Source organism: Lethenteron reissneri, chromosome 64 (assembly GCF_015708825.2).
Source record: "Lethenteron reissneri isolate LAM-NWPU_2019-01 chromosome 64, ASM1570882v1, whole genome shotgun sequence".
In the NCBI taxonomy this organism is placed as follows: Eukaryota; Metazoa; Chordata; class Hyperoartia; order Petromyzontiformes; family Petromyzontidae; genus Lethenteron; species Lethenteron reissneri.
This window is the reverse complement of record NC_083842.1, coordinates 9,222,985-9,359,545: the sequence shown is the minus strand read 5'-3', so window position 1 is coordinate 9,359,545 and position 136,561 is coordinate 9,222,985. Positions and strand designations below refer to the sequence as shown.

The 136,561-nt window shown below is 44.3% G+C and overlaps 6 protein-coding genes across 11 annotated transcripts; 5 read left to right on the top strand and 1 right to left on the bottom strand.

The window, feature by feature from the left end:
* Nucleotides 1-1,627: 1,627 nt before the first annotated feature.
* On the bottom strand, nt 1,628-11,538 carry LOC133359175 (transcription factor Sp9-like). The gene is made up of 5 exons (XM_061577589.1): nt 10,942-11,538; nt 8,842-8,928; nt 7,933-8,019; nt 6,904-7,023; nt 1,628-6,200 (listed from the first exon to the last, which is right to left on the bottom strand). Exons 1-5 carry the CDS (start codon nt 11,534-11,536, stop codon nt 5,539-5,541), a joined length of 1,551 nt encoding a protein of 516 aa, XP_061433573.1. The 5' UTR covers nt 11,537-11,538; the 3' UTR covers nt 1,628-5,538.
* Nucleotides 11,539-15,074: 3,536 nt separating this feature from the next.
* Nucleotides 15,075-35,052, top strand: LOC133359170 (uncharacterized). 2 transcript variants are annotated; one of them, XM_061577581.1, is made up of 8 exons: nt 15,075-15,291; nt 16,573-17,172; nt 19,471-19,557; nt 20,341-20,427; nt 24,409-24,495; nt 25,490-25,576; nt 26,484-26,603; nt 28,455-35,052. In XM_061577581.1, exons 2-8 carry the CDS (start codon nt 16,581-16,583, stop codon nt 29,033-29,035), a joined length of 1,641 nt encoding a protein of 546 aa, XP_061433565.1. In that variant the 5' UTR covers nt 15,075-15,291; nt 16,573-16,580; the 3' UTR covers nt 29,036-35,052. The 2 variants fall into 2 exon arrangements, with proteins under 2 accessions (XP_061433565.1, XP_061433566.1); XM_061577582.1 differs by lacking the exon at nt 26,484-26,603.
* A 6,563-nt stretch (nt 35,053-41,615) lies between these two features.
* Nucleotides 41,616-50,584, top strand: LOC133359198 (zinc finger protein 529-like). Of its 3 annotated transcripts, XM_061577625.1 has the most exons (6): nt 41,616-41,987; nt 43,464-43,624; nt 45,234-45,517; nt 45,926-46,015; nt 46,705-46,818; nt 48,009-50,584. In XM_061577625.1, exons 2-4 carry the CDS (start codon nt 43,466-43,468, stop codon nt 45,927-45,929), a joined length of 447 nt encoding a protein of 148 aa, XP_061433609.1. In that variant the 5' UTR covers nt 41,616-41,987; nt 43,464-43,465; the 3' UTR covers nt 45,930-46,015; nt 46,705-46,818; nt 48,009-50,584. The 3 variants fall into 3 exon arrangements, with proteins under 3 accessions (XP_061433609.1, XP_061433607.1, XP_061433608.1); XM_061577623.1 differs by lacking the exons at nt 41,616-41,987; nt 43,464-43,624; nt 45,234-45,517 and having other exon boundaries at nt 45,924-46,015; XM_061577624.1 differs by lacking the exons at nt 41,616-41,987; nt 43,464-43,624; nt 45,234-45,517; nt 45,926-46,015; nt 46,705-46,818 and adding an exon at nt 46,858-47,268.
* A 16,774-nt stretch (nt 50,585-67,358) lies between these two features.
* On the top strand, nt 67,359-82,348 carry LOC133359193 (zinc finger and BTB domain-containing protein 17-like). The gene is made up of 4 exons (XM_061577617.1): nt 67,359-67,523; nt 72,670-73,252; nt 73,984-74,491; nt 79,459-82,348. Exons 2-4 carry the CDS (start codon nt 72,676-72,678, stop codon nt 79,637-79,639), a joined length of 1,266 nt encoding a protein of 421 aa, XP_061433601.1. The 5' UTR covers nt 67,359-67,523; nt 72,670-72,675; the 3' UTR covers nt 79,640-82,348.
* Nucleotides 82,349-98,192: 15,844 nt separating this feature from the next.
* Nucleotides 98,193-122,114, top strand: LOC133359163 (uncharacterized). Of its 3 annotated transcripts, none has more exons than XM_061577568.1 (8): nt 98,193-98,260; nt 100,483-100,703; nt 101,974-102,299; nt 103,756-103,905; nt 110,274-111,283; nt 112,176-112,438; nt 113,801-114,068; nt 119,362-122,114. In XM_061577568.1, exons 2-8 carry the CDS (start codon nt 100,501-100,503, stop codon nt 119,629-119,631), a joined length of 2,490 nt encoding a protein of 829 aa, XP_061433552.1. In that variant the 5' UTR covers nt 98,193-98,260; nt 100,483-100,500; the 3' UTR covers nt 119,632-122,114. The 3 variants fall into 3 exon arrangements, with proteins under 3 accessions (XP_061433552.1, XP_061433551.1, XP_061433550.1); XM_061577567.1 differs by lacking the exon at nt 98,193-98,260 and adding an exon at nt 99,368-99,484; XM_061577566.1 differs by lacking the exon at nt 98,193-98,260 and having other exon boundaries at nt 99,491-100,703.
* Nucleotides 122,115-128,418: 6,304 nt separating this feature from the next.
* LOC133359195 (zinc finger protein 852-like) lies at nt 128,419-135,192 on the top strand. Its single transcript, XM_061577619.1, has 3 exons — nt 128,419-128,611; nt 131,988-132,542; nt 133,490-135,192. Exons 2-3 carry the CDS (start codon nt 131,990-131,992, stop codon nt 133,966-133,968), a joined length of 1,032 nt encoding a protein of 343 aa, XP_061433603.1. The 5' UTR covers nt 128,419-128,611; nt 131,988-131,989; the 3' UTR covers nt 133,969-135,192.
* The last annotated feature ends 1,369 nt before the right edge of the window (nt 135,193-136,561 follow it).

Genomic DNA, 136,561 nt, shown 5'->3' with positions numbered 1-136,561 from the left:
AGAGATCATTACATACAAGTCTATTTTCACATAAACAAAGCATCAACTTGCGTCAGGTAGCCCAGGACAGACAGACTAGGTACGTAAGAGATATTTGTTTCAAATGCTTTCATTAACTCCATGTCTCTAAAACAGGAGGGCAACATAATATAAAGATTATCCAATAGTAACACACTTTTAGTGTAAATTCGTGTTATTGGGGAATTATCCGAGAGAAACCCGGCCAAAATGATCAAAGGGTTGCCCAAAACTTCTAATCAAAACAAACCCTGAAAGGGTTCCCTTGGTGTTTGTTCCATGACAGCCTCTACTCCCCCTCCCTTCACGACATGTCAACATTATGAACCTTACGGCGGGACCCCGGGGTCCCATAAGCCTCCGGCTCTCGCATAAACTGCGTTGCGACGTCATTTTATGTATGTTGAAAGCGAACGATACGGCAATCTATTCCTCTCGACGAACTCTACACGATGCGCTCATCAAAGTTTAAAAGTTTTGTTTATTCTACGCATTCGTCCTCGCTGCGCTTGGACATAACAGAATGATCCGCGCCAGGTGGGTCGCGGGGTTTATGTGCACGGTGGGACGGAGTCACCAAAAATGAATTAAGATGTTTACTTCCGTTTATTTGGGACCCCGGGGTCTCGCCATAATGTTCAATTATATATGGCGTATCACGTCATATCGTTATGCAGCTTGAAATATTACATTCAATATTTACTATAACAAAGTGTTACAGAACCGATGCATATGCATTATAGTTTAGTTCAATTTGATTAGTTCACTTTCCTAAGAGCCAACCTGGTTATGACATCATGAGTACGTCTCTTAAGGCAATCAGAACATATAATCCTGAGTATCAAATAAGTAACCCCACTCAAAGATTAGATAAACTATCCCATTTTAGGGTCCTTTGGTTCAGAAATGGAATATATGTTGTCCTATTTGTACTGTCTCATTTGTGTTTATAGCCCTTTGTCAATCCACTGCTGGATGAAGCCCCCCCCCCCCCCCCATGTTCAGCATTCAAGAGAAATGACAATGGTTTGGTAAAGGGGATTTCCAGTGTCGGTTCTGATAACACGAGCTTACTGATGTTAGGTTTTAGCTGGGAAATTAACTCGGGTCTCTGGGTTCATAGCTCAGTGCAAGAAACTATGTGCCTCTGCTGCCAACCCCCTCGATTTCAATATACATGGACTCCTCTGCTTACGAATAAGTTAGGTTCCAAAGGTCTCTTCGTAAGTCGATTTATTCGTAAATCCAAATTTACTGTCGATTCTAAACACGTTGTAAGGCATGTACACAAAACACGGGCAATCGCTTTAAAAGTTGAATAATCTCCTTAGGTTTTTTCGGTAAAGTTACGTAGGTAAAAAAATAAAATTAATAAAAGTAAAATTTGATTAAAAAATCACGACGTTTCGGAGGCAACACAAGCTTCCGTCTTCAGGTGGAACCGTCACAGCACGATTCCACCTGAAGACGGAAGCTTGTGTTGCCTCCGAAACGTCGTGATTTTTTTTACTTTTATTAATTTTAATTTTTTTACCTACGTGACTTTACCGAAAAAACCTAAGAATGCGAATCCTTGCAGTCACGAAAGCTTTAAATCTAGAATTGAATAATCTTCTGCAGATGCCACTGGTTCTACATGTTCTGCGGATGTACACTTGTGAGATATGGGTAATGACACCAAACAACCACCACCATGTATTGCTCGTTGGTTGAACTTACGACTCTCAGTGCGAACAGGCAACTGGACATTCGGAAAGGTTTGTTCGTATCTCTGAAAGTTAGTAAGTCGAAAGTTCGTAAGTAGAGCAGTCCTTGTAATTATCATGACATAATATATTCTTGCACACGGAATTTGATGCATTATACCATGAGATTTTAATCAATCAATCGTTACATACCTACTGGTACAGCTGCATACAACAAAGCCTGAGTAAAACTAGTCACGCAAAAACAACTCCCTGCCATTAAGCATTCCGTCTCTTTATTGGCACTGAGATATTGGAGGCAGATAGATGCCAATTACCAAGCACCAAAAATACCTTGCAATATTGCAAATAGTTTCAGTTTTTACGCAGAACTTTTTTATACAGTTTTTGATCGCTTTGGAATATTTCCATTCACAGTGAAAATGTCATTCTATATTTAACGAAGATGACCATTTTATATGTAGGTAAAATGTACATTTTCAGAGATAACAGGGGTCAACCTTTCAAAGAAGCCATTTTAAAATCCTTTATATTAAGTTCACTTGCTTGCTTGCTTGCGCGCTTACGACCGTGCAAATCTTTCGGTCGTTTTTAACCCACTTCCCGTGATCCAATCGAGCTGACATTTTGCACACAGACTCGTTGTGCGTGACAATTTATTTTCGTGAAATTTTTTTTCCAAAATGTTACACTTTTTAGGAAAAAATAAATTATATTTAATTACCAATTGCTTAATGCTGGCAGGCAATCATCTGACCCATAGGTGGCAGCCATCTTAAGCCAGATGACGAGAGGACTCTAGCCGCCATGCATATAAAGGATTTATAGTGAAAAACTTTGTTTTTACGGATTAATTTTTTTGTCTTCGACGAAGGGATTTCGAGAGCCGCATCACACGCAGAGCTACTTGAACACATACATAGCAGGTATGCGGCAGATGGCAAACACATCCGACTTAAACAAAATAGGTGATAGAATAAACAATGTCCGTTTAGTTTTTTCCCCCTCCAGAGTTATTCTTTAACAATCTAGTTTGACTATATTTTGTTGTTATCAAGACAGTAACATTGTGTCTATGGGAAAGTAGAATCCGATTTACGTGGTTTATAGGGACGCATTGTAATGTAATAGCGGGGACCGCGTGTCCTACACTGTATAGTGTAAAGAACCAAATACAGGGAATTCTAAGTAGAAAATAAACTGCTGTCTGCAAAGGGACAGCCAATGAGCCCGCATGCTGCCCTAAAGTCGCAGGTTGCTGACACCTGAGTTATACTATCCGCAACCCGACCCAATCTAATCAATGTATCACGTGGGAAAATATGCAAAAAATTGCAATTTTATAACGTTTCACTGGACATTACATTCAGCATTATCAGGTGGTAACAGCAGCTCTGCTCAACGCAAGAGCAGAACTTCTGTTAACACCTGATAATTCTGGATGTAATAACCAGTGAAAGGTCGTTTCCAATTGTCAAACTTTTGCTTGCTTTTCAACATTCCGGGTTGCTGAAAAAAATATTTGGCTTAATTTGCCTATGTGACAACTTTATTTGGTTGGCTGTTGGGTGGCGGATGGTATAGCTACAAATTTGATTATACTTACATGATCTACAGTAACTGAAAAGTAACTAATTATGAGATTACCACGTTTACATTTTCATATGGAAGCTAAATTTTCATTTTTGTGTAGCTTAATTTTCGGTGTTATCTTGGTTAGTTTTCGTCTATTTCTTTACCGAGAAAATGTAACTTAATTAATAACGCACTTGCTAGAAAGTTCTGGGTTCACAATCGCAAGGTTGTGAGCAAAAATTCCAGTCAAGATCAACTCTTGTCTCATCACCATAATCATCAGCACCATCATCACCTCTACGAGACCGTAAAATCATCATCTTCATTGTCACCATCCTAATTCTCACCTCTCAAATATCAGTAGAATCAGCAGCACTTAATCAGTCTGCACCACTGGGCACAGGCGAAGGCAACATCAGCTTCGGTGTTAAGGAGAGATGGGACTGACTGCAACTTGGAACTTTTCAGTATGGATGTTATATCGTGGATGCTTTAAAAATGGACGGAGCCTGGCCAACATAATGTGTAATGTTTGACTGGACCTCACCTGAACAATGCGCGACTATTACCACTCCGTGGGAAGTCACCTGTGGATCTTATTTTGCTACGCAAAGCCAGAGTCTTACAAAAGGAACATGCAATTTCCAGCACTGCCTCTGAACCATGAGTGAAGACAAGCAATGCCCATTGGTCAAACGAGCCACGAAATCCGACTACTGTCATGTTGTGAAAAAAACATGCCAAAGAAATCCAGTTGTCAGCTGTTATCTGGAAGTTACATATTAAGACTATATACTCGAGTCTGCCTGTCTTACATGACTTTCAACCTTCGTGAATGAAAAAATAGAATTGAAAATCAGTGACGCGACTTCCAGGCTTTGACATGCCTCTAGTGATATCACTGTGGCATAACTGTCACACCTTTGAATACATCCATGTCGCAATGCACGGTGCATTGTGAGAGCTGGCTCTACTGAATCAATGTAAGTTGGTATACTCTTTGGTTCTTTAGGTAAAGTCACGTAGGTAGAAAAAATAATAGATCACGACGTTTCGTTAGCAACACAAGCAATCGTCATCAGGTGGGACAACCACAGAAAGAAAAACCTGCTAAGTAGGCAAGAGCTCTGCTGTGACACGAGGTTATATAGGTCTCGGCAGTAGGGGGGAGAGAGAAGGGGGGGAGGAGGCGGAGCAGAAAGTGGATCCCGCGGCAGCACCCGGGTCACTGGAGTAAAGTGGACCACCGCGGCAGCACTAGATCACGATCGAAACGTCGTCATCTATTATTTTTTCTACCTACGTGACTTTACCGAAAGAACCAAAGAGTAGGGATTCCTGCAATCATGAAAGCTTCAAATCAAGATTTAAGTTGGTATATGCACGCGCCAGTAAACGTCAAACCCGCAACAGCGGCGACCGACAATGTCAGGCGTTGAATTCACAGCTTTTTGCACATGGGGGCGTGTCATTTAGATCACTGCATTACCGTGGGTCGATGTTAATTTGTCAACAGCATAAACTAGCAACCAAGCACATGTTTAATTTGTTTTACTGCATCATTAATCACATGATCTGTGTTCAATAGGTCAATCGTGCTTGTGCTTCTTCTTCTGTCATGCATTCCTGCAGACGAGCAGACTTATTGTAGGGGAGCAGCAAGTTGTCAAAGGTTCATGTCATAATTCTTTAGCCAATCCAGGGCCTCTGGGGTGAGGTTGTAGATGGCTTCTATACCTCCTCCATTTTGAGGGTCCTTTGTGTTCTCTGGAAATTGTGAGCACCAATGGTGTCCGCTGTGACTCCTGGGGTTTGGGAAGCTGTTGATTTTGCAGCACCAAGAGTGCGGAGCAGGTTCCAGGCCTTGCGGCTGGAATCTGTGAAGTCGAGGCCCTCTGCTGTACCATACCGCTGTTGGCGTCTCGCCTCATTTAATAAGTCAAGCAGAGCTTGATCAATGGCGGTCATTGTTCTGCTCGTACTGCTTTAATATTGGTACTTTCTTTGGTGCAACACGGAATGTAACACTTCCGGTAAACCCGTGGGATGTCTTGTTTTGCTGCGGTCTTGTACAGTTTACGGGTAGTGCTGGAATACGGCATACTGTCCATTTGGGCTTCCAGACAGCGGAATAACGGAAACCTGTATGCCAATTGCTGGCTCATTGGAAAGTGCTTAAGCACTCTACGTGTGGCACACACTGGGAGTCCGTTATTGTCGAAACTCACAAAGCGGAGGTCTAGAGTGTACGATCGCCGTACTGGCGCTGCGCCATCGTCTGCAGCGGCGGTGGCACCGTCGTTGGTAGCTGTTGCATCATGTATATGCGGTCGTGCGTACGCTGGTGCCTCTTCCAGCTGGAGCGGTGCGTGAATCCACGGCCGCACACGTCGCATCGGTGTGGGCGCTCGCCGGTGTGGGTCCGACGGTGCACCTTGAGGTTCGAGTGCAGCGAAAAGGCACGGCCGCACACGTCACAGCCGTAGGGTCGTTCGCCCGTGTGCGTGCGCATGTGGAACACCAGCGCCTCGGAACGCGAGAAGCGCCGGCCACACTGCGCGCATTCGAAGCGTCGTCCCCCGCCCCTGCCGGCTCCGACACCGCCGATGCCAACGCCACCACCAACGCCGATAATTGCGCCGCCGGGCTCCCGGCTGCGTCGTCTAGTGGCAGCGGTGATGACGGCTGCGCGCCAGCTGGCGGGGAGCCGTGGGCTTGCGGTGGTGCTAGTTGCGGCACAATCGGTGTTAACCCGGTCTTCGCCCATCACCTGATGCTGCGGTTCCTGCTGCTGTTGCCGCCATTGGCGGTCGAATTGGTTGGGATGAGGCACAAGCGATTCTGCTGGTGTGTGTCTGTCATCCTTGACATAGCCTGGGGGGGTTTTGTCCAACAGTTTACCTAGAGGAGAAGGTGACAGGGACAGTGTTAATTATCCTGACTTTTGAGCCCTAAACCGAGAAGCACGAGCATAGACATGTTTATATTTTTACGCTACTCACAAGACACAGAACCATTGCTGAAAATAAATTACACCGATCATGATACAGTGATACCTGAAATATATACAAGTTACCTGTTTAGATTATCGGTTTTTATATTCTGCGTAGGAGGTTGTCATGCACATTCTGCCTTTTTATGGGCCACAGGAGAGTGAAGACAGGTTGAGTGCACGTAGAAACGATTAATTGATTTTCCTACACCCATGTTGAGGACTCGGTCAGCATTAATGTGTTGAACCACTGCACTGCAGGTCAAATTTCTTTTCTCTTTGCTTCTTTCCTCACACTGCTCGATTTTGAAATTCCATCCCATCATCTCTATTACCAAGTTGTTATAGCCTTGCTCAATTGAAGAACCATATTAAGTCTGATCTTTTACACCTTCAATAGTGCTGTTTGTTGCTGGTCGTATGTCATTTTGGACCTTTGATTATCAACCATGGTTTTAAAATAATATCACAGAGACACACAGGCTCTGTTACGATGTGGCCATAGGCCCAGTTGTACAAAGGTTATGAAAACATGTTGGCCCTGATATGGCTGTGGCTTTGCTGGATCGAGCCCAATCTTGAATTATATTTATACATCAATCTGGCCCTTGCCTGCAAGCTGGGATCCGCTGTTTGCTGCTGTCCCTGCTGCCACTGAGTGGTAGGCCTCCGTCTCCTCCCAGCGTAGGCGGCCGCTCCCCTCTCCTCCCAGTGCTGCCCTCGACTCCTCCCCTGAGACACGGGCAGAGGCAACAACTGAGACAATGGCACCCGCTGTCCCCGAACTCCCACTCCTGACCTTTGACATCAACATCCCCCTTCACCACCAAGAATGTAAAGTTAAATAAAGTAAAGGGGCAGCCCTCCAAACTACTTGCCCACTGCCAGCAGACAGCTCCTCCAGAGGGGATATTGACCTACTCTTCCACAATGGCCAAATGTCTTATGCTTTAGCCCACCATACACAACCTGCTGATCGACTGTTGTGTAACCATCTACACGACTGCATAGCTTTGGGTTGAAACTGATGAGCTCTGATTGCAAGTCAAGTGCAGAACACTACACAAGGGCAGAATGCACCAAGAATGCATGTTTGCTCGAACATACAGGGTGGTTCCACTTTGGTGCTTGTTTGACCCAAATTTCTCTTCAAATGGTGAGAAGATATCTCGATGGACTCACATGTATATATGTATAAAAGCAGTTGTCAATACGCTGCAGCATGAGGGCCTTTATCACAGGTAACCTGGTGCCTTAGAGATCAGAGTATTGAGTTGGCACTGTCAAGATCCTGCATTCCAATTTGGGTTTCGGCCGCCCATGATTAATCAGCCACACATTATCACACACACTTTAGTCACTTCTGTCAATGCATGAGGACATACAAGCGTGGTGACATTAGGAACAAAAGTTTTTCCAGGTTGAAAATAGTTTGTTCCAGAACCAAATTAGTGTGGCTAAGATGCTTACAGTGACAATAAATATTGTTTTTGGTTTATTTAAAAGTGTTAGGCCTTGGGCCGCATAAACTTAAGTTATGGGCTGGGTCGTAGGTTCCTCATCCATTACCAAAATGAAGACTTAAGAGAAACTGAAACTCTGCACGCATGCTTGTTAACAAACACCTTTATAAAACAGTACCTTCAAACGTCTCCAGTTTGATGTTGTGAGCCACGCCATTGGGGCTGTTCCCGTCAACAGCTGTGGTTGGGGTCTGCCGAGGTTCCTCTGCCAAAAATCACGACAGTGAAAACACACTTAGCCCATGGGGAATCCAGAGGCCGATCAAAAAAAGAAAAGTTGATTCCTGGATTCTCATGAGTGGATGACCTCAGCCTGGTCACCAATGAGAAAAACACATCCCAGAACATTGGTTTAAGAGGTGGCTGGGTGGCTCAGAGGTCAGAGTGCAAAGCTGGCATTGCTGAGATCCTGGGATCGAATTCAATTCTCAGACTGCTGTGAATAAACTGAGTTCTCGTGTTTAGTTAGTTGATGGTTTCAGCTTGGTTACCAATAACTGCACAATACACTCACAACATTCAAATTGTTTCTTCATATTATTTGACTAAATTCCAGCTTTGAGAATTGAAATATCCTTTTGTGTGTCATGCGATGAACGTTACTCTCTGCAACAGGTCACGTGAGTGCTGCCCACTAATACGTTGGCCAGAGGTCACTTGAAGGGATGATGGAGGTAGTTCTGTGATTTCTGCTTCTGTGGGCCATTCTCTAAAAAAGGTTGTACTTCTCTGTGAGAATAAGGGAGAAATGTTCATAAAATGCCACGCAGTCAGACATACTCAGACGACCTAACGTTTTAATCCATGCTGGGATGGTGAATTCAGTTTTGTATATGTGTCAAACTATTGGATTATTCCACGAGCATTTTTTTTCTTAACCTACAATTACCTTCAAAATGACGCTACGTACAAATAGGAATGTACGATTAGGATGATTACTAAATTATCACTGCGAAGTCTGCTACATGTGGTATTGCCTGTCTGGTCAAAATGTAAGAAAATGTACAAATATTCTGTTGCGCCATACCGGACAGGTGATTGTAGTAGTGTTCACCGTAGTCTTCCATTTGTGTTGGCGAGCGGTGTTCAGCGTTGGCAAACACTGTAGTGGCATCTAAAGCAATAACATAAAATCCATTTGAACATTAGACGCGCAATGGATTCTGAAAACGAATTTGTATGCTCATGGGGTAAAGCATGGGTAGTACTCCCACTTCTTGCAAGACGTCCATTTGCCCAGCGGGTAACATAGACCAAACACCCCCAAGCAGGAATCTCTAGGAGTTCACTCTGGTGAAGGCCTGTCCACCAGCAGTGGTCTGAGCAATTGCAGGCCAGGACCTTGAGTCCTTCACCTTATGCTCATGATATATTTATCCATCCGTGTGTAATAATTGACCATTTTAGATCCAGATATATTTATACAGTACTATACCACTATACTGTACATTCTACTAATTTATACCAGTATGATACACACACTGAAAGTTGTGACTCTGAACTGTGACAACTGAGGGGTTTGCAGGAAACAAAACCCACAAAATCTTGTTTTTCAGAAAATAGTTTTTGGTTGAGTTGGTAAATAAACTGGATGAACAAAAAATTTAAATTCATTCTCCAGCCATCTGTGGAAGTATTACACAATAAAAAGTGGATTGTAAGGTGCTCCAACGAAGATAGGATGAGTGATATTTAATACATTTTCAAAAGGGTCACATGACACTAGATGGTACTTACCTGATACTCGTCAGATATTCTAGATTTGAAGCTTTCGTGACTGCAAGGATTCATACTCTTTGTTTTTTTTCGGAAAAGTCACGTAGGTAAAACAATAAATAAAATAAATGAAAACTAAATTAAATCACGACGTTTCGGAGGAAACACAAGCTTCATTCATCAGGTGTAAAAAAGGCACAGCAAAATAACTGTAGCCTACAGTGATTTAATTTAGTTGTTTTCATTTATTTTATTTATTGTTTTACCTACGTGACTTTACCGAAAAAACCAAAGAGTACTCGTCAGATATTTACCACTCACCTAACACTCACTACTTATTTCTCGCTAATTCATACAATAGTGGGAAACCTATTATGTATTTTTCCAGTGTCATTGACAAATGTGTTGAGTTTTTGGATTTAAAAGAGGTTAAATAATACACCAAGTAACGTTAACTAATGTACTAATTAAACTAAATAACCATTTGTGATGCAACTGCTCGCCCACCTGCTCCAATGGCACACACCTATGAATTTTATGATTTTAAAATCAGGTGTATGGGGCAATCATTGCAAATGGTAGAGTAGAAGAGAAGTGCTGGGGCCAATAAGCCAAATTTATCAGCCCAAAGGTCAAATCTTTTAATTATTTTTCATAAACTCCATATCATGACCTTTCATATGACACCTCATTCTGTGAAATTGGTGGAGTGGCCTTGGAGTTCTTAGAAAAAGATACATACATACAGATTATCCACTTAATTTCCAGGATATTGCTCACTGAATCATGGACAGAGTGATTTTGTATATCATGAATATAAATAAAATGTGGCTCTGTGTTCTCCAATTGTATTCTAATTGTGCTATCGGCATCACACTGAAACAAAAATATCCTTTCCGAACTGTCTCAGAGCAGTGCACCAACCCGTATTCGATAATGGCCAATTGATTCAAATATTACAGGTCTGCCTCTGAGATCCCTTCAGGTGACCTCTTATCCATATTTTCTCACATTCACTGTTACAGTGAGAAAAATGTATGGAATGGCAGTAGAACTAATAAATTGAATTGTCAAAGCTGGCGTGTTTCCAAAGCAAAAGCCAATATTTTAAATTATTATTTAGTATAAACATTGGTGATGAGGCACAGACCATCAGCACGTGAAACTTGAGAACCCAGTTTTTAATTGCGTGTGGCTAAAATAAAAATTCGAAACCAGGATCTCAGCAATGCCGGCTTGATTTTCAATGCTCAAAAGAGTATTGGGTGATGCTCATCTGAAACCCACCTTTATCTAAAGTTTAGTCCGAATTAAGTAATCTTCATGAGAGTTAACATGCCATTGCATTCCAGACAGAAACAAGACAAATGCTATAGCCTGGTCTGTGTGGACACTGTTGGTGCTCACTCACCATAGCCCGAGTACTCATCCTTCACACTTGCCGTGCCCTCCTCCTCATCAGCCACCCTGTAATCAGATGCGAGTCCCTCCGGGTCTGGCGGGGAGTCCCCAGAAAAGACCCGTCCATCTCCTCCATTCCCACTGCCATCACCGCAGCCACCGCCACCATCACCACCACTACCACCTCCCAGCCTCCGCATGGACAGCAGCAGCTCCCGGCTCAAACCGCTGAGCAACGCGAGCAGCACTTCCACCAGCCCTCCCAGCGTCATGTCACCAGGGGAGGAGGCGGCCGCGTCGTCGTCCCAGCGTGGTGTCCCGGCGTCGTCGTGGGGCTCGGCGCCCTGCAGGGCCTTCACCACCTGCCGCAGCACGGCGTAGAAGCCGAAGGGCAGGCGGTCGCGCGCCGCGGCCAGCAGCTCGGCCCGCACGAGGCCGTCCCTGACACAGGCGCGCAGGACCCCGTAGTCCCGGATACCAAGCTCGGAGTCCATGGCCCGGGCCACCTCTGCGTTCACGCCCTGCGTCTCCAGCCACGCCGGGAAGTCCCCGCTCGGCTCCAGGATGGAGGCGATGGCTGGGACGGATGCCACCGCGCACGCCATTCCTCACATCTGTGAGAACAGTATCAAATGGTTAATTTTAGGTGATGGGTGGTGGATGTTTGAATTTTTCTCTCAAATGTGTTTGGGTTGTACCACGTGTACTTTGGCATATCTGATATTTCGCTCCACATTTTGGGAGCCTCTGCAGGAACTACATTTATCTGCTCAGCTCCAAGTGCTTGGAGCAAAACGTCGGACATTACGCTAAACAACATGCAATACAATTCGAAAATAACTGAGCTCTAGAGCTCAAATTTAACGAAACATTGTCAGACTTTGCTCTCTATTAACTTGACAGCTGATAGTTTGTTTGCCGACCTTTATCTATCCACTGCTGGTTGAAGGCCTCCCTATGCCTTCGGTCAAGAGGATTAACCATACTGTCACACTGGTCATTGCGGCTGAGTTACGGGGGTGATACTCAGGACTGGGTCAGGTATGAATCACTGATGTTAGCCATGGCCTGGAATCAAACTCAGGTTGTCAGGTTCATAATGCAGTGTGCTAAACCGCTGTGCCACAGTTCAAACTCAAGTACACAAAGTAAGTATACTAATTCATATTTGGGATATTTCGCCCATTCCATATTTTAATGTGTTGTGTGTATTCGATGTTTCGTGTGGTAAGCAAGGGTTACAGCAATACAACAGAACACACCTCGAATATTGCTAATATTACACTATAACCTGTATGAACACCTACATGCACAGCCCTTTTGTCAATTCATTGCTGGATGAACCTCCCCACTTAATGCAGGTCGTGCGGGTGATTTGACCATACTTCACCACCCTGGTTATTGCGGATTGAAGACTGGCAGCATAGTACAAGTGTAATTGGCATGTTGGTGCACTGACCTCTGCAGTGTCGTCTATAGTGCAATCTAGAGCACAGCACAGTCTGTAGTATAATATATAACACAGTGTACGCCAGTGTAATCTCAAGCACACGCGTAGTCAACAGTGTAATATACAGCACAGAGGAGTCTACAGTGTAATCAATATCACGGTATAGTCCATTGCAATCTGCAACGGAGTGTGCTCTGTCGTATAATCTATAACCCAGTGTAAAATGCACATTAACAACGTGGTGAGGGATGCCCAAATATATATTTAAAAAAAAAACACGGCGTAGGCAACAGACTAACCGAGTGTATGTCGCGACCAGGCCTCTCCCCTCGGCTGTCAAAAGTCTTCCAGCCGCTCAACGAGGCGACGAGAAGACGGTGGTGGCGGTGAAGACGGACGAGTGAGGTAGGTGTAGGAGAGTGGAGGGGGGGGGAGGACGACGAGAAGGTGGACGAGACGAAGAGGGGAGAGCAGCAGCGAGGTGGAGACGGAGGGTCCGTCCGCGCTGTGTTGGTCCCCGTGCGAATGACCCCCAAACCACCCCCCCCCTCACCCTCTAAGGGACCGCGGCGATGTGACGCATCGTGGGCACGTAGAGTTATTGTTGATTTGTTTTAAGTGGAGAGAGGAAATCCGATGAGCTAAAAAGCGCTTTTCCACCCCGCCGCGCACACGTGGTCAGAACGTGACGACGACAAACAATACAAAGCACGTAATGGGAGTGCTAAGTATGGGAAAGTTGAACGTAAAATGCATAGAGAGTAGTTATACAACAGTTTCAGTTTCATTTACAGTATTTGGTATAGCCCTGTGAGCCATTCGGCTCTAGAATCGGGTGCAACCGCAACAAACAAACAAAAACATGAACAAGAAAACATCATAAAGTGACTATGCGCAAACAAAATTCCAGGAAAAAACAGCTAAAATCTTCCAGAAAAAGCGCCGTACACCAACGCTGTGTGCAAAAATCCCAGTGGGATGCAAGTCAAACAACAACAACCACAAGACAACTTAGATTAAAGCCATCAGTCTAACTCCGTACTACAACAAACAGACATGGCCAAACCAAAAAGTTTTCGAAATCAAAATAAAGCCATAAAAGCAATGTAACAGTGATCATAGGAACTGTGACCGAAATTTCACAATAAACGACAAACAACATGTACTACCAAAACCCTGCAGCCATAGCTGGCTGCATGAGTCACTCCACAACAGCAGGAGCATCAGTAGGAGTATCAAACATTTTCAATGCACCTTTAAAGATCAGCACACTAAATCAAAACACAAGATCATACTTTGTACCGGTCATCCAGAGCGAAACATTTTATTTTAGGCCACTGAATTGCAGTGGCAGCTAGGGGTGTACGACTCCTCTAGAGCAGTTTTGAGTGAAGATCTCATAGGTAGTGATTCAAGTTGCAGTTTATTGGCAATATCATTCCAGACCCTGGGGGCATCAATAGCAAAGGCTTTTCCTCCAGTATTTGTACGGCAATAAGGAATGTGAAGCTGGTAAATGAGCGAAGACCTTAGGTCACATTTGTTCTTCACAACAGAGAAGAGGTCCAGCAGGTAGTCTGCGGATTTTTTTGTAAGTACATCGTGTATAAATAAGATCTGCTACACAAGCCGTCGAACATTCAGAGATGTTAAGTTTGACCCAATGTAGAGATCACAGTGGTGAGTCCTATATGGGCAGTTCAATGCAAATCTTGAAGCCGAGTGATACATTGAGTCAAGCTTCTTCAGTACAGTGCTTGGGGCTGATTTGGATACGATGTCACAGTAATCAAGTAGAGGCAGTATGGTGGCTTTCATCAATTCCAAACGGAAGTGCTTGTGTCGATACAGAAAACCAATTTTTATTTTTGTCTTTTTACCAATATAATCAATGTGTTCTTGGTTCTTTCGGTAAAGTCACGTAGAAGGGAGATAATAAAATAATAAAAATAATAAAATATTTTATCATTTTATTATGTTTTATTTTTATTATTTTACAACATAATAAAATATTGTATTATTTTATTATGTTTTATTTTATTATTTTATTATCTCCCTTCTACGTGACTTTACCAAAAGAACCAAGAAGATGAATCCCTGCAGTCACGAAAGCTTTAAATCGAAATATAATCAATGTGATCTTCAAATTTCAGTTTTGAATCCAAGATTACCCCAAGATACTTATAGATCTTTACTTGCTCTATTTGATAATTATTTAAGGAATTTCTAAATACGTGACTTTACCGAAATAACCAATGAGTACTTATTATGGCTGATATAAATCTCCACATCACGATAATCCACTTCGTTGAGCTGTCATTTGTGATAAGGGACCGTCCATAAATGACGTCACGCGATTTTGACGATTTTTGACCCCCCCCCCCTCGTCACACGGCATCACAAATATGACGTCACAAAGCTCTGCCCACCCCCCCCAAAACCATATTTCCATTTTGAAAATAAAACATGCCTTCAAATCGCTTTAAAATATTGTCATTGTAGTGCGTATTTAATGTGGCGCTGCACTCTGATGTTGTAGTGGAGTGTTGTTATAACAATTATATATTTATTAAAGTTGCTCATTTTGATGTGACGTCACATTTATCACCCCCCCACCCCCCGCGTGACCACGACTGCACGCGCGTCACATCGCCGCGGTCCCTTGGGGGGTGAGGGGTCACTTCGCACGGGGGCCAACACAGCGCGGACGGACCCTCCGTCTCCACCTCGCTGCTGCTCTCCCCTCTTCGTCTCGTCCACCTTCTCGTCGTCCTCCCCCCCCACCTCCACTCTCCTACACCTACCTCACTCGTCCGTCTTCACCACCACCACCGTCTCCTCGTCGCCTCGTTGAGCGGCTAGAAGACTTTTGACAGCCGAGAGGAGAGGCCTGGTCGCGACATACACTCGGTTAGTCTGTTGCCTACGCCGCGGGGTTTTTAAAATATATATAATCTCTGGGCATCCCTCACCACGTTATTAATGTGCATGTTACACTGGGTTATAGATGATACGACAGACCACACTCCGTTGCAGATTGCAATGGACTATACCCTGCTATTGATTACACTGTAGACTACACTGCTCTGTACATTATACTGTAACCTAGTGTTCAAGATTACACTGTAGACTCCACTGTGCTGTATATTACACTGTTGACGACACGTGCACAACTCATAGACAACGCACTATCAGAGGACAATGCATACATTATCATACATTATCAGAGTGTGTGTTTTGTTTGCATTCTGACCGCAGGTATTGTGGTTAATGTAAACATGATTCCATGTAATAAGGTTTCAGTTTTGTTGCCAAAAAAAAGGGAAAAAACCTATTATTATATTTTGGTACTGGCAAAGGAGGCCTCGTGATGTAGATGCTTACCCCGAGCTCTCATTACTCTGATAGTGCGGTGTCTATGAGTTGTGCGCCTTTTGGCGTCATCTGGTCGAACACCAAGTGAGACTAGGCTCTAAGGAAAGCTGTCTCTGGTGTGGACCAATCAATTTCAAGGACAATGCATACATTATCAGTGTGTTTTTGTTTGCATTCTGACCGCAGGTATTGTGGTTAATGTAAACATGATTCAGTTGTAAAAAGGTTTCAGTTTTGTTGCCAAAAAAGGGGGGGGGGGGGAAAAAACGTATTTTACTTCGTGCACAAGTACTTGAGTTTGTGGCACAGCGGTTTAGCACACTGCATTATGAACCTGACAACTTGAGTTTGATTTTAGGCCACGGCTAACATCAATGATTTATATCTGACCCAGTCCTGGGTACCACCCCCGTAACCGAGCCGCAATGACCAGCGTGACAGTATGGTTAACCATCCTCTTGACCGAAGGCATTGGGAGGCCTTCAACCAGCAGTGGATAGATAAAGGACGGCAAACAAACTATCAGCTGTTATGTTAATAGAGAACAAAGTCTGACAATGTTTCGTTCAATTTGAGCTCTAGAGCACAGTTATTTTCGAATTGTATCGCATGTTGTTTAGCGTAATGCCCGACGTTTTGCTCCAAGCACTGGGAGCTGAGCAGATAAATGTAGTTCCTGCAGAAGCTCCCAAAATGTGGAGCGAAATATCAGATATGCCAAAGTACACGTGGTACAATCCAAACACATTTGAGAGAACATTTCAAAACATCCACAACCCATCACCTAAAATTAACCATTTGATACTGTTCTCACAGAGTGAGGAATGGCGTGCGCGGTGGCATCCGTCCCAGCCATCGCCTCCAACCTGGAGCCAAGCGGGGACTTCCCGGCGTGGCTGGAGACGCAGGGCGTGAACGCGGAGGTGGCCCGGGCCATGGACTCTGAGCTGGGTATCCGGGACTACGGGGTCCTGCGCGCCTGCGTCAGGGACGGTCTCGTGCGTGCCGAGCTGCTGGCCGCGGCGCGCGACCGCCTGCCCTTCGGCTTCTACGCCGTGCTGCGGCAGGTGGTGAAGGCCCTGCAGGACACCGAGCCCCACGACGGCGCCGGGACACCACGCTGGGACGACGATGCGGCCGCCTCCTCCCCTGGTGACATGACGCTGGGAGGGCTGGTGGAAGTGCTGCTCGCGTTGCTCAGCGGTTTGAGCCGGGAGCTGCTGCTGTCCATGCGGAGGCTGGGAGGTGGTAGTGGTGGTGATGGCGGCGGTGGCTGCGGTGATGGCAGTGGGAATGGAGGAGATGGACGGGTCTTTTCTGGGGACTTCCTGCCAGACCCGGAGGGACTCGCATCTGATTCAAGGGTGGCTGATGAGGAGGGCACAGCAAGCGTGAAGAATGAGTACTCGGGCTATGGTGAGTGAGCACCAACAGTGTCCACACAGACCAGGCTATAGAATTTGTCTTGTTTCTGTCTGGAACGCAGTGGCATGTTAACTCTCATGAAGATTACCTAATGTGGACTAAACTTTAGATAAAGGTGCGTTTCAGATGAGCATCACCCAACACTCTTTTGAGCATTGAAAATCAAGCCGGCAATCTACCTAGCACCTGCACACGAACCGATTTCATGGCTCCATGTCCACGGTAGACATCCTCTCTGTATTAATTCTACGAAGCCGGCATTGCTAACATCCTGGTTTTGAATTTGAATTTTAGCCACACGCAATTAAAAACTGGGTTCTCAAGTTTCACATGCTGATGGTCTGAGCCTCGTCACCAATGTTTATACCAAATAATTTAAAATTTTGGCTTTTGCTTTGGAAATATGCCAACTTTGACAATTCAATGTATTAGTTCCACTGCCATTCCATCAATTTTCTCACTGTAACAGTGAATGTGGGAAAATGTGGAAAGAGGTCACCTGAAGGGATCTCAGAGGCAGACCTGTAATATTTGAATCAATTGGCCATTATCAAATACGGGTTGAGGCACTGCTCTGAAAGAGTTCTGAAAGGATTTTTTGTTTCAGTGTGATGCCGATAGCACAATTAGAATAGAATTGGAGAACACAGAGCCACATTTTATTTATATTCATGATACACAAAATCACTCTGTCCATGATTCAGTGAGCAATATCCTGGAAATTAAGTGGATAATCTGTATGTATGTATATTTTTCTAATAACTTCTAGGCCACTCCACCAATTTCACAGAATGAGATGTCATATTAAAGGTCATGATATGGAGTTTATGAAAAATGATTAAAAGATTTGACCTTTGGGCTGATAAATTTGGATTTTTGGCCCCAAAACTTCTCTTCCACTCTACCATTTACAATGATTGCCGCATACACCTGATTTTAAAATCATAAAATTCATAGCTGTTCTAGATTTGAAGTTTTCGTGACTACAAGGATTCATACTCTTTGTTTTTTTTGGTAAAGTAATTTAGGTAAAAAATAAATAAATGAAAACAACTAAATTAAATCACGACGTTTCGGGCGCAACACAAGCGTCCTTCAAGTTGGGGACAACGTAACCGCTTAAGTGTGTCTAAGAGATGGCTGTGACGAGGAATTATATCGTCGCGGGCGATGGAGGGAGGGGGAGGGGCCATGGGGAGTGTGGGCGGGCTGTGGACTGGGAGTTAACGTTGTGAAGCACGGGGGGGCACTGGGAGGCAACACATGGAGTTCAAACTGAAGCTTTGTGATGCAAATGGCGGAAGTAGATAAGAAAGCTAAGATTAAGCAGCCTTTTGTTATGCTGCCAGGGGGTAAATTAGAAATGCGCAACCTAAAAAACAACTAGGACACATCCAAATGGACGTTGCGAAAGCTGAAATAGCCACTATCCTCAAGAATGCTAAAAAAAAAACGTTAGCAACATCAGCAAAAACGAACGCTCTGAACTCGTACAAAGGCTATGAAAACATGACACACTTAAGCGGTTGTGCTTTCGCTACGTTGTCCCCACCTGAAGGACGCTTGTGTTGCGCCCGAAACGTCGTGATTTCCCACTGTATTGTATGAATTGGCAAGGAATAAGTAGTGAGTGTTAGGTTCGTGGTAAATATCTGACAAGTGTCAGGTAAGTACCATCAAGTGTCAAGTCACCCTCTTGAAAATGTATTAAATATCACTCATCCTATCGTCGTTGGAGCACCTTACAATCCACTTTTCATCGTGTAATACTTCCACAGATGGCTGGAGAATGAATTTAAAAACTTTTGTTCATCCAGTTTATTTACCAACTTAACAAAAACCTATTTTCTGAAAAACAACATTTTGTGGATTTTGGTTCCTGGGAAATCCCTCAGTTGTCACAGTTCAGAGTCACAACTTTCAGTGTGTGTATCATACTGGTATAAATTAGTAGAATGTACAGTATAGTGGTACAGTACTGCATACATATATCGGTGTCTAAAATGGTCAGTTATTACACACAGATGGATAGATATATCATGAGCATAAGGTGAAGGACTCAGGATGCTGGCCTGCAATTGACCAGACCACTGCTAGTGGACAGGCCTTCACCAGAGTGAACTAGAGATTCCTGCTTGGGGGTGTTTGGTCTATGTTACCCGCTGGGCAAATGGATGTCTTGCAAGAAGTGGGAGTAATACCCACACTTTACCCCATGAGCATAAGAATGCGTTATAAGAATCCATTGCGTGTCCAATGTTCAAAATTGATTTTGTGTTATTGCTTTAGATGCCACCACAGTGTTTGCCAACGCTGAACACCGCTCGCCAACACAAATGGAAGACTACGATGAACACTACTACAATCACCTGTCCGGTATGGCGCAACAGAATATTTTTACATTTTCTAACATTTTCACCAGACGGGCAATACCACAAGTAGCAGACTTCGCATTGATAATTTAGTAATCATCATAATTTGTACGTAGTGTCATTTTGAAGATAATTGTAGGTTAAGAAAAAAAATGCTCGTGGAATAAGCCAATGGTTTCACAAATATACAAAACTGAATTCACCATCACCATCCCAGCATGGATTAAAAAGTTAGGTCGTCTGAGTATGTCCGACTCCGTGGTATTTTATGAACATTTCTCCCTTATTCACACAGAGAAGTACAACCCTTGTTAGAGAATGGCCCACAGAAGCAGAAATCATAGAGCTACCTCCATCATCCCTTCAAGTGACCTCTGACCTGCTGCAGAGAGTAATGTTCATCGCATGACACACAAAAGGATATTTCAATTCTCAAAGCCAGGAATTTATCCAAATAATATGAAGAAACAAATTAAATGTTGTGGGTGTATTGTGCAGTTATTGGTAATCAGGCTGAAACCATCAACTAACTAAACACGAGAACCCAGTTTAATCACAGCAGTCTGAGAATTTAATTCCAACCCAGGATCTCAGCAATGCCAGCTTGGCACTCTGACCTCTGAGCTACCCAGCCACCTCTTAAACCAATGTTCTGGGATGTTTTTTTCTCATTGGTGACCAGGCTGTGATCATCCACTCATGAGAATCCAGGAATCAACTTTTTTTTTTATCGGTCTCTGGATTCCCCATGGGCTAAGTGTGTTTTCACTGTCATGATTTTTGGCAGAGGAACCTCGGCAGACCTCAACCACAGCTGTTGACGGGAACAGCCCTAATGGCGTGGCTCACAACATCAAACTGGAGATGTTTGAAGGTACTGTTTTATAAAGGTGTTTGTTAACAAGCATGCGTGCAGAGTTTCGGTGTTTATCTTAAGTCTTCATTTGGGTAAGGGATGAGGAACCTACGACCCAGCCCGCAACTTAAGTTTATATAAGGCCTAAAACTTTTAAATAACCCAAAAACAATATTGTCACCATAAGCATCTTAGCGACACTAATTTGGTTCTGGTACAAACTATTTTCAACCTGGAAAAACTGTTGTTCCTAATGTCACCACGATTGTATGTCCTCATGCATTGACAGAAGTGACTAAAGTGTGTGTGATAATGTGTGGCTGATTAATCATGGGCGGCCGAAATCCAAATTGGAATGCAGGTATTTGACAGTGCCAACCCAATACTCTGATCTCTAAGGCACTAGGTTACCTGTGATAAAGGCCCTCATGCTACAGTGTATTGACACATCATCTCGGTTGAAGTTATGTCTATGTTTGTATATCTGGAAAATTAGAAAAGCTTAAGCTAAACTTGCACACTCGAAAACAACGTGTGGTAATGGTGATGGTAGTGTGTAAAGCTGGGAAAATAAATAGAATAAATATAAACTGGCTGTCTACCAGTAAACTGCACGGCAGCTAAAGTTTAGCTTGGTTAATTACATCCTTCCAATGATTGCTCAATCTGAATCCATCATCTCGGTTGAAGTTATGTCTATGTTTGTATATCTGGATGGCTTCATGGACAAATCAAGCTAATCTTTAGCTGCCGTGCAGTTTACTGCTAGACAGCCAGTTTATATTTATTCTTATTTCCATTTTCCTAGCTTTAAACACTAACATCACCATTACCACATGTTGTTTTCGAGAGTACAAGTTTAGCTTAAGATTTTCTTATTTTCCAGATATACAAACATAGACATAACTTCAACCGAGATGATGATTCAAATTGAGCAATCAGTGGAAGAATGTAATTAACCAAGTGTATTGACAACTGCTTTTATACATATACATGTTAGTCCATCGAGATATCTTCTCACCATTTGAAGAGAAATCTGGGTCAAACTAGCACCACAGTGGAACCACCCTGTATGTTCTAGCAAACATGCATTCTTGGTGCATTCTGTCCTTGTGTAGTGTTTTGCACTTGACTTTCAATCAGAGCTCATCAGTTTCAACCCAAAGCTACACAGTGGTGTAAATGGTTATACAACAGTCTATCAGCAGGTTGTGTATGGTGGGCTAAAGCATAACACATTTGGCTATTGTGGAAGAGGAGGTCAATATCCCCTCTGGAGGAGCTGTCTGCTGGCAGTGGGCACGTAGTTGGGAGGGCTGCCCCTTTACCTTATTTAACCTTACTTTATTGGTGGTGAAGGGGGATGTTGATGTCAAAGGTCAGGAGTGGGAGTTCGGGGACAGCGGTTTCTGTTGTCTCAGTTGTTGCCTCTGCCCGCGTCTCAGGGGAGGAGTCGAGGGCAGTACTGGGAGGAGAGGGGAGCGGCCGCCTACGCTGGGAGGGGACGGAGGCCCACCACTCAGTGGCAGCAGGGACAGCAGCAAACAGCGGATCCCAGCTTGCAGGCAAGGGCCAGATTGATGTATAAATATAATTCAAGATTGGGCTCGATCCAGAAAAGCCACAACCATATAAGGTCCAACATGTTTTCATAACCTTTGTACAAATGGGCCTGTGACCTCATCGTAACATAGTCTGTGTGTAGTTACACTATGAGACCTCCTTTACCAGTGGCAAAATATAGTAATAGGTTTTTACCCTTTCAACTGTTACAAAAACTGACACCTTTATACAAGGCATCATGTTTGCAATAACCACAACACAAGCAGTCAAAATGCAAACAAAAAGAAACAACTCTGATAATGATAATGATATGCACTGTCCTTGAAGTTGATTGGTCCACACCCGAGACAGCTTTTCTTAGAACCTAGTCTCCATTGGTGTTGGACCAGATGACGCCAAAAGGCGTACAACTCAAAAACAGCGCACTATCATAGTATTGAGAGCTCGGGTTAAGCATTTACACTATGAGACCTCCCAAAGCCATTTTTCTCACTGTAACAGTGAATGTGGGAAAATGTGGTAACGAGGTCACCTGAAGGAATCTCAGAGGCAGACCTGTAATATTTGAATCAATTGGCCATTATCGAATACGGGTTGGTGCACTGCTCTGAGACAGTTCAGAAAGGATATTTTTGTTTCAGTGTGATGCCGATAGCACAATTAGAATAGAATTGGAGAACACACAGCCACATTTTATTTCTATTCATGCTATACATAATAACTTTGTCCATGATTCAGTGAGCAGTATTCTGGAAATTAAGTGGATAATCTGTATGTATGTATTTTTTTCTAAGAACTCCTAGGCCACTCCACCGATTTCACAGAATGAGATGTCATATGAAATGTCATGATTGGAGTTAATGAAAAATGATTGAAATAGTTGACCTTTGAGCTGATAAATTTGGCTTATTGGCCACAGCAGTTCTTTTCGACTCTACCATTTGCAATGATTCCCCCATACACCTGATTTTAAAATCATAAAATTAATAGCTGTGTGCCATTGGGGCAGGTGGGTGACAAGTTGAATCACAAATGCTTCGTTGAATTAGTACATTAGTTCACGTTACTTGGTGTATTATTTCACCTCTTTCATATCCAAAAATTCAACATATTTGTCAATGACACTGTAAAAATACATGATAGGTTTTCCACTATATTGTATGAATTGGCAAGAAGTAAGTAGTGAGTGTTAGGTGAGTGGTAAATATCTGATGAGTGTCAGGTAAGTACCATCAAGTGTCATGTCACCCTCTTGAAAATATATTAAATAAAACCCATCCTAAATTTCGATTTAAAGCTTTCGTGACTGCAGGGATTCAACTTCTTGGTTCTTTCGGTAAAGTCACGTAGAAGGGAAGATAACCCATCCTATCTTCGTTGGAACACCTTACAATCCACTTTTCATCGTGTTATCCTTCCACATGTAATGCGAGCGTAAATGGGCAGGCCGGATGTGATGATCCGCGAGGGAGGAGTCAGGGTCACATGGGAGAGGGAAGAGTCAGGGTCACGTGGGAGAGAGGTTATAGGAAGGAGACCGGAAGACATCTGGAGCAGTCGAGGGAGTGAAGAGGGGAGACCACGTTGGGTGGCCGCCGTGCCTCAGCCTGGTGGCTGAGGGGCCCATCGGACGGCGCCAGCCAGCGGGGTGAGGAGAGAGCAGAGTGCGCGGAGCGCACAGGGCGTGCGAGGTTGCACGGAGCAGCAGAGTAGCTGCAGAGCTAGCGGAGGACTAGCAGGGGGTGCGAGGTTGGACCAGCAGCAGAGTAGCTGCAGAGCGGAGCAGCAGGGTAGCTGCAGAGTGCGCGGGGCGCAAGGAGAGATGACGCCGGACCGAGGAGGAGGCCAGCAGGGTGAGCGGAAGACGAACACAAATAAAGGACTGACGGAGATCAGCATCGTGTGACGGAGTCCTTTTATTACACACAGATGGCCGGAGAATGAATTACGAATTTTTGTTCATCCAGTTTATTTACCAACTCAACTAAAAAATGTTTTCTGAAAAACAAGATTTTGTGGGTTTTGTTTCCTGGAAACCCCTCAGTTGTCAGTTCAGAGTCACAACTTTCAGTGTGTGTATCATACTGGTATAAATTAGTAGAATGTACAGTATAGTGGTACAGTACTGTAAATATATCTGGATCTAAAATGGTCAATTATTACACACAGATGGATAGATATATCATGAGCATAAGGTGAAGGACTCAAGGTGCTGGCCTGCAATTGCTCAGACCACTGCTGGTGGACAGGCCTTCACCAGAGTGAACTCCTAGAGATTCCTGCTTGGGGGTGTTTGGTCTATGTTACCCGCTGGGCAAATGGACGTCTTTGAAGAAGTGGGAGTACAACCCACGCTTTACCCCATGAGCATAAGAATCTGTTTTCAGAATCCATTGCGCGTCTAATGTTCAAATGGATTTTGTGTTATTGCTTTAGAGGCCACCACAGTGTTTGCCAACGCTGAACACCGCTCGCCAACACATATGGAAGACTACGATGAACACTACTACAATCACCTGTCCGGTATGGCGCGACAGAATATTTTTACATTTTCTAACATTTTCACCAGACGGGCAATACCACAAGTAGCAGACTTCGCAGTGATAATTTAGTAATCCTAATCGTACATTCCTATTTGTACGTAGTGTCATTTTGAAGATAATTGTAGGTTAAGAAAAAAAATGCTCATGGAATAAGCCAATGGTTTCACACATATACAAAACTGAATTCACCATCACCATCCCAGCATGGATTAAAAAGTTAGGTCGTCTTGAGTATGTCTGACTCCGTGGTATTTTATGAACATTTCTCCCTTATTCTCACAGAGAAATACAACCCTTGTTAGAGAATGGCCCACAGAAGCGGAAATCACAGAGCTTACCTCTATCATCCCTTCAAGTGACCTCTGGCCAACGTATTAGTGGGCAACACTCACGTGCCCTGCTGCAGAGAGTAACGTTCATCGCATGACACACAAAAGGATATTTTTATTCTCAAAGCTGGAATTTAGTCAAATAATACGAAGAAACAAATTGAATGTTGTGGGTGTATTGTGCAGTTGTTGGTAGCCAGGCTGAAACCATCAACTAACTATACACAAGAACCCCGTTTAATCACAGCAGTCTGAGACTTGAATTCGAACCCAGGATCTCAGCAATGCCAGCTTGGCACTCTGACCTCTGAGCGACCCAGCCACCTCTTAAACCAATGTTCTGGGATTTGTTTTTCTCATTGGTGACCAGGCTGGGCTAAAGCAGTGAACTATTTGTCTTTTGTCAACGTGACACTTTTTTACTGATTGGCCGTGTCGGGTGGTGGAGGGTTACGACACATTTATAAATAACGCGATCTAAACCCAAAAACGTTGATTATGAATAATATTGGTCACGAAAGCCTACGTGTTAAACAGGCTGAGGTCATCAACTCATTAAAATTCAGGAATCAACTTTTTATTTTTTGATCAGTCTCTGGATTCCCCATGGGCTAAGTGTGTTTTGACTGTCGTGATTTTTGGCAGAGGAACCTCGGCAGAACCCAACCACAGCTCTTGACGGGAACAGCCCCAATGGCGTGGCTCACAACATCAAACTGGAGACGTTTGAAGGTACTGTTTTATAAAGGCGTTTGTTGACAAGCATGCGTGCAGAGTTTCGGTGTTTATCTTACATCTTCATTTGGGTAAGGGATGAGGAACCTACGACCCAGCCCGCAACTTAAGTTTATGCGGCCCAAGGCCATATAAGGCCTAAAACATTTAAATTACCCAAAAACAATATTGTCACCATCAGCATCTTAGCCACACTAATTTGGTTCTGGAACAAACTATTTTCAACCTGGAAAAAGTTTTGTTCCTTATGTCACCACGCTTTTATGTCCTCATGCATTGACAGAAGTGACTAAAGTGTGTGTGTGATAATGTGTGGCTGATTAATCATGGGCGGCCGAAATCCAAATTGGAATGCAGGATCTTGACAGTGCCAACTCAATACTCTGATCTCTAAGGCACCAGGTTACCTGTGATAAAGGCCCTCATGCTACAGCGTATTGACAACTGCTTTTATACATATACATGTGAGTCCATCGAGATATCTTCTCACCATTTGAAGAGAAATCTGGATCAAATTAGCACCAAAGTGGAATCACCCTGTATGTTCGAGCAAACATGCATTCTTGGTGCATTCTGCCTTGTGTAGTGTTTTGCACTTGACTTGCAATCAGAGCTCATCAGTTTCAACCCAAAGCTATGCAGTCATGTAGATGGTTACACAACAGTCGATCAGCAAGTTGTGTATGGTGGGCTAAAGCATAACACATTTGTCCATTGTGGAAGAGTAGGTCAATATACCCTCTGGAGGAGCTGTCTGCTGGCAGTGGTCAAGTAGTTGGGAGGGCTGCCCCTTTAACTTTACATTCTTGGTGGTGAAGGGGGATGTTGATGTCAAAGGTCAGGAGTGGGAGTTCGGGGACAGCGGGTGCCGTTGTCTCAGTTGTTGCCTCTGCCCGTGTCTCAGGGGAGGAGTCGAGGCCAGTGCTGGGAGGAGAGGGGAGCGGCCGCCTACGCTGGGAGGACACGGAGGCCCACCACTCAGTGGCAGCAGGGACAGCAGCAAACAGCGGATCCCAGCTTGCAGGCAAGGGCCAGATTGATGTATAAATATAATTCAAGATTGGGCGTGATCCAGCAAAGCCACAACCATATCAGGGCCAACATGTTTTCATAACTTTTGTAAAAATGGGCCTGTGACCTCATCGTAACAGAGCCTGCGTGTCTCTGTGAGTTTATTTTAAAATCATGGTTGATAATCACAGGTCCAAAATGCCAAACGACCAGCAACAAACAGCACTATTGATAAAAGGGTAAAAACCCAATTATCATAGTTTGCTACTGGCAAATGAGGTTCCATTGGTGTAAATGCTTCCCCGAGCTCTCATACTCTGATGGTGCATTGTCATTGAGTTGTGTGCCTTTTGGCACCATGTGAGACTAGGCTCTAAGAAAAGCTGTCTCGGGTGTGGACCAATCAATTTCAAGGACAGTGCATACCTTATCAGAGTTATGTTTTTTGTGTGTATTCCGACTGCAGGTATTGTGGTCTATGCAAACATTACTCCTTGTAAAAAAAGGTGTCAGTTTTGTTGCCAGAAAAAAGGGTAAAAAAACAATTATCATAGTTTGCTACTGGCAAATGAGGTTCCAATGGTGAGCACTATTGACAAAAGCCGCTGCAAGCATGACCGAAGTTCGAATGATGGTTTATGCTCCTTGACAATATCCGCAAGGTATTGTAGTTCATTTGTGGCAAGCACTTTGTGTGTAATGAGTGCAACCTCAGAATGTATTCGTTCAGCAACCGGAAGCCAATGCAGCTCGGCGAGCACTGAACGGACATGGTCGGATCTTGAAGTTTGAATTAAACGGTTGTCATCAACTATGAATGTAAATATGTTACAATGCAGTATGGCCAACTAAAACCAATGTTTTAGTTGTGACAATATATTTTTATTTTTGGACGTTGATTAGAAATTTTAATAAATAAGCAGAATCACTTTTTATTTGAACTCTAGTAGCGACCAGCAGCATCCCGCCTTGTGATGCTCCGCCATACAACGGCTTATTCCTCCTCGCGCGACGTAGTTCTGTTCGCCCAATCGCATGAAATCCAATTCGCATCCGCGTTATAAAAAATGTGTTCCCTAATACATTTATCGCATTAAATCCAATTCACGTCATGAAAACACACGTTATAGGAGAACAGACTGTAGTTTAATAACTGATGACCCTGAGGAGACCCTCATCCACCAGTAGATTGGTAAAAGGGCTGTTTATACATAAGGCTTAAACCTCTGCCCCTTAAACCCAAATTGCCTGTCTCATTAGCAGTTAAGCCAACGATTCCATATTAGTAATATGTCTTAGTAAGAAAAGTGCAATACTTTATCTCATAATTCTAGTATCCAAAAATTATAATGATTGCAATGAATGTTGATGGGACAGCCAATGGAAGTTAAGGGGTGATGTTTATGCACATAAATAAAGCGTTTTTCACTGAGAATCCGAGATTGATGAAAGTGTGGTTGACACATTGATAGGAATTAACTTCTCCCAAGAATACATTTTCAGAGGGATGGTCATTCTTATAGTAACACCAAGTCCTATCTTAAAAAGCGGCAAAGCCATGTAGCTACACAATTCCCTGGATCGTTTATACGTGCACTCAACCTGTCTTCACTCTCCTGTGGCCCATAAAAAGGCAGAATGTGCATGACAACCTCCTACACAGAATATAAAAACATATTATCCAAACAGGTAACTTGTATATATTTCAAGTATCACCATATCATGATCGGTGTAATTTATTTTCAGAGATGGTTCTGTGTCTTGTGAATAGCGTAAAAATATAAACATGTCTATGCTCGTGCTTCTCGGTTTAGGGCTCAAAAGTCAGGAAAATTAACACTGTCCCTGTCACCTTCTCCTCTAGGTAAACTGTTGGACAAAACCCCCCCAGGCTATGTCAAGGATGACAGACACACACCAGCAGAATCGCTTGTGCCTCATCCCAACCAATTCGACCGCCAATGGCGGCAACAGCAGCAGGAACCGCAGCATCAGGTGATGGGCGAAAACCGGGTTAACACCGATTGTGCCGCAAATAGCACCACCGCAAGCCCACGGCTCCCCGCCAGCTGGCGCGCAGCCGTCATCACCGCAGCCGCTAGACGACGCAGCCGGGAGCCCGGTGACGGAATTATCGGCGTTGGTGGTGGCGTTGGCATCGGCGGTGTCGGAGCCGGCAGGGGCGGGGAACGGCGCTTCGAATGCGCGCAGTGTGGCCGGCGCTTATCCCGTTACGAGGCGCTGGTGTTCCACATGCGCACGCACACGGGCGAACAACCCTTCAGCTGTGATGTGTGCGGCCGTGCCTTTTCGCTGCACTCGAACCTCAAGGTGCACCGGCGGACCCACACGGGCGAGCGCCCGCACCGATGCGACGTGTGCGGCCGTGGATTTGCCTACCGCTCCAGCTGGAAGAGGCACCAGCGTACGCACGACCACATATAAATGATGCAACAGCTACCAACGACGGTGCCACCGCCGTTGCAGACGATGGCGCAGCGCCAGCATGGCGATCGTACACTCTAGACCTCCGCTTCGTGAGTTTCGACAATAACGGACTCCCAGTGCGTGCCACACGGACAGTATGCCGTATTTCCAATGAGCCAGCAATCGGCATACAGGTTTCTGTTATACATTCCGTGTTGCACCAAAGAAAGTAAAAATTTCAAAGCAATACGAGCAGAACAATGACCCTGTCATTGATCAAGCTCTGCTTGACTTATTAAATGAGGCTAGACGCCAAGAGCGGTGTGGTACAGCAGAGGGCCTCAACTTCACAGATTCCAGCCGCAAGGCCTGGAACCTGCTCCGCACTCTTGGTACTGCAAAATCAACAGCCTCCCAAACCCCAGGAGTCACAGCAGACACCATTGGTGCTCACATTCTCCAGAGAACACAATGGACCCTCAAAATGGAGGAGGTATAGAAGCCATCCACAACCTCACCCCAGAGGCCCTGGATTGGATAAAGAATTATGACATGAACCTTTGACAACTTGCTGCTCCCCTACAATGTCTGCTCGTCTGCAGGAATTCATGACAGAAGAAGAAGCACAAGCACGATTGACCTATTGAACACAGATCATGTGATTAATGATGCAGTAAAACAAATTAAACATGTGCTTGGTTGCTAGTTTATGCTGTTGACAAAATAACATCGACCCACGGTGATACAGTGATCTAAATGACATGCCCCCGTGTGCGAAAAGCTGTGAATTCAATGCCTGACATTTTGTCTGGCGCCGCTATTGCTGGTTTGAAGTTTACTGGCGCGTGCATATACCAACTTACATTGGTTCAGTAGAGCCAGCTTCCACAATGCACTTATATTCAAAGGTGTGGCAGTTATGCCACAGTGATATCACTAGAGGCATGTCAAAGCTTGGAAGTCGCGTCACTGATTTTCAATTAAATGTTTTCATTCACAAAGGTTGAAAGTCACGTAAGAAAGAGAGACTGGAGTATATAGTCTAGATATGTAACTTCCAGATAACAGCTGACAACTGGATTTCTTTGGCATGTTTTTTTCACAACATGACAGTAGTCGGATTTTGTGGCTCGTTTGACCGATGGGCATTGCTTGTCTTCACTCGTGGTTCAGAGGCAGTGCTGGAAATTGCATGTTCCTTTTGTAAGACTCTGGCTTTGCGTAGCAAAATAAGATCCACAGGTGACTTCCCACAGAGTGATAAAAGTCACGCATTGTTCAGGTGAGGTCCAGTCAAAAATGTACACATTACGTTGGCCAGGCTCCGTCCATTTTTAAAGCATCCACGATATAACATCCATACTGAAATTTCCAAGTTACAGTCAGTCCCATCTCTCCTTAACACCGAAGCTGATGTTGCCTTCGCCTTTGCCCAGTTTTGCAGGCTGATTAAGTGCTGCTGATTCTACTGATATTTGAGAGGTGAGAATAATGATAGTGACAATGAAGATGGTGATTTTACGGTCTTGGATAGAGGTGATGATGCTGATGATTATGGTGATGAGACAAGAGTTGATCTTGACTGGAATTTTTGCCCACAATCTTGCGATTGTGAATCCAGAACTTTCTAGCAAGTGTGTTATTAAGTTACATTTTCTTGGTAAATAAAAAAATACAGACGAAAACTAACCAAGGTAACACCGAAAATTAAGCTACACAAAAAGGAAAATGTATCTTCCATATAAAACGTAAACATGGTAATCTCATAATTAGTTACTTTTGAGTTACTGTAGATTATGTAAGTATAATAAAATGTGTAGCTATACCATCTGCCATCCAACAGCCAAACAAATCAAGTTGTCGCAAATTAAGCCAAATATTTTCAGCAACCCGGAATGTTGAAAAGCAAGCAAAAGTTTGACAATTGTGTAATGCCGGTTCATCCCGTCATTCGGGTAATCAGGGGAGTAAGCCTAGTGAAACTCCGGTATATCCCGTCATTCGGGTAGTTAAGGGAGCGAGCCTACTACGGAGTGCCAGAAGGAGGGCATAGCCAAAGGGCGGAGAAAGGCCCCGCTAGGGGTATAATAGGGCAGCGTGGATACGGTAAAGGGTTGTCATTGTGGGTAACACTCGGTGGGTCGGGTTGGGCTCTTCAATAGCCTTGTGTGTAAGGGGGTTACATAGTGTTATACAGTGTTACATAGGGGTAGTTACGTTTACACCAATTACAGAACCCGTCCCGTAAGGGAAGTGTTAATAAAAGACTCGCCTCAACTCATGTAGTGTGTATGTCTTTATTGAAGCACTACAAGTGGTGTCAGGAGTTACAATAGTTGGTGAGGGCGTAGGCTACCAATGTTAACAAGAAAGAAGCAATTTACAAGGTCGGACGAGGACAACCATGACGACGGTACTCCACCACCAGCGACCCGGGCTGCTCAAGACCAGGAAATGGAGCAGCACGCTGATACGCCGGTGACGCGGGGAGACGACCGACCTCCCATGGGAGACCTGGCCGCCGTCACTGCTTTGGCCGCCCTAATGCAGAGGGAGGACGACGAGGGGACACCCGTGCAGCGTCCCGGAACCTCAACCGCAGCCACTTCCCGCGCGTGGGAAACCGGAAGGACGCAAGCCGCGCAAGCGGCCGCCATTTTGAACAGCGGGTGGGAAACGGCTTCCGCCAATTTGCAAGACCCGCCGACGGCACTGAACACAGATATTGCACTCAAGAAGAGGCTGCCCTTCGTCAAAGAATTCACAGCTACTGGCGGCGATTGGGAAGCTTTTCGACGCCGTTTTACTGCCGCTTATAAGTTAGCTAATTGGACTGAGGAGGAGGCGCTACGTGTGCTACCGGCGGCGCTGGACGACGACGGTCTGGCGGCCTTCAACGCTATTCCTGGCACAAGCCCTTGCCCAGATGGCGCTCATCTACGCTCCTCAGTCCCACAAGTGCCACAAGTTCGCCACGCGGAGGCGAGGAGAGACTGAGATGCCACTTGCCTTCCGCAGCACGCTTCTGGCACTGGCGAAGTCAGCCTACCCCGGAATGGACCAGGTCGGCAGGGACTCGCTGGTCCTGGAGAAGATGCTCCAGCTCGCCCAAGAACTACAGGTCCTGCTACCTGCGACCAACGATGACGTCCTCCTCGCTCAGGATCGCATGGTGCCTGGAGGCACACTTCAGCTCTGACTTGGCTGCTGGAATCCTAGCCGTCGGGGAAGACAGAACATCTCAAGGAGCCTAGACTTCCTTCTCCGGGGGTAGGGGAAGGAGGGCCGACGATCATGGACGTCCTAGGGATCCTTCTCTTCGCCAGAGCGATGGGCCGGTGGTGTGCTTTAAATGCGGCCTGCCGGGACACGTCTCCATCGGCTGCCACGCTCCACGACCAAGACCTCCTACGACGCTGCAGTTCTACAACCGACCCTCCTCTCATCGAGACCCACAGGCAAGTCGTGGTGCACCCCACACACAGCCAAATCACCCACCTCATGCATGGGGGTCGCGGATCGTCGGACCGTGTCGGGGTGGGCCGAGCTGTTACGGGTGCAGGGTGGCCACGGCGTCCCGCACAATTACACGCCTTGAGTCGCCGCGTTATTGCCGCGGCAGCAGGGTCGTCCGCTGTCATAGGGACAATTGAGGGGATTGAGGTACGCCTACTTGTGGACACAGGTGCATCGGCGACAATCATTTCGGAAATTATTTACGATTTGCCGCCAAAATATCGCGCCATTTCGCCTGTTAATATTCCGTGTTTCACCGCGAACGGTAAGTCATTAGGGATCATTGGTCAGTTAATGGCTACAGTGTGCGTCGGCGACATCAGCTGGACGGGTCCTGTGCTTGTTTCCACCTCCATCGCAGTAACTTGCCTGTTGGGAACGGATTTTTTAGCCAAATGCCGCTGAAGATCCTTATTGATCAAGGCAGCATAGAATTACCTTCGGCTCGCCGGATGGCATTTTTAACATTGCCAACTGTATTCCGCACGGCAAATACATCTGTTCCGACAATAGCCAGCCGTACCGTTAAAACCCCCCCCGGCGCACAAATGTTAATTCCCCTGCGATTAAAGAAACAACTTGACAGCAAAAATTCAAAGAAAGGGATGTTGTTGGTTCCTTCCAACAATGCGGCTCGGGGCAAACCCTTATTGTTTGCGCAGACCTTGGTGGCAAATAATCAAGACCCATTTATCCAGGTTTTAAATACCAGTTCGGTCGCATCAATCATACAAGAGGGTTCTGTTTTAGCTCATGCGTCGACCGCGTCTTGTGATTTTGAAATTGGCGGGAACGGAGCCATCGCAAGCAGCTGCTGGGCAGACTGAGCAACATGATGTGGCACCTGAACAGAGGCTTGAATTGCGTGCGCTTCTGGAAGAGTTCGACGATGTTTTCAGTAAATTTAAATTTGACATTGGCTGCACACCTCTGTTACACCATCTTATTGAGACAGGAGAATTCCGCACCCATTCGGCAAAATCTGTACAGATTAAGCCCTAGAAAGAAGGACTATGTGCGCTGTGCGGTTGACAAATTATCTCCCCGTCAAACACCTCGTGGGGGCCCCCCATCGTGCTTGTTAAAAAGCAAAATGGGAGTCTATGCTTTTGTGTCGATTTCGGGTACGTTCTGGATAAAGGAGCCCCAGAACGCCTCACAGACCAGGGAAAAATTTAATCTTCTAAATTACTCAAGAAATTGTGCTGCCTGTTGGGCACAAAAAAAGTCCGTACCTCACCTTATCACCCTTAGACCGATGGCATGGTGGAATGCTTACACAGGATGCTAACATCCATGCTGTGCCACCAGGTCACTGAAGATCAGTCTGAGACCTGCACATTCCTAGTGTCCTCGCTGTGTACAGATTGGCCTCGCACGCATGCACCAGCTTCTCGACATTTTTTCTCATGTATGGGAGGGAGTATGATCCACCCATCGAGGTTCAATTGAACCTGACCTGGGAAAGAGTAAACTCGCCGACCCCATGCACCATACCCTCAAGCGCTTGTCAGAGGCTCAGGAGGCCTCTTGGGGAAATTCGGGCCGGAGGCAAGCCGCAAATGAACGCCTGGTTGCTCTCCGTGAATCTGGGACTAAATGGGAGCCGGGTGATAAGGCATGGCTACACTGCCCCCGAGTTCCGGTGGGTACATCCCCAAAATTGTACAAGCCTTGGCAGGGTCCCGTAACAATCATTGAGGTAGCAAACCTGCAGAGTGTACACATTCAGATCGGTCGCAGGCGCTGGTTCGGGCATGCGTCGCGACTCAAACCTTTTTATCCGCCCCACGGTGTCGCGTCATCTCCACTAACAGACGGCTGTGTGTCAGGTGCACCCGGCGAGCGGGGCCATGAACTAGGGGGCGTTGTCCCTCAGGCGTCTGCGGACTCTCTGCCCACAGGATCCCAGTGCTTAAGGACCCCGGAGCGACCGGCTCCTCCTGCAAGAGGCGGATTGCCTCCGATGTCTCCTCATCCTTGCCGTCCTCCAGAGAAGACCAACCCATCAGGACCACTTCTACCTGTCCCTGGAGGACCAGCGACAAGGACACGCTCGAAAACCAGCCGTTTAAAGTGACTCATGTTCACTGGAGTGACAAGTCCTACTACCGCCGGATTACGTTCTGTACTTCTTGTTGTCATTGTAGGCTGGTTACAGCCAGGGTCGGCTGTCTTTTGTAAAGGGGGGGGGGGGGGGGGTAGTGTGATGCCAGTTCATCCCGTCATTCGGGTAATTAAGGGAGCGAGCCTGCTGCAGAGTGCCAGAAGGAGGGCGTAGCCAGAGGGCAGGGGGAAGGCCCCGCTAGGGGGATAAAAGGGCAGCGTGGATACGGTAAAGGGTCATCATTGTGGGTAACACTCGGTGGGTCGGGTCACGTCGTCGGGTTGGGATCTTCAATAGCCTCGTGTGTAAGGGGATTACATAGTGTTACAAAGTGTTACATAGGGGTAGTTACGTTTATACCAATTATAGAACCCGTCCCATAAGGGAAGTGTTAATAAAAGACTCGCCTCAACTCACGTAGTGTGTATGTCTTTATTGAAGCACTACAATTGTTTACGACCTTTCACTGGTTATTACATCCAGCATTATCAGGTGTTAACAGAAGTTATGCTCTTGCGTTGAGCAGAGCTGCTGTTAACACCTGATAATGCTGAATGTACGATCCAGTGAAACATGTTATAAAATTGCAAAAAAAATATTAGCATATTTTCCCCGGTGATACATTGATTTGATTGGTTCTATCGGTTGGCGGATAGGAGAGCTCAGGTGTTGGCAACCTGCGGCTTTAGAGCTGCATGCGGCTCATTGGCTGCCCCTTTGCAGACAGCAGTTTATTTTCTACTTAGAAATGACTGTATTTGGTCCTTTACACTATATAGTGTAGGACACGCGGTCCCCACTATTACATTACAATGCGTCCCTATAAACCACGTAAATTGGATTCTACTTTCCCATAGAAGCAATATTACTGTCCTGGTAACAACAAAATATAGTCAAACTGTATTGTTAAAGAATAACTCTGGAGGGGAAAAAACTAAACGGACACTGTTTATTCCATCACCTATTTTAAGTCAGATGTGTTTGCCATCTGCCGCATACCTGCTATGTATGTGCACAAGTAGCTCTGCGTGTGATGCAGCTCTCGAAATCAGTTGGTCAAAGACAAAAAAAATGGCTTCTTTGAAAGGTTGACCCCTGTTATCTCTGAAAATTGACATTTTACCTACATTTCAAATGGTCATCGTCGTTAAATGGAGAATAGGTGCGACATCTGCCCCTTCCACTCCCTCCTCCACTCCCTCCTCCACCGCATTGCTCAACTCCCGCCGGGCCCCCACCAATCGGGTAATCGCTCCTCCCACGCTAGCGCCCTCTCGGAGACATGACTAAAGCGCTGGCTCACCGCCGCACGGGGTTACTCCACGCACGCCCACGTACACCACCACCAATGTGAAGGCGGCTGCGTGAACGCGCGTGCCCCTACTGATGATTATACTTTAATACGCGCACATCCCACGACTAGCAAGATAGTGGCGGCGCGAACGCGCACTTCTGCGGGCGGTTTATCTCCAAACCCGCGCACGCACTATGACTAATGCTACAGTGGCGTGCGCAAACACGCGCGCACCTGCAGGCAATTTTAACGAGCGCTCGTGCTGTGGCTCTGCCCTCGCTGCTCGTCCGCCCACGCAACTGCTCCACACACAAATCGCACTGCACTGATACTCTGTGGAAATATTCTGCGAGCAGAGGCTATCTTTTCACTACCCAATTCCCCCAAACACTTACGCGCCCTGTTACGTACCTTGCAGCCATTCTCATGACGTTGCATGGATGCGGGGAGAGGCGTAGGGATGGAGATGGGAGAGAACATTGCCTCACGCTTGTCTCGTGGCGGCACTCGCTGGCGTCTCACGGATGCTGCGAGCGGCTCGAAGAGGCAAGGAGTCGGTATGGGTCACCGAGCGGCTGGAGATCAGAAGAGTCCTGAACCGTTTCGGGTTCCCCCTTTTTATGCCCTGGGATTTAGAACATCCAGCGCAGCCAATTGTGCGCCTATCTTTTGATTTTTCAAACGTTTATCTGCATTTACCCAGAACATTTCGATTTAAAGCTTTCGTGGCTGCAGGGATTCATCTTCTTGGTTCTTTCGGTAAAGTCACGTAGAAGGGAAGTAATAAAATAATAAAAATAAAACATAATAAAACAATTCTCACGACGTTTCGGCCACAACGCAAGCAGCCGTCCTCAGGTGAAAACCAGGTCTGTCGAGGCGACAGCGTCTGAATGAAACAGCACACGTGCTTGGAGCATATATATAAGCTGGGTTGGAAGGGGGGAAAAGGGCGCCTTGACAAAAGAATATGCATATCAAGAGGAATTTAGCATATTTATGGGAAATGCAGGTATGTGATTAGTACTACTTATGCCCGTGCATTATGCAGGATTAGCAGCATCAAAGGGAGGGGATATGGGAAATGCAGGTATGTGAATAGTACTACTTATGCCAGTGCATTATGCAGGATTAGCAGCATCAAAGGGAGGGGGATAGGGGTAGCATTAATGAAGGGAAGGAGTGTTAATAGTATGTAGCTGCAGTAACTAAAACCACCACGTAAACAACTAAAGTATAAACTACATAGTATCATCAGTATACTAAATATACTCTACAATAAGCTGAGTTACTAACAGTAAGTAATACATTACAATTCTACGTCGTAAAAAATATATAATATGCTTCCATCTAAACTTTATTCTCTTACATCACACGAGTCTACACCGTACTATATACTACCATAGACAAACCCAACATTAAATTATATACTGTATTGCTATAAACCACCCTATACCTTATACATTGTAATATTATACTGTGTATTATTCTACCCACCCTAATGTATATCACACTGCTGTATATTGACTATACAATTACGATACTATATATTACTTTGTACATTGTATTAAGCATATAAATGTTATACTATTTGTTATTATACATTGTACCATTGACCATCGTGTGAAAGATACTAAGAGGAAGCAACGAAATATGTCAATGGGTGAGTAGTGGAAGGAAACTTGCAGCGGAGCAAAGAATCCATTCCCTGCGGAGAATACAATGCCAGTGCAAAGTAATATATAGTATCGTAATCCCATATCCCCTCCCTTTGATGCTGATAATCCTGCATAACGCACGGGCATAAGTAGTAATAATCACATACCTGCATTTCCCATATCCCTTCCCTTTGATGCTGCTAATCCTGCATAATGCACGGGCATAAGTAGTACTAATCACATACCTGCATTTCCCATAAATATGCTAAATTCCTCTTGATATGCATATTCTTTTGTCAAGGCGCCCTTTTTCCCTCCTTCCAACCCAGCTTATATATATGCTCCAAGCACGTGTGCTGTTTCATTCAGACGCTGTCGCCTCGACAGACCTGGTTTTCACCTGAGGACGGCTGCTTGCGTTGTGGCCGAAACGTCGTGAGAATTGTTTTATTATGTTTTATTTTTATTATTTTATTACTTCCCTTCTCCGTGACTTTACCGAAAGAACCAAGAAGATAATAACATCTTATATGTATATAGCACCATTATCCAAGGCGCTTTACAAGGGTTATGAGTGGTACAATGAGGGTATAGCAAAAGGTGATATGGTTAATAATAAATACATTTCAGGAAATGTGGTGACGCTGCTTTGGCAGTAGCGCACAAGCACATTTAACACATAACAAAAAAACCTCCAACACATTACTCTTAAAAGGAACAATACCTTGACTTAAAGCTTTCGTGACTGCAGGAATTCATATTCTTTGGGTCTTTTGGTAAAGTCGTTCAAAAAAAGTAACACAAAAATACGACGTTTCGATGACAATCGCTTGTGATGTGATCGAAACGTATTTTTTTGTTATTTTCTTTGAACCATCTACAGTGGTACCTCGGTATACGTCGTTAATTCGTTCCAGAAGGTAGGACTTATACCGAAAATGACGTATACCAAACGAATTTTTCCCATAAGAAATAAAGGGAAAGGAAATAATCCGTTCCAGAGTATAAGAAATGATATTTTATATGGCATATTATACATTAATGGGGTTATATAAAATAATTTAGACACTATTTATTACTAAAATGCATACGTTAATTATAAAAAAATTGAAACAAATTGAAATAAAAATACAATTTTACGTAATTTTACCTTACTGAGAGGAGTTGAATGAATTCGCAAAAAAATTCACGTTAAAATTATTTTAAAAAACACGTGAAAATTCACGGAGAGTTATAGCAAGGGTTGTGCACTGAATGAGATCTACTGTCCAGGCAGACTGAGGAGCGGCGCTTTGTTTCAGTCGTGAACGGGGTACACGTGGGTACACGGTGACTCATCCCGACCCAGACAAGTTCGAGCAAGCACGTCGTATCCCAAGACATTTTTTCCTCGTCAAAACACGACGTATACCAAATTCGACGTATTCCAAAGCGGTTGTACAGTGAGGGAAAAAAGTATTTGATGCCCTGCTGATTTTGTACGTTTGCCCACTGACAAAGAAATGATCAGTCTATAATTGTAATGGTAGGTTTATTTTAACAGTGAGAGACAGAATAACAACAAAAACATCCAGAAAAACGCATGTCAAAAATGTTATAAATTGATTTGCATTTTAATGAGGGAAATAAGTATTTGTCCCCCTCTCAATCATGAAAGATTTCTGGCTCCCAGGTGTATTTTATACAGGTAACGAGCTGAGATTAGGAGCACACTCTTAAAGGGACTGTACGTCACTTTACCGAAAGACCCAAGGAATATTAATTCTTGCAGTCACGAAAGCTTTAAGTCAAGTTATTGTTAATTTTAAGGCCGATGACGATCGCTTGTGTTGTGATCGAAACGTCGTAGTTTTTTGTTATTTTCTTGAACCATCTATGTGACTTTACCGAAAGACCCAAAAATAGGAACAATAACTGTTGAGGAGGCGTTTCGGGCCAATGGCACCTCTTTATAGCACTACCTCTTGTACGGTCCTCATAAGCACAACCCTTTCGCTGATTGGCTACGGTTTAATCCAACAGCAGTACTCAGGACGAGCCTATGGGCGGGATATCTTGGTAAGGGAATTTTAACAGAATTTCACAACCAACAATATTCATATTAAAGGGTTTTCTGGGTTAGATCGCGTACATATGAATGTGTCGTTCACCCACCACCACCCAGTGTGTTGGAGAGTAAACCAAATTGGGTTTACAACACTACCGGTGTGCTGAAGTAGTAACAATAGGCACTTTTTTTTAAGTGACAAACTTTACGAATTGGTTGTGTCGGATGGTGGTGGGTTAACACATTTATATTTGCGCGATCTAACCCAAAAAATAAACATAAATTGGTAATGGGACTCCTTACAGGGTGGGGGAGGTTATTGACATTATTTTCTTGCTATACATTTTCTCACGGTAAGCCACTTTGTTGAGCTATCATGTGGCCATGTCGCTTTAAAAAAATAAAATTTAAATAATGTATTTACCTTCCATATACTTTGCACTCCTATCGTATTATTGTATCGTTTGTTGTCGTAACGTGCCCCCCAACTTGGCATCTGTGAGGGGGAAAAGAGCTTTATAGCTAATCGGATTCCTTCAATAAAAAATAATTGATTCCGCTGGTACGGGTACCGTGGAAGGATGCCATCTGTGAAGGATGTCATTCCTGACATGCAATATCCTGGAGTCTACAAACTAAAATGCACCTGCGGTGATTGTTACATTGGGGAAACGAAACGACATGTCTCGGACCGTGTTCGCGAGCACAAGTCAGATCTGAAACACGGCAGAACTAATACCTCCGCTTTGGCTGACCATTGCTATAACGCTTTGGGCTCTCATATTGTTTTTTCCCGAGACCAAGCTGCTCTGCAAACCTTCGGGCTACTATCAAAGGTTTGTTCATGAAGCCATCCAGATATGTAAACATAGACATAACTTCAACCGAGAAGATGGATACAAATTGAGCAATCATTGGAAGGATGTTATTAACCAGGTAAAACCTGAAATGCTTTATGGTGTTGCCTTCATATCCGCATCTCCTGTTTCTCTTCAACCTCCCACTACCAGCCCTGCCCATTCCCCCAACGACTTGTCGTTGCTCGCCCTTTAATCCCTTCTAGCTGCTCTTCATTCGGCAGCGCTCCACTCCCCCTACCCCCCCTCTCTATCTCTCCTCCCTGGCTCCTCCCCCCCTTCTCTCTTACCTATATGTCCTCTTGTTACAGCAGCCCTTTTGCCCACTTTAGCAATTGTTTCTTGCTGTGGTTGTCCCACCTGATGACGGACGCTTGCGTTGCGCCCGGAACGTCGTGGTTTATTTTATTTTGTTTTATTTTATACCCACGTGACTTTACCGAAAGAACCAAACAGTATGGGTACCTATTCTTGGGTTTTTTCGGTAAAGTCACGTAGGTAAAAATTTTTAATTAATAAAAGTAAAATAAATAAAAAAAATCACGACGTTTCGGAAGCAACACAAGCCTCCGTCTTCAGGTGGAACCGTCACAGCACGCTCGCTGTATCAAGTAAATTTTTTACCTACGTGAATTTACCGAAAAAACCCAAGAATATGAATCCTTGCAGTCACGAAAGCTTCAAATCTACAAGTATGGGTACCGTGGATTCACGTGTCATGCAGCCCCCCCCCCTGTCCCCACCCCGCCCTCCCCTGTCCCCACCCCCCGTTGAACTCACCCTGACCAACATGGCCCCCTGTGCACAACCCGCCCCCCGTTGAACTCACCCTGACCAAGATGGCCCCCTGTGCACACCCCGCCCCCCTGTCCTCACCCCGCCCCCCGTTGAACTCACCCTGACCAAGATGGCCCCCTGTGCACACCCCGCCCCCCTGTCCCCACCCCGCCCCTCCTGTGCTCACCCCCCCCCCCCCCCCGTTGAACTCACCCTGACCAAGATGGCCCCCCTGTGCACACCCCGCCCCCCGTTGAACTCACCCTGACCAAGATGGCCGCCCCTTTACTCCGTTCTCTCCCCTCCCCACCGCCCCACGGCATCATCAGCCACGGCCAAAGCGCGGATCTCGCCTCCTTCTGCCGTGGTTGTGTGTGTGGGGAGAGAGAGAGAGACATTACATTATTATCATTATTATTGTTGTTGTACGGTGAGGGGAAGAGACAGAGAGAGAGAGAGAGTGGGAGGGAGTGGGTTCGTGGTCGCGCTGTTTTGAACGCCGCTCGTTAAACGTTCCCAACTCAATTCCCTAATTACCTCGCCCGGGCGGTGAGGACGACGAGGCCGACGTTTCGGGCCAGGCGAGCGGGGCCGGGACAAGGGAGGACGACGAGGACGACGTCGTCTCGGGGGCCGGTCGCTTCACTTCCAAGACCCCGCGACGACGACGCCGACTCAGCCTCAGCCGCCAAACTCGGGGGACGAATCTCGCCCGTGCGTTGCCAGTAATCACAATTATTACTATACAATACAGAGAACGTAGCTCTCTACACACACACAAGCACACAACCGACAGCACTACCACGCAACCACAACAACAGCAGCACCCACCCGGCCGCCACACAACATCGCAGTCACGAGTCAATGTCACGCCACTCGCACGGATTTCAGACAAATACGACAGTGAACAAAGCTATTTCACCCCTCACCGACATCAAAACTACCACAACACCCATCCAACTTCCAGTCAACCGTAGCTCTGTGTGGGTGCACATTCTCTTATGCTGGCATCGTACTCTGTAACAACCCCCCCCTCCCCCAAGTCATTCGTGCTGTTAACTCCCTGACCCTGTTCAAGTCCAATATCAAGAGCAGTGTTCACTAATATTAAGGGGTGTTGGGTGGCACTTTCTCTCCTGCAAGACATCATCAGTGTGTGAGGGCCGCCACACCGCCTACAAGGGTTCTAGATTTGAAGCTTTCGTGACTGCAAGGATTCATACTCTTAGGTTTTTTCGGTGAAGTCACGTAGGTAAAAATAACTAATAAAATAATATAAATAATATTAATAATTATAGAAATAAATAATGATTTTACCGAAAAAAACCTAAGAGTACGCCTACAAGGGATTGTCTTTTTTATATAAGTGTAAACATGCCCACTCTTTCTCTATAGCGTCTTGAAATGTGTAGAGCAAATGTAAATTCACATTGTATTGTACTTTATGTAGGTGTGCTGTCCATGCACATTTTTTTTTATGATCCCGAATTGGCAGAGATGCACATTTATGGGTTTTATATAGTTGTATGGATCCCTATGACTGACTGCCTTGTTCTCACTACAATATAAATATTCCAACTGTTTTTGGGCAATGCCTTTAAATACGTTAAAATTGTCATTTCATCTGAGTGGAACTCTATATACATCACTGAGGCCCTATATAATATTGTGTATCCATGACTGTCGACAAAATAATAATTCCAAACATTTCTAACAGTGTATTCAAATGGGGTCGCATGTAGATGCTACATAAATTAGATATACCAAAACATATTGCGATAACATGGCCCAGCAAGTTGCGTGTTCACCTCTTTTGTAAGGGGTTAGCAGTTAAAATCCATTGGGCCGATATGTTAATACTGTGGGTGAATGAACCGTAAAATACCTGCTGCCTGCTGCGCGCCAGACATTAAAGATCCCATGACATCACCCAAAAAGAATAGGCCCATAGTGCACCACGTCATGGTCCAAATTTAAACATTTACCTACAAAAAAGCTCGATTTGAATTCCACGTATATATAAACGTCTTTTGCACCATACGTAGCCAACCATGCTAATCGCCTTCTCTTGTAAAACAAAGCGCCTTTAGGATATCCTCGCAAAATACTAATGCTGGAAATACCAAATGTACTAATGCTTGGATTTGATCAATCCACATTGTAATTGTAAATTTTATCGTTCTTGCGCAGTGATGGCGTGCGTTGCGGTGGAGCTGCCGGATCCCCGGTCTGACTTCGCAGCGTGGCTGGGCGCACACGGAGTCAAGGCGCCCTGCTTTGCCGAAGCCGTGGAGCGAGAGTTCGGCATTGGGGACTATGATGACCTCATGGCATGTGCCGAGGACGAGCAGGTAACCCAGGGAGGCAGGCAATGCTGTGGTTATATCACAGGTGGCTTAAACCTGGATTGAAGAAGCCATGGCCTCGGCAATTAGTTGATCCTTTGTGCATTCAGTGGAGTGAACTAGTGATGCAGTGGTGAGAACATTGCTATGAACCTCTTCACTTAAGTTCAATTCCTGGCCATGACGAACTCTATAGCAGGGCATGTGAAAAGTGAATCAACAACTAATCTGGATTAGAGGCAATTGAAGAGACCTCAGAAGCAGATTTGTGATCTCTTTGTTAGAGTTGTCTGTGATTGGATATGATTAGTCAGGCCTAGCTTATTATCTTAATTTAATATACATCAACAGTCCCTTGCCAATCTTGATGGCCTCCCTACGCCGTTTGGGTGATAGGAGCTGTTTCACCGTATTACACCACCCAGGATATGAGAATATATGTGCACGTTAGATACATCATATTGGCTGTTTAGAAAAGTAAGTGGGCTTGCAAGGGACACGATGATGGCCGGTTTTCTTCACTAACTATGGAGTGGTGACCAAAGAAGAGAACAGGCCTGACAGTATGTTCATCGTGGATATGGAGCGATTGAATCAGCTCGTGTGATGTTGCTGGGTGGGATTTTGCATCGCTGGATAATGGAAGATGGCGGCGGCATTGTTTACATCATAATATAGTTAGTACGTTAATTTCAGCTGAATTAGTCCAGGTCAACAAATATTTACATACCCAGCACACCACCTAATCTATTCTTAAATATATGCCTTCTCCAGTTTACCTAGTCTTGCCTAGTGGGCACGGGCCCTCGCCACAACGCTCACCCTGCTCACCGGCCCTGTTTTGTTTTTTTTAAACAGTTGCTGAGCAACGCATCCAGCGGCTGGCAAAACAAACCATTGCAGTTGTAATCAATGAGTTAACGTGTTTCTTGAATTGAGGAAGGTTATAAAAAAAAGTTCATTCCTAGGTTTAGTAGTGCGAGGGTAGAAGCAGGAAGAGAAGTGTTTAGACATGTAGTATAGGGGTTTAATGCTGGATGAGATAATACGGTCTGGTAGATGGCATCATCAACATGGAAGAATCAATTGCACGAAAACATTGACCATGGTAGCAGCGTCAGAAGTGTGATAAGAACGCGAGTGACCGCCAGTGAGTGAGTGACTGGGGTGAATGGGTGAGTGCTGGATCTTAAATAAACCTGACGGCTTTACGCTGAATTCTCTCAAATACAGTGAGCTAGGAACTAGGTGTTCAACCCCAGATGTGGTGCCGCATTAACTCCCTAACCTGGTATGCAGGAGGTCGTGGGTTCCATCCTGACCATGACGCCTGTATATTTGGCGTTTGCGGTGTCCCTCTCCCCATGGTCGCCTGGATTTTTCTCTGGTCGTCTGGTTTTTCCCTCTACATTTATAATCAACATGCATTTAAATATTTGGTTGCTATAAATTTCCACGTGATAAGCCACTTCGTTGAGCTATAATTTGTGGCCAGGTCGCTTCTAAAAAGAGCTATATGGCTCAATGGGCCTCACCTGGTAAGATAAAAAATAAAAATAGGTATGACAGCAGTCACACCGACCTGAACCCTAACCCCAACCTCCCCATCCCGCAGGTCACGCTGGAGCTGTTTGCGATGGCTCGGTGCCGGCTGCCCTTTGCACTCTATGCTGCACTGCGCCGCGTCATCAAGGCATGCGTGCCCGCTCTCCCGCAGGCCCGCGCCGAGCAAGAGGCCGGCGTGGGCCTGAGGGGGCTGCTTGCCATCATCGTGGCCACGCTCAGCAGCCTGAGCCAGGAGCTGCTGCAGTCGGCACACAAGTTCAGTGCCCTGGACCCCACGCTAGGCCAACAGTGGAGCACTGGCGACTGGATACAATGGAGACGCGGCCAGCCCAGGTGAGGGGAGGCACTCAATGTGGGGGGATTGGGTGCTGGAATAATGGGTGTGTGAGACTGGGATAAGAGCTAAGGTCCTCCAGGTGTGCTGGCGTTGTGCCCTGCCATTGTCTGCACTTGAAAGAGAGACCCATCCCCAGGGCTTTAAACATTTATCACAGAGTGGCTGGCTAATGGATTTGATGCAGGAATTATCCACCTCTTGAACCTAGACTTCATAGATGGTTCTGCTCTGTTGCCCCTCCAATTTTGATTATATATTGCTTGCTGCTGTCAAAGCTTCTGGTACAGTTCATGTTGTTGCTGCTGATTTTCCTGTTGCCACTGCTGCTTTCTATTTGTGCTTCTGTTGACGACACTTCTGCTGCTGTTGATGTTCATACTGTTGCCATTTCCATCTCCGTGTAGATAGTGATGGGGGTGTGAGGCTCGACGGGTTTGTGTCGCCCATACCTTACGAGGACAACGCCGTGAGGATCAAGACTGAGGACTGCAAAGGTGTGAGCCCACGGCCCACGATCGATTGTGGAGTTTAGCTCTGCGGCATCTAATGCCTCAATTACATCACAACTCGGAGAAACAAGTGCCTGAACCAGGCTGGGATAGAACCAGAGTTCTATCTGTTCCCGCTGTGGCAGTCCACTTTATCAGTGGCCAAAGATGTGCTCGGCATTTCTCATGTTGAAGCATGCTGGCATCTGCTGATCCTAAAACCAACTGGCTCATCCAAACTAAAACACGGACGAAATATCATGCATATGCGTGGACTCTTTAATGGCTTTCCAACATATGTTGGTCCTTGGAAGTACTTGGCAATAATAACTGTAATGATGAATCTGTGTGGACCTTTGAGTGTTATCCATCATATGCATCGTGGGTTTTCTCTGGCTACTCCAGTGTCCTCCCTCATAAAAACTCTGCTTAAATGCAAATGGGAGAGAAATGGATTATTCAGACCCATTTAAGCTTTCCTGGATAAATAAAATACATAAAATACGTCATTAAACCTTTGCAACGAAGGTTGAAATAGTTGATGCGATAGTTATGTCTGTCTGTTCATAACTAGCGGCACTATAATTCTCATAATAGGGGTTGAATTTAAACAAAACTATAGTATAAAGTTCTGTTGATGTCAGTGACTTGCTGTATTGAAAATGACCAAGTTAAATGCTGTCTTTATCGCTCAGATGAAGCTGTGGAGGAGGAGGTGGTGGAAGAGGAGGAACTGCATGGGGAAGGGACATTTCCACCCGTGTGGGACCCAGCAGAATTTGGCACCGTCATCAATGATGACTACACAGGTGATCCTGGAAGCAAGTGCTGCTTGTTAAGATGTTACGTCAATTGTACGTCGGTGCGAGAAGCTCACGAACCTAGAAATGTGTTGCCTGCCAATGTGTGCCGCTTGCTTAACAGTGGTGTTTTTGCAAATGTGTATACAGGAGATACTTAAATATCACGGGTTTATCGTTCGCAAGTTTCGACCTATCGTGAGCAACCTCTTTGTATACCAATTTAGCTGTTGTGGGGGTTAGTTGTGGCTTTTCACTTATATATTGTATCCGGAGGTACTGTGTCATTGGCTAATACGATGTGGCGAGGCGGACGAGGGACGCGACAAGTCGGTGGCACTTCAACCGTTGCCGTACAAGCATCTTGCAGACAAGACTCGACTGAGGGGAGGCCCAGGACCAATTCAGATAATTGTCAATGGTGTTAGACAAGAGCGGGAATCGAACTCGGGTTGCTGGGTTCGTAGTGCAGTGCGCCTAACCATAGCAGCACCACTCCCCACTCGCGCACAAACGCACCCGTTAAGTACAGTATCCAGTATTTATACCCCTATTTATTGTCTATTAATGTTTTTTGTACAGGGATTTTACGTATTTCAATTTTGTTTTTAGTTTATTTGACATACATTACAGTACTTATTTCATTTGAAATGTTGTCTATTTTTGGTTGCTGTGTACCTAACCCCCATTATTTAGGTGAGGCTTCGGTATTGAATATCGCAGTTCGGCTTTCACAGGACTTTCCAAGAATGCAACCCCCTTCGATATTCAAGGGTCTCTTGTATAAATGTCTATCCTGAAACATGCATGTATAACCTATGGCTCGCAGGCTGTATCCGCAACACAACTTAATTTGCAATGGCCACCCGACCACATGAGGCTTACCACTTTGAAACAATCCGTAAAGATCTTGGTCATTCCAATCAGACACGAGAGGAGAACATTTTTGACCTGGCAACCTTAAATTTATAATTTTAGTACACTCGGTCACATCTCTCACTGCACGAGCCTCTTGCAGTCACAGAAGTAACTGAAGGTGTCTTAATACGTGTCTAGCGAAAGGTATTTGAAAGTTCTACTCAACCCTCGATAAGGAAAAGGTATCTCCAACCATGGTTTAAATAAATAACTACGCCATACTAGAATCGGTTTACGGGTTTCTATCCCACACTCTGTGCGTCTCTCCCTAAACCCTGCAGTACGCGGCGATGAGGGCGTGGACACGATGTGCATCACCAAGGAGGATGGCCACGGCAGTGCTGACGATGCTGAAGGAGATGAAGCCTTGCTACTGAGGCCTCCTCCGCCCCTCTCAAGGTCTCCACTACCCATGACTACACTGCCTGGGCCGTCGTCCTCTCTGCCACCACTTCCACAGCCGCCCTGACACGGCCGCCCCTGTCAGGCCCGGAGGCCATGCATCAGCAGTACATGTACGTGATCCAGCTCATGAAGAGCTCAGCTGCGGGAGGCGGACTGGACAGTGGCGGTGGTAGTGGTAGCGGAAGCAGTGGTGGCAGCATTCGGCCGTTCGCTCCGTCGGTCAAAGAGGCCTTCGCCAGCCGGTGGTCAGCTCCCGATGGCGGAGCAGCAGCAGGCGGAGGAGGAGAGGTGACGAGAGGGGGTGGCCACCTCCCACCAGAGAAGCTGACGTCACCACTGTTGCTGCCACCGCCGCTCGGAGCGCCGGGCGTTGTGATCCGCAAGCCCTTCGTGTGCCAGCTGTGCGGCGAGGGCTTCACGCACTCGAGTGGGCTGTCGCGCCACAAGCGCATCCACACCGAGAAGCTTTACAAGTGCCACGAGTGTGGAAAGGAGTTCCTGCTGGCATACACGCTCAAGAGGCATCGTCGTGTGCACATGTGACAGTGGTAGATGGGGGTGAGGGGGGAATGGGATGGGGTGGCATTGGGTTAGATGTGAAAAGCCTTGATTATGATGGACTGTGTTTTAATTTTGCTGTAGGCATAGGAGGGAATGTGAGAGGAGAGACGAAAGTTGAGTGAAAGGATCTTACTGCACAAAGAAGTAGTAGGTGGTGCTTAGCTCCACTGGTGGCATCTATACAGTGGTAAAAATTCTACATTCCTATGGATGGTGCATTTTGCTCCATAGGATTACCGCTGTTAATGTCCCAGTTAGTAGTACTTGTTTTATTAGCCCTGGAGAGATGATGGGTTGAGTTGGCCCCCAATGGGTGATATGAACTCACAAAAAGAGTATTGTGAATTGAGCGGTGTAACTACAGTATAGGGTTAAGACGGACAGTGAATCTAACAGTGACCCCAAAAATAAACACAACCTTTGCTTGACACTAAGGTTGTGGATTGATTCCAGACCATACCATAATGTGGTGTAAGTCGATTTGAGATGCTGAGGCATTTAAGCACCCTATGAATACAAATCATTATTGATGCAAATCCTAATCCTTACCATAGCCTTTAACCTAACCTATTCCTGCTTTCATTCTAACTTCCACCCAAACCCTGGCCTTATGCCCAAAAGAATATGACCGAGACCCTCTTTACTTTAACCACTTTGCATTGGTGCTCTATTTTAGGAATTGGTGCTCTGTGTAAAACTCAGAGTCAGTAGTGAAAACTCTGCATTACTATGGTGAGAGTTTTAACTCTGGCATCAAACCTTTACTCTTATCCTGACTCAGACCCTTATCCTAACCTTTTACCTAGTATCCCAGTTATATCTCTGACCATAACTCTAACCGTAACCCTAGCCCATCAGCTGTGCGCGATGTCAGTCATCTCGTCTTACGTGCCACAAGGATGCGATGGTAGCTGGCGTTGGTGCACACCTTCATTTAACTGTTCGGCAAATACAGGTTTTAGTTTAGTGTAATGCTCCCTGAATCTAGCGCAAGCATTGAAAGTCTTGGCGCTGATGGTGACGATCTGCAAGGGATGTGATGCCCACCCGCTTATCACTGGTGGTGATGCCTTCATGGACAGTGCAGTAAATGGTTTTCTGACCTAGTGAAGGTACTGCCTGTATTAAGGCAGTACAGCAAGCAGTTTTTCACAGGCTTCCTTTACAATCGAGTCTTTAGGAGTTTTCCTTTCACGCGCATTGGAGGTTTTATCCTGGCATTCTGTTTAGACTAAAACTATATTTTATTGTTAGGAGACTGGATTGCCAGCTTAGTCATTTTTTATACGCACTAGCGAATAGCAACACAGCTCACACGCACGTGTAATACGTTCAGCGATACGTTCATAGACTCATGCGTGTAAGATTATTTTTGAGAGGGTCCAGAGCATACAGAACAAAATAGATATACGGTCCAGACAAAACATTAAAAAAGTTGAATAATATTCAATCTTGACCACGAATTGTGACAATTCATGAAATTATGATGAGAGTTAATCATTACTTGCCTAATAGGTTAGCTCTTGATGATTTATAAGCAGATTACCCAGGTTACAGATCAACCATGCTCATTCTCACCCTTTATGTGTGCGCTGTGTTTAATTATTAACTGCTGCTCACTAGCTAAGGATCCGTGGCTAAGTGCCTACGTGAACACAAGCATGTTGACAAGTGAACCGATTACTTTTTTATTTGTTTATGCAGGTAAGAAACATCAAGCTGTTTGACAAGAATGACCAGGACAAGACCTTGTAGAAATTAAGGAATTTCGAGCATCTAAATCATAACATTGCAGACTACTGAGTAACAAACACAATCTAGGATAACATGCAAGTAATGCACCACTCAAGGAACACTGGCAGATAACACAGAAATAAAACACCGAATCGTGTGCGGTTCGCTAACAGCGTGTGCAAGAAAATGGATAAATGTTCAATCTAAGAAGGAATGTTATAAGGCCAGGGAAGGGAGGGATGTAAACCGAAACCGTGAAGCGAGTTAATTCCAAAAGTAAGGTAATGATTTTTTCACTGCAGCTCGATCTCACTCTGGGTATATTAAGGAGAGATAGAGAGGTGCTTCTAAGACAACGTGATGAGGACTGTGGTGAGAGGCGGTCACGGATTGTAATTAGCCTGAGTTTTTTGGAGTATTTTGAGGATGAATGAAGCCCAATATCGCTGCCTCTGAGTATCAAGGGAAGTTGCGTTTTAAGTAACAGGTCGGCAGTGGTGTGTTGTGTACGGGGCATCAAACGCAAAATGAAGGACTGAACGGTTTATGGGGACCAAGAGTCTTTGAGGCAAGTTTGTAGATGGCATCACAGTAGTCAAAATTTTGGAGAATGGTAGCTTTGACAGTGTCCAATCTGAGATGGAGGAGAATACAATGGTTGTATCTGCAGAGGAAACCAATTTGTATTTTTCTTCCTTAATTTTGGAGCTTTCGTGACTGCAGGAATTATTCTTTGGTTCTTTCGGTAAAGTCACGTATAAAGATAAAATAATAAATTTAATAATAGCATACGACGTTTCGATTGCAACACAAGCAATCGTCATCAGGTATAATGAAATAGCGAGATAAAATCTAACCAGAAAACTATAGACAGACATACAAGCAGACAGATATCACCAAGATACATAGACCGAGCAACACAGGTACAGAGAGGGGTGATCGTCTCTGTGGGGTGGCCTTGCAAGGTTAGCTACGTGTGGTGCAAAAGAAGTTTTACAAAGATACAAAATGTTCTATAAGAACCTGGAAAGAGATTTTGGAATCTAGGATAAGGCCTAGATTTTTTAAATTGTCAACGACTTCTATTTTCAGAGAGTTCATAGCCACGACTTGAAGTGGAGAAGGGGGGCAGGCTTGTGTTGATCCGAAACCAATATTAATATTTTATTTGCATTGAGGACAAGTCTAATGGCAGGGAATAAAAATCCTTTTTAAATCCTTTATATTAAGTTGGCCTGCTTGCTTGCTTGCTTACGACCGTGCAAATCTTTCGGTCGTTTTTTAACCCACTTCCCGTGATCCAATCGAGCTGACATTTTGCACACAGACTCGTTGTGCGAGACAATTAATGTTCGTGAATTTTTTTCCAAAATTTTACACTGTTTAGGGAAAACAAATTAAATATTTAATTACCAATTGCTTAATACTGGCAGACAATCATCTGACCCATAGGTGGCAGCCATCTCAAGCCAGAGGACGAGAGGACTCTAGCCGCCACGCATATAAAGGATTTATAGTGGAAAAACTTTGTTTTTACGGGTTATACTTATTAAGATTGGAGTAAAGACCGTGCAGAGATTTGTTCAAGACCATGAGAGCTGTCATCAACAAATTGGTGTTTTTATTTCTGAGTGGATTAGAGATTTTAACTAGGTTGTTGACAGCGAGAACAATATCGGACCGAATAGTAAACAAAGATAGATATAAATCTCTTCCTCGCCCTTATTCTGTATAAATAAGCCATGAATACATTTATATTCCCTAATTGACATCCGTTTTGCATGCTGTGCGTTTGGCCTTTTTACCCAGACCACACCAGATAATCTAGGGTTGACTGTAGCCGGCTTGGGCATTATAACTTGATTTTTTTGCAATTTTCCAAAATTTACAGCCAACACTGTTCATGTTTCAAATACTTCACCTCACCTGAAATGTATTTACTCCTGAGCAGTAATGTTCAGGAATTCATGGAGATAGAAAGCTACCTTTGGTCAGAATTGTTACAATGCAGGCAGTTTTATATCCTATTGGTCACTGAGCCACGATTATTTATGAGCCAAACAAAACGAAAACCCTGCTAGGCTATCAATATGTCGTATAAAAGGCAGAACAGAAAGTAGATCGCCCACCAACCTATAAATGTTAATTTAATTTTATGTTATTTACACTATGAGATCTCTTTTACCAGTGGCAAAATATAATAGTAGGTTTTTACCCTTTTAACTGGTACAAAACTGACACCTTTATTCAAGGCATCATGTTTGCAATGACCACAACACAAGTAGTCAAAAAAGCAAACAAAAAGAAGAAACTCTGATAAGGATGATAATATGCACTGTCCTTGAAGTTGATTGGCCCACACCCGAGACGGCTTTCTTTAGAGCCTAGTCCCCATTGGTGTAGGACCAGATGACACCAGGCCCTACACCAATGGGGACTAGGCTCTAAAGAAAGCCGTCTCGGGTGTGGGCCAATCAACTTCAAGGACAGTGCATATTATCATCCTTATCAGAGTTTCTTCTTTTTGTTTGCTTTTTTGACTACTTGTGTTGTGGTCATTGCAAACATGATGCCTTGAATAAAGGTGTCAGTTTTGTACCAGTTAAAAGGGTAAAAACCTACTATTATAATTTTATGTTCTCGTGTGTGTGGCTCTTCTTCTTGTACTCTGCTCTTCGCCAACAGACGATTGCATGGTGATCCCTTTATAGATACCCCACTGATTTCTATTGACCATCTTAAGTTCTTCTCAACAGGGATTGCATATTATGAAAGCGATGGCTCAATTTCATACACAGGCAAGTGTAAAGCATGTAATTAAATGATTTGAGATTGGTGGGAGACTTAAGATTTGAAATCAATGTTTGTTTGCTCTATTTTCCTATTGTTTTAGTGTAATATGTAGATATGCACACACAATTGTACATGTGAAATGGATCACCCTGTACTTAAATTTCGATTTAAAGCTTTCGTGACTGCAGGGATTCATCTTCTTGGTTCTTTCGGTAAAGTCACGTAGAAGGGAAATAATAAAACAATAAGAATAAAACATAATAAAATAATTCTCACGTTTCGGCCACAACGCAAGCAGCCGTCCTCAGGTGAAGACCAGGTCTGTCGAGAAGACAGTCTGAATGACACACTCCAGGCTTGTAGCGACTATTTAAGCTGGGTTGGAAGGGGGGAAGGGCGCCTTAGAGTCGCGGCATCTAAGGCGCCCTTCCCCCCTTCCAACCCAGCTTAAATAGACGCTCCAAGCGTGGTGGTGTTTCTTTCAGACGCTGTCTCCCCGACAGACCTGGTCTTTACCTGAGGACGGCTGCTTGCGTTGTGGCCGAAACGTCGTGAGAATTATTTTATTATGTTTTATTTTCACCCTGTAGTTAAGGAATTGCCCAAAAAGGCCAAGCAGGGCATTTCTTGAAAAGGAGAATTGAGCCTCGGGCTTTCCTGGACAAATATATTCAAAGAATATATTTACGCAAATAATTAATTGGCAGTCCTCTTGTCAGTTGGTGTTTCTTAGCCAATGGTGGAAATTCCACATTTCGATGCTGGGTGCGAGTCTTTTTATTCTTTCCATTGATTTCACACAAGTGTAACTCGTATTATCAACCTCATGGTGATAAGTGGGAATGATTACGGTGAAACTAACGATATTCTTATCGTAAGTTGAGTGCTCTGCCACTTAACCACCTGGCCAGATTGATGATTATGATGATTATAATAGTGTTAATGTATCAGGAATCAAACTGTTAGCTGGGCCAGTGGTGAAAACGTAATGTTAATGGGCAGCACGGCTCGTTAGGTTTATGGCCGAATGAGATAGTTCCCATATTAGAGGGTAAGAACACTTGTCAAATAGACTAACCTTGGTGAATCTAAGAACGATTCTTTTTCTACAGAGTTTCAAGATGCGGTCACATTTAGACGCCATGTAAATACACTTTTGGGGTTTTTTTCATTCAACGGTGAACTTAATTTAAGGATGGGTGTGTTGATATTAAAGCACAGTTGCCTTGCAATACAAATGACCTCATCTTGCCAGTCCCAAAACGGGTAAAACGATTCCACAGAGCGCATTGCTTGGTGCAAGTATCGGGCTCAACAGATCCTCTTCCCATACGGATTTCCTCCCGGTTTTAAGTCTTCTCTTTTCCTGCGCTTGCATGTATGTTGTGCTGTCATTGAGAATTATCTTCATACGTGTGTGCTTTATCCAGGTACGCCTGTTTCCCCCAACATGCAATAAATTAGTAATTAACTAATACAATATTATTTGCCCAAACATTGGAAACTGAACCCGAGCTAAAAAAAATGAGCCTTGAAGTTGCGTTGAGGATTTCCTATACATAGATTAATGTTAATCTCTGTATTAAAGTGGCAGTAATTATAACACCAGAACATGCTAAGGTACGTTCGTTCTCTCCCCCCACCTCTATCCACCCAGCAGTATACGTGGATACATCGTGGTTAGTTGATCGGCAGGTAGTGTGCAGTGGGGTAAAGTATGGGTACTGCCTCCTTCCCAGACGATTGGCCAGTGTGGCAGAGTAAGTCAAGTACCTCGTGGAAGGGCTTTCTGGGGTTCCCTCTGGTGGAAGCCCTTTCACCAGCAGTATGTATGTTTAATTTCTTGCCCACCCATCGTATGTAGCCAACTGCGCTGATAAGAGGAACGGGGAAAGGTTTAACAACAGCGCAGTGGTGTTGAGCAAGCCATTTCAGGGCTACACCGTTTTACCTGCTCAGTGCTTATGCAAATAAAAGCACAATGTTCACATTGGATTGCATTTATAATTTAAAAAAATATATCGCGTAAATATAAACGTGTCGTTAACCCACCGCCAGGCAATAGTAAGGTTTGTCGCGTAAATAAAACGTGGCAATGAGTTGCCGTATTCACCACATCGGTGTGTTGGAGAGTAAACCCACAACATTTACCATTTCAGTAGAACGTTTCGCTGGTGATTTACAACCAGATTCATGCCGATGAAACCAGTGTCTTCCTGTTCAAACGTGTGGAACAGAACTCGTATCTATTGGCAACCAGGCCGTGTTGTGCATTCACAATCACGTGGCAGGAGCGAGTCTTTCACGGGACACTCATTGTTAAGTTACCGAAACGTGCTACTTTCTTTATTGATCCCAAAGGGATGAAGCTGGTTGTAATCACCAGTGAAACTTCGTGGGAGTACTCTCCAACACACTGGTGTGCTGAAGTAGTAACGAATTGGCACGTTTTGTTTACGTGGCAAACCTTACAAATTGACTGTCGGGAGGTGGTGGGTGAACGACATGTATGCGATCTAACCCCAAAAAAACTTGTATAATATGGGTCAAGAAAGCGACCCACATTGCTTTCCAAAGCCTATTTGCGTGGGTAGCCGTAGCTGGCTTGCTGTGCTCAGCATTCATGTTAGTGTTATATTGGCCACTGACCACTGAATGTAGTAGAAATGGTTTTTTTTCCGCTGTGGAACTGTCCATACGTCACTCCCGATTTATTGTATAGTACATTTAAAGTCTTAAAACTACTGTGTTATGCTCCCGAATGAAAGACAAAATCAAATAAGAATCGGACACATTGCATGGATTCCAAAAAGCTTCTCAACACACTCACGTCAGACGCGCAAAGTAGTGACACGTTCATAGGCCACGATGAAAAAAACGTCTCAGATAGCGAGCTTTGCCAGGGTGGGGCTGTGTGACTCTTTAATCACTTTAACCGGTTTTCTGTAAGTGAAGTCCAAAATAGCAACAAAACTTAAACGTTTCCTTCATATTGGATCATCTGAGAGTTGTCGCCCCCCACCCTGTGACAGACAGACGGATAGAGATGGACAAGCATACAGGGATAAGGAAGTAACACTCAACCTTAGTTGGCAAGTGTAAAAAATGCCACTGTCTTCCTGTTCAAACGTGTGGAACAGAGCTCGTATCTGTGGGCTCGAAGCGAGTGTTGTGCATTTCACATCATATGGCAGAGGCCAGTTTTTCCACAGGACACCCACTGTTAAGTTATCGCAACGTGCTACTTCATTGATACCAACGGGGTGATGGGTTGAGCCGAATCCACACCTGATGTTCAGTATGATTTGTGGAGTAATCTAATCCAGGTAGGAACAACAGTTCCATGCTGCCCACCAGGGATTATTTGTCTGTCGTGCATAGCCCCTCCAAAACATGTACGCTCCCGGATTGGTTGAAGTGCGTCACGTGACCGCGAGCTTTCTGTCATGCATGAATGCGCTGTCCAACCAAGTTCCTACCTGCCCACTCCGAAGGAACGTGTTATTTAAACAAAGAGCATGAGAGTTCCCTTGCAAAAATAATCGATGAGCAGTGCTCATATTTCCACTGGGTTCTAATCATGTAGTGGATATTGTATGTAGTTGTGGCAGGACCCACAGTTTATTTCTCATGTCGTAGCCACCCATGACCACCTTGTGCCAAGTAGTGGAAATTCCATATCCCCCATGGAAAGTGCTTGTCGAGTTGATGACAACAACTGTTGATTCCCCGGTATTGAAGGCGTAATCCTTTATTTTTAAACATCAACAAGCACCCGGCATCCCAGCAGTACATTGTGAAGATTCCACATTCCTATGATCGCGGAGTGTATGAATCTTCACAGCAATAGCCCCGTATTTGATTTATCTGCATGAAGTGGCACAGACATTTGAGGTGGTGCTCATTTTACTCACCCCAGGGGAAGAGTTGTAATTGAGGTTGGGTTGACACTTTGAAAATGAGAAATCGTCAACCTTAAGATTGGGAGTGTCGCTGGCAGTATCGACTGAACAATCGACATTACAATGCATTCACGCGACTGCATTTTTTGGAAGTTGTACTGTTTAGCTCTCCAATGTCTTTAGGTTTGTACCTTGTGTTGTCTGACGTTTCATTTTATGTGCTGGGAGCTTCTTTGGGAACTGAATTGAAGGTATTCAGTTCCTCAATTGAATAAGCTCCCAGCATGCAGATATAAATGCCAGATATGCCCAACAGCATGTCGTGTAACCTGATAACACATTGGAGAAGATTTCATTCATAGTCATTTGTTCCATAGTTGAAGGTCCAAATAAGTAAAATTTTGTTTGAAAACATGTTTGTTTCCCAGTGTTTCCAGGCCATTATTGACTTCATAATTTCAAATCCACTGCACCAGTGTTGCCTGTGTTAATGTTTTCCTTTGTTGCTGAGTTGCGACACGTAAAATTACTCATTTTGTTTGACCCTACATATATTGTACTTTTGGATTTAAAAAAGGTTCAGCAATTGTGGTCAGAGGCCATGCATTCAGCTGAAAACAAAGTTATCCTTCATCGTAAAACTCTTATCTGTCATTCAGATGTCCAGCATGGCTGCCCCATAGATGACAGGATCTGTCCAATCACATTCAAACTTAAATTGCAAAGAATACAATTCACGCGTGATGTAGCCGTGTCCTAATAGAGGCACACATAACAAAGTACTCAAGACTTCATCAAAAACACCACCTTAAAAGGGAGATGGTAACTTTCACGTGGCCCACCTATTAAGTGTCTCATCGCACTAATACCATCACTTCGGAATTTTTGGAAATCGTTCGTATTTTTTATGTCATATCGTTTATATATTCGATTTCAAGTATGTAAATCCTGTCAGAAAAACGGTCATATTAAGGGCCAAAAGATCATCCCAAGAAGATTGGGACCTGCATTACTAGTGCATCATTTTAACGCGGAAGGCCTCTCACGTGCAAAGTGTGATGTTTTCGCCAAGTGTTTACATCAAGAAAACATCGACGTTGCGCTCTAGAAAACCAATGCAGAAGACAACCGACATGTGAACGTTAAAATCAACGGATACCACATCATTTTCACCATGAATCATAAAAAATACAGCCTCGCGACTTTCGTCAAACAAGGCCTTTCAGATTGAGGTGAAAGTAGAAGTCCTCACCAATGAAATATCGGTCATTACCATCAGAATATGCCAGGTGTCAGTGATCAATGTGTCCAAATCAACGGAAGAGTCCTTGGCCAACTCCAATGATCCATATTGCAGCCCATCCGTAGATATAAGTGGGCGACATTAACAGCCAGCACAAGCAATGAGGCTACTCTACAAACAATGAAGCAGGATATCAATAAATGGACTGGTCATCCATAAACGATCTACGATTGCTTTTCGACCCTAAACAGAGGCAGTTTGCACTCTGCTCGATGGAAAATGGAGTACAACCCAGACCTCTGTGTTCTAGATCACCATAGTCTCGTGCACTTTGCACTGAGGAAAATCCGAAGACCATTCAACAGAAACCAACACCAGTCAGCAGTAATCCACATCGGACTTCCAATTCCGATAATCACATCCAACCAGTTACCCGCTGGAACTTCCAGAAGGCAAACTGGCACCTCGACCGAAATAATTATCACGCTGCAAGCGATCGATCCAGTGCCAGAGAACTACGACAATTTTCGCCACGACCACCATCATAGCGGCCACCACCAAAATCTACAGGAGGACATTAAAAGCGATGAACTCCAGAAGGAGTAGAAAATAACTTTGGTGACGAGGCCAAGTCGTCAATGCTATTAGAGGCGACATTCGGTCGGACAACAGCGATTGCAAGAAACAGTTAAAGAGATTAACTTTGCATCCTCCAGCTCCCACGCGTGGAATCTCCATTACCATCTTGGTACCAGCGTTCCACATAAAAGCACCGCAATTGCCAACAAAATCGTCTCTCGTGTGCTCGCCTGCACAAAGGCCACAATAAACAAGCAGCACGATCGAGATATGTACAAAGATCTCGCCGCAACTGTAAGGTGTCTTCCAATAAGTCCCACATTCTGGCGTCCTTATTTGAGGGAAGATCGCCAAAGTGTTGAGATGTGATTAACCACGCAAAAAAGATTTAACTACACTTATTTGGCCAATCTTATTTGACAGACAACTATTACAGGTTTACCATGTTTAGTTGTTGTCTCCTTGTCACAGGTTGAGTCACAAACCGTACCTCTCCATAACAAAGGCTCACCCTCTTAAGCCTCACCTTACCATATGAATAAAAGTGTGCTGTACTTGGCCCTTCCCCCCACCCTCTCCAACCATTATATAAACGGAGTGGTAGCTCCTGCAATCTCTCATTTACTTGATACAGCTGTCGTGGCTGTGACGGTTCCACCTGAAGACGGAGGCTTGTGTTGCCTCCGAAACGTCGTGATTTTTATTTTATTTTACTTTTATTAATTTTAATGTTTTACCTACGTGACTTTACCTAAAAAACCTAAGAATATGAATCCTTGCAGTCACGAAAGCTTCAAATCTAGAATGTTGAAATGTTACCTACCCTGTCTGGTATACAGGAGATTGTGGATTCAATCCCCACCCTGACGTCTTCATAGTTGGAGTTTGTGGTGTCTCTCTTCCTGTGGTTGTGTTGATTTTTTTCCGTGTCCTCTGGTTTTTTCCTCCATATTAGAAAAAAACGCGTTCATAGGATGTGGCTGCTATACATTTCCACGTGAAAAGCCACTTTGTTAAGCCATCATATGTGGCCAATTCGCTTCTGGAAAATATCTCTATAGCTCAGTGGGCCTTACCTGGTAAAATTAAAAATAGTTTAGTTTAAAAGAGATTGTTGACGGACTACGGGTCGCCAAAACATACAACATCTATCCCATATTATACTCTTTGGTTCTTTCAGTAAAGTCACGTAGGTATCCAGTAAAATAAATCACGACGTTTCGGGCGCAACACAAGCGTCCGTCATCAGGTGGGAAAGCGTGACTTTACCGAAAGAACCAAAGAGTATGGATTCCTCCAGTCACGAAAGTTTCAAATCAAGACTATCCAATATTCTTCAAGAACTTGGGACCTGTAGGCAAAGACTGGCTAGCGGCCTCGTTTACCACTGTCTCGTGAAGCGGCACAATCCCCAGAGCCTGGAAGGGAACATAAAGGGCATTGCCCTGCTGAAACCTGGAAAATGATAAGATCAGGCGTCAAGTTATGGACCAATCTCACTGCTATCTATAGAATACAAATTGATGGAGGGCACTCTGCTGACACATCGTGCCCACAATGTAGCCACACCTGCCCGTCGAACAAGCTGGATTTTAAACTTCCAGAAGCGGCTGTGAGCAGGTCCTTTTCCTCACCAGCGAGATCAAATTTGTATTGCAGTAAAACCAAAAACCCGGCGCCACCTTCATAGACTTTGCATTCACCTACGGACAGCGTCTCGAGACATAGGCTCCTTCTCAAGGCAGTGCGCATCATCAAGTGCTGCTCAACACTGAATCTGCTGAACTCGATGATCAGCAACCTGGAACTTCTGGGTCCACCTTGCCGGCAATACAAACCATACAACATACGCCAAATGACGGCGGCTTATGACAGGGACGACTTCGCGAGCGATCTGCAAACGACATCAACCCCGCAAATGTGTATTATGTTGACGATAGCAATGGCTACATCGGGAACAAACCTGAAGTACATAAGTAACGCATGAACAGAAAACCTGTCGTTATTTAAAGACTACTTGTGAAGGTGGAGATTTACAATGGCCCTCCATAGCACATAAATAGAGTGGCCAGAGAGATCGAGTTGGAGACTGCACGATATGCCATGGGGCCTGATAAGTATTAACAGATTTAATGTTTCCTGATCGTATATGAAAAGTGAACTATCATAGATATTCTAGATTTGAAGCTTTCGTGACTGCAAGGATTCATACTTTTAGGTTTTTTTTTCCGGTAAATTCACGTTGGTAACAATAAATAATAAACATAAATCGTAAAAATTAAAATAATAGAAATAATAATAGAAATTTAATAATAAATCACGACGTTTCGGGCGCAACACAAGCATCCGTCATTAGGTGGGACAACCACAGCAAGAAATAAATTTCGGTAACTTTTTAGCCCTTACTGTCCAAATTTACTCCGAAATTTAATTTGTGTTCCAATAGGAGGTACAACATATATGAACCTAAAAGGGATACGATTTGTCTAACACTCAATACAACTGTGTTTAAGTGAAGGTGAGATATTCATTCAGTCCTGCCGGCTTAATAGTAATAATTTTGAATGAGGTGGCCGTCTGTCCTTTGATATAATTTCACAACAGAGCTCAAGACAAGGCCACGTCCTTGTATGTCCCTGGGGCTATAGTCCCCACTGTTGAAGTAACGAGCCACTGCCAATCACCTAATTTCCCACTTTCCATATCAGGTCATGATCCCTAAAAAACAAACCTGCATTTTGAAAAGAGGGCTTTTATAGATATTTGGTGTATTCCATATCCTTCACGAATTTTTCCTGATAGACATTTTCTAAAAATCAATAGTAATATGGACTTGTGTTACCATCTAGCATCCTGACATGCACAAATCCTGTTGTCAAAGAGTGTAATTCAACTGGCATATTTTCATCCCAGTATTTTGACCACAACAGTGGCATTCTACTTATCCATAATCTTCGTATACACAAATCCATAAAAGAGTGTAGCCCTCATTCGATCCAAAGAGTATCGGTTAAAATGCAACAACTCTAATATGCTCTACAATTATCTGAGAATTATGTTACCTATTGGTGGAGTTCATTTTATTTTCCTTTCTCTTACTCGCTAATATTTGAATTGGTAAAAGCCAGCAGATCCATAATGTATCCTTTTTTTCTGCAATCTCCTAAGCATTCACAGAGAAATATATTTGAGGATATTTGGAAGATAAAAAAAGTACATGCAAAGTGTTTTTGTTGGCCTGACCTAATTGCTGAAATGTTTTAAACAGTCGTGTATGTTGCTTGCTTAATATATGTGATTTTATGATTAAATGTTGGTTTGGTTTAAAGTGTTAAAACACGCAGGTCTGCCATGTAGAAGGGCGTGATGTATTTTACCGAAATTAGACCTGGTTTTTAAATAAAGGATTTGATTTAACTTTTGTGTAGTAAGTAAGTGTGGAATGTGCATGTTTGTATCTGTGTGTATAGGCGTACCGCGAGGACCCAACGAGGGGCGAGCGCGGGAAGAGAGACGGAAAAGGAGGAGCCGGAGAGAGGGGAGAAGGGGAGAGAGACGGGGGGATTTTGGAGGAGAGACGTGTGAGACGGAGCGGGGTCATGGGTGGAAAAACCCTGATTTTTCCAGCGGCAGGCATCGTTTTTTTTTCTTTAATACAATTAAACCCGATTTCGGCTAATTAAGGCTTAGGCTGCTTCCTCGTCGGTGCTGCTATCGTACTCGGGGCCGTCGGGCACGGGGTAGTCGTAGAATGCGGCGGCGAGGTTGGTCTTGATGAACACGAGCTTCTCCACAACCGTGGGCGCCAGTGAGTTCTTTAGCTTGGAATGGATGAAGCCGCTGGCGAAGTGCGGTTCTGAAATTAGAACCAATTAAACCGGATTTCTCCCAATCTCAGATGATCGGGTTTAATATAAAAAGACAATTAAACCCGATTGTAAAAAACCCGACTGTGCCACCCTTGAGCGGGGTAGCTTCGGGAGAGAGGGAGGAAGGTGGGAGACGTGGACGGGAGGTAGCGAGGGGTCGCGTCGGTTGGAAGTGTGGAGAGAGGAAGAAAGAATAAACGGCGAGCAGCCCTGAGAAAAGATCTGGTCTCCGTGTGAATCTAAATACCCGGGGTGTCCAAGAGCAGGGAGACTCTACATTTGTTTAAAGGTGCAACCCTGAAATTAATGCGAAGGTCACTGATGGCAGAAGGGCCTCGACGAGACCGAGCTTTAAACCCCTCCAGAACGTATTTGGTCTACTCTTCCACACTGGTCAGATGCCTTGGAAAAAGTGACAGTAACTCACACTTTAGCCCCTGCCCCACACTCAACTGTGTTGTACTCATCTTATTGGTTCTTTCGGTAAAGTCACGTAGAAGGGAAATAATAAAATAATAAAACATAATAAAATAATTCTCACGACGTTTCGGCCACAACGCAAGCAGCCGTCCTCAGGTGAAGAACAGGTCTGTCGGGAAGACAGCGTCTGAATGAAACACCCCAGGCTCGGAGCGTATATTTAAGCTGGGTTGGAGGGGGAAGAGCGCCTTGAAAAAATAATTTGCATATCAAGAGGAATTTAGCATATTTATGGGAAATGCAGATATGGGATTAGTCACTACTTGTGAAATGCGTAGGAGATGGGCAGGGGGTTTCAAAGTCCTGTTATCCCCTCCCTTTGATGCTGCTAATCCTGCATAATGCACGGGCATAATATGACTTTGAAACCCCCCGCCCACCTTATTATGTTTTATTTTTATTATTTTATTATTTCCCTTCTACGTGACTTCACCGAAAGAACCACGAAGATGAATCCCTGCAGTCACGAAAGCTTTAAACGGAAAATGTGTTGTACTCATTTATACTCCTGGGTGGACGGAGGTGGAGCAATTCAAGAAACCTGCCCATTTGTTCATCTGCTGAGCGGGGAGGTCTAATTTGAAGACCTCTGAAATGCAAATCCAGTGTGCTCAGACTACACAACAGCAGCATCCCATGTTTGCTTTTGCAAATGCATCTGTATAGATGTTTGCTATGTGAATGTATTGATATGTTTCCAAGAGCACTCCAACTTGCTATCCTTCAGGTGAATTCGTAATTTTGAATCGACTGCACCTTTATTCACTGTTATGTGAACTCAATGGTGAAAATAAACTTACTCATGTTAGAATCAGAATATTTATTTATACTGGAATAATCCAATGAGCTATGAAGCTCTTTTTTCACAAATGTCCGGTAGGGGTGGGTCCCAACGTTACAACAACAAACAATACAAAAAAACACAATAGTAGTGAAAAGCATAGGAAAGTTAAGCAAATCACTAAACAAATACAACTTAAACTATATTTTTATTTACAGCTTTTGTGACTGCAGGGATTCAAATTCTTGGTTCTTTCGGTCATGCCACGTAGAAGGGAAATAATAAAATAATATAAATATTAAACAATAAAAATCATCACGATGTATCGACTGCAACACAAGCAATCGTCATCAGGTGTGAAAACCACAGCAAGAACATTTGAATAAGTATAACCCGTAAAAACAAAGTTTTTCACTATAAATCCTTTATATGCGTGGCGGCTAGAGTCCTCTCGTCCTCTGGCTTGAGATGGCTGCCACCTATGGGTCAGATGATTGCATTGCACCATTAAGCAATTGGTGATTAAATGTAATATTTTTGTCCTAAAAAGTGTAAAATTTTGGAAATTTTCCCCACGAACATTAATTGTCACACACAACGAGTCTGTGTGGAAAATGTCAGCTCGATTGGATCACGGGAAGTGGGTTAAAAAACGACCGAAAGATTTGCACGGTCCTAAGCAAGCAAGCGAACTTAATATAAAGGATTTAAAAAGTGGCGGTTTTTCCTAACGTCTGTGCTGATGTTCGGAAAAACCGCCACTTTTTCAAAATTTCTTGGTGTGGATTTCACACCTGATGACGATTGCTTGTGTTGTAGTCTAAACGTCGTGAGAATTTTTATTTTTTATATTTATATTATTTTATTATTTCCCTTCTACGTAACTTAAACTATGTTTTATTTTACCAGGTAAAGCCCACTGAGCTATGAACTTATTTTTCAGAAGCGACCTGGCCAGAAGTAATAACTCCAAGCTGGGGGTTATCACCTGGAAATGTTTAGCAGCCAAATAATGTCAATACTCTACTCTCAACGCATGTTTCTAAATGTGGAGCGAAAACCGGATAACCCAGAGAAAAAAAAATCCACATGACCACGGGGAAGAGAGACATGAAAACTCCAAATTTACAGGCATCATGGTCAGGATTGAATCCCCGACCTGTATACCAGACGAGGAAGATCACATCACACCTCATGCTTAATAATGTGTCTTTGTTGTTTGAACGTGTATTATCATATATACAGACGTCATGTTAACTGTTAAAATAGTGGGTGATTGTGGTCGGTTTTATTTGTTAACGTAGGTAAGATATATTGAGCCATAAGCTTATTGACAAGAATGACCCGCCGAGAACATTGGTGTAAACAAAAGAGTTGCAGCAATTAAAGCATAATATTGCGGACGCAATCGAGGGAAATATATTCACGTGGCTCGAAAGTAGGGATTATGGGACCGGTGGTCGAGATTTAACGACAGAGTTGCAGCCAAACCGACAGGACGTGCCTCTAAGAGAGTACGTCGGCCGCGGAGATGGAGCGATAAATCACATTGTGTGCAATAACTACATTTTGAACATTTGACCGATTGGTCTAAATTACCGCCGCTCCTGTGAAGTGTGTGAGAAGCGGAGATTATGGTCCGGAATGTTGACTTAATGGATTAACTCCTGTATCGTGATAACTTTCTTTGTTGTTTGTGCCCTTTGTTGTGGTGCCATTTCATGATTTGTTTATTCATTTCGATTTTCTGCAGTAGTAGCTACGTATAGACTTTGACCCTTATATATAATTAATGTTGTGGGATGAAATTAGCATGAATAATGCTACACAGTACGATATATCAAATGATATAAAAAGTTAATTGCTTAGTGGGATTTACTTGGTAAAATAAAAATAAGTTTTGTAAAAAACATTTAAGTCGTGGGTTCGATTCCGAGCCTGACGCCTGTGTATTTGGAGCTTGCATGTCTCTCTCTCCCCGTGGCTGCGTGGATTTTTCTCTGGGACCTCTGGTTTTCCCCTCCACATTTATAAACATGCGTTTAAAATATTTGTCTTCTATGCATTTCCACATGATGAGCCACTCCGTTGAGCAATCATTTGTGGCCTGGGCACTGCTGAACTTTATAGCTCAGGGGGCCTTATCAAGTAAAATATAAAATAGTTATCAGTTTAAAGTGATTTGTTTAACTTTTATATTTTTTACACTCCGATCGTGTTTTTGTATTGTTTGTTGTTGTAAAATTCTCACTCGCCCGTACTGGATATCTGCAAAAAAATATTATGTTTCTCAAATAATTATTTTATTTCAATTATTTGGGTCTTTCGGTAAAGTCACGTAGATAGGTTCATAGAAAATAACAAAAAAACTACGACGCTTCGATCGCAATACAGAATAATATGAATTCCTGCAGTCACGAAAGCTTTAAGTCAATAATTATACACTGGTCAACACACTTTTTCTGGCATAAGGTATTCCAACGGTTTTAATGTAATTTTGGGGTGCTGATTCCAAATCTGGCATCAGTTTTTGTCTATCACATCAGGTTTTTGAGATATCAAATATTGCATTTTCAATAAAAACTGCAGAAGATAATATTAAATAAATGTGGATATCTACATAAAATTATATTATAAACACACTATCCTAAAAATACAGCACCATATTTTAACACTAAATCAGTCACTGACTCGCAACAACTTGCAATCATAAGTGACAGAGTTAATTTCGGGTAAAATAAATGAAAATGGGGTATGCCGTTAGCATAAAATGAGATGTGATAGAGCAAATCTGAGATCACATTTGGAATCAGCACCCTGAAATTAGTCTAAAACAGCTGCAAAAGTCCAGGCCAGAAAAAATGTTTTTTTTTGTTGACCAGTGTTATTTAATTATTGCTACGGAAAATGAACGCACGTGCTTTTACCATTTGCGTGATGACGTCACCCCTCCCTCCCCCCCGCTTTGTAGCAACGTGGCGTCAGCACGCAGCGGCAGGACGACGTCACGACGCACGCACACGCGCGCGACGACGTCACCAGGTGTTCCGCCGACGCGATGACGTCATCGCGCACGTTCGCGTTCAACCTGCGGTCACCTCGCGCCCTTGGGGGCGGTCCACCCCCATGCCCCCCCCCCAGCGGTGGTGCGGGGCGGGGCGGGCAGCGTTCGGCCTATCGCGAGGCGCCTTACTACTCGCGCGCGATGCGTGACGCGTCAACCCGCCCTCGTCCAATGAACGACGCGGTTGTTGACCCGGTGGCAACAACCCCCACCACCCCCCTTCTTGCTGTGTATCGATCATAGCGTGGATGCCATCACCACCACCCCCCGACCCCCGGAGATCGGTGTTTGCTTTTTTGTTTGTTTGTTTGTTTTAATCAAATCCGTCCATTGCTTTTCGTTCGAAGCTTCGAGCGTTACATTCAGCGCGGCGGACGAGCGAAAGGTGAGCGCCGCGTCGCGGTTGAATGGGTGGTGGTGGTGGTCGTAGTGAGGGCCCCATTGTGAGCGCAAGGCGTGAGGGGGTGGTGAGTGGAGGGGTACGAGGGTCTCTCTCGTCTCTCACGTCTCTCTCGTCTCTGTCCACTGCTGGATGAGAGCCGTAGACTCTGGTAGATGACCACATTAACCACCCCGCTGATCGTGGCGTTGCGGGCGGGCGGGAGCATAGACGTACGGTACAACAACTGATTTTGGTGCACGGCCCACAATGTGTCCATTTGAGTGCCCTCTGTGTAAAATCGAAGCTAAGCCACAGTGCAACCAAAACTGTGGACAATATCGTAAACCATTGTAGTCTGAGTTCCTTAAATTGAATAACAAAAGTACGCGAACTCTCTCATTAAGCCCTTTCGTGGTAAGCACCTCCCATTTCCACGGCTGTTTACGAAATAAGTTATATATAAAGTACAGTACTGTATATACAAGCAGACTTTGACATTGGCGGCTAGCTCCTTAACATACGTACGCAAGAATAAAATGGTATCCTATGTTAAAATCTTGTGAATGTTCACACAAGCACTGTCCATGTTGAGTATCTGCTTCGCCTGAAGACGATATCTGACGCGTTTTGGGTGATCTGGTTCTGGGTGTTCTAGATTTGAAGTTTTCGTGACTGCAGGGATCAATACTCTTTGGTTCATTCGGTAAAGTCACGTAGTTATAAAATATTAAATAAGTTAAATCACGACGTTTCGATTGTAACACAAGCAATCATCATCAGGTGTGAAAACTACAGCTAAAAAACTATTGCTGTAGTTTTCACAACCTGATGATGATTGCTTGTGTTGCAATCGAAACGTGATTTATTTTATATTTTATACCTACGTGACTTTACCGAAAGAACCAAAGAGTATATGGTTCTAGGTGATCTGGTTCTGGGAAGCATGCCTTCAACGGAATGTTTCTCTCTTAATTTTTGGAGCTTTCGTGACTGCAGGAATTATTCTTTGGTTTTTTCGGTAAAGTCACGTATAAAAATAAAAGAATAAATTAAATAATCACTGTGGGATCGTGCCTTGGGTAACCCCCTCGATTCATCCCACGCGAGTTTGAAGTGTGTGTGTGTGGTTCATCCGAGAATACGATGCTATCTATGATCGTCACTGTGAGACGACTTTCACACGTGTTTGAAGGTGGACGAAACGCACACACACACTCCAGTTTGTACGCAGAGCTCCGCGATTGTTAACAACTGCATTTTTAGATATCTGCGTTGTCCTATGATGTCAACAATTACTAATTTTGGGTGCTAGTTTAGCGATTTTGTGTGGTAGGTTACCTGACCCCCCCCCCCGTTCAGATGCAGTCTACTTATAGGGGACACGTGATGTAAGCGAGCACCTATTTAGGTTTGTTACAGCTAACGTGGACAGCACCACACCTAGATTTGAAGCTATCGTGACTGCAAGGATCCATACTCTTTGGTTTTTTTGGTAAAGTCACGTAGGTTAAAAAAGGAAAACGAAAACAAATCACTTGATACAGCAATTTTGCTGTGACTGTTCCACCTGAAGACGGGGGCTTGTGTTGCCTCCGAAACGTCGTGATTTAATGTATTTGTTTTCCTTTTTTAACCTACGTGACTTTACCGAAAAAAAAAACAGAGTAAGCATCACACCTGCCCGTGTTTCCCGAACGCACCAGATGCCCAAGAATAGCTCAGTCAGAATTAAGATTGAGATACCACTCGCCACTATAATACTCTTAGGTTTTTTCGGTAAAGTCACGTCGGTACATTAAATTTGGCTGTGATGATCCCACCTGAAGACGGAGACTTGTGTTGCCTCCTTCCCTACGTGACTTTACCGAAAAAACCTAAGAGTATGAATCCTTGCAGCCACAAAAGCTTCGCCACTATAATGTTGCGCGTTGTGCATAGCCAGGAGTCGAACCGAAGTTATCCAAGGGCAGCTCACGGACGGACCACTTTCCACCACCACCAACACGAGACTTGGTCACGTGTGAGCCTTTATCTTAACGGCGCCACGCACAAAGGGGTCAGCCATGCGCGAACGTCTCAGTCAATAGGGGAAGTTGGAGGAAATTCGACTTAGAGGGGGCTTAGGTTAAACCCACTTATAGCAGAACGTGAGGATCTGCTGCTTGAGCTGTGGTTTGTTTGTAAGCAAAGGGGCTCAAAACATTACACTACAATCGTCACGAACACTTCGCTGAGATCCTGTGAACGGGAAGAAAGACTCATTATATAAAGTGTCTCCTTGTTAAAGTGAGCATGGGGTGATGAGCATCCCTTCCGACCGTGAGCCAGCAGTGTAAATTCCACATTACCGTGGCAGAAGCTGAACTTTAGGACAACTGCTGTCGACTTATCACAAAGTAGAGTCAACTCATACTCGTTGGTTCTTTCGGTAAAGTCACGTAGGTATAAAATAAAATAAATCACGATGTTTCGGGCGCAACACAAGCGTCCATCATCAACACAAGCGTCATCAGGTGACGGACGCTTGTGTTGCGCCCAAATGTGATTTATTTTATTTTATACCTACGTGACTTTACCGAAAGAAGCAAAGAGTATGGATTCTTGCAGTCACGAAAGCTTCAAGTCAAGATAGAGTCAACTCGTGATTTAATTTAATTTGCAACCTCTTCCCATTGTGAGTCGAGAGCTCTGGCCACAGCGACACCTCACCTGATAGTAAATGCCAGTCGACATGTTAAACAACTGCTCTACCTCCTACAATATCTGATGGGACACGTGTGCAGGATGGAGGACATGCTACTGAGGCGGGAATTTGGAGTGCCACCAGATATTTCTCTTGGTGATTAAATAAAATAAACCCTTAAGCCATATTGTAAGTCACCTGTAAGAGCAGACCTTCGGAGGGCGGGTGTAAGCTGTACAGAAGCCAAGGAACATACCAGATGTAAGATCTCCTGCTTAACTTCATCTGTACTGGGTATATAATGATTCGCTGTACCTTGTTGGTAGCATTGTGATTTGGAGTTAGTTTTATTCAGTAAAGAAATGTTTAGTTTGTACTACCGATCTCATCTGTACTGTATATTTTTTCTGCACTTTTTTTAACTGTGCTGTCACCTTAATGGTGTTTTCTCTTATTTGTTCTTCATAATTCGTTACATTAGCCTCCATAAAATGTGTTAATGGATATGTAGTGGCGCAGTGGTTTGCATGCTATGGACCTGGAAACCTCAGTTTGAATCCCAGCCACGGGTAACATCAGTGACTTTCATTGGCTCGTGATATCTGAACTGGTCTTAGGCCCACCCTTAAACTCATACTATCCAGCATTTTGCATCGTGGTCAATACACTTCCATGCTTGACAGAGCATGGGGAGGCCTTCATCCATCAATCAATTGACAAAGGGCTGTAAATGAAACCATACATCAACTTGCTCATATAATTTGTATAACTCCTAAAACAGTTTTCACGCAATTTAAATCATCAATGCATCCTGAGTATTGTCTCTATATATGTGTGTGTATATTTAATATTATCTGTTACCCAGTAGCTATTGTTGGGAACTATTCATATGCCAATTTAAAAACTGGCCATCAAACAATATTTTGATTTAAAGCTTTCGTGACTGCAGGGATTCATATTCTTGGTTTATATTTTTATTATATTATTATTTCCCTTCTACGTGACTTTACCGAAAGAACCAAGAATATCAAACAATATGTTTATATGTTTAATTCTCATCAGACCGCATGGTGACCAAGTGCAGTCTCCAACTTTCTTCTATCCACTCATTCTCTCTGGCCACTCGATATTTTATCAAGCAGGGCCATTACCCAATACATCACCTATTATATATTTTTCATTTTCAGTCCACTGTGTTCTTTATTAATATGTTGAGGTTTTTTGTGAATACAGCATAACCAAACAATGTGGATATGCGTATACATGCTTTATTGAAACTGACAAACAGTTATCTTGGTCAATAGAAGAGTGAGTTTAATCTTGACTTAAAGCTTTCGTGACTGCGTTGCGATCGAAATGTCGTAGTATTCTGTTATTTTTTTATTCGTTTCTTTGAACCTATCTACGTGACTTTATCAATTATACGTCAACTTTCATGTACTCCCACTCGGTGAAATTTTCTAAAAATAAGCAGTTTCAATGGGGATAACCATTGATAGAGGGGATGCGAAGGAATGGGAATCTCTGCTATTTTAAAGACTTAGAGGACAACGTAACATCTGACTGAGGTACAGTAGAACCTCTCTTAACGACCACCCCTGTCAACAACTAATCGCTTAACGACGAGCCTCCAAAGCCCAATGTGTAGTGTATATATCGTAGTGTCGTGTATAGTAGTGTATTGTAATGTATAGTAGAGTAGAACCCCTCTTAACGACCTCCTCTGCTAACGACTAATCGCTTAACGACGGGTCTCCATAAAGCCCAATGTGTTTGCTTACAGACCATTCCCTTGTTAGCGACAGGCTGTTGTAGTAAATAATAATAAATGCATTGAGTAACCGTGTTTATTTTAATATTATGTGTTTATAATGTTGTTAGTATCTTTATGTGATTAATATCCATTGTTTAAATATTATAAAGTACTTTTTTGGGTGAAAAAGGAAAACTTTCGATGCTATCGGAACAAATTAAGCTTTGAAACATGAATTTCCTAGAGTCGCTGAACAACCAAATCACTTAACGACCGGTTTCGTGGAACCCATCACCGTCGTTATGAGGTTCTATTGTATAGGAAAATACGTGTATTTCGAATATGTGAACATCTATAGAAAATTATCTTTATGCTACGCGTGCACGAATAAATTAATAGGACAAAAATAATGCGCAAATTGCTTTCGACATGATTTCCTATACTTTGGAAGTAGGCGAATGTATACTAAATTAAGAATATTTTACTCTTCATGATAAGCTTTGTGATTTGTGAACCTATAGGAAATTATAGTTGCACCTATCACAAATACTGCACTCTGTGTGGACGGCAATTGGTCAGAGTGGATATATGACGGCCACGTATACGGCGCTGTGTGCTGTGTCAATCTTAATCCAATGAATCTTCGCATTCCTGCTCTGTAACTCGGTATCGTTCGACCCAATCTCCCCTGCACCTTTTCTGGTGGTTGCCAGGCCAGGATGTCGACAGCAGCGTACGTGCGCTACGTCAGCCCGTACCGGGACTTTGGCGCGTGGCTCGGCTCGCACGGCATGAAGGCGCCCTTCGCCAAGGCAATGGAGCGGGAGCTTGGCATCGGCGACTACGACGACTTGCTGGCATGTGCCGAGCCTCTCGGCGTACGCGGAGAACTCTTCACGGCCGCCAAGGAGAAGCTGCCGTTCGCGTGCTACGCCGTGTTGCGCCGCATCATTGAGTCGGTAGCGCATGGCCATGCAGGCGATGCCGACGGCGGCGGTGGGCGCAGCAAGCAGCAGCAGCCAGCACCACCCAACGGTGCTTGCATCAGCGGCGTGCTCGACACCATCGTGTCCATGCTCAACAGCCTGAGCCAAGAGTTCCTGAATTCGGCGCGCAAGTTCAGCTCCCTGGACCCTGCGCTTGGCAGCAGCGGCGGCGACAATGGTTGTGATGACGTGGATAAAAGAGATAATGGAGATAACGGCGGTTGTGGTGATGGTAGTGGTGTTGGAGGTCGCGGTGGTGGGCGTCCGGTGCTGCTGGCTCGGGCTGCGGTGGCATCACCTTCAGAAGCAGGTGCGTGGGGCCGGGGTGGTGGTGTGGGTTGATCTATGTGAGCGGTAGAGGTGGATACGAGAGAGGTGGAAGTAACAAAAAGTGAAGCTTCTTTGGAAAGCACACCTTTTATTTAACTTGGCCTGTGAAGATCAAAGTGGAAAATTTAAAGACCCTAGAAATTTCGATTTAAAGCTTTCGTGACTGCAGGGATTCATCTTCTTGGTTCTTTCGGTAAAGTCACGTAGAAGGGAAATAATAAAATAATACAAATAAAACATAATAAAATACAATTCTCACGACGTTTCGGCCACAACGCAAGCAGCCGTCCTCAGGTGAAGAACACGCTGGCTTTCCGACAGCCCTGTTCTTCACCTGAGGACGGCTGCTTGCGTTGTGGCCGAAACGTCGTGAGAATTGTATTATGTTTTATTTTTATTATTTTATTATTTCCCTTCTACGTGACTTTCCCGAAAGAACCAAGAAGATGGACCCTAGAAAGGTCAAATTTGGCAACTTAAATGACCCTAGGAAGGCAGAACCTTAAAAAAATTGTATATCTTGATGTGTACCTTCACAAGTTTCCATCAAATGTTGGTTACGTCAATGCGTATCGGTACGCGCGTTCAACAATCGCCAAGCACGAAGCATGCGTGGAATTGTTTTTAGCTTAACCTTCAAGTAAATAATCAGGCTGTTAAACAGTAATGTATTGTTCCGCGTCTCGTATTCACGCACCGTCTCGCGCACAGGTGACGCGGAGGAGCTCGACATAAAGTGGGAGTCGGCATCCGTGCAGGAGCTGGAGCCGCCTGAACTGGATGGCCCCGAGCTGGACGGAGTGATCCCAAAACGGCGCCGCACAGTTGATGGTGACGATAGCTCCTCGTTGGCGGGCCGAGCCGTCGGGGGGGGTGGAGGTGGCGGTGACGATGACGGCGACGGCACCGCAACCGGCAATGCCGACGGCACCAGCAGCGGTGGCTTCGGCAACAGCTGCGGCGAGCCGTGGGCGGGCGGGCGCTTCGTGTGCTGGCAGTGTGGCAAGACGTTTGTGCACGGGAAGAGCCTGCGGCGGCACCAGCGCGTGCACACGGGCGAGCGGCCGTACGCTTGCGAGGCGTGCGGCCGGCGCTTCATGCAGTACAGCACGCTCAAGTCGCATCGCATCACGCACACGGGAGAGAAGCCCTACAAGTGCGAGTGCGGCAAGGCCTTCACGCGCAACTTCTACCTCAAGCAGCACAAGATCGGCCAGTGGTGGGTGGTGCTGTGTGTAGGTGTGTTTGTACGTGTGTATTGTGTGGGAGTGGTGGTGTAGTGGTTAGCGTGCTGTACGTTGAATCCGGCGGCCCGAGTTCCGTTCCCACTCCCGGCCGTCATCGGTGATGATTATCTGAACCGGTCATGGGCATCCCCTAGGTCAACTCAGCCTTACATTAGTATCTGGGGAAATGTGTAAATATGGCCACTAGGGAGGCAAAGGCACCCGGGCGTGGTGCAGGCCACCCACCCCTTCGTGTGGCATTCTGTCCCTCATCGGTGCTCGCTTACAGCACTTGCCCCAAGTCTGTTAAGCCTATAAGCAGGATCTTTGTCTTTGTAGGGAGTGGTAGTGTAGTGGTTAGTGCACTGCGTTACGCATCCAGGGAACCAAGTTCAATTCCCATCAGTGATGAATATCTGAACGGATTCTGGGCCCTCCCCTAGGTCGACTTGGTCTGGTGTGGTGTGAAAAAATCAACAGTATGAAGACGAAGGCAGCCAAGTGCGGTGTTGGCTATCCACACCCCTTGTGTGCCGTGTTGGCCTTCATTAGGCACCCGCTAACAGAACCTGCTCCAACAGGCTTTTAAAGGCTATATCGAGAAAAAAACATTTTGGGGAGTGGTAATGCCATGGTTCATTAACTGCTTTATGAACCGAGCAGCCCGAGGTTGAGTCCCACTCTCGGCTAACATCAGTGGTGATCATCTCAAATGGTTCTTGGGTTCCCCTAGGTTAAATTGGTCTTCAAAAGAGTACCTGGTGTGGTGTGTAAATGTCAGCACTTGGAAGACAAAGATGGCTGGCTGTGGTACTGGCTGCACCATACCCATCCTTTGCTGTTCCAGCTTTAAAGGAAGGTGCAACACAAAAACTGAACAACTATTGTAAATATGCCCCTAGGCTATGAGTTGTAGACTATCCAGTGTCATATTCTTGGTTCTTTTGGTAAAGTCACGTAGAAGGGAAATAATAAAAATAAAACATAATTATTAGGACGCTGTCTTTCCGACAGCTCTGTTTCTTCACCTGAGGACGGCTGCTTGCGTTGTGGCCGAAACGTCGTGGGAATTTTATTTTATTGTTTTATTTTCATTATTGTATTATTTGCCTTCTACGTGACTTTACCGAAAGAACCAAGAATATGAATCCCTGCAGTCAAGAAATCTTTCAATCGAAATTTATCCAGTGCCAGTTTTAAGCTTTTTTGGTAAGGTTCGTCAACAACTTTCTTGGTATGGCACACAAATTATATCACTTGATGTATTCCACCTCGATTCCATCTGTAGTTCAAGCCACCATCTGACCCATATTTCATTGTGACACCATCTCCTGCCTAGCTTCTGAGTCTACCTTAAAATGTATAATTTCCTAACTATCAACCATTGCAAAACTATTTTTATTTTACCAGCTAAGACCCACTGAGCTATACAGTGGTACCCCGGAGATTGAACTTAATTCGTTCCAGAAGGCCATTCGAACGCCGATTTGTCCGAACACCGAATTAATTTTCCCCATAAGAATTCATGTAAATTACATTAATTGGTTCCAGACACGATACATTTCTCATTATAAAGCATGTTTACACGAAGTTTACAGTAATTACATGCATTAAACCATACAAAAAACAAGAAACACAATAAATAGAATAAATGAATAAATAAATGAACATTGAACTTCACTTTACCTGTAGTAAGGAGAGTTGATGGCTTGAGTGGAAGGTGGTGAGGAGGAGGTGGTGGTGGTGTTATTGTTTGGAAGGGGGAAGTCCCCTTCCATAATAACGTCGGGTAACTGCCCTTCTGGGGTTCTTTCTCTTTTGTGCCTCTTTTCTGCCACTAACTGTGAGTCACTTGAGCTCTTTCTGACTAAAACTTATCTAAAGAGGTTTGTTTCTGCCTCTCATACGGTAAAACCTTTGTCTGGGCAAGTGTCATGCACGCTGGCCATGCGTGTCTCAGCCGTACAGGTTCTTTCAAGTCGCGATTGCCCGTTCAACCTCCGAATTTCGTTCGGTTTCCGGGGCAAAAAATGTTCGGAAATATCGTTCGAACACCGATTTGTTCGAGTTCTGGTGCGTTCTATCTCCGAAGTTCTACTGTACATCTTTTTCAAAAGCAATCTGGCCACAAATGATAGCTCAACAATAGTGGATTATGTGGACATTTTTAGCAGCCAAATACTTTTTTTATCAGCCAAATGAACACATTTCAAAATGTGGAGGGGAAAACCGGAGGACCCAGAGATAAATCCATGTGACCATGGGGAGAACATGCAAACTCCAAATATATCGGCTTCGGGGTCGGAATCAAACCCACGACCTTCATACCAGGCGAGGGTGTAAGCATCTCGCCACCGTGGCGCCGATTTCATAATACCATTCCATTCTCAGTTTTGCCCTTGACTCTGCTGAAATAACTAATCTTTGCAATCTGTACATTAACTAAAATCTGTCCCCTCTGGATATCTGGAGAGCTGTTTTCATGCTTAAGTTCCTCTAAAACAAATCCGCCAATAACCTAAAGAACCACATAGTTCCTCTGACTCCCTCCCATAGCCCTCAGAAGCACCTCTTTTATTCAAACTTAAAATTCCATTTGCTAAAACTTTGCTTGCTCAAAAGTGTTTCCGTATTGATGCTCCACGTATCTGGAATACGCTTCTCCAACTTGGTTCCCTGCTGTGACGCTCCCTCTCTACTTTCCTATTAAAACAAAACACAGAGCTTACACGAGTAGTGAGTCCAACTGAGTCGCAGACGTTATCTTGAGAGCAACACTATTTATTCACACAACAGCACGAACATAACACAACCTACGCTTGGGTCTCGAATGCCCATCTAACCACGCTACGGCAGAACTAGACACGGTTCGCTATCCCGGTCCGGAAAACAAGCTGGGTCCCGGACCGCGTGGCTAGAGGCTTCTTCTCCCCGACGTGGATCTTCGAACACCAACACTTGAAGAACCCCGAGCTCCTAACGGAGCTCTCGTTATATGCTCCCGGGCTGGGGCTGGCTCCGCCCCTAGCCCCCGCCCACCTTCCGGGCTCCTAGAGCTCCTTCTCGAATGTTCCCGAGAGCTCTCCGGGACCACGTGACCACCCCTCGGCCCCCATCCACCGTTGGCCCCCCTCCAGTATTGTCCGGTCACGTGACAACAGGTCATCCAGAGTATCATGCCCCAGAGTAACCCTGGCTGGCTGACGCTCGCTCTCACTCCCTCACTGGGAGCCGGAACCGCACAATACTCGCGGTGCCTCCGCGCGAACCAGCGCTCACCCAAACACCGCTAGTGTTGGCACTGCAGCCCGCAACCCGGCTGCCCGCAATGACAACATCACCGGCCGTGACTTCGCAAGTTCCGGCACCACACAGTGACAAGTACAGTCACGACACATGCGCCTGTACCTAACTCTTGCTCCTTCATGTTTGTACTGTCTTTTTAGATTTTAGTGTGTTTGTTACTTTTCACATTACTCTTGCACAATTTTTTACCCGTGTATGTTTTGTGTAAGACCGTTAAATACCTCGTTCATTAACTGCTGTGGTCACGCACCATGAGAGTGTGCATGTTCTTCCCGTGGTGGCGTTGATTTTTCTCCGGGCCCTCCGGTTTTTCCCTCCACATTTAGAAACATGTGCTTAGATTATTTAGCTGCTATACATTTCCACATGATAAGCCTCTTTAGTAGTCTCTTTGTGGCCAGGTCGCTTTTGAAAAATATCTATATAGTTCAGTGGGTCTTACCTGGTAAAATAAAAAAAATTGTCAAAAAAATTAGTTGCAATAGCTGGGCAACTGGATAAACAAAACCAGCTGTCTATCAAATAAAATAAACTTAAAACATATGACGTGATATCGCGGTGACTTTACAAGCATGCCTTAATGACATGTCTGACCATAACTTGAATGTATCTTTTCTCTCATTGTATTATGCTCTCCACTTGATTTGGCTACATTCCAGCCCTGAGAATAAAAATTTCTAGACTTGACTGTCATTTGACACTCTCTGAAGGAGGGTGGGTGGGAAAGTGCTGCCCCATAATATGCGGTCCACGGGTCACTTTTGAACGGATGTCAGAAGTAGTTGCAAGATAACTTCTTCCGTCGACTCTTCCCTTAACACAGAGGGTTTCATTGCCATGCAAAAGTTCTTAATTAATGTTTTTTTCTCATGACATGCCAAAAGCATAATTGGGATGAAAACATGGATTTTTTTTGTATAACTTCCATGTGTTGCCTCTCCAGCTAAGGTCAAAAGATATTGCATTAGCTTTGTCCATCTATCTGAAGGCAGGACCACAATAACTCTTACAAATTTAGAAACTGAATGAATCCAAACCATACCGTGCTGTTTTTGCAAAGACCCAAAGACTCGCATAGATGACAATATACTCAGACCCATATATTTACCCTAAACTATAAACTTTTTATTTTACTAGGTCAGGCCCACTGAGCCATTCTAGCTCATTTTCAGAAGCGACCTGGCCACAAATGATAGCTCAACGAAGTGGCTTATGTGGAAATGTATAGCAGCCAAATACTCTAAACGCCGGAGGACTCGGAGAAAAAATCCACGCGACCACGAGGAGACACCAGAAACTAAAAAAAATACAGGCATCGTCAGGGTCGGGATCGAACCCACTAACTCCTGCATAGAATTTCGATTTAAAGCTTTCGTGACTGCAGGGATTCATCTTCTTGGTTCTTTTGGTAAAGTCACGTAGAAGGGAAATAATAAAATAATAAAAATAAAACATAATTAACGTCATGAGAATTATTTTCTTATGTTTTATTTTAATTTTATTATTTCCCTTCTACGTGACTTTACCGAAAGAACCAAGAAGATGAATTCCCGCATATAAAGCGAGGCAGTTAACATCTCGCCCCCGCGACACCTACTCGCGCAGAGGTGCGCACCCCTGTGACTTTAAAGAACGTGTCTTTTCTCCCGCACAGTGTGCTCAAGTGCTCTGACCTGTCGGGGATTCTCATGGATGACAAGTCTGCTTTGGAAGACGACTCTGTCGCTCCGCTTCCCGAAAATGATGCCCGAGAGGACGTCGTAGATCGCTCGCCTCCACCCCTCGCCGTCATCAAACTGGAGCCCGACGAGGAGGACGAGGGCGCGCAGAGCTGAGCGGGGCGGTGCTGCAAATGCGAGGAAGGCCACCCAGAGAGAGAGAGAAAGAGATGGAGTCGGCCTACGCACGGTTAGCGTGATGACAGCCAGTCAGTCCGCGGTTGCTGCAAATGCCGCTCGTGTGCAGAGGCTGGCGATGCCCAGCACGTGTTGCTGCTACTCAAACGCGCTCATCAGTGTGTCGAGCCCGGCCGTCTGATGAGTGCTACACTATGCACGCGCGCAAGACTGAGCAGGGCTTAATTTCTTGCCAAATTATTTCCAGGATTGCCGATAGACTGGAGCATATCTGGGGCTCATCTTAATCACAAACCCGGCATCATTGTTGACTGAAATTTCACTTACAATTAACATTGCGGTTGTAATTCATTATGAATTGCACAATTGTAAATGACCAGAGGAGTAGACATGTGATGAGAGCCACAGCTGTAGCGAGTATGAGAATATTTTCCCAGTTTCAGTGACCTGGACTGATCTGGCAGAAATGAAGCCCTGCAGCTGAGCAATTAGTCTGTTGATTGACACATGCTTTCCTGGCGCTCAGTGCCCGGCAAAGTGCTGCTGCGCTCTTGCTGGCGTGCGAGTCAGCGTTGCATGCCTCGTGTGCAGCCGAGCGCCCAGCAAAGTCGCTCTGTACATGAACGCAGCTGAGTGATGAGACCGTTAATGTTCATGCACACACACGTGTGTATGTGCAGAGCTGCCTGCCTGAAGGTTGCTGCTCTTTCGCTCGCATTGAGCCGAATTCTGTCAATTGGCGAGCTCCCAGTAGCAGCCAAACACCTGGGAGCGGAGTGATTAGTGAGTATTGAGCACGCAATGAATCATCAGTCAGGATCTATTACCTACAAGATGCACGCATCAAAGCATGCTTGTAAGAATCGGTTGTAATGACACTGCAACCCATTGTGCGAATCCTTATGAATCTAGCCATTGTTGACTTCTGCTTGCATAGACCTGAGCGAGCACCAGATGTCGATGCGCGTGCACACTGGTGTGAATTCGAGCTCTTGGCGAATTACCGTGCGCATTCAAGTGAGGGCGGCAGCATGCCACACATTAGTCTGTTCTGCTATAACGTGGTAGTTGCGTTTCTGAAGTACATCGCGTTATGGAAAAATCCCGTTATAATACAGGTTAAAGCACGCACAGTCCGTGATAACATGCGAGATGTGTTTGCAGGCCAAACAAAGTGTGAGGCGCGTGGGTAGCGTCTAGAAGCATCCAGCGGCATCCCACCATTGTGTAATGCTACACCGAGGCAGACGTATAGTCGGCTTATTCATACTCGCGTGATGTAGCTCTGTTCACTCAATCGCGTTATATCCAATTTGCATCCACGTTATAAAAAATGTTCCCTAATACATTCATCGCGTTATATCCAATTCGCATTATGAAAACACGCGTTATATGAGAACAGACTATGTACCACCAGCCAGGCGGTCCGTGTGTGGCTGACCGCTCGGTAGGTGTTACTGTCTAATCATGGAGCCATAAGCCAGGCAACGGCATACGCACGCTCTTGAGGACTTGGCAAGCGTCACCGCACATGCGGCCGCCCGCGACGAGGGTGCACGGCAAGCGTAACCACCGCGCATACGCACGCGCATTTGAGTTCGACTACCCAGGAAACATCACCCTCGCTCACGCGCGTGAAGCTGCAGGTCGGCGCCAAGCATCATGCGCACGGCACGGGTGGTAGCAGAGCAGATGGGTGCCGTGCAGGCACAGCGCTGGGAGCCTGGAGCTTAACGTCCAAGGTACAAGCGACGTGGAACCTTGAGACGTTGTTGGTCTCGTGCACCCATGCGAACGTGCGATCGCGAACTGAGAATTGGGCGCCTACAAGTCGCCAATGGCTGGTGCTGCATGCACACGGTTGGCGACTCCCATTGCTTTGTTTCCAAGACCTGGGTGCAACAACTGGCTGCTACTTTTGCAAGGGAACATGAGCGGTTTGGAAAGTATGCATTCTTTTAATCAGACTTGCTTTTTAAAGGTTTAATTCAATCTTGCTTGAGACTTTTTTCTTGTATTGTGCATTTGTATTGTTTTAATAAGGGTTGTATCTGTTGAGGTGACCGCAGAAATGAATCTGCAAGCAAGTGTATGTTCTGGATTTACTCTTTCTAGAAGAGCTGGCAGCTGGTACATGTATGACGTTTGAATAATGCCTAAGATTTGTAAGATTTTTTTGCTATTGCCAGTGCTCCAGATATTTGCATAACTTACTGTCCAATTTTGACACGATATGAGTACAGTGTTTCCAGGATTATAACGAGCAATTTTGAAACTCCGTTTTGTTTTTATCATATAGGCTCTCGTAAACCATTATGCATGTTGTATTTTTTTTATGGTCCGATTACGTAAGTTAAATGTTTGGCTACTGCCTGATGTGGTTGTAATTAGCCAAACAAAATCTGAGGAATTATATTTGGGAAATGCACGAATTAGAGCCTCAAGTTTCAACTGCAGTCTTACTTTGAACTGTAGAAAAATGTTGTACTCGTGTACAAAAACCTTGGTTTTACAAATGTGAGCTTTTCCTCAATGAGCACTCCTTTACTAAGTGTGCATCACTTTTTTTTTTATCATGCAATTTGTTTTCTTCCATTGGACCCATTGCATATCCAACGGTTACCCGCGAGAGAATACTCAGGTTGTGTCCACTGGGCTAGTGACTCTCCCTGTAGGGTTTGTATTCACATTAGGGGGGGGGGGGAGGACGTTTTCTGGTTAAGTGGGGGGCGTGGGTGATTGAGGGAGGGGGAAAAGGGGGGGGGGGCGGCAGGAATGTTCAGGACACGCTGCGAGTGAGTTATATTGAAATTTTAAGCTGTGGCAGTCAACTTGATTTGCATGTAAAAAAATGACATTTACATTCCATACGGAATTTTTTTAATGTATAAAACTACCACTCCACCGCTTATCTGGAGTTGGTTTCAGAGGAATAATGTACTGTGTCAGTTTCTTGATGTTTGGCCCTCAGGAACCAGGGGTACCGACCGAGCCAAGATTTGTCTCATTTACGATTTTCTGTGGGATTTACGCAAGGGGGATAATGAACATTTCTGAGATTCTACGGGGCTCCTTTTCTCGATTACTCATATCCACACCCACACACACAGACACTATCACAAGTACACACGCAGAGACTCAAATACGAGCAGAGAGACACAACATCACATACTCAACATCCACACACAAACACACCCAACGCACAAACATAGGTGCACAATTCCATACAGATACACTGTCGCAAATATACAAAGAAAAAGGTAGCCCTATTAAGGCCGGAACATGACAGATGCAGACATAAACAATACATTACCTCTCACGCACAAAGGCATCCCCACAGAGTAAGACACTCGATTGGTTACACACACGCTCGCACCAACAGATACACGCAAAATCACACGTTACTCTAAAAAACATTAAAAACAAGTATACAAGTTGCCACAACCCGGCGGAAATGCACAGAGCGATGCTGTCACAGTAGTCATGTTGCAGCGACTTTTTTTCCTGGTAGCTGAGTATCTAATGTAGCGGGATTCCATATCAATCACTCGTGTCCATCTTTTCAGAGTGGCGGTAACACGCACAGACACACTTGAGTTTTACACTACGCAATTTCGGTGCATACGCAAAATACTGCTTTGCAGGATTTGCGTAGTTTTTCTGTACTCGGGCTCCAGGTTTTTCGGTTGGCGTCTTGATGCTTGCCTCCAAGAATACATGTTTCCTGATTGGTGACGAGACATGACTTAAGGGAGGTGGTTTTTCTGGATCAATGTCATAAGACTTGGCATCAGGAGACTGGATTTTAGGACCAGAGTCTTGAGACTTGGATCCAGTAGAACAGGGCTACATTATCTTTGTCTTGAGAGCCAGCGCCAATAAACCAGGATTCAGGGTCTTGAGACTCTGATCCAGAAGACTAACCTGTGTCTTGACGCGAATCTCCAAGAGACCAGACGCCTGAGTACAGAAACTGTAAAATCTGACGGGCAGCGATTTCTTCAGGGACCAAAATGTTCATTCTAGATTTGAAGTTTTCGTGACTGCAAGGATCTTTGGTTCTTTCGGTAAAGTCACGTAAATAAAAAATACAAATTTCAATACAGATTGAATAATAATAAAAGTAAATTAAATCACGACGTTTCGATTGCAACACAAGCAATCGTCATCAGGTGTGAAAATCACAGCTAGAACATTTTTACTAAAGTGGGAGAAATGCCGGGGCTAAGGAGTTTATATAAGTGTGGATTTAATTTACTTTTTTTTACCTACGTGACTTTACCGAAAGAACCAAACAGTATAGACCAAAATGTTGTCTTGTGAAAAGGGGAGTCCAGCAAAACCCTTCCCTCTCGCAGGTTTGGCTATCGCGGTTTTGCACCACATTTATTGAGGTATAGTTTGCCGGTCGTGCCCCAGTGACTGGTCCATTCGCAGTTGACCTCGAGATTCCGCTAATGCATCGTAACTGTGCTGCTCGCGATGATTCTCCTGCGATAGACACGCGATCTTATCTCCATCTTATCTCCCATTTGGCCCATCGTGATTCCCCAGGTCACGTGTGCCCAGACTCCAGTGAGAAAGTGTGGTTCAACTACACGATTGTTCTTTATGTAGTGTACAGTACTGTACACGGATACATGTACAGTATTGTACACTGCCTTTTTTCCCATTCAATACATTTTAAAGTCTTATTCAGATTTTACATTCAAAATACTTCCTGTTTAATGTTTAAGTTGAGGTAGGGTAACAAAACAAAAGTAGGGGGTGTCGTATTATGAGCCGTGAACCAAATCCTAGTTTGCCCATATGCCCCCACGATGGGCAGCGGTTTGCTGTATTTCGGTGTGGCAGTGAGATCGTAGAGATGGACTCATGGCAGTGATTTCTAGGATTACGTCATCACTTCTACAACACCATCCAATCATCTGCCAGGAAAACAATATAATGCAACATGACTACTGTTGAATCAAGTCCTTGGACGATGTGGCCACCTGATATCATCGCTCGGTTTGTGGCCGAGTTGTATTTTGTACGTTTTTTTTGTTTTGAAAGTAATGTGAACAATTTTGCGTGCATTTGTGTATTTGTAATTGTTCGAGTGTATTTGCGTGGAAATGTCTTGTGTGCAATTTTACGAGCGTTTGTTTTATGTAAATGTGTCCCGTGCCTGCCTTAATGGGTGCTTCCTAACAGTTTGCATAAAGACTCTATGGGGGATCTTCATCTATATATGCCAGTGCATGTCTGTGGGAAAATAATTAGCATGACATTTTTCACACGTGTGGGTTTAAGGCTGATCCCACCTGCTCCTACGTTTTCATTGAAATTTACACAATCCACTCGTATAAATCCCATCGGGAATCTGAATCGGGGCAAATCCTGACCTATGTGACTTACATAATTGCATAAACTGTTCGATACTCTGTGCCGCCAGAAACAGTGTTGTGAAACGAGGCTTCGGGAGACTGGCTTTCGCGCAACTTTTAGATGTTTTAGTGATAGCACCAGAAGATTGCTGCCATGCGAGCCATCTTGCCTGCTGTGTATGTGGCCAGGGTTTTCAGTACATTGCGCCTTGCTGCAAAAGCTGCTGGTGTGCAGCAAAGGGAGCACATTTCCTAATGCAAATGTAGCGTAATGATCTGAGGGGGTTTGCCTGCTTTTGGCTGTGTTTTTTTGTTGTTTAAGGTTGATTAGAAATGGTACACTACATTGCCACGTCCGGTTAGAATTCCTGCTCTAATCAATAGAGCTTGTTGTATTTGATTTCAAACTGGAAATAAGTATGCATGCGCATAAATTGGGGTAAGCAAATGAGTCCAGGATCTTGTTTCTCCTTGGCTGATTCATTAGAGAAAACTTATTTGGCTTTTAACTGATTTTAATTAGGAATACTGTAAAGTATGCCAAATGGCTGTATATGTATATTTTGGATCGTAATTTTTATCTCAATAATTTCTACTCGAGCGTTAATTGGTATTTTAGGGAATGTTACAGTGTGATTTGAGAATTGGATCAAGGGAACATTAAGTTGTTTATGTTACTTGGGCAAAATGCACATTGACGAGGGCTGCAATTATGTAATTCAGTTCAAAATTGATTTAAAATGTTAAATTACTTCATTTATTTCAGAAAACCCATTTGCAGTAAAAAGCATTTGAAAATACTATCGACCAAGCAACCGTTGTACAAAAACTTTTCCAACACAACCCTTTTCCCCATCTGGTACTGAAATCTTGTGACTTGGTTTCAGAATCGTAATATTCAAATCCAACACTAGGAGAGCAGATTTGTGGACTGTTGTCTACACATCTTGACTATTAAGTTTGAAGGTGTTCTGAGACTTGGTTTTAGAGTCTTAAGTCTTTTTAACACAGAAAATGGCAGGATGGAACAATGTGTAAAAAAAAAATTTATACAAAGACAACACATTCGGTGGGTGCTTCACAGCTTGTAACCTGTGGCTCACAGGCACGTTTTGGGTCTGAATCGTGTGTTGTTGGGAAAGGCAGTCTGTGCCGATCTTTAATAAAAATTAACCCGTAAAAACTAAGTTTTTCACTATAAATCCTTTATATGCGTGGCGGCTAGAGTCCTCTCGTCCTCTGGCTTGAGATGGCTGCCACCTATGGGTCAGATGATTGCCTGCCACCATTAAGCAATTGGTAATTAAATATAATTTATTTTATCCTAAAAATTTTAAAATTTTGGAAAAAGAATTTCACGAAAATAAATTGTCACGCACAACAAGTCTGTGCAAAATGTCAGCTCGATTGGATCACGGGAAGTGGGTTAAAAAACGACCGAAAGATTTGCACGGTCGTAAGTGCGCAAGCAAGCCAGCAAGTGAACTTAATATAAAGGATTTAATAAAATGGCAACATTTTCATGGTTTTTCAAATGCTATAGTTTTCTGCAATCCTATTTTGAGAGTTGGTCAGCACCCTATGTACATAACGAGGCAGGTGAGCCGGTGGAATGGCTTCAGGAGTAGCCTGAATGTCTTAAATGCTTCTGGCGAATGATTAAAGTGTGCAGCAGCATATTTTGTGGACGATGGTGTTAAATTTGATTGCTTTCAATCTTGCCTATTGGCCCCTGCTGCAGGAGAAAGCAACATCGACCCACGATGCTCTTGTGTGCTTTACTACAATATTGTGGGATAGATTTAAACTGGGAGGTTTTTTGGGGGGGGGGTTGGCTGATAATTGCTTTCAGGGATGTACTGAAAAAAAATGTCAATAAAAAATAGCTTGCAGACTGTTGATGAATCAGACCCAAGTCGTAGATTGGTCTGGGATGGTGCCAAAATGCACGTTTCCCAAGCTTTAGGCCCAACCTGATATACTGGAACCAGACTCAAATCTCAGTGCCGATCACGTTCCTTTTTCGCGAGACATTCCGTTTGATTACGTATTATCTCTCCATATCTGAGAATTAATCATGGTGTCAAGTTTATTTAATTTGCATACATGAGCCATTCATTCCCAATCTTAATATTGTCTTAACTGGGCTATGCTGGGTTTAACTTGCTTTACGGGTGTGATTTATAATGAATGTGTATATTATTGAACTTGCCAAAAGCTTCCGATTTCGTTGTGGTGGTGTCAACCGCAGACCTTTGTGTTTAAAATTGTACAAGCAGCTTGCATAATTGCGTGGTGAGGTTGTTTAGTTATTGAAAGAGGCAACCGTCTGGGATGTTTTTATTTATCCCAATACGTTGTTGAATAAAACATTTGAAATCGCAATTTTGGTCCAGGGCAGGTGATATGAATGTGTTGGTTTACATTGTGGTAGCTGGTTAGTTTTAGTGTTTTGTTTGCTCATCGCTGAACTACTCGGCATGAGATTGATGGTTCAGTTTTCACTGCAGCTGACTAGGTAATTTTGAGGCTATTCGTGAGGCATTACTATTTTTAACATGTATTGCTTAAACGTTATTTTTGCCACTCATGACGCTTGCATCAAATTAAGATTCATGCAAAGCATATGTGATTGTTACATTAACGATCGTGGTGCGAATGATACATTACAAACAAGACAGAATGGATGACATTACACACGAGACAAAATCATTGAATCTTAAATCGAATTTGAACCCCAATTTATGAGTGCATCAAGTTTAAAAAATGTAATAGTTGAAATGAAACTAGAAAGGCATCAAGTTTGTCTACAACTCAAAAATCAAATACATTTTCAGCTTTGAACGCGTCACCTTCACTGAAAACATACCTTTATTACTGAGTGCTAGACAAACCTAATACCTTTTTAGTTTTTTTTTTTTGTTTCATAGTTGTACCTCACTTAATTTTTCCTCTGTCTCAGGAATCTTGGGTAGTAAAATGTATTTTATTGAACTGGTAATTGGGCTTAGGAATGTATTTCTGGGTAGAATCGTACTTTGTTCTTACAAGCACAAATCTTCTCATAATGCAATGTGTCAGTAGCATTTTAGATTGTAACTTTTAATTAGTTTATTTAGGAATACTATTTGACTTAAAGGGTTTGTCTGTTGCTCACAAGCTGCTATTGGGTAACTTCATATGGCTGTTTATAAACTGTTGATCACGTTTTTAAAAAGTTAATTTCTCATAAGGCACAATGGCGTTAAGTACGGACTCCAACCCTGATTAACGCGATCTTTGGCCTTCCTGTATCATGTTCTATGAAGAATGCCCATTTTCCAAAAATGTTACTGACACATTTGAAGCATTGTCCATACGGCTGAAAAAAACGTAAATTGACTTTCAGTTGCACTGCAGTGATGTCACTGGGGTGATGTTTTTAAACTTGATGGCACCAGTGATGTGACTTTCGTGAGAGCAATGTGACTATTGCTAAAAAGCCAATTTAAAGGCTATAGTGTATTGATTAACAAGGCCCTTACAAATATTAACACATGTAGAACCGCATGGGACACAACAGAGGTGTGTAGATATTTATAAATCTCAGATTCAAACGTTGCCATTGACGAAACAATTATCCAGATACTGTACGTCTTGCAAATGAGATTATGGATCCCAATGGGAGCTGTGAAGACAAAATACAAGGATTTGAAAGATAAATCGGACTTCACCAGAACTGGGGTGAGATGGAAAATTTAGGGATTAGACGGATTGATGAGGTGGGTATGTATGTGTTGTGTATATAAACTTGTATATGTATATAAAGGTATGTTTGTGTGTGTTGGAGTAAGTGGCTTTATCCCTAATTTCAGTGCATATTGCGCACTGCATAAATGCTGTATTGATGATAGCTGAGCCCCGGGATACTTGTTTGAGGGTTTTTACATTTTAAAGTTATTTTTTTCCGAGTCCTGCCTATTTTGATAAATACTGTACATTGTATTAAACAAAAAATGTCATGAATACCAAGCAGTCCGTGTTTTTTTGTTTTGTTCCAAACATCTGAAAAGTTGTATTTCTTGAAAAGTCACGTCAATTGTGTAATAAATTGTCGGCTGAAGTTGATTAAAATGATCCATTAATTACACGCGCAATTCATTGTAATAAGTTAACTCTTTTACAGGATCCTTCATCTTATTACAGAACCATAGTATAATCCAATACACAGCGGAGAACATCAAAGTGTAATTTTTAAGCCGCGTCTTTGCAGCGTAGAACTTGTGATGACGCTATGCTCGCATATGCAGCACTTTTTAAAATCCTTTATATTAAGTTCGCTTGCTTGCTTGCGTGCTTGCTTGCTTGCTTACGACCGTGCAAATCTTTCGGTCGTTTTTTAACCCACTTCCCGTGATCCAATCGAGCTGACATTTTCCACACAGACTCGTTCTGCGTGACAATTAATGTTCGTGAAATTTTTTGCACTCTAGTAAAACTAAGTTTTACCCCAGAAATTAATTAAATTTGATGTCCTGAATAAAAGTGGGTGGCTTGCATGAAGAAAATTAAACATCGAAAGAAAGCCACCCACTTTTACTGGTAGGAACCTCCTGGTTCCACCAGCCCACAGGGGATTATTGTGTCCGTCCGTCGGGGAGGGAGGGGCTGGGTGGGGAGGGGCTGGTCACCCCGTGGTGCCCTTATAAAACTCAACGTTTAACCTACTCACGCCGGCTTGTGCCCGCCCTCAGTCGGGCATATTTGCGGAATACACCATGCCACAGTTGACCCTGGCCATTGACCGAGCAACCCAACGTTCTTACCAGCTTTCTCCGCAGGAATGTGTTATTAAGTACATCAAATGCTGCCTTTATGATACATTGGGAAGATGGAGTCGCACCTGCAGGCAGGGATTCCTTGCTCCACCTCTCGCTCCTAGTCCCCAATCCATTCTCCCCACACCCGTCGTGTTTCAGTTACCTTTTTTAAAAATCCTTTATATTAAGTTCGCTTGCTTGCTTAGGACCGTGCAAATCTTTCGGTCGTTTTTTAACCCACTTCCCGTGATCCAATCGAGCTGACATTTTCCACACAGATTCGGTGTGCGTGACATTTAATGTTCGTGAAAATTTTTTTTCCAAAATTTGACACTTTTTAGGACAAAAATATTATATTTAATTACCAATTGCTTAATGCTGCCATGCAATCATCTGACCCATAGGTGGCAGCCATCTCAAGCCAGAGGACGAGAGGACTCTAGCCGCCACGCATATAAAGGATTTATAGTGAAAAACTTTGTTTTTACAGGTTATACTTATTCCCTTCTGTATTTATTTTTATGCACCTATTTTATTTACGTTACGGCAGCCAAGACGGCTTCCCGGCTCGCTGTCCTGCCCCCGTGTGGTGCCGCACCAAACTTTGGGCTGCTCCCACTCCGCTTCCTGCTCCGTGGGACACACTCGCCCACGTTGCCTTCCTGCGCGGCTCCGTTCTCCTCCATGGCTCTTCGCCCGACCTTCGGGTTGCCTTGGTGGATCCCCCGCCTTGGCGCTGAGCCGGGGACCACCTTTATGCCGCTGGGGTCTCGCTGTTGCCTCCTTACTCGCGCCGCCCTGCCAAGCATTCGTGAGACCATGGGGGCTGTCTGCTGTGCCGCCCATATGGGCAATGCCGCACGGCCCCAATTAATTTGGCATTCTCCCACTAACCCATTCACACTCACACCAATTCACACACTCATACTTGCTTGTCCCTCGCTCCCATGTAAAACTCTTTGCATGTCTCCAGCTCAGCAACACATGCACTCTCAGTCACTCAATTATCCTCACATCCAATCTTAAACCCTGACGCACTCACCCACTATCTCAAACAATGAATCTCTTCTAGATTTGAAGCTTTCGTGACTGCAAGGATCCATACTCTTTGGTTCTTTCGGTAAAGTCACGTAGGTGAAAGTGAAAATAATAAAAAAATATCTAAATTTAGAAAATAACAATAAAAATAATAATAAAAAAATAACTAAATGTAGTTATTATGTTTTCACCTACGTGACTTTACCGAAAGAACCAAAGAGTATGGATCCTTGCAGTCACGAAAACTTCAAATCTAGAATGCCCTCTGCTGCTCACAATGAAGCTCTACAGCAGCCAGTTACACCAGTGGTATGCGTGGTGGTCAACCAATCGTCTAAGCACCATCACCACATCTATTATAAAACCCCGGCGTTCCGTTTGTCCATTAACTAAAGGCCTGAATCAAAAAGTTATATAAAGTGGACCGCCCCCCCCCCCCCAAATGTGGGGGTCAACAGTTTCATCCAACAGGTTTCCAAAAAAAGACATTTATTTTGTATGCATATATGCCTACACACCTAAATACAATAGAGTCAGTAGTATCTGCACACATGGGGGGGGGGGGGGGGGAGAAGAGAACATCAGTGGGGGTGATGGGCGAGGCCCGAAGTACCAAGAAGCCGTCCTCAGGAGCTAGAATAAGGCTGCAATTGGACGCCGAAATTCCAGTGATCTTAACATTGCACCTCCTGGCTTTGAGATTCCTTGAAGACATTGATGTAATCATCAACCGCATCACAACATCAACAGGCCGATGCGTACATCTTCATGAATGGAAAATCAAAGACAAGCCACAGTACGACTGACCATACAACCCAAACTATGGACCGATGGACCACATAGTAAACCACTGGAGTGTGCGCTTCTTCAATGGATGAGAAATATCAAAACTAGACAAACTCTCCTGAAGCCCACTCATCGTGACTAACAGAACTCGACATTGGCATTAAGCTCCTGAACATAACTGATACCGTCCTCCGCTAGAAGAGATATAATCCAACGAGGCAAAAGATAAAATTTATTTCGGCTCAAAGATCTATGGAAAAACTTCCCACAACACCATACAAAGTCAAGAGTGTTGGAGTGATGCAATCTAAATAGACTTTTTTCAATAACCTATCCACATATCATTTTTTATGCACTTACAGATGGTTTAAAGGTCCATTAAAATTAAGGTCGATCAGGCTGATGTGGTTAAGTAATTTTATACAGTACACATTTGTCAAGTTCTGGGATTTTGTCTTTCAGGGGGGACTGATTGTGCCAGCATCAAGGCATTGAACTCGCACCTCTGAAACCTGAGTCCTGGGACCGTCAGTGGATCTGCCAGGTGGTTCAGAATTGCCATGTCAGGAACACGAGCCATTTTTTTTACTTGATATCTGGTGGAATTCGAATCCATGCAACCACTTATGGAAAAAACATGTTCTCAAATTGAGTGGTTTTCATAGTTTTTAATCTGGTTATAAATTACACAGACATTTCCTCATAAATGTAGTTAATAATTACATTTGTCCTCGGCTAGCTAAAAGTTGTAATGCTGTACAATATTGAACACAGACCGTGAACACCATCTGGTATTGTGAAATACATTAAATACGAGGCTATTGAAGAAATCCCTATTTCCTTAACCCAAATTAGCACTTGTGGCTGTGGCAGATCTCATCTATAAACCCCTCACACATTTTCAACTTCTCACCGAAAGGTACATTTACTAGAGTGGTAGTCTGCTCTTATTCGTCCGGTATCTACACAAACTCTCCTGAAGCCATACAAAGAAGACCCTAATAATTATAGACCAATCTCTAGTCTTTCGCCAGTTACTAAAATTTTCTAAAAATACTAAAATCACAAATAAACTGCTACCTGCAAAAGTCACAATCGACTGTACAGTAAACTGTCTGGTTTTCGTGAGGATTACTAGACTACCCCAGAAATGGTGGATTACATTTTCTCTTCAGTAACCTGGATAAAGGCCGTACTGCTGTGCTTTATTCCTTGACTTCTTAAAAAAACCTTTGACACTGTTGACCGTGCTATTCTACTCCCAAGGCTTGGTCAACTAACATTTTCAGACAGTGCGATAAATGGTGAAAGAGTTACATTTCAGACCGTTCTCAAAAGGAACAGTGATAAGATCTCGTCCACAAATATTAAAATATCAAAAGATGCTTCACGAGGTTTCGTGCTGGGTCCAATTCTGCTCTGCTTACAGGTGACCCCCGACCCCCCGCTTTTACAACCTTTCTTATAGTAATTAAGACCCCTAAAGTAACGTCCAAACTCGTATCTACGACAGCCTAATGCAGCGGTCGGGAACCTATGGCTCGCGAGCCATATATGGCTCTTCCGGTGACGGCATATGGCTCCCAGACAATTTTGAGTTGAAAAAAATAATAATCATAAAATAATAATAAAATCAGTTTGGAACTGATTTTAAAATACTTGTGATATTGCTTAATAATACTGTGTCATTTTAAAGTAAACAGAAATTAGTTTTGAAGATAAAATTTCTCGGGTCACGGGTCCCGTGACCAGAAGTCGCATTAAAAGTAAGACATTTAATTTACTATACGTTAAAAATACTATATGGCTGTCAATGAAATATATTCAGAAATATTTGGCTTTTATGGCACTCCCAGTCAAAAAGGTTCCCGACCCCTGGGCCCTAACGACTGCTACCGACGCGGAGTCGATTGGCGACGAGTGTGCGCATGTTATGGGCACACTCGACGCTGCTTTGCTCTTCTGTCGGATGCGTATGTCGAGTATTGCCCGACAGTCTGCAGCTGCGCCGAGAGCGAACGCAGAAGTCTCCTTCGCAACGCTCTTCACTTCTTTGTACATTTCCTTAAAATTTTGAAGAAGAAAAAAATCGCATTTCGCTACGTCTGAGAAGAGGAAATGTAATGCACATGCAGAAAAGTACTTAATGATTTTCAAATGTGTTTGTTTTTCTTAATACATGTTTGTAATGGTTATGTTAAGCTACAATACATGTTTGGATTATTTTCATTTATTTTCGTGGTCAATTTTGGTATTTTTATGGTAATGGGTTTCCAGGAACAGAACCCCAATGTATAACCTCGTGCCTATGGGAAATAAGGGTTCTACTTACGACGGCTTGACTTGTGAGCGTCGTCCAGGAACCAATTATGTCGTAGGTGCGAGGGTCGCCTGTATATTTAAACAATCTTGGACAAAACTTAAATCGCTCAGAATTAAATATCTTTGCTGATGACACTGTCATGCTAGTATCGAATAAATCTCCACACGAAGTCAAACAGCCATAATAGAGGTGTTTGGGTTAGATCGCGTAAAATATATAAATGTGTCGTTAAAACCCGCCACCACCCGACACAGCCAACTAGTAAGGGTTGTCACGTAAACAGAACATGCCAATTCGTCACTAGTACAGCACACCAGTGTGTCAAACAGAATCTCCAAAGTGATTTTTAAATCCTTTATATTAAGTTTGCTTGCTTGCGTGCTTGCTTGCTTACGACCGTGCAAATCTTTCGGTCGTTTTTTAACCCACTTCCCGTGATCCAATCGAGCTGACATTTTGCACACAGACTCGTTGTGCGAGACAATTCATGTTCGTGAAAAAGAAATTCCAAAATTTTACACTTTTTAGGCAAAAAAAAAATATTTTACATATATTCAAAATAACTCATTCTTGGCTTTGGCTGAACGTCACAGTATAAGAGCCCAGAGCGTAACCCCTCCACAGGCCGTGGCGGAGTAGCGCAGTTGGTAGCGCCCTCGCTTCCCATGCCAAAGATCGCGGGATCGATCCCCGCGTCCCCCACAGGCGAATATATTTTTAAATCCTTTATATTAAGTTCGCTGCCACGCATATAAAGGATTTATAGTGAAAAAAATTGTTTTTACGGGTTATACTTATTAAATCATTTATATTAAGTTCACTTGCTTGCTTGCTTAGGACCGTGCAAATCTTTCAGTCGTTTTTTAACCCACTTCCCGTGATCCAATCGAGCTGACATTTTCCACACAGACTCGTTGTGCGTGACAATTAATGTTCATGAAAATTTTTTTCCAAAATTGTACACTTTTTAGGACAAAAATATTATATTTAATTACCAATTGCTTAATGCTGCCATGCAATAATCTGACCCATAGGTGGCAGCCATCTCAGGCCAGAGGACGAGAGGACTCTAGCCGCCACGCATATAAAGGATTTATAGTGAAAAACTTTGTTTTTACGGGTTATACTTGTTATGTAATTCAATGTCAATTGTCACCGCTAAAATTGCTCCTAAATCCACAAAAAATGAAAATCACGCTATCTTCACACAAAAATACAATCTCATTCCCTTCACCTATTACAAATATGAGAAACAACATAATTTAGCGAATGGAGTGCTTCAAATACTTGGGTTTACTGATCGGTTCAAATACTTCCATTCCAACCCCATATTGATCACATCTCAAATACAATCAAATCAAACAGTTTTTATCAGAAACATTGTACTCCCATTATATTGCACCTGCAAATTATTAAGCTATAATTTTACCACTTCTTGACGACTGTTACGCTGATAAAAAATCTGATACTAATGAAACACTGAACAAACGAAACCCCCTTTATCATTCAAATTTTCGATTTGCACTGGACGTACCATACAGGACCCACCATTGTGATCTCTACTTTAAATCCAATCTCTCAACACTTGCTGCAAGAAGAAATTTACATTGGCCCTGTTCATAAGATCGGGATTGGCAAATCTGTGCTATACAACGAGTTTTATTACACGTAGATACTTAATTTTCCCCATTGTCAAACCCAAGAACCCTAAGGCGTACATCTAATTGCCTCTTAAATATCCTTAGAACAAGAAATGAAATAGGTAATACAGCCTTTGCCGTTGCAACACCAACGTTTTGGAACAACCTTGTTTCCCCCCTTAACATCCTAGACCTTCCTTCAAAACATATCCTGAAGCAGAAGATTAGTGCTGGATAGTCACATTTGCAAATGTAATTTGTAATTTTTATCCTTACCTGTGTAGTGACTGACTTGGAGACGTAACTTCTTGGAGGCAATTATTTAATTAAACACCAAGCGCACTGTTACACACTCTATGATGTTACACAACGCTCTGTCTCTCGCTTAAACGCAACTCTACACTGGTTGCTAGCCTACCGTCTGACACTGACGGCTTTGAACTAAGACAACCAACTACTGCTAGCAGTGCAATTACTAAGTGGACGACGACAGCGACAAAGGCACGAGACAGCGGCGAAGGCGATGATCTTCAACAGCAACGACGACGACGGGGATCCCACTCCAAACGACGGCCCCGATCTCCCGCTCGGGGTCCCCTTTTATCCTGTTAGCGTGTCCTCGCTCCACCTCGGCCACGCCCCCCTTCTGGAACCTACTAGCAGGGCTCTCGACGTGTCCGTTCCGTAACCTTTACCCCAAATCCATCTCGGGTCTGTCACGTGGCCTGCTGTCAATCAGGGCTGCTTCACTCTGCAGATCCCCTTCCCTGCCAGCAGCCAGCGCTATGCTATGTAGTGACCAATTCTATGTCACTGCACCTGTGTATCGATAGTTCAATGTTAATGTGCCATTTTATTGAGGGACTACTACTGTGTGTTAGCTTCGTGTGGTCTGGGACTGTTTTGTTGTTTTTGTTGCCTTGCCCAAGTTTGATCAAATCGAACTTATATAATTACTGTATTTATATTTCGCGACTTGCTTACATCTTTCTCCATTTTTGCACTCCTATCGTTTTTTTTGTAATGGTACAGGCCTATATAATTCTATGCGCCTTCTGGATCTAAATGTAATAGACTTAAAAAAAAAGTTCTAATAATGCGTTTTTTAACCCGATGACTTGGTAAGAGAAATGTGTATTTAAAAAAAACAACTTCTGACCTGGAAATAAGCATTTAACAAATAGGTGAGATGTTAACTCCCTTGCCTTGTATACAGGTCTTGAGTTCGATCCCGACCCCTGACGTCTGCTGTATATTTGGAGTTTGCGTGTCTCTCTCTCATCATCATCACGGTGGCCAGGATATGTTAACTACCTCGCCTGGTATGCAGAAGGTCGTGGGTTCGACCTCAACCCCTGATGCCTGCTGTATATTTGGAGTTTGCGTGTCTCTCTCTCATCATCATCACGGTGGCTAGGAGATGTTAACTCCCTCGCATGGTATTCAGCACGTGTTGGGTTCGATGCCGAACCTGATGCCTGCTGTCTTTTTGGAGTTTGCGTTTCTCTCTCTCATCATCATCACGGTGGCCAGGAGATGTTAACTACCTCTCTTGGTATGCAGGAGGTCGTGGGTTCGATCTCAACCCCTGATGTCTGCTGTATAATTGGAGTTTGCGGCGTCTCTCTCCCCGTGGTCGCGTGGAGTTTTGTTCGGCTCCTCCAGGTTTTTCCCCTCCACATTTAGAATCAACATCACGCCGTTTTAGAGTAGTTGGCTGCTGTAAATTTCCACATGATGATAAGCCACTTCGTGAACTATTCATTGTGGCCAGGTCGCTTCTGAAAAAGAGATAAATAGCTTAATGGGCCTTACCTGGTAAAATAAAAAATGGTTTAATATGACGATAGCGTTTTCCCTTTTTATCTGGCAACAAAACAGGGGTTAAGGTGTTAAAACACCAAACTGAAACCTTTTACAAGGAATCATGTCTGCATTAAGCACAATACTTGTGGTCAAAATGCAAAAAAATATATACTCTGATAATAAATGCATTGTCTTTGAAACTTATTGGTCCACACCAGAGACAGAGGACGCCAAATCAATCATCATATTTTGGTACTGGCAAAAGGAGGTCCCAAAATTGTTTAATAGTTTAGTTTATTTAGTAATAGACAAAAAAAAACAATTCTTACCGGCCAATATTTTTTTTTGTCATTATGAAACAAACTCTTATTTTACAATAGTTTCAAAAAAAGTAGTAACCGGGCAATAATTATTATTTAATGTTAAACCTCTCCCCATGCAATACTCCTGAATTCATATTATTTAATATTAAACCTCTCCCCATGCAATACTCCTGATACTCTTAGGTTTTTTCCGGTAAAGTCACGTAGATAAAAATACAAATAAAAAATAATAAAAAATAATAGAAATAATAAAATTAAAATAATAAATCACGACTTTACCGAAAAAAACCTAAGAATATTAATCCTTGCAATCAGTCACGAAAGCTTCAAATCTAGAAAAGCGCGGGAAAAGCCGCACGCGGCGAGGCGCGCGCCACCCACGCCCCGCCCCCCCGCCCCCCCGCCCCGCCCCGCCCCTCCCCCCCCGCCCCCCGCCCCTCCCCTCCCCCCGCTCCGTCCATATTCAACACCGCGGCGTGAAAGGTGGCAGCGTTTTCGTCGTATTCGCCTCACCAAGTTGGTTTCACACAACAACAACAACAAAAACACCACCAAACAAACAAAAACAATTCCATCGCATTTGTTGTAATTGCGTGTCCGCGTGTGTTTGTTTTGTTTGTTTTGCAGTTGCCCTTTAAACTGTTGCTATATAATCGCGTACCCCCAACTAAGGGTTGAATGCGTGAGGCGTGAACTCGTTGAAATCGTTGACGATGACGACGATGGCGGTGGTCGTGGCGCCAAACGTCACCGCTTGCAAGTCGGGGAAGAAGCGTAGGAAAGAGAACGTTGAGGCGAAGATAACATTGGAACCTGTGAGGAGGAAGAGGAAGACGACGTTCGAGATGAGGGAGAGGCGGACCAGGGCTGGGGCGCGAATTTGTCATAATTTTCTCGAGGCGGTCATCCAAAGGACCAGAGCCGAGCTGATTGGTAACTACGTGGAGACGTTCAAGGGAGGAGGAGGAGAAGGAGGGAAAGGATTTCAAGGACGTGGTGAGCAAAGAGATGGAAGTGATGTGCCAATAAAACGTGGTAGTGGTGGACATGGTGGAAGAAACAGAAGAAGAGGGCATTTAGGTAGTGTAATTGGAAGAGGTGGGAAAGTAAGTGGTGGTGGTGGTGGATCACTTAGAGGTCGTGGTGGTGGTGGTGGTGGTGATATCCCCACAGGAGAAGATGCTGGACGTTGTTTACCAACAGAACAAGAAGAATGCGGAGTCTCGAGGTCAAAACAAAATTGCGGTGTTAGTCAGAGAAGAAGAGGAGGAGGACAAGCGGGAAAGATGCTGGGTCGCTACCTGACCGTCGATTTGGAGGACTTCCAGTTGAATGGGAAGCGTCGTCGTCCCTCTTGCGATGGCTGCAGGATCACGGTGTTAGCCGACGTCCACCGAGACCCCGAGCAAGATGAGGCGGATGGAGGATTTGTTGACGGTGGAGGTGGTGGCGATGGCGAGGATGGTGAGGGGAAGAGGCAGCTGATGGACACTGGGGGTGGAGGAGATGATGACAGTGAGAGGAAGAGGCAGCTGATGGACAATGGGGGTGGAGGTGGTGATGATGATGATGATGACAATCAGAGTAAGAAGAAGAGGCGGCTGATGGACAAATGGAGGAGTGGTGGTAGAGGAGGTGATGACGAGAACAGTGAGAGGAAGAGGAAGAAGAAGAAAAAGAAGAAGAACAAGAAGAGGCGGCTGATGGACAATGGGGGTGGAGGAGGTGATGACGAGGACGGTGAGGGGAAGAGACAGCTGATGAACAATGGGGGTGGAGGTGGTGATGATGATGACAGTGAGAGGAAGAAGAAGAGGCGGCTGATGGACAAATGGGGTGGTGGTGGTGGTGGTGGAGGAGGTGGTGATGATGATGATGACAGTGAGAGGAAGATGAAGAGGCAGTTGATAGACAAATGGGGTGATGGTGGAGGAGGTGGTGATGATGATGACAGTGATAGGAATAAGAAGTGGCGGCTGATAGACGATCGGGGTGGTAGTGGTGATGATGGTGGTGGTGCAGGAGGAGGTAGTTGTGATGGAGGAGTGGATTGTGGTGGTGCTGGTGGTTTAGAGGCTGATGGTAATTTACTTGCCGGTGGTGTCCTGGGTGGTGTTTCCGTGGGTGGTACACGGGGAGGCACTGGTGTTGTTAGAGGTGGAGAGGGTGTTACGATTGGTGGTGGTGTAGTTGTTAATAATGGAAATAGTGGTGACAGTGAGGATGGTAGCGTTTTGGCTCCGGGTGGAGGAAATTGTAACGTGGGTGGTGGTGGCAAGGGTGTCACTGTTGCTGCAAATGACAGCAGCACTGATTCTGTGGTTGGTGGTATTAGTGGTTATGTGGTTAGTGGCAGTGAAGGCTCTATCGTTGATAGTGGTAATGTCGGTGAAGTCAGAGGTAGAGGTGAGGAGTGTTTTCCTGTAGTTAGTAAGAATGTAGTAGATGGTGATGTGGAAGGTGGTTGTGGTGCTATGGGTTCTGTTCGTGGACATAATCTATATGTGCTTGAAGTCGGTAAGGGAATGGATGCCCATAGGGACGGTGATGGTTTGTTAGTTAATGCAGTTGGTAATGCTATCGCTAGTGGAAGTAGTGGTGGTTGCGTGGTTAAAGGCAGTGGTGGTGCTTTAGTTAAGGCTAACAGGGGTCGAGGTGGTCGCGGTAGTCGTGGCGGTGGTAGGGGTGGCGTCGGTGAAAAACGGGCTCGGAGTGGGCCTGCTCTCTCTGATGAACAGTTGCAGATCACCCCGGAGATGGACATCGAGCCGCTGTGGATGGCCAGCCTGCTGGGCCACAGCGACGCTGAAGTGATGCTGAACACCCTCTTCCTCATCAACAGCATCTACTTCAGGCTGGTGACGATGCGCGAGCACGTCAACATGCTCTGGGGCGACGTGCAGTGCCACATGGGCACACAGAGTGACTGCTATCTGCAGTATCGGCCACTTTTGGAAAAGTGTGTGGTACCGCCGCTAAGCTCCATTTTTTGCACGACACGATTTGTAATTTCCAACCCTTTGTAAATGTGTACGGCTTAACGGATGTTTCACCTCGCCAGTCAGTGTGAGTCGGTGATGGGTAGGGCCCAAGACTGGTTGAGATATTACTCGCCGACTGATGGCTGGGAATCTAACTCAGACCACTGGTTCATAATGCAGTACACTCGCCACTGAACCACAGCTCCACCCTTCACGACATAATTCGTTAAATTATTTACCACCATCTACTAAGACAGTTTTTCATAATCCCATTTTAAAGTCTGGAACTCCCTTCCCCCAGCCATTTGTGGTCTTAAACCTGTGCCCTTTATTAAATCCAGATTCAAGACTTCCCTTTTTTCCCTCTGCCAGTTGGAGAATTGGCCACCAATACCCATATTCAGGCATGGCATGGTCCGGTTTGAGTAAATACAATCCTTTAACTGGCCCTCAATCCAATCCCTCTATAAAATAAATAGGCTTATTTTTATGGACAGCATTTTAAGATGTCGGATTTACACACTTAGATTTTAATGTCATTTTGCAATATTGTGGTGTTGAAGATGCACCACAGTGTTCATGGATATAACTTGCCTATAAGATCAATGAAAAACCGGCAAGATGTGTTTGGAGGCCACATTCTGCTAATGCGACTCGTTAAGTTGAAACTGGTCCAGAATTTGCCTGCTATGTCAAATGCTACTTGGATAATTTTTACTAAAAGACCCAGAAGCTGATGGAATGAAATTTATTTTTTGGCAATGAACGTTCATGTGTTATCCACAGTTCACCAAGCCATACATTTTGTATTGCTATAATGTGTGCTTTGTAGAGCAAAATGAATATAAGGAGACATCAGAAGTATGATAACTTGGGATGTGTTGGGGGGCCTCTTTCATTGACATAATTAACTGATTGGTGTCAATGTGACCCACTAAATTTAGGAAAAGGTTCTATCTTTGGTGTTTTGGTTAGCACAGCAGTTGCAATAATGGATACTTAAATCCCCAGCCTCTGTCCGCCCAGCAGTATAAATGGGTAGATCACAGTCACTTGGAAGATCATGTGTGATGGGGTAAGGTATGTGTACTCCCATCTCTTCCAAGATCTGACTATTGTGGAAGAGTAGGCCTCTTCCAGCATTGGCGTGAGTAAGACATTGCAGGGCTGCACCTTGACCTTTTATTCAGCACGAAGGAAGAGGTTCCCCACCCTTGGTTTACACTGCGATTGTGATTTTGTTCTCAGAGACCACCCGAATGCAGAAAATGACTCTGCGCCACCAAAAATATTTGCCAATGTCGAGCGCTCGGATAGGTGCCCGGTTCAACTGTACTTATTATACAGCAATCACCGGCCCGAGAAAATGTGCGTCCCCGACGCCCCGTTCTATCTGTCAGTCAACACGAGCAGGGGCGTGGTTTCCACGTTTAAATCTGAGAAGCTGCGCATGATCAAGCTGAAGTGCCTTTGGAAAAACCTGGCCAAGATTCTCAACGTCTCGATGAGTGGAGAGGTGGCACCGCCACAGGAACAGCAGCAGTTTCCCTCGAAGCAAATTTCCATCGTCTCTGGTAATGATGCGGCAAGGGCGGTTTGGCGGTCAAAAGTGTTGAGAGACTGGCTCCCCTGCCCAGTGTTAATTTATCAAAAATAAATCTGTGTTGTCTTAGTCTAGTTGACAACAATCTGAGGAATTATAGGGAAGTCTTAGTCTGTGGATGTCAAAGGTGTAGACCACTCTAAATAGATTTTTGCACTACAGTCTCTGTGAACTTGGGATTTCTGCTGTTGGTTCAGGACCACCAATGCTCACGAGCGTTGCTTCCTTGCTCAATTGAGCAGGGAGATAGTGTGGCCGAGAATGACAATGACAATACACTGCCTCGGCTTTTAGCCCCACTGTTGACGATAGAGACATTGGTTTGCATAAAAAATTGGATCAAAGGAAACATTCACCAATGTGTGCGTCAGCCCTTGGATGATTGACATGCATTAAGAAGTAATTGTCACCATACCTTGCAATTGGTGAGTATTCAACCCCATTGGCAGTCCTGAACCCACTTAATATTCCACATACTTTTGTTTTTGGGACCAGACACGCCATACGATGACCATTGAACTCACGAGACTTGTGCTTGTTTTATTGAGTTGTCTATCCTCACACTAGAATTTAAAGTTGGGATCTTCTAATTGTTAATCAAGGGCTTTGCTTCAGAATTTAAATACCAATATACATTAAGAAAATACTGTCATTTATTTACCCAGAAAAGCCACTGAGTTTTAAATACATTTGTTTTCAAGACTCCCGCTTGGGATATTTGGACAATTTTAGAGTATTTTACGTGGTGGAGGAATCCTAAGATCCTGGAATAAAACTGCATGTGAGGATATAATAAATGTACATATACAGTAGCTGGGTCATCAGCCTATTTGCTGTACTACCATATACTGGCGACTGTAGCTCTTCAGGCTGGGAGTGTGAAATGTTTTCATTTGCCAAATTAATACATAAGGTTGCACTTATTACACAAAGTGCTTGCCACTAATGAACCACAATACCTTTCTGTTCTCGTCAAGGAGCATAAACCATCATAAACTCCGGTTTATTCTCGCAGTGGCTTTTGACTAACCATCGAACAAAGATGGTCGCCGCATCACGCGTTTTTAGATGCGCATTTGTGGCCATCTGGAATGCTCTAACGATAGTAGGAAACCACTGGAGCTATGCACTTTTAAATGTAGACTAGAAACGAAATTCTATAGAACTTTTTTTGTTTTAACTTTTTTATCCTTCCTCCGCACCTACAATTAGCACGGTTGGCTACTTTCGTTGCGAAAGAGGTTCAACATACATACAGAAACATGTAATGTGCTGGATTACAGCACGTTGCACAGTCAAGTGTATCACGTGACTTTATTTCAAAATACGTTATATTTAAATAATCATTTATTTTTTGCAACATCAGGAGTGAGCTGACGAGAGCTTTGAAGGCTAATGCTTGTGCATTATGTGCTTTGTACGTGCAGGTGACCAACATACCTTGGCAATGTGTGGAGTTCATGAAAAGCAAGATCAGGTTCTCACCTTGTGCTCAAAATCCACCCCCCAGAAACTCTTCCAGCAAAACAAACTTCCCAGTGTCAGATGTATTGTTTCTACATCCACCACTACCACCGGTAATGCCGGTATTTTATATCATTTTAATTGGTATTCACATAATGTGTCCATGCATATGTGTGTGAGGCTTAGGTTTTGGATTCTAAAATCAGTTTTTAAGGACAATTTCTGTTTATTTTTATGATTTCTGGAATATTTACATTATATAATAATTGAATGCTTCTTTGTGCTATAAAGGTGCCTTTAACACCATTTTTGCCGGGAAAAGCGCAGATTTATTGTCACTAAGGTGGTGTCACATTGCGAGAATAACATAGCATGCAAACAGATTAATTGAATTGAAAGTATCATTTGGACGTTTCTCTCGGGTTGTAGGTCTCATGAAAGTGGATCGGGTTGGTTTGTGTGTAAGATGTCGTTGAAGCGGGTTTGGGTTCGGTTAGGTAGTCAGACCTGATTCGATTTCTGGACTTGTACATTGATGACAACTTGTATATAAACTTTATATAGCCATTAGGTTGACTTAGCATAACATAAGTAGTGTGTGGTGCGGTTAGTATCACTTTGCTAGACAAGTTAGTGGTTGGATGTGGTGCAGCAATACCACCCCATCATGTGCCTACTAGGTGCTTACAAACAGCGATGGGTATTATTTGTGATGTTTCCATTGTAACAGGACTCGGGGCCAAGAACAGTCTGTTATGGGATCAGCAGTATGGCTCAGATCTGTTTTCCCACAGTTAATGATTTGGCTTCTCCCACTCTGTCACCTTCCATTGACTCCCTCTGCCTACCCTTCATAGTTGAGGGTTGTAATTGGGAAACAATCTTTAAAATATATTTAACACGGGCTTCAGTTTAGGTTCATTTACATTTTTTAGGTAAACCACTCCTTCACCAACCCACATTGCTGGTCAATGTGGGTTGGTGAAGGGGGAGACCCAGGACTGGTTAAGACATCACCATCACTTGATGTAAGTCCTGGTGGTAATCAAACTCAGGTTGCTGGGTTCATAGCCTTGTGCACTAACCACTTCACCACTGCTTCGCCCTGGCTTAGGTTAGCCTACACTCAATTCTTATATAAGCGTTCTTCACTAATTTTCCGAGAGGGACCACTTGTAGATAAGGCATCAGTGTGAGGGTCGCCACAAATTTGAAACCATTGGGTTTCACAGAATGAAGGGGTGTTTTCACATTTGTGTCTTGTTGGGGACCACACGTCAGGGGTCCACTAAAGGTCATCGGGTCGCCAATGGCCCGCGGGCCTTGCAATATAGAACACTGCCATTGATGTAATTTTAAGCCGTGTATGTTTACCAATAACACGGTGGGCGACATTTTTGGGTTTAGATCACTTTAGCCCACCGGTGTGTTGAAGCATGAAACCACAAAATTTACAATTTTTGAGTACGACGTTTCTCTGGTAATTGCATCCAGCAGCATCGGGCAATGATTTGGCTTATCCCACTCTGTATGGGTTGATTATGAATAATATTGGTCGCGAAAGCCTACGTGTTAAACTGTGGGCAAGTATGACGAAGCACTTTGAATGGCATCCTTTGCACGAAATAGTGCTATAGAAAGAAATAATTGATTGATATAGAAATAACAACTTGAAAGACGTCACTGATTGTCAAATAGATGTTATGATTTCGCTTCTCAGGTCGGATTGAATCCTTTGTAAGAATTTGGGCTGAGTGGAAATGTAGATTTCTTTCTCTTCATGGAACCGAGGTACTAATTGAAAATGATAATAATTGAACTGCAATGTGAGAATCCACATGCTGGGAGTAACTCGTTTAAAGATGTGTTTGAATGTTACTTAAAAAATGCGGCTTTGAAACAATGTTACCCGTAACAATAGTATATATGTTTGTTGAACTTCCTTGGCACCCTATGTGTAGCCGAGGTGCAGGATTTATTTATACATTAAATTACTTAATGATTGTGACATGGACAAAGTGCCCTTACAACAGGTTTATAAGAAAATATTTAATATCACATCTTCATTATCTCATGATTGCATGTGATGAGATCACATGAGTTTAATACAACATTTCAAGAAAAAACTGAAGATAAAACAGCAGCTAAGTGTGCAATGTGCTGAAGAAAAACTGTAACATGGATTTATATTCGTCACTGTTCTAGTGACGAATTGGCATGTTCTGTTAACGTCACAACCCCTTACTAGTTGGCAGTGTCGGGTGGTGGCGGGTTTTAACGATACATTTATATATTTACTAGCTGTACTACCCGGCTTCGCCCGGGACTTGTATCTACCACGGCCGGCCGCCTTTGTCTCCCCAGTGGCGATGTTAATACGCTACAGTAGTTAAGTTACTCGTTTGAGGCAGAGTCGACCTAGGGGAGGTTCAAATAATCGTCACCGGTGGTGGCCGTGAGCGGGAATCGAACTGGGTTTGCCGGGTTGGTAGCGCAGCGTAGCGTTAAGCACTACACCCACCGCTCCTCACACACCACACACGCACAGACACACACACAGGCACACACACAGACACACGCAGACACACACAGACAGAAACACACACACAGACAGCACGCTAACCACTACACTACCGCTCCCCACACACCACACACGCACACACACAGACACACACACAGACACACACACAGACACACACACACAGACACACACACACAGACACAGGCAGCACGCTAAGCACTACACTACCGTTCCCCCTACACAACACACGCGCGCGCGTCCATAGGTACACATACACGCGCTTGCTGCAGACACACACGACTTTCAGGGTGCATACGGCAGTAAACGACTGAAATAATAAAGCGGCAATGGTGTGTAAGGAACGCCTTAGACCCGCATTATACATTTGTGTAATGCGAGCGTAAACACACAAACACACACAAACACATACACAATACACACACACATACATGCAGACACACAGACAGACACATAACACACATACATACACACACATACAAACACAGAAACACATACACACACATACATACACACACACATACATACACACAAACACATGCACACACATACATACACACATGCATACAGACACACAGACATACACATAAACACATACACACATACACATGACCCGGCTTCGCCCGGGACTTGGATCCACCACGGCGGCAAAACCGACATACATACACACACAGACATACACACAAACACATACACACACATACATACACACACACAGACATACACATAAACACATACACATGACCCGGCTTCGCCCGGGACTTGGATCCACCACGGTGGCAAAACCGACATACATACACAAACAGACATACACACAAACACATACACACACATACATACACACATGCATACAGACACACAGACATACACATAAACACATACACATGACCCGGCTTCGCCCGGGACTTGGATCTACCACGCCCAGCCGCCTTTGTCTCCCAAGTGACGATGTTAATACGCCACACCAGTTACTCGTTTGAGGCTGAGTGGACCTAGGGGAGGTTCAAATAATCGTCACCGGTGGTGGCCGTGAGCGGGAATGGAACTGGGTTCGCCGGGTTGGTAGCGCAGCGTAGCGTTAAGCACTACACCCACCGCTCCTCACACACCACACACGCACAGACACACACACAGACACACGCAGACACACACAGACAGACACAGACAGACACACACACACACAGACACACAGACAGCACGCTAAGCACTACACTACCGCTCCCCACACACCACACACGCACACACACAGACACACACACAGACACACGCAGACACACACAGACAGACACAGACAGACACACACACACACAGACACAGACAGCACGCTAAGCACTACACTACCGTTCCCCCTACACAACACACGCGCGCGCGTCCATAGGTACACATACACGCGCTTGCTGCAGACACACACGACTTTCAGGGTGCGTAAGGCAGTAAACGACTGAAATAATAAAGCGGCAATGCTGTGCGAGGAACGCCTTAGACCAGCAACACATTTGTGTAATGCGAGCGTAAACACACAAACACATACAAACACATACACACACATACATACACACACATACACACAAACACATACACACAGACATACACATACACACAAACACACACATACATGCACACAAACACATACACAATACACACACATACATGCAGACACAGACAGACACATAACGCACATACATACATACACACACATACATAGACACACACATACATAGACACACACATACATACACACAAACACATGCACACACGTACATACACACATACATAGAGACACGCAGACATACACATAAAGACATAAAAAAACCCACATACATACACACACACATACACACAAACACATACATACACATACATACACACATACATAGAGACACACAGACATACACATAAACACAAACACACATACACATGACCCGGCTTCGCCCGGGACTTGGATCCACGATGCCCCGCCGCCTTTGTCTCCCCAGTGACGATGTTCACACACGACAGCAGTTACGCTTTTGAGGCTGAGTGGACCTAGGGGAGGGCCAGGTCCGTTTCAAATAATCGTCAGCGGTGGTGGGCGTGAGTTGGAATCGAACTGGGGTCGCTCAAGCAGCTTAATGACTGTTTGTACAAAGAACATATAAAGAATCGATTATAATAACCAGGCAAGAGTCCACATTATAGACTGCCAGTACACGCACTCAGCTTCATAAGCAGGCTAGAGTGTACATGATAGAGTGGCAGTACGCTCACCGAGCTTAATAAGCAGGCTACAGTGTACATGATAGACTGGCAGTACGCTCACCCAGCTTAATGAGTATTTGTACAGTGAACATTAAAGTAATCGATTGTTGGCGCGTTGGGTTTAAAAGTAATATTAATAGCACACATTGTGGTGGGGGTGTAGTGAAGAGTAGGAAAAACTTTGATGAATTTACCTCAGAGTGGCGTGGTGGGTGTCGAGGCCTAGTAGCGTGCAAAGCCTGCGGCCTCGCCTAAAATTGTCGGCTTGGAAGAGGCAGGGTACGGGTGGCGTTCCTTCCCCCCCCCCTAGCGCTCCAACAATACTGTGTAATGGCTATTATTTAATTAAATACGGAGCTTATGAAAGTGGCGAAGGCGTGGCTAGCCGTTGGCAGGGGCAACCGCCGTCCAATGAAACTGCAGCCCTTGGCGAAGGCGTGGCTAGCCGTTGCCAGGTCCAATGAAAGCGGCGAAGGCGTGGCTAGCCGTTGCCAGGGGCAACCGCCGTCCAATGAAAGTGCGTATGGGCCAAAGTCCACACACACACACAGACAGACAGACATGAACGATTTTATATATATAGATGCGGTCTAACCCAAAAAACCTTTATTATGGATTTCCTTGTCTGCCTCAATTTATTTACTAGCTGAATCAAATTTTTTACCGTTCTTAACACGTATAACAGGCCACGGCAATTCAAAGGCTACAGTGAGTCGTGGCAATGTCTTATGTGCCTCATTAAGCACAGGAGTGGTTGAGCTACGCCAAGAGCACAGCATTAGCGTGGTTATCTTGGAGTCTGACATAGGTCAGTAACAGGAAGTGTTAGATAGCTCTCGTTATAAATGCACTCACTTTCCGACTTTGTAAATTATAATACAGCATATCCATAAAGGTGTCTGCGGTATTGTTAAGTAATTGTAAATCGACAGCAATTTGAACTATGCGGCTGAAATGTTTGCAACGTATTCGTTATATACTTTTTTAAAGTTATACTTTCATTTTTTTAAATATTGGGTGATCTTCAACAGCACATAACAGAAGCATTCGACACAATAAAACCTGAGATGTTGGTGAATACCTGAGACTCAATTCATGATAGACATGTGGAGGTGTAGATAGATAAAACTTGTACATGTCAAACCCTTATCGGTGCCTACCTTATTACAGACCAATTCAGACCCTATTGGTCACCCCATGCCCTTAAAAATCTCAACGTTCATCCTACAAATACCATCACAAGGGAGAAACGCAAACAAATAGACAAAAAATGATGCCCGTATTGAAACGGCTGTATGCTGTATGGACCTAAGAACTCAATTTCCTTGTACAGTACAAGAAAACGGGTAAACTGTATGGGTTGACAGGTATGAAAACTATGCTGATAAACTTTATACTACCAAGTATGTGCATCGGTGTTAAACCAACATATCTGAAAATGCTAATTGTAATAACAGTTAACAAAATACACAATTATGACGTTGGTAAAATTGGTAAAGTGTTGGACGTAACTAATATGATAAAGTATACATTCTTCTGAAAACTATTAATTCACTTTAAAAGTTTACAAACAAGAAAAAAATAATTTGCCTTGTCACATGAATACGTAATTTTCACCACTGCTTTTAGCTCTACCCACTGCCTGAGCAAGGGACATTTTGGTTTTTTTACTTATTTGTACCCCTTTTGTTGTGTGGGTCATAGAAAAATCTCATGATGAGAGCATTTCAACTGCCACGGAATTAATCTCGAGTACTGACCCAATCGTCAACGCCACTGACACAAGGGAGGACATGGACAACCGTTCCACCTCAGAATCGGAGTTAGGGTGCATCAGAATGGACAACAACAATGAGGGCTTTACACAGGGCTCAGTAGCCCTGTCCTCTACAGACTCAATGTACAACTCTGTAACAACGACCACAGGGATCATTCCCAGCACATGGTGCCCAGAGCACAGGAAGTACACGGAGAGTGTGATCTACTTTCTGACCAAGGACAACCTGCCACTGAACACTGTGGAGAAGCCAGGCTTCAAGCACATGCTCAAAGTACTCAACTCATCCTACAAGCTGCCTGACGTTGGCTTCTTCTCCAAAGTGGTGCTGCCCAGAGTCTACAATGAGATATTCCAAAACCTTTTGGAAATACTGCACAAGGACTGCACGGGCTTGTTTGCCATGATCGCTCAGACTAGGAAGATTGAGAGTGAGGTGCACATGTACTTCATGGTGCACTACATAGATGTCAACTGGAATATGCACAGGTGCTGGCTCCATGAGGAACACTGCTCGTCAAGTGGCCTTAGGACAGAGGAACTGGATGCGGTGCTAAAACACGTTCTCATGGTCTGGAGGCTCAAAGCCAAGAACATGGTGGCCTTCACTACGGACTTGACAAGCGACATAGTCAATACATGTGCTTTGCACGGCAGCTACTTTGTGCCCTGCGTCAACTGGTGCCTGAGCCTGGCCATTCACAAGGGCCTGAACGGCATGCGGCTGCAGAATTTGGTTGAGGCCAGCAAGGTTGTGGCAAGAAAATTTGCGGGCTTGCGCTCGGCACCCACACAGGGCCGGCTGGAAAGAGAGGAGCACATGTCAAGTTGGATCGAAACTCTAGAGCTGCTGCAGGAGATGCATCACATTTACACAAGTCCCTTGGATTCGCATTCTAGCAGCAATTTGGAGCAGTTACCGCTGCTGGATTTGCAGGTAGGAAGGTGTTTTGATTGTGGGATTTAAAGGAATATGCAGCCGCGAATTTTTATTGTTATTTGCTACATGCATGCCTGATAGGTTTGTCATCTCTGAAGTACAAAATAGTGGGACATTCTGTGAATAAAACTATCTCACAATACTGTAAGAGGGGATAATTACTTGTAAAATGCATTTTCTTTAGTGGTGTATTCTCATGCAGCTGACAAAAGCTGAAACTTTTAATGCCTATAGAAGACATACCGATTTCCCAGGATAGTTACCTCAAAAGGAGGACTTGCTGAGATATGGCGCTATAGAGGTTGTGGTTATTATTAACCAGGACAGGTGGCAACCCTAGTGTCTGGGCTGTGTATCTCAGGCTATCCACTATAAGCCTGAATAGAAAAAAAAGAAACAAAAAAAATCGTGGCAAGGCACTATTATAACACTCCAGTGACATCAATGCATTGAAATTGTAAAAGAGCTAGGAGAGTAATAATGCAGCTCACAAACCGAGCACAGGCTCAAAGGTGCCCCTCAAAAGGGCGCCATGGTGGCGAGATGTTAACTCCCTCACCTGGTACGCAGGAGGCCGTTGGTTATATCCCGACCTTAACGCCTGTATATATTTGGAGTTTGCATGTTCTCCCCGTGGTGGTGTGGATTTTTTTTCCAGGTCCTCTGGTTTTTCCCTCCACATTTAGAATCAAAATTCGTCTATAGCTGCTTTAAATTTCCACGTGATAAGCTACTTCGTTGAGCTATCATTTGTGGCCAGGTCACTTCTGAAAAAAGAGCTACATAGCTTAGTGGGCCTTACCTGGTAAGATAAAAAATAGTTTTAAGTAGTTTATAATTTAACTGTGATTGAAAAAAAATATCCCCAATATATCTGCCTCGCACACAGGACCTGGACTCCCTGCAGTCAGTAGTCCTCGTGCTTCAGGCCCTGCGTCGATTTGTGGTGGAGTTGGCGTGCGAGCCCCACGTGCCTGCATCGGCGATGGAGCCACTACTGCAGCACGTCAAGGGCATCCTCGTTGAAGAGCACTGGGACACACCCATGAGCCTGTGCCTCAAGGCTACCATTTGCCACTCCCTAAGCATATTGTATACTGATCGCGTGGACACCGCCAAATTCCTGCAACTGTGCACCATCCTCGACCCCAGGTGCCACCGACAAGCCCCACTGGTGTCTGCAGATAGGCACACCGCAGGGGATATGCTGAAAATGTTTATCTTACATCTCCTTTGTTAATTCTTTCCAGCTGAGGTTTAAAGCGTTCATGCATTAGCTGCAATATATTTGCAATATATATTTTTTGGATACATTGATGTTAAGGACTTACCTTATAGAAAAGTGGCTAAATTGATTAAAGGGTTGCCCAAAACTTGGTGATAAAAAACAGGGCTAAATAGATTAGCCTTTTGTGGCCAGTGTACGTGCTTCGCTTCACCATTGTGACATCATTGTGCGGCTCATAAGCTGACATAAATTTTAATTAATACTTCTGAGCAGAACCGCATCATAGAAAGCATTTAAAAAATCCATGCAAGTACAAACTTTTTTGCAAAAAAAATGTTGAAAAAATACATTAATCATTCATTGATTTTTTTATTCAAATTTATTCCTATACTAATGATATTAATTTCAGCTGTTTGTCAAACCACTGCTGGATGAACCCTTTACCACACTATGTGGACATCTGTGGTTTTATCATACTTTGCCATTCTGGTCAGTGAGGGTTGGTGAAGTGGGTACCCAGGACCGTTTCAAATATCGCTCGCCACTGTTAGCCTGTGCCAGAACTCAAACTCGATTAACTGAATTCAAAGGGAAATTTCCTAGCAACCCCATACTCACGATAGATGCATTGAATGGTATGTATGTAAATGTAAAGTTAGGTAAAGCACATAATTGTAGGACTTTTGTGATGACACCAATATCACAAGACCATTTAATGCAGTGCCAATAAACCGTTAAACTCGTGTCAGACAGATGACAAACTGTCTTGGTATATATCCACACCTATTTGTGTTTGAGTTGTCGCCTTTTAAGTCTGTGCACATTGGTTACCAGGATAAGACATCAACTTTTCTCCACTTTAAAACTCAGTTTAACAGCAGGTAGCTAAAACCCAGATGGCGAGATGTTAACTACTTCACCTGGTATACAGGAGGTCGTGGGTTCGATCCTGACCCTGACGCTTGTATATTTGGAGTTTGCATGTTCACCCCGTGGTCTCGTGAATTTTTCTCCTGGTCCTCCGGTTTTTCCCTCCACATTTAGCCACATGCATTTCGATTATTTGGCTGCTAGAAATGTTATTGAGCTATCATTCATGGCTTCTGAAAAAGCTCAGTGTGCCTTATCTGGTAAAATAAAAAATAGTTTAGTTTAAACCCGGTATCTTAGTCGTGCTGACTGTTTACGATGACAAGTCCATTATGAGCCACTACGCCACATCTAAATCTGCGCATCCAAAATCTGTATAAATGCTCCTATGCTTTCTCCTCGATCCAACCTTGCAGGTTTCGCAGCTTTCCCATGGCCGGCGTGGCCGAGGTGCTTCCGCTGGCCCTGGACGAAATGAACAAGGTGATGTCAGCATGGCTTGTGGGGGACGGGAGGCCTGAGCTCACCCCTACCGGTTCAAGCGTCGCACCGGGCCAGGCCACGGCCAATGATATTAGACCCAGCAGCTTTGGTCTTGGGGCCAATATCCCTCCAGCCAGCGGCCTCAAAAGCATCTTCAAGAAAGAAAGCGGGAATGCTCTCCACCGCACTCTGCCCGAGCAGGTACACGACACGCACCCCATACACACACACACACATGGCTAGTATGTATGTATGTATGTTGAACTTCTTTAGGTACTTATTCTTTGGGTCTTTCGGTAAAGTCACGTAGATAGGTACAAATTAATACTGGTAGGAACGAAGTGGACCAGACCACCAATAGATTAATGTGTCCGTCCGTCCGTCCGACATGATGGCCGCCCGCTCCCCCTGCGATCTGTGAACTAAACAAGATGGCCGTCGCTTCCGGCGCCTCACGGCAAAACTTTAAACTTCGCTTCAAATTTACTTTACTGAAACGCAGCACGTTTTTTTAACACAGAGACAAGATACATTTATTAACACAGAGACGAGATACATTTAATCGCCTTATTTGTGCACGAAAAGCACGGCGCGAGGCCTAGTGCGGCAGGCTTCGCGAGGCCTAGTGCGGCAGGCTTTGCGAGGCCTACTGCAGAAAAGGCATCGCGAGGCCTACTGCAGAGAAGGCTTCGCGAGGCCTACTGCAGGGAAGGCTTCGCGAGGCCTACTGCAGAGAAGGCTTCGCGAGGCCTAGTGCAGCAGGCTTCGCGAGGCCTACTGCAGAGAAGGCATCGCGAGGCCTACTGCAGAGAAGGCTTCGCGAGGCCTACTGCAGAGAAGGCTTCGCGAGGCCTAGTGCAGCAGGCTTCGCGAGGCCTACTGCAGAGAAGGCATCGCGAGGCCTACTGCAGAGAAGGCTTCGCGAGGCCTACTGCAGAGAAGGCTTCGCGAAGCCTAGTGCAGAGAAGGCTTCGCGAGGCCTACTGCAGAGAAGGCTTCGCGAGGCCTACTGCAGAGAAGGCTTCGCGAGGCCTAGTGCAGCAGGCTTCGCGAGGCCTACTGCAGAGAAGGCATCGCGAGGCCTACTGCAGAGAAGGCTTCGCGAGGCCTACTGCAGAGAAGGCTTCGCGAGGCCTAGTGCAGAAGGCTTCGCGAGGCCTACTGCAGGAGGCTTCGCGAGGCCTAGTGCAGGAGGCTTCGCGAGGCCTACTGCGACAGGCTTCGCGAGGCCGTCCGTCTGTCCGACAAGATGGCCGCCCGCTCCCCCTGCGATCCGTGAACTAAATGAACAAAACAAGATGGCCGTCGCATCCGGCGCAGCCAATGACATCGCCTGTTGCAATCCTTGCTCTGTGGGCGCGCGAGTCAGTGGGTAGGGGGGTGTGGACGTCATTGCTCTGTGGGCTCGCGGTTCAGTGGGGAGGGGGGTGTGGACGTCATTGCTCTGTGGGCGCGCGAGTCAGTGGGGAGGGGGGTGTTGACGTCATTGCTCTGTGGGCTCGCGGGTCAGTGGGGAGGGGGGTGTTGACGTCATTGCTCTGTGGGCGCGCGGGTCAGTGGGGAGGGGGGTGTGGACGTCATCGCTCACCCCCCATGCACAACTCATTTTATTTTTAACTCCTCTATACCCGGTCGATATCCCTGTACCGGTATTAGTATTATTCCTACCTTCCCACCCCGCAGGGTCCTGTTAAAAATAATAAATATAAAATAAAACTACGACGCTTCGATCACAACACAAGCGATCGTCATCAAGAGGAAAGAGGGGGAAAGCTGCTGAAATCAGACTGTTTTATAGGGTGGAGTCCAAAGGTCATAAACGAAGTGGGTGGGGCTCATCATGTTAATGTGAGAAATTAGCATGTTAATGTGAGAAATTAGCATGTTAATGTAAGATCTCAGAGCCACCGCGACTTAGTGGTCACGGGGAATTTTTTTTTTTACATCGGAAGGTGGCAGGATGGGAACATCACAGCCAGTTATGACTTAAACTGGTTGATGACGTCTTTCCAATGATTGCTGATTTTGTACCCATCCTCTCGGTTGAAATTGTGTCTGTGTCTGTATATATGGATGGCTTCATAAACGGATCTTTATTGATAGCCAGTGGGCAAATAAAGTAACTTCATCTTAGAGAAATCTATTTCATGTGAGCCAACTGCATTAAAACAATGATCAGCCACGGCCGATGTGTTGGTCCTGCCGTGTTTCAAATATGCCTTATGCTCACGAACACGGTCCGAAACATGTTGCTTAGTTTCCCCAATGTAACTGTTGCCGTAGACACAGCTTAGTTTGTAGACGCCAGGGTATTGCATTTTAGGGATCCTATCCTTCACAGATGGGATCAGGTCACGAATTTTATGTACTGTGTTAAATCGAGCCTGGATCTTGTGTTTGCTCAAGATTTAGGAAATATTTTTGGTGACCCCTACTATGTATGGCAATGTGATGAATTTGATTGGGTCCTCAGATGGTTCTTTCCCAACGGTTGGGGTGGTAGCTTTACGGATTGTGTGGTACGAATATCCATTCATCTTGAGAGCTTGGTGCATATGTTTAGTTCACTGGCTAGGTGATGATGGTCGGAGATGCATCAAGCTCTATGGTGTAGAGTTATGATGAGGGAATTCTTCTGAGATGGATGGTGGTGGGAGTCAGGTTTTAGGTAGGCATCCGTATGAGTTGCTTTCCTTCCATTGAGCCATCTGGTCTCTTTTCGATTACAACATCCAAAAATGGTGGCTTGCCATCCTTTTTCCACCTCCATGGTGAATTTGATGGCTGGGTGTATGGAATTAATGTGGTTTAGGAATTGGTTCAGAGCTGGTCGGCTATGTGGCCAGATGACGAATGTGTCATCTACGTACCTCTTCCACAAGGACAGACGTAGAATGGATGTCTGGATGCCGTCTGTCTCAAAATTTTCCATGAAAACATTGGCTACAACCGGAGATGAGGGAGAACCCATTGGGGTGCCTTCAATTTGTTTATAAAATGTTCCATTCCAGGTGAAGTATGTATTGGTGAGGCAGTGTCTAACCAGGGTCGGTACATCAGCATTCAATCCATGTTGGACTAAATATTCAATAATTGCAATGGTGTCGGGCACAGGAACTTTGGTGAACAAAGAAACTACATCGAAACTAACGAGCAAATCACCTGGAGATAGTGAGATGTCCTAAATTAAGGATACCAAGTAAGCTGAGGACCAAATCAAAACCATCACCTTGCCATACATAGCAGGGATCACCAAAAAGATTTCCAAAATTTTGAGCAAACACAAGATCCTGGCGTCTACAAACTAAGCTGTGTCTGCGGCAGTAGTTACACTGGAGAAACTAAGCGAAATGTCTCAGACCGTGTTCGTGAGCATAAGGCAGATTTGAAACACGGTAGGACCAACACGTTGGCCGTGGCTGATCATTATTTTAATGCGGTTGGCTCACACGAAATAGATTTCTCTAAGACGAAGGTACTTTGTATGCCCACTGGCTATCAACAAAGATTCGTTCATGAAGCCATCCATATATACAGATACAATTTCAACCGAGAGTATGGGTATAAACTCAGCAATCATGGGAAAGACGTCATCAACCAGTTTAAGTCATAACTGGCTGTGATGATCCCATCCTGCCACCTTCCGATGTAAACATTTTTTTCCCTTCCCTTCCCCGTGGCTTCGGCTCTCCGATTTCACATTAACAGGTTGAATTTCTCGCGCCAACGTGGCCACCTCCAGATGCCAACCACTACGTCGCGGTGGCTCTGCGATCTAACATTAACATGCTAATAATATTATAATTGTTTTTTTATCCTTTTATCTGGCAACAAAACTGACACCTTTTTTTAAAAGGAGTCATGTTCGCATTGCCCACAATACCTGCGGTCGGAATGCAAAAGGCGCCTTTTGGTGGATTGTCATCTGGTCCAACACCATGTGAGACTAGGCTCTAAGAAAAGCTGTCTCAGGTGTGGACCAATCAATTTCAAGGACAGTGCATACATTATCAGAGTTGTGTTTTTTGTTTGCATTCCGACCGCAGGTATTGTGGCCTATGCAAACATGACTCCTTGTAAAAAAAAGTGTCAGTTTTGTTGCCAGATAAAAGGGTAAAAAAACAATTATCACATTTTGCTCTTGGCAAAGGAGGTTCCAATGGTGATTAACATGCTAATTTCTGACATTAACAGCACTATTCCCGCCCACTAGGACTACACCCTATAAAACAGTCTGCATTCAGCAGCTTTTCCCCTCTTTCCTCCTGATGACGATCGCTTGTGTTGCGATTGAAACATCATAGTTTTATTGTATATTTATTATTTTTATTAATTTGTACCTATCTACGTGACTTTACCGAAAGACCCAAAGAATATGAATTCCTGCAGTCACGAAAGCTTTAAGTCAAGATTTTGTACTTAGCCGACCATGCCAATCGGAGGTGCGGGGGAAGGTCCCATGCTTGGGCTTGGATCAGCGCTACAATAGGCTAGTATTAATCAGGCTGATGTGTGTGCATACTGGGCAGGTGACAATTCACTCTCCCTCTATGATCTGACAAATCATTATGCAATCTTGATTTGCGATTCAACTCAATGACAAGGATTGTATTTTCATTTGTATTGTCTTTTGTCAGCAGTATTATTCATACTGTGACCTAAAAAGGAAATGTAGATGTTTGTGGATAACTTGTATTAATCATATATCGTTTATTATTATACTAATTATCCGATGCAGATATAATTAACAAAATATAAAATATTAATTGATAAATTGTTCCATGGTATAACTTTGTTTTTCAGACTGCTTGGACAGGCTTGCTGAAACTTTGTTTTTTACACGCTTTTATTTAACTCACTCTGTTGTTGTTGTCTTATCCTCAAATCTTGTAGCTCAATTTTAACGCACTCCCCAATGTGGTATCGACTGCACACTTCGTATACTTATGTCTTACTGATGACAATACTATATTCTATCATAAAAAATATATATTTTTAAACAATCTTTTTACACACTTTCTATTAACTCAATCTGTCTTGTTGTTGTTGTATCCTCAAATCTTGTAACTCAATTTTAACCCACTTCCCAATGTGCTATCGACTGCAAACTTGGTATACTTATGTCATTCTGATGACAATCTATATTCTATCATTAAAAAATGTGTTTTTTCAAACCATATTTTTTATATGTTATGTTTCGGCTTGGGTCTAATTGTCCACGCTCAACTGACATTGGATGTAAATCACCACGGTCCCTTACGTTATGGCAAGCTTCGGGGCCACTTCCTGGAGTCGTGGAGTTTTGCCATAACTCGTACGGTACATTTCATTAAAGCGTGTTTCAAAAAAAGTATTTTTAAATATTACTTATTACCTTCTTATACTACTTTAAATAATAAACTAATCAACTACTTGGAAAGGGCATGCTGTAATTTACCTTCACATTTATCCCCAGTGAAAAATAAGCAGATGTCTGCATGTTCATGTTGTGCAGATTGCCGTGGAGCTGGAGATGTACCTGCACGAGCCCCCTCCAGACATGAGCAGCTGCCCGCTGATGTGGTGGCGCTTCGCCGAGCAACGCTTCCCTGTGCTCGCCCTGCTTGCCCGTGCATGCCTGTGCATCCCGGCCATGGCGAGCAGCTCCACCCCGGCCTTACCTCGGCCTGGCAACAGCAGCAACAGCGGTAGCAACGGTCCTAGAACAGACAGAGACCAGAAGTTACTCGACCAGATAGTGTTTCTTTCCACAAACTTGCCATAAGCCATGTATACACACCGGCACACTTGTTCGATATTAACACTGGTCAACAAAAACATTTTTATCTGGCCTGGACTTTAGCAGCGGTTTTAGACTAATTTCAGGGTGCTGATTCCAAATCTGATCTCAGATTTGCTCTATCACATCTCATTTTTATGATATCGGCATACCCCATTTTCATTGCTTTAGTGTTAAAATACGGTGCTGTATTTTTAGGATAGTGTGTTTATAATATCATTTTATGTAGATATCCACATTTTTTTTTATATTTTTCTTCTGCAGTTTTGATTGAAAATGCAATATTTGATATCTCAAAAACCTGACGTGATAGACAAAAACTGATGCCACATTTGGAATCAGCACCCCAAAATTACCTTAAACCCGTTGGTATACCTTATGCCAGAAAAAGTGTGTTGTCCAGTGTAATGTTTTTTGGCGTTACATAGTTGTAGTGTAAACGCATTATTCATTGGTTGTCACAGTTGTGTTAGTAACTTCTCCGAATCTTATGGGGTTGTACCACGTTGTTGGGCATGTTTGACGTTTTTGAAGTTCCCAGCACGACATGCCAAAAATCACGGTACAACCTGAAAACACATTGAAGGGCATTAATCGTGTTGACACTGGAAAGATTCTGAACAACATGAGGAAGATTACTTTGTGAACCACTGATTAAAACATAAATTGTTTGGTAATACAAAAGAGCATGTTAAATTAGTAACAATGGCTCCACGAACGTAAAAAAAAATCTGGCCATACCATCAATACTCCATTCTTGTATAAAAAGTTAATCTTGAGACAAAGTTTCAGCAAATTTAACAAGTAATGTATACAAGATTTAAAAAGCATGCTTGTAACATTATTCCTCTTTTAAAAATTGTTTTCTTAAACTTTATTTTAGAGAAAATATTTGCCCATCGGCTGCAGTTTTTGAATGCGATTTCACATTGTCCAGAATTTGCGGGGAAGCGAGTTTTTAAATGGTGCAGTGTAAATGCGTAACAGACCTCATATGAACGAGCAATCTGTGAGTCAAATCACTCCTCACTTATGCACGCTACAAAAAACACCACCCACTGTTTGTCTTCCACCTAATATTATTTATCTACAGCCAGCAAAACATACAAACGCCACTTCAAGATAACAGAGTTGCTATTAAATTTCGATTTAAAGCTTTCGTGACTGCAGGGATTAATCTTCTTTGTTCTTTCGGTATTATATTATTTTATTATGTGTTATTTTTATTATTTTATTATTTACATTCTACGTGACTCTACCGAAAGAACCAAGAAGAAGAGTTGCTATTCACATGGTCACCATTCAATTACCTATTCCTGCATGCTCATATTAAATTTAACAGTGATTATTTACAATGTCCATCATTGTAAATGTTTCCTATTGTCTGCTATAACGGGCTCGTCAGGTTGTTCAGGATGCCTTGTTAATTGTTAGTATAAAAATGTGATTTAGTCCATGGGCCAAAAGTTTCGGTTTTGTACAGCGTGTGGTCTAGATGTCTTGTTACCTCCCCAATTTATTTATATAAAGCTTGATATTGTTTAAGTAAGTTGTATTGAAAACAGAAATTGATAGGAAAAACGTCTTATGGGTCAATTAGTTGGTGATCACGAGATATCTGCATCACCCTGCACAATGTTAGTGGAGGTATTGGTTCTATACAATGTATGCCCAATGGAAGTGAGTAAAATGCAACATTGTTGTCAATGTTTATTACATCTACATTTCATCTATGGTTATCATTAAGATTGTATAAGATACACAACAGTTGTATCCATTTTACTATATATTTTATCGTAGTTATCAGTGCACTTAATAAGTAAATTTGGAAATAACTAGCTATTACCAAATACAGTTGCAAAACTTTTTCCAGATTACTTAACAAAATAGGGGTTAACTATGAAGCCATAAATTTCCGCCTTTATTTCGTGGTCATGATTACGTAGGTTGTAAAGTTGCAATGATTAGAAGACTATTGGCAAGCTTTTATTGAATTTAACTTTTCAGTCATTTCGTTCATACTGGAAGTATGCAAAATCATAAAACAATTATATAAAGTAGAATACAATTATAAAGTTACGGGAAACTGATATCGTACTTTCGGATTTTTTTTATTGTATTGTCAAAAATATCACAGCAAGGCGAGTTATCAGCATTAAGGGATCCCCAAATCGTAGCCTACTCCTACGGACCTGCGATGTGACAATCCACCTAGCACCTGTACAAGATCTGATTTAATTTCTCCATATCCTCGGCCAATATTGTACAGTTATGGATGTTTATAACACACTAACTTTGCCATATTCTTTGGGTCTTTCGGTAAAGTCACATAGATAGGTTCAAAGAAAATTACAAAAAAAACTAGGACGTTTCGATCGCAACACTAGTGTTCATCATCAGGAACGCTTGTGTTGCGATCAAAACGTCGTAGTTTTTTGTTATTTTCTTTGAACCTATCTACGTGACTTTACCGAAAGACCCAAATAATATGAATTCCTGCAGTCACGAAAGCTTTAAGTCAAGATTTAACTTTTCCATCTCGGGTACTACAAATTAAGTCACGTTTTGGTAAGGGCTCATGGATTAATTTATGGCATGTTGCCCTGGGGTTTTCTGAGGTGGTAAATTTTACAAGTTGTTTCCTGTAGATTTAACAGGACAAAAGATGTGCATTTCATGGACAAAAACTCTCAGCCTTATCCAGACCACCAGCTCAAAATGACAGCATGTGTGACCGTTTTGTCGTTTTAGGCCAACTTAATAATAACGTGTGGCCAACCAACAGCAGCGACTTACGTGGTTATTTCCAATAGAACTCATCAGTACGGCACATTCACCAATGCGCACCACATCCACGTCCCCTGGGAACCCCAAATACATCGGGGCTTCCCTTTAAATGATTTAGAACCATTAGCTTCCCTATATGAAATCACATTGTATTGTTAAATCCTCGTGTTCCGACCTGCACTATTTATTGTGGTGATGTTTTCTCATTATTTTACAGATTGCAATGAACGTTTGTTACCAGTTGGTTTGGGGCATTTGAAAAAATCGTTAATATAAGCAAGTTAATCTGTTTTTGGAGTGTCACGTTGTGTTCTTAAACTATGCCTTTGTCCCGGCAGATTAAATGCAATAAAAATTTACTTGGGCACAAATAAAGTGGCGTCCCATGAGATTTCATCAACTGACAACTAAACAATTGGTGGTATAGTCCAAGGTTTGGCAATGATTGTACATCTATGATTGTATGTGTGCTTTGAAGAAGGGCTATTGCCAGAAACGTTGACTATTTTTGTGTTCTTTAAGGCAGTATTATTAACGAATATGTTGAGTTTTTTGGTAATCGTCCCTATGATTGGATTCAAACATCTTCGGGATATAAGAATGCATTTTGTTACATAGTGCTTTTCTCATGCTCAAATTACTGAACAGTAAAAAGTGTTCAATATTATACATACAAAAAAAATAGTACAAGAAAAAACCTGGCATTTTTAGATAACATAAGAGCAGCATACAGAGTATTCAAGAGATGGTGGGTTAGTAGAGGGAATTCAAGCCAGATTGTAAAACCTTTTGAACATTCGTTTTTCATTGAGATTTGAAGGTGGAGGTTGACTCAGCGTATCTGATCTCAACGGGCAGTGCGTTCCATAGCCTAGGGGCAACTGAGGAGAAGATCCTGTCACCCATGGAGCGGAGGCTGGTGGTGAGGCACGAGTTTATTGGTGTCAGAACATCGTCGGGCCAGTTCTCGGGTGTAACAGTGAAGAAGTTGGCGGATGTAGTCAGGAGCAATACCATTGTAAAGGTGAGCCGACACAAGGTGGCAGGGGGTTCGTCTTTTATTTCTTTTCTCCCATCCACACCTGTTCCCAGCCGTCCCAATCTCGTTCCCGCCAACCATATCTCCTCACTTGCTCCTCCTGTCACCGTCCCACTCCCCCTCCTATTGGTGGGAATCCTTCCCCTGACACCCCTACACCATGTAGGGCGTTGTTAGTGAGCCGGGGTAGTAGGTTGCATGAAACAGGGGTTATACTGGTAGGAAGCTCCTGGTTACACCAGCCCACAGGGGATTATTGTGTCCATCCGTCCGTCGTGTGTCCAAAAATGGGAGGGGTGGGGCTGGGTGGAGAGGGGAGGGTGGGGAGGGGCTGGGTGGGGAGGAGAGGGTGGGGTGGGGCTGGGTGGGGAGGGGCTGGTCACCCCGTGGTGCCCTTATAAAACTCAACGTTTAACCTACTCACGCCAGCTTGTGCCCGCCCTCACAGTCGACAATATTTGCGGAATACACCACGCCGCCGTTGACCCTGGCCATTGACCGAGCAACCCAACGTTCCTACCAGCTCCCTCCGCAGGAATGTGTTGTGTTCTTTGCTATTTGTGCGGGTGAGGAGTGGCTGTGGAATTTTGAATCGGTTGAAGCTGTGAGAGGAGATTGGTGGGAGCACCAGCAAGGAATGAGTTACAGTAATCAAGGCGTGATGGAATGAAGGCGTGGATAAGCTGATAGGCGTCAGAGAGGGATGAGTGATCGGATGTGGGAGATGATGCCGAGGTGGAAGAACGACACTTTTATGATGTGGTTAATGTGGGACTGATAAGGGGCCAATCTATTTAGTGCACGTACACAAAACTTTGTCAAAACTTGAACCTTTAGATTTGAAGCTTTCGTGACTGCAAGGATTCATACTCTCAGTTCTTTCGGTAAAGTCACGTAGGTAAAAAATTAAATTAAAATTAATAAAAATAAAAATATTATTTTATTTTTTATTAATAAAATAAAAAAAATTTTTTAATTTTTATTAATTTTAATTTCATTTTTTTTACCTACGTGACTTTACCGAAAGAACTGAGAGTATGAAAACTTGAACCCTCCCCCCTTCCCTGCCGCTCCCGATCTCCCCTCCTTTGCGGCGAGCTGCACCACCAGCTGGGAGACCGCGGCGGCGAGGCAGTCAATTCACCCCTCTAGCGGCATCTGTGCGGGCAGGCTCTCCAGGGGTTGTAGCTGCTGGGGCTGCCACTCAGCCAGCACTGCTATTGCCTCTCCCGCAACCTATAAGTTGGTTTCCATGCCCTCTTCTCCCGAGACATTCAGGGTTTCTTCGGCGTCGGATATCATGGGTGAAAATCTTCGGGGGCTTGAGCGCGACCTTTAATACCCCACTTCTGACACCACTGTAATGACTCTGACGGCGATGTTTTAAGAGCCACTTTATTGGGGCACAGCCACAATACGGGACCCTAGGCTTTGTGCTTGTCTTCAGCTTGTAACTTCCTCTGACTGTCCCCACTTCTCGTGATCTCCTCTTTTTATATTCCGAGAGCCCCCTTTCTGGAACCTTCTTGTCCTTTTTCCCTTAGCCAATCCCTGTCCTTCCCCTCTCACGGATACTTTCTGTTTTCTGATTGATCTCGTTAAAATCTTATTCATCCAATCAGTGGCGGCTCCTGCAAAATCTCTCAGGGGGGGCAAATGTCTGGATGATTGATAAGGATAAGGTCCACCCATGCAATGAATAAATTAACAGCTTAAGCATGTAAAGGCAACTTCACTTCTTTAATATTAATGAAAAATAAAGTGACTCTTACAATACATCTTGTTTGTTTCTATACTCACTATTATAACAAACCACCCAAGTTAATTTTATTAAAGATTCCACTAGATTTTGATTTAAAACTTTCGTGACTGCAGGGATTCATCTTCTTGGTTCTTTCGGTAAAGTCACGTAGAAGGGAAGTAATAAAATAATAAAAATAAAACATAATAAAATTATTCTCACGACGTTTCGGCCACAACGCAAGCAGCCGTCCTCAGGTGAAAACCAGGTCCGTCGAGGCGACAGAGTCTGAATGAAACAGCACACGAGCTTGGAGCATATATATAAGCTGGGCGCCTTGACAAAGGAATTTGCATATCAAGAGGAATTTAGCATATTTATGGGAAATGCAGGAATGTGATTAGTACTGCATATGCATGTGCATTATGCAGGATTAACAGCATCAAAGGGAGCTGCAGTTGCTGCTGCTGCAGTTGCTGCAGTTGCTGCTGCTGCTGCAGTTGCTGCCTTATCCATTTTAATATAACACTATGTATTATTCTACCCACCCTAATGTGTATCACACTGCTATATATTTACTATACAATTACGACACCATACATTACTCTGCACACTGCACCATGCCAGTGAGTGGAACGTTGTGGCCGTAACGTCGTGAGAATAACTTGCGTTGTGGCCGAAACGTCGTGAGAATAATTTTACTATGTTTTATTTTTATTATTTTATTACTTCCCTTCTACGTGACTTTACCGAAAGAACCAAGAAGAAGATTCCACTAGGTGGCGATATATTATATTGTTGGATGAAACGTGCTTGCGTATGATGACGTTAGCACGTATGATGACGTTAGCACGTATGATGACGTAAGCACGTTAGGGCTCGCCCTCCCGGAAGCCATAGAAAATGCATTGCAGCGCCCCGCGTTCGAAAAAAACATCTTTGAATGTAAGTCTATGGGGCCACTCGGGGCGATTCTCAGCCGGAGTGAAATCGCCCAAAAAGAGGCGGTACTCCACAGAACGTGACATGACGCTGATTGGACTATATCCAGAGGCTGCAGTGACGGCTAGCGTGACTCTGTGGTTGAATGACATTGGTGGTGCGTCGCCCAATCGCCCGAATGAAGAAACCGCCCCTGCATCCAATCCCTTTAAAAGTCTGCTTCTCGACCAATCACATTGGATGCCTCTTTATATCAATCGGAGACCTTTGTTTATTTTCAAATAGACATGAGGCTGTATAATGGTTTGGGGTTATTTTTCGGTCATTACACATATGCAACAAATCCCTCACGGAATTGAGTTTTAAACCTCTGTTATGGCAGGCCACGGTGGACTGCGGACGTTTTCAGAATCGTTGTTTATACTGGAGGAATCCGATGAGCGACTCAGCTCTTTTTCACAGATGTTTAGTTTTATTTACGAAGCCCTTATTGGTTGCAACATCTGCAACAAAGGCCCTCTAGAAATAGATTTTAATCTCTGTTGCGACAAGCCATGGTGAGCGTGAACGTTTTCAGAATCTGTATTTATACTGGAGGAATCCGATAAGCTACAAAGCTTTTTTCACAGACGTCCAATTTTATTTCCGAAGCACTTATTGGCTGTGACATGTACAACAAAGCCCTCTAGGAACGGAGGTTTAAAATCTCTGTTGTGGCAAGCCATGTCGGACCGTGAACGTTTTCAGAATCTTTATTTACACTGGAGGAATCCGATTCGCTACAAAGCTTTTTTCACAGATGTCCAATTTTATTTCTGAAACCTTTGTTGGCTGCAAACAAATGCCCTCTAGGAACGGAGGTTTAAAATCTCTGTTGTGGCAAGCCATGTCGGACCGTGGACGTTTTCAGAATCTTTATTTACACTGGAGGAATCCGATTTGCTACAAAGCATTTTTCACAGATGTCCAATTTTATTTCTGAAGCCATTGTTGGCTGCAAACAAATGCCCTCTAAGAACGAAGGTTTAAAACCTCTGTTGTGGTAAGCCACGGGCTGACTGTGTCACGCGAACAACAGACGCACAGGCACGCGTCCGATCGCCATGTTGGTGCGGGCAGGGTGGTGGTGGCAACGTCTTCGTGGTCGAAATGTGGGTTTCCGTGCCACCCAAGGCCCTCTCGTGCACCGTGCCACCCACGATTCTTCGTGTGCCGTGCCAGCCGTCATAGGTGCTCGTACCTGTGCACCCCTTTATCGGTGCCCACCTTTATTGCAAACCTTATTGGTCACCTCCCCGTGAAACTTAAATATCTCAACGTTTATCCTACAAAGTCCCATCACAAGGGGAAAGAAACAAACTTGCTAAAGGGATAACGCGATACCGTCACGACCCCCCCCCCTCCGCGTAACGCTTAGAAGCGAGAGCGGTGGGGATTTCGATTTGGCCGCTCCCATACCACTACCCCTCATCCCCTACCCCCCTCCACCCCTACCCCCCCTCCACTACCTCCCCTACCCCCTTTCTCTTTCCCCTCCTCCCCTAGCTCTCCCCTACCCCCTCTCCACTACCCCTTCCTCCCCTACCCCATCCTCTACCCCTCCTCCCCTACCCCCCCCTCCCTTACCCCATACTCCTCTAACCCCCCCTCCCCTACCCCCATCCCCTACCCCCCCTCCCCTATCCCCCTCCCCTACCCCCTCTCCCCTACCCCCCCTCCACTACCCCCCCTTCACTACCCCCCTCCCCTACCCCCCCTTCACTACCCCCCATCCCCTACCCCCCTCCCCTACCCCCCTCCACTACCCCCCTCCACTACCCCCCTCCACTACTCCCCCTCCTCTACCCTCTGCTCCCCTACCCCCCCTCCACTACCCCCCCTCCACTACCCCCCATCCCCTACCACCCTCCACTATCCCCTGCTTCCCTACGCCCCCTCCCCTACCCCCCTCCACTACCCCCCTCCCCTACCCCCCCTTCACTACCCCCCATCACTACCCCCCCTCCCCTACCCCCCTCCCCTACCCCCCTCCACTACCCCCCCTCCCCTACCCCCCCTCCACTACCTCCCCTATCCCCCTCCCCTACCCCCTCATCCCCCCTCCCCTCTATCCCCCCTCCCCTCCTGCCCCGCCCCCTCCTCTCCCCATAGCAAGATGTCCGTCCCGGCGCCGTCTCGCGTCGCCGACTTCCGCCGCCGTGCGCCGCGTGAAATCTCGTTTTGTTCTCGAGGATTTGGTGGCGGCGGTGGCGGTGGTAGGAGGAAGAGGAGGAGGAAGAGGTGGGGAAGGGAGGAGGTTTCTTTTTGTGTTTGTTTGTTAAACCGCCCCCGGGGGGAAGACCGCGAAAGTCATCCGACGAAACGAATTCCCGCGCGCGTTTTAACAAAAGCCGACAAAGTTGGCCGTCATCGCCGGCGCTGATTCGAGTCTCTTTAAACAAAAACAATAACTACCGGTGAGTATTGTGTTTGTCTCTATATATTATTATTACAAACGGCGCAGCGATCGTGTCAATGAACGAAATGCAGCAATTGACAAACGTGTTGATGGGTTTTTTGTGTGTTTGTCGCAGTTTTACTTATGACGATAAAGTGTCGATTTGTTATCGCGCCTGCCTCTTTGCTATCGTACGTACACTTACGTCCAAGCCTTGTTCTATCCACTGCTGGATGAAGGCCTCCTGCCAACCTCCCAACACACGACGTCTGGTCGGGTTTGCGAGGGCTACTGAACCATAACTTCACCGTGTGAGTTGGTGGAAGGCGGAGATGTGTGTGTGTAAATCAATGCGTGTGTATGTGTGTGTAAGTCAATGCGTGTGTGTGTGTGTGTGTCAGTCTATGTGTGTGTGTGAGTCTATGTGTGTGTAAGTCAATGCGTGTGTATGTGTAAGTCCATGTGTGTGTGTTCATTCATGTGTGTGTATCTAAAGTAGATGTCTGTGAGAGTCCGTATGTGTGTGTGTAGGGCAATGTGTGTGTCAGTCTATGTATGTGTGTGTGGGTCCATGTGTGTGTGTAAGTCAATGCGTGTGTGTGTGTAAGTCCATGTGTGTGTGTGAGTCGATTTGTGTGTGTTCATTCATGTGTGTGTATCTAAAGTAGATGTCTGTGAGAGTCCGTATGTGTGTGTGTAGGGCAATGTGTGTGTAGGGCAATGTGTGTGTCAGTCCGTGTATGTGTGTGAGTCTATGTGTGTGTGTGAGTCTATGTGTGTGTGTAAGTCAGTGCGTGTGTGAGTCGATTTGTGTGTTCATTCACGTGTGTGTATCTAAAGTAGATGTCTGTGAGAGTCCGTATGTGTGTGTGTGTAGGGCAATGTGTGTGTCAGTCTATGTGTGTGTGTCTCTGTGTGTGTGTGTAAGTCGATGTGTGTGCGTGGGTCCATGTGTGTGTGTAGGTCAATGTGTGTGTGCGCGAGTCGATTTGTGTGTGTTCATTCATGTGTGTGTATCTAAAGTGGATGTCTTGTGTGTGAGAGTCCGTATGTGTGTGTAGGGCAATGTGTGTGTCAGTCTGTGTGTGTGTGGGTCCATGTGTGTGTAAGTCAATACGTGTGTGTGAGTCGATATGTGTGTGATCATCCATGTGTGTGTATCTCAAGTAGATGTCTGTGAGAGTCCGTATGTGTGTGTAGGGCAATGTGTATGTCAGTCTATGTATGTGTGTGTGAGTCTCTGTGTGTGTGTGAGTCGATGTGTGTGTGAGTCCACGTATGTCTGTGTGTGAGTCGATGTGTGTGTGAGTCGCAGTTCCGTAGACCGACAGATGTATATATATGTATGTTCAACTTCGTTCGCACCGTATGTAGCCAACCGTGCCAATCGGCGGTGCGAGGATCTTTGCTCATCTCGAACTCTGCGCAACCTTGGAGCAGCCCTGTTAGTGGATGGTGGTTACCCCCCCCCCCATCCAAAGCACCATCCAGGCTCAAAGCACGCTGAGCTTCGGAGATTTGACAAGACGGGGACACATTCCGGATGATGTGATCGTAGACCGTACCATTGTTATTTGGGCTTGAGCTTTAATGGGTCCTGTTATCACCTTGGTTTTTATTGGCAATACAGTACTGTATATGGATCCCCCCCCCCCGCTATTCCTTTGAGCATATCAGGTGGCGAGATGTTAACTCCCTCGCCTGGTGTGCAGGAGGTCGTGGGTTCCATCCCGACCCTGACGCCCACTGTATCATTGGAGGAGTTTGCGGTGTATCTGTCCCCGTGGTCGCATGGATTTTCGCCGGGGCTTCCTGTTCTTGCCTGCACGTTGAGAGAAACATTTCTTTCGACTATTTGGCTGCGAAGCTATTTTCACATGATAAGCCACTTCGTTGAGTGATCATTTGTGGCAAGGTTGCTTCTCAAAAAGAGATTTACTATAGCTCAGTGGGTCTTACCTGGTAAAATACAAAATATAGTTTAGTACAGCTCTTTTACGATGCAACATTTTGAAAGTGTGCATCCAACAATTCACGAACCACCTTGTGTAGAACACCTCAGTGAGTGTTGGGAAAGGTCAATTGGTATCATAACTCGGTGAGTGAATGTGGAATATCCATAGGTTCAGAGCCCGCAAACGTCGATAAGCGCCGCCCAGATGAGAGAGTTTATTATTGGACAGGATTTTATTTTTACGTGGTGGTATTGTACTATATATATTTTTGGGGATCATGTTGCATCGGTTTGCGTTATCATCCTCATCCAGGGGTCGGCAACCAAAACAAGAAGAGGCATTTTGGTTCTAATTCGGTAAAAACAAACCTACATATTTTAAGAGCCACAATGCATGTGAATAACATCACGAAGCAGTCCTAAAAGAGCCACATGTGGCTCTGGAGCTGCAGGTTTCTGACCCCCGTGACCTCGTCCCTTGATCCCAAGTTATGGGCTGCCTCCCCGTGACCTCCCTTAGCAAGTGGTGGTGAATCTATATCCTCATGGCAGTGGCCAGTAGATTGACAATTTGCATTAATTAAAACCAAATGACAAAGATTTAAGTATAGACCCGAGTTTTATTCTGTGGGCCCTGGATTTCTTGTCAAATGCAAGGCCTGATACAGCTGTTTGTAAAAAAAGGCAGCTTATGCCAATATTTGGTGGAAAACAGTTTTCACCAAGATAACAAGTATAACCCGTAAAAACAAAGTTTTTCACTATAAATCCTTTATATGCGTGGCGGCTAGACTCCTCTCGTCCTCTGGCTTGAGATGGCTGCCACCTATGGGTCAGATGATTGCATGGCGCCATTAAGCAATTGGTAATTAAATATCATATTTTTGTCCTAAAAAGTGTCAAATTTTGGAAAAAAAATTTCACGAACATTAATTGTCACGCACAACGAGTCTGTGTGGAAAATGTCAGCTCGATTGGATCACGGGAAGTGGGTTAAAAAACGACGGAAAGATTTGCACGGTCGTAAGCAAGCAAGCGCGCAAGTGAACTTAATATAAAGGATTTAAAAATTGTGCTTTTTCCTCGAGGTAATAATTACATTCAGTCATAAATATATTACATTCAGTCCATTATTTGGGGTACTAAAGATTATAATGCAAAACATGTCAATTAGCCTGTACACAAAACATTGTTTACTTACAGTGAGATGGAAGACATGGCTGTTCCTAAACTAAGCAGTTAGGAGTGTCTAATAATTATAGAAGCAGCATGCATAATAGGCATGATTGAGTGGAATACCCTATTTTATATTCATCTTTATTTTGCAAGCCCAATTTGCAACCTGGATAATCCACCAACTAGCATGCAACTTTACACGTGATAGCAAACAAAACAGTGGAAAATGGAGCAGTGTGATTACAGTGAAAGTATTTGTTAACAGAAATGGCTTGCGCCGCTGTTTTGGAACCGAGCGGGGACTTCCCGGCGTGGCTGGAGACGCAGGGCGTGAACGCGGAGGTGGCCCGGGCCATGGACTCGGAGCTGGGCATCCGGGACTACGGGGTCCTGCGCGCCTGCGTCGGGGACGGCCTCGTGCGTGCCGAGCTGCTGGCCGCGGCGCGCGACCGCCTGCCCTTCGGCTTCTACGCCGTGCTGCGGCAGGTGGTGAAGGCCCTGCGGAGCGCCGAGCCCCACGATGGCGACGGGACACCACGCTGGGACGACGCGGCCGCCGCCTCCCCTGGCGACCTGACGCTGGGAGGGCTGGTGGAAGTGCTGCTCGCGCTATTCAGCGGCTTGAGCCGGGAGCTGCTGTTGTCTGCGCGGAGGCTGGGAGGTGATGGTGGTGGTGATGGAGGTGGTGAAGTTTGTGGGGACAGTGCGAATGGTGATGTTCCCAGTGAGGGCGTGGCGGAACTTGGTCTTGAGATCATCGATGATGAGGAGGAGCAGTCCAGAAGAAACGAGGAGGAGATCGTGGATGGTTCGCTGTATGGTGAGTATTCTCCAGCACAGCAATAACACGGCGATTACCAAAAAACAATAAGGTTGTAACACATCGGTTCACTCTCTTTAGTCTCATGCACAATGGCAGGTTCTTTGCTCTAACTCCCTCCATCCTTCCTGTCTGATTTTGAGCTTCATTTTCCTGTGTTGACCCTCTTGCCTTCAAGTCATCAAGCAGCATCCTTCTTTTGCTGCCTCTCGGCATCTTTGCAAACATCCATCTTAGAGCTTTCTTCATCGAGTCATCTTTGGAAATTCCACAGCATTATGATAGAAATCAGTTGTCACTGTATAGGAAAACAACTTATTTTATTATGTTTTATTTTTATTCTTTCATTATTTCCCTTCTACGTGACTTTACCGAAAGAACCAAGAAGAGGAAAACTACTGTTGACTTCCCAAAAGGGTGTTCATTTGAGCAACTGCATCGGGCTGAAGAGTTGAGTTGGCCTGGATTTGAGCTGGTAACCATCCAATTGTGAGGCATGTGCTCTAACCACACTTTTTTTGTTGTTATATACATATACAGATAGTCCCTGAGTTACGCGGGTCCGACTTACGATATTTCTATCTTACAATGGCGATAACGATACGACAAAATTGTAAAATGTTTTAAATTTCGTGCGGCAGGCTTTGGGGCATAGATTTTAGACACTATGGAAATGTGAATAGTCATCAGTATAATCATGATGTCGATTCTAACTTGGGTATATTATATTAACCAATAAGGACTTATTTAGATGGATAGAATGTCTACCTTTCCTAATAAGAGAAATGCTCAAAATACCGCGGTGTCGGACATACTGTGTGATGGCACAATCAATATCTTCTACGTGTCAAACCATTGATATAAGGATGAATTTTATCTTAACTATGAGGTTGCCATGGAATTGTCCATTGCAAAGCTTAATAAACAGCCTTTTCCTAAACCTGCAGGCGAAAACGCCGGCAATCACTTCGGCTTCATCATAGAGGACGTCACGTCGCTGCAGGGACCGGCAGCGTTGCGCCCCTCCTTCACGGTGGCATCGGCAGCGGCGGCAGTGGCGGCGGCGGCGACGACGCGAGCACTCCGCCACGCGCGGCTCCACCCGGCCTCGGCGCCGCCCCGCTTGCAGGCGCGTCCCTACTACTGCGACGTGTGCGGCCGAACCTTCACGCAGAGCTGCCACCTGAAGACGCACGTGCGCACGCACACGGGCGAGCGGCCGTACCGCTGTGAGGTGTGCGGCCGCGCCTTCCGCCAGACCTGCCACCTCAAGGAGCACCGACGGACACACACGGGCGAGCGGCCGTACCGCTGCGAGGTGTGCGGGCGGACCTTCTCGTTCCGCTCCAACCTGCGGACTCACATGCGTTTGCACGACAGGGAGGCGGTTGTTTCAAAGGGGGTCGTGCCGGAGGTGGGAATGTGACGCGTGTGTGTATGTATGTTGAACTTCTTTCGCACCGTATGTAGCCAACCGTGCCAATCGGAGGTGCGGGGGAATGACAACAAACTAAACACAACAACAACATCGGGAGTGATGGGAGAGGCGGGGGTCACCTTTCTGAGCTGCCACTACTAAACATCTGTGAAAAAGAGCTTCATAGCTCATTGGACTGGATTCCTCTGGTAGAAATATTCTGATTCTGGTGCAAGCAATAAAATGGGGCCTCCAGTCCGATTTCGTCATCCTTCCTCGGACTTCAGTTAAACACTTCGACAAACGATGACGGCTTCAGAACAACTTGTCGCGCGCTGCCCTGGGTTGTTATGGCTTCCATAGCTATGCGGAAAACGTTGCACTGGCTGCCCATCAAATCAGGGATACAATACGGAATCGCTAACTCGTGTCACCGAGTTCATTTTCAACGTCTCCCACCATACCTCTCCCCACACTCCTCACTCCACTAACCACGGCTAACCACCACGTCCCATGGAGTTCAACCAACAACCAGCTCATTGTATCCAGAACCGGGGACCGCCTTGAGTGAACGGCGTTTCCCCATAGCTGCACCAGCAGCCATCTGGAACTCCCTCCTCACTGCACATAGGCAGCAGCCAAGCACCTATGTACCTTCAAGCAGCAGCTCAAGCCTCACCTCTTCTGGCTGTCACCTGTTCTGGCTGTCACCTGTTCAAGCTGGCACATGAGGGACTTTGATCTCTGGTGCCGCGTCTCCCGAATTCTCGATTGAACACTGCATCCAATTTGTGAAAATTTCCTCGCGTTGTAAATCGTTTATAAAGTTATTTCGTCCCTCTTCTTAGAACAGTGCCTGGGCACCTCTGGTGGAGTGTCGGAGTTGAGGGTGGGTGGGATTTGATCCCTGAGTGGAGAGGGATAAGTAATCCGATATGAAAAATGAAGATTGAGAACACAGGCTTGTAATTGGAGTACCCAGAAAAGCACACGCACACACATCTGCGAGGGATTAAAGCTCAAAACTTCTCACGGATAGGTTGGCAACCTACTTGCTTTATTGTCTCCTACAGGCACCTCTTAGCTCCTGCAGATGGGCGTCTTCACATATCTACAAACAAATTCACCAAGAGCTTACACATCCATCACTATTGGCCTTCCTTCACTCTGGTCTTAAAAAAAAACTTGTAATGCATTCTCTTTGGTTTTTTCGGTAAAGTCACGTAGGTTAAAAAAGGAAAACGAAAATAAATAAATTAAATCACGACGTTTCGGAGGCAACACAAGCCCCCGTCTTCAGGTGACGAGACATTTTTCGTGTCCAGTAATTTTGCTGTGACTTCCACCTGAAGACGGGGGCTTGTGTTGCCTCCGAAACGTCGTGATTTAATTTATTTGTTTTCGTTTTCCTTTTTTAACCTGCGTGACTTTACCGAAAAAACCAAAGAGTATGGATCCTTGCAGTCACGAAAGCTTCAAATCTAGATTTGTAATGCATTGTTTTCATGACCTGTTAAGTGCGTGCCAAATTGGAGCTGTTTATGCGGTGATTCTTTTTATGTTTTCTAGTTATTTTTATGATGCTGCCCTTTTTTAATGAATTACCTCATTTAAATACACGAATAAGCTATTAAACACATGAAATTATAACACAGAAAAACTGAAATCGGTTATAATCAACATGAAGTAAATAAATGTGCAAATGAAAGTATTAAATAATTACTTTATAAATTAACTTACTTTAAATTATGCTTTGCATCATTACTTAATAGGATAGCTTTCCCTCTCGATGCAGTCGCGTTGAGTTGCAGATGCGATTCGCAGAAAGCCAAAATCGTGAGTAACGTGGGAATACTGTGTACTGCCCTTGTCATTCACTCTGGGATTTGTCACCGACTGTTATAGCGAATTCTGCAGGAAACAGGAGATGTAAATGTTCCGCAGAGCTTACAAAGCATAAACATGGCACATTCGCGGCAGTATATTTGCTATGCGAATGACGCTAATAGTAATTGTATCATTACGGGGAAAAACATTTTCATTTGGTATTCAAACGTTGATGGTCTCAAGCCCCCAATCATTATTTTACGAAAAATGTTTCGTGCAAATGTATTGAGAACATAATTGGAACAAAGCCCTATCTCAAGGGTAACATTTTCGTATTGTAATATTGACATGTACAAGTGATGTTTTACAAAGCATGAAATTGTGCAATTTTTAGTGTAGAAGAATTATTGCTTTTTTTTCCGTGTCATCTTTAAATGTAATTTACTGACGCGCAAGGTTCTGATGAGAATTATTCACCATTTAACTCTGGACGTGTAATGGGACAATTTAGATACGATTGGTGATTACATTTAAAACACAAACACGTTTAATAAAATAAACACATTTATTTATAAATTTGGAAGCGTGAAATATGCTTGCAGTTCACAATAAATGGACTTGGAGATGAATACTGTTTTGCTGTTTATACATTTTTTTATATCAACGAATTAAAAATATACATTTTATATTTAAATTATGCAATGCTTCTGAAATAATATATACGAGAACTCCATTCTGCTATCATAGTTTTAGTCCATTGGCGTATTTGCCTTGC

What these genes read in the sequence shown, in the direction of transcription:
- LOC133359175 (XM_061577589.1), bottom strand. Translation starts at nt 11,536, where the DNA reads ATGGCGTGCGCGGTGGCATCCGTCCCAGCCATCGCCTCCATCCTGGAG. An exon ending in CAAACTGGAGACGTTTGAAG is followed by an intron (nt 7,024 to 7,932) that starts GTACTGTTTTAT and finishes CCCGTGTCTCAG; the next exon opens with GGGAGGAGTCGAGGGCAGCA. An exon ending in CAGCGGATCCCAGCTTGCAG is followed by an intron (nt 6,201 to 6,903) that starts GCAAGGGCCAGA and finishes CTTCTCCTCTAG; the next exon opens with GTAAACTGTTGGACAAAACC.
- LOC133359170 (XM_061577581.1), top strand. Translation starts at nt 16,581, where the DNA reads ATGGCGTGCGCGGTGGCATCCGTCCCAGCCATCGCCTCCAACCTGGAG. An exon ending in CAAACTGGAGATGTTTGAAG is followed by an intron (nt 20,428 to 24,408) that starts GTACTGTTTTAT and finishes TTATTGCTTTAG; the next exon opens with AGGCCACCACAGTGTTTGCC. An exon ending in CTACTACAATCACCTGTCCG is followed by an intron (nt 24,496 to 25,489) that starts GTATGGCGCGAC and finishes GATTTTTGGCAG; the next exon opens with AGGAACCTCGGCAGAACCCA.
- LOC133359198 (XM_061577623.1), top strand. Translation starts at nt 48,226, where the DNA reads ATGCATCAGCAGTACATGTACGTGATCCAGCTCATGAAGAGCTCAGCT.
- LOC133359193 (XM_061577617.1), top strand. Translation starts at nt 72,676, where the DNA reads ATGTCGACAGCAGCGTACGTGCGCTACGTCAGCCCGTACCGGGACTTT. An exon ending in GGCATCACCTTCAGAAGCAG is followed by an intron (nt 73,253 to 73,983) that starts GTGCGTGGGGCC and finishes TCTCGCGCACAG; the next exon opens with GTGACGCGGAGGAGCTCGAC. An exon ending in CAGCACAAGATCGGCCAGTG is followed by an intron (nt 74,492 to 79,458) that starts GTGGGTGGTGCT and finishes TCTCCCGCACAG; the next exon opens with TGTGCTCAAGTGCTCTGACC.
- LOC133359163 (XM_061577566.1), top strand. Translation starts at nt 99,505, where the DNA reads ATGAACAATGGGGGTGGAGGTGGTGATGATGATGACAGTGAGAGGAAG. An exon ending in TATCGGCCACTTTTGGAAAA is followed by an intron (nt 100,704 to 101,973) that starts GTGTGTGGTACC and finishes TTTTGTTCTCAG; the next exon opens with AGACCACCCGAATGCAGAAA. An exon ending in GCAAATTTCCATCGTCTCTG is followed by an intron (nt 102,300 to 103,755) that starts GTAATGATGCGG and finishes TTGTACGTGCAG; the next exon opens with GTGACCAACATACCTTGGCA.
- LOC133359195 (XM_061577619.1), top strand. Translation starts at nt 131,990, where the DNA reads ATGGCTTGCGCCGCTGTTTTGGAACCGAGCGGGGACTTCCCGGCGTGG. An exon ending in CGTGGATGGTTCGCTGTATG is followed by an intron (nt 132,543 to 133,489) that starts GTGAGTATTCTC and finishes CTAAACCTGCAG; the next exon opens with GCGAAAACGCCGGCAATCAC.